The sequence below is a fragment of the Eptesicus fuscus genome, chromosome 17 (assembly GCF_027574615.1).
Source record: "Eptesicus fuscus isolate TK198812 chromosome 17, DD_ASM_mEF_20220401, whole genome shotgun sequence".
In the NCBI taxonomy this organism is placed as follows: domain Eukaryota; kingdom Metazoa; phylum Chordata; class Mammalia; order Chiroptera; family Vespertilionidae; genus Eptesicus; species Eptesicus fuscus.
In genome coordinates this window covers 18,442,234-18,584,577 of record NC_072489.1, presented here as the reverse complement: position 1 = coordinate 18,584,577, position 142,344 = coordinate 18,442,234, and the positions used below count along the sequence as shown (strand labels likewise).

General features: G+C 52.4%; 1 protein-coding gene across 1 annotated transcript; it reads left to right on the top strand.

Moving 5' to 3' along the window:
• Positions 1-62,025: 62,025 nt before the first annotated feature.
• UNC5B (unc-5 netrin receptor B) lies at positions 62,026-141,577 on the top strand. Its single transcript, XM_008145413.3, has 17 exons — positions 62,026-62,105; positions 124,433-124,657; positions 128,722-128,865; positions 129,312-129,415; positions 129,875-130,055; positions 130,980-131,147; positions 131,981-132,145; positions 132,345-132,377; positions 134,126-134,320; positions 134,615-135,004; positions 135,594-135,681; positions 136,773-136,941; positions 137,071-137,304; positions 138,703-138,852; positions 139,471-139,635; positions 140,344-140,525; positions 141,255-141,577. Exons 1-17 carry the CDS (start codon positions 62,027-62,029, stop codon positions 141,418-141,420), a joined length of 2,838 nt encoding a protein of 945 aa, XP_008143635.2. The 5' UTR covers position 62,026; the 3' UTR covers positions 141,421-141,577.
• The last annotated feature ends 767 nt before the right edge of the window (positions 141,578-142,344 follow it).

The following is a 142,344-nucleotide window of genomic DNA, read 5'->3' as shown; positions in this document are numbered from 1 at the left end:
CCGACCACTGTCCTAGCGGACTGACAGGGCTCCTGGACCCCCTCCGCTCAGCCAGTACATTCAGGACCTCAATAACCCAGATGTCCTTCACTCCACCCATGGCATGCCCCATTGCTCAGCTGTCACTGACCTGTTAGCAGCAGCAGCTTCCAGAGCAGTTCTAAGGTAGAGCCGGGGAGTTGCCCCAGAGACCTCAGACAGATCCGAGGGTAAAAGAGAAAGATGGCAAGAAGCTTATTCCTGGGCTCACCTGCCCACTGGGTCACCATCACTCAGTCCTTCTGAATGCACACAGAGGAATGCTGATAGTCCTCGGTGGTCAAGAAAATACCAGGAACTTGCTGTGTCTCTGAGGCCACTTAAACACAGGAGTGGAGGAGAAACAGAAGTGTATGCCGCTGACCAAGGAAGAGTCTGGAGGGATGAACCTCAGAATCAGGAGAGGGCTGGCAGGGGAAATGCTGATAATGAATCAGAGCTTAAGATCTGCTCTCTCAGCAGGACGTGCTCACCAAAGAAGGCAACCGTAGAAGGTGACAGATGTAGTAAATGCACGGTGGTAATTAGTTCACAGTGTGTATGAAATCATGTCGTATACTTTACACAACTTTGTCGACCTTATCTCAAACAAATAAGCTTCTAGAGAACAAGTAGGTGCCATGGCATAGAAAGGCAAACCTACAGGAAGCCCTCATGACAAAGAGAGAGGGCAAGTAGACCCAGGAGAAAAGGGAGAGATTCTAAGCTATATGGTGCTTTCTAGAGCTGTATGTTCAACTGGACAGTGCCTATGGAATAAACGTTCCAAGAACTTTAGACTACACTATATATCTCCGGAAACAATCCTTCCTTATGTAGGCGATGGGGGAGGAGAAACAGACCAGCAAAACATATAAGCCCGGAAAGCTGGGTTTTAAAAAGTATATTTGATTTCCAGTTTCTGGTTCTACATTTAAGGAGCTTGTTAACTTGCCACTCTGTCCTGACCTAACAAGTTGAAAAGCAACAACAAAAAGTACACAGAACAAAGCACTGCTCCCTCCCCCTGTCCCCGCCCCAGATTGGGGAGACAGGTAAATGTGGGGCGTGGCAACAGTGTTTGGACAGGTTCAAGCCTTGGACTGATGAGAGGGCACAGTCCTCTCGTGGCCACGTGCAAGTCCCAGCTTGGATGGCAGAGCCCTCCCAGCACAATGATAGCCAACAGCTGTAGTTGTAAGCTTGAACCTATGGTCCGAACACGTGGCCCCACGTGCCTGAGTGATATAGGCTGCAAGTAAACAAAGCTTGATCAGGTGCATGTAATTGAGTGGGACTGAAACCCACGAGAATGCTGTAAACATCTTGACCACGCCCTCACTTTGCCTCGTGGCATCGGCTATAAAATAAAGACACGGCTTGTAGTCCGTGGCGCTGCTGGGTCCCCATGAGGGAAGCAGCGTGCCACCGAGTCCCAGCTTTCCTTCTCTTGTCTGTCTTTTCTAATCCTTCACCGCCCCCACTCAGGGTCACTGAACGTGGCTGAGCTGGCGCAGCACATAAGGCGCCCTGGGGCTGAGTGTGCCACGGCCGTGCCGGCTCCCCACAGGTAAATACAGGAAGTCACAACTTCCCAAAGCAGAGACTCCGGAGCTGAAACGCTGTGGGAACCAGTGCCGGGAAAACCAGAAAACCAGTGCAATTGGCAAGGTGCCGGAGGCTCAGTGCTGACAACTCCAGGGACCCAGTCCTAGGGTCCCTCCACAATACCAAGTACTATAAGATATACCTCCAGAAGTCTGACCAGCTTCCCACGGTCAATATCACAGGAAAGCTCCTCTGGCTCCGGAAGGAGGAGGGGTTGAGAAACCATTTTGAAATACGCCAGAACATTATGTTCTCAACAAGGCCTGCCCTCAGTAGAAACTAGTTAACTAGGCCTTAACCTGCTGGGTATTATCAAAGCCTAGTTGACCAGGGGGGTGGGGGGAGGGGAATATGGACTTCAGCCCACTCTAGCCACCCAGTCCCACCTAAGGGGAGGAGGAAAACAAACTGAGAAACACGGCGATGTTCAGTCCAGAGGCACAGGCTCGCTCAAGACTGAGACCTGATCACAGGACTACAGAACCCTTCCCCGCCCACCCACCCACCTCACCACGTTACTAAAGGCCTATTCACAGCAGTTTTGTTTGTTTTTAACACAGTACGTCATGTATGGCCATCAAGTTACAGGACATACCAGAAGGCAAAGAAACACTTTTTTAAAAAAATATATTTTATTGATTTTTTACAGAGAGGAAGAGAGAGGAATAGAGTTAGAAACATCGATCAGCTGCCTCTTGCACACCCCCTACTGGGGATGTGCCCGCAACCAAGGTACATGCCCTTGACTGGAATCGAACCCGGGACCCTTGAGTCCGCAGGCCGACGCTCTATCCACTGAGCCAAACCGGCTTCGGCCAAAGAAACACATTTTGAAGAGACAAAGCATATATCAGAACCAGACATGGCAGGAATGTTGGCATTATCAGACTGGGAATTTAACTGATTAATATGCTAAGGACTCTAATGGATACATGGACAGCATGTAAGAACAGATGGACAATGTAATGAGAGGTAGAAATCCTAAGAAAAGGCAAAAAAAGAAAAAAGATGCTTGAGAGGGGAAAGGAAAAAACCACTAGCGGAATGAATAATGCCTTTGACATGCTTATTAGTAGACTGGACATGGCTGGGAAAGAATCTCCGAGTTAAGAGATATATCAATGAAATCCCCAAAACCCAAAAAGCAAAGCGAGCAAAGGCTGGAAACAGAAACAGAATACCTGATGACTGAGGGCACGGTGTAACATACACATGATGGGAATGCCAGAGGGAAAAAATATTTGAAAGAATGATGACTGAAAATGTTCACAAACTGATATAAAATACCAAACCAGAACACTCAGCAGAAGAAATGCCAAATGTTTTTATTTTTTATTTTCAAGTTACAGAAAATCTAAAAAAAGATTTCTGAAAGAAGCCAAAGGAAAAAAAAAACACCTTACTTATAGAGGAAACAAAGATAAGAATTACGTCCTACTTCTCAGAAACCATGTAAGCAAGAAGACAGTAGAGTACCGGTACAACGTTTAAAATGTCAAAGAATAAAAAACCAACCTAGAACTTTGTACCCTACAACAATATCCTCATCCTTCAGAACTGAAGAAAGGGAGACTCGCAAACAAATTGAATTTGTTGCTGGTAGACCTCTCTTCCAAGAAATGCTATGTATTTCTTCAAAGAATGTCTGAGAAACTCAGATCAACATAAAGAAAGAAAGAACAGCCCTAGCTGACTTAAAAGATGCCTTTTATTACATACCTCTAAGTCCTGAGTCCCAGGAACTTCTTACCATTGAATGGTATGATCTAGATACTAATATGAAACAATATAGCTGGATGGTAGTCCCACAAGGAGTTTTAAATGCCCCCACCGTCTTGGGGGAAGTCATAGTACTAGTATATGCTTCGTGGAGGCCTCAGGCTACGGGAAAGACTGGAAAGATGAATGTGTCAGGTAACCAATTTAACTCGGGATTATGTCTTATCAGTTGCCCTGCTTAGATAAGAGTAGCTCCGGGAAGCAAGCTCCAATGAGCCCCTATGAAATGTTACATGGGAGGCCCTTCCTTAAGACTAAGTATTATGTTCTTGAAAATGATCATATTGTAAAAGAATGAATAAAAAAAATGTGTGCAGTGTCTAGGTGCTACTTTATCTGCTGTACATAAATATGCTTCTAGCCTATTAATGTTTCCCACAGACATTTCCTTATATTGCATAAGCCCAGGCGATTAGGAGATTAGGTCCTTCTCAAGACTTTTGGGAAAAAATCAACACCCTGAGGGTCAGCTACAACCTAAGTGGGATGGGCCCTATGAAGGCCTAGGTCAGTGGTCGGCAAACCGTGACTCGCGAGCCACATGCGGCTCTTTGGCCCCTTGAGTGTTCTAACGCCACTTCTTCAAAATAGACTTGCCCAGGCCGAAAACCGACTTCTGAGCATGGGCCACGAAGTTTCAATCGCACTGTACGTGCGCGCCCGCACATGGTATTTTGTGGAAGAGCCACACTCAAGAGGCCAAAGAGCCGCATGTGGCTCGCGAGCCGCGGTTTGCCGACCACTGTCCTAGGTAAACTTTGGATACACCACTCACAAGTAACATTTGTGACCACTTAACTGATAAATCTTGGATATTTTTAATTACTTTTCAAATGAAATAAGATATCTGAGCCCTATCCGGTTTGGCTCAGAGGAAAGAGCATTGGCCTGTGGACTGAAGGGACCCAGGTTCGATTCCGGTCAAGGGCACCTGCCCGGGTTTCGGTCTTGATCCCAGGTGGGGGGCATGCAGGAGGCAGCCAATCAATGATTCTCTCTCATCATTGATGTTTTTTTCTTTCTCTCTCCCTCTCCCTTCCTCTCTGAAATCAATAAAAATATATACTAAAAAAAAAAAAATCTGAGACCCCACCTGATCAGGAAGAGAAGATGCGGGCATTCTCGAAAGCAGAGTGATTCCTTCCAAAGTTAAATTATTTTAAACTAAACTCTCTGCCTTAACTTGCTATTGTGTTGGTTTAAACAATGTGTTTTACTTTCCTGGTTGTGATATTTGCTTGTATAGTTCTAGTAGTCTACTTTCTTGCAGTCTTTCTGGCTTACTTTGTCCCCTGATCAATAGGAAGTAGCAGTTGTTGCCACTAGTCCCCAAGATTGAGGAATGAACGACAAAAAGGGGGGATTTGTAACTGCAGAATCAGCTCAAACTGGAGCTATCCTGTTTCTTGCAAGACACTGAATTGTTTTTCAGAGACAAGAGAACAAACCGCAAGTCATGCAGCTGAATCAAGCACAGAAGAGAAAATGTTGCAAATTACACCCAGCACCCAAGTTTCTCCCTCCAATATGACCAGAATCTGAACACTGGACGCTTTCAGAAGCAAAGGGTCTGTTGTCTAGGAAGACGCAGTACTGAAATCCCTTAATGCTCACTCCAACCTTGTATCGGGGAGACAGATTTGAGCCTGGCGTCCTGTCTCCTTGCTGGTTGACTTCACAGTAAAGCTTTTTCCTTTCTCAAAATCCAGGGCCATAGTACTGGTTTCTATGTGTGTTGGGCAGAGTCTTTGCTTGGTAGCAAATTCATGTGGCACCTCAATTTGCAAGTATCTACAGAAATGGGAAGATTTAACCAGAAGTGATATCGGCTTAAGATGGCCAAAAAGGGCCTCTTTTGATACCTCTAGATTAATTTTTTTTGTGTGCACTCAATTGGAAAAAGCTGGCTCTAAAATTGAACTGTTTGAATGGAATGCCTACCTTGATTGGAAAATAGAAGCCTCTAAAAGATAAACACAGATAAACTTTCTCTTCTTCAGGAAGTTAAGAAGAAACTTTTAAAGACTGTCTTTGAAGGCTTCAAAATAGCTCAATGCCAACACCTCCAACCACCTGCTACTTTCTAAGCTCCTTTGTCCAGACTTGACCTCCCTTTCTCCTCCCTTTCTCTCCTCGATATCTCCTTCACCACCCTCGACTGACTTAGGGGAAACTAAGAAGAGAAAGCCAGACCAGGATAGGCTAGGAAAAACAGAAATTCTGGCAGCTCCCTTAGAGAAAAGCTGGTCTCAGGATGAGGGGAACCAGCAATAATTTCCCCTCCTTGGACTAAAACAGAATTAAGAAATCTAAAGATTTTCCTAATCCTATCTAAAACTCTGTTGGGTTCCCAAAGGAATTTGATTTATTGTTAGAATATATGATCATTAGTTTCTGAGAGCAAAGCAGCAGAATAGCTAAATATAGTTTGCTGCAAAATTCCTATAGAGGACTTTTAAAAATATATATTGATTTCAGAGAGGAAGAGAGAGGGAGAGAGATAGAAACATCAATGATGAGAGAGAACCATTGATTGGCTGCCTCCTGCACGCCCCACACTGGGGATAGAGCTCACAAACCGAACATGTGCCCTGACCAAGAATCAAACCGTGACCTTCTGGTTCATAGGTCAACACTCAACCACTGAGCCACACTGGCTGGGCTAGAGGACTTTTTAAAACAAAGAGAAACAAACCTGGAAAAATGCAAGCAATTAGCCCACCAGCTTCAAGCCACCCCTGAGATTTTTTTTCCTGGAAAATAGACTGAACAAAAATCTAGCAATGTAAGCAAAAACGTGATGAACCATACATACTTAATTTCTTTGAACATTTTGAGAAAACTTTCTAACAATATTCACGATTGTCTCCAGACAGTTTTAAGAATCATCAAAATGATCCATTGCTCAATTCAGCATTTTTGGAAGAATTAGATGAGTAGCTTGTAACTCTGATTAAACAACATGAATTAAACTGGCCAACCACGCATGCTGATAAACTAGCAATTCTGGCCAATCAATTATTGAAAACTATTCAAAAGAAATGAAAAAAAAAAAGCTACTAGAATCATGAATTTACAGCTCTAGCAATAAAGCAATGAGGTCAGACCTCCCTGAAGTCCTTTTCTATGAAGGGAAAGGAGAGTCTGCTTTTACTGTAAAAAGCCAGTCATCTTAAGAAGGATTGAAGAAAACTGAAATGGATTTAGAAAAAGAAAAGAAGCAGGAGAAAGCATAGAGCAGATCTGAGGAGTATGGGAGGGCATTTCCTTTTCTCCTTGTCAATACTTTTGGAGAAATTGAAATTACCTTAAAAGGAGAAATTACTAAGGTCAAGGTGTAGGTACTGGGGCTACTTTATGTTTTCTTAACTCTACCCAACTAAGTTGCCTTCTGCCTCAGGGTAAAGCTTCTGTACAAATGGTAGGTATATCTAATCAACCAATGTTTGTTTCAAATCAGAACCTATTCCCTTCCAGCTAGGGAATGTTACAGGGCAACGTATAATTTTATAGTCAAATCTGCCCCAATTCACCTGGTAGGTGAGACTTTCTTGGAAGCCATGATGTCCACCTATCCTTTTCTCAGAAGGGTGAAATCTACTTAGAACTACATGAATCAGATGCTGAACCTATGGAGAAAAATAGTGATTTTAAAGGAACCCCCGCAGAAACTAATCTCCAGGCTAAACATTTGCTGCAGAGTATTCTTATGGAACTCTGGGCTCTTTCCAGTGTATATATTGACAAGATTAAGCCAGCCATTCCTTTCAAAATAACTATTGACAATACTTTGCCTCTACCTAATATTCATGAATATCCCTTAAGACCTGATGCAATAAGCTGGAATTAAACCCATGATACAAGATTACTTTAGAAGGGAGTTATAATTCCATGCATGAGCCCCTGTGATTCTGTTCTTCCATTGAAAAAAAATATGGAGATTTGTACAGAACCTCAAAGCTATAAATAAAATAGTTATTCCCAGACATGCACTGGCTCTAAATTCACATACCCTATTAGCAGCCATTCCCGTGGACCATAATGGCCCAGGGATATGGAAAGTCCCACCTATTTCTCTCAGACACTAAGTGCTGATTTAAATGATGGTGAATTTCCCAGAGATTCCACTCCAATCCAATATGTGGATAATTCACTTTTATGCTCTAGGACATTGCTAGGCTCCCAAAAGGACATGATTTATCTATTCTAACAGCTAGCTATCAAAGGACCTAAGGTCTCAAAAGACAAGCTTCAATTCTATTTGCCCCAAGTAAAATACCTTGGCCATCTTATATCTGAAGATAGGCTACTAATTAATCCTGAAAGACTCAGAGGAATCCTATCCTTTCCTTCTTAAGAACTAAGAAATAGCTATGGGACTTCTAAGACGGACTGGATACTGTCACAACTGGTTTCCAAAAATTTCATTAACGGCTCGGCCTCTATATCCCTTATTAAAATCAGGTTGACCTGGTCCAATCCAATGGAACTCAAAAGGGGAGCGAGCTGTAGATGCTCTAAAGGAAGACTTATCTAAAGCTCCCACATTAGGGCAGCCTATTATAAACTTCCTTCCTCCCTTTTCATGCATGAAAATGAAGGGAAAGCTTTAGGAGTTTTCATTCAGAAACATGGAGATCACTGAAGACCTATAGGATATAATAGTCTCAATTACACTCAATAGCAAAAGGGCTCCCTCCCTGTAGAAGAACCCTTACAGCCAGGCGATGCCAACAAACAGAAGAAATAGTTACAATTTATGTTCCTCATTTTGTTGAATCTTTGCTAAACTCTCACCATACTCAGCATTTATCAGTCAGCCAATTGGCTTCTTATGAAGTACTCCTACCTTCTGTACCTAATTACTTTAGCCTGATTGTAAGTCTTAACCCAGCAACTTTTCTGTCTTCTTTCCAGGATAAGGACATGCACGATTGTACTTTACTTACTGACCATCTTCTTGTTCCTAGGAATGATTTATAGGAAGTTCTATTGATAATGCTGACTTAATTTGGTTTGCAGATGGATCTTATCTCAAAAATGAACAGGAACACTACCGAGCTGAATATACAGTAACTCCCATGGTGGACGCATTGAAAAGCCTTATTCACCTGAAATAAGATCTGCCCCAAACCCAAATTAATTGCTCTAAAGCCAAGCTTGTCAAGTGGCCAAAGATTAAATAGCCAACATTTATACTGATAGTTACTATGCGTTTGGTGTAACTCAGGACTTTGGAATGCTATGGAAGCAACGAGGCTTCTTAACTTCCTCAGGGACATCTATAAAAAATGAAAAACAAGCTGCAGAATTAAGATGCCATATAGCAACTGTGACCATCAGCAATTATCAAAATTCCAGGACGTTCAAAAGCTACCACCATGGAAGCAAAAAGGAAAGTATTTAGCTGATGCTGCAGCTAAACAAGCAGCACTAAGCAATCAAATTATCCAGACCCAAGAATGTTCTTTACTCCCTGATAAATCAATAAAAGACGCTTACCGTTCCAAAAGACAGCTACAGAAGAGGATATGGCAACAAAAGGAATCTTTGACCCAGACAGACATATCGCTTGAACCCAATGGGAAGAAACTAATCTTACCTATAGGGATTCAATGGCCTATACTTCAACATGTACACGAACCAACACATTAGGGGCCTGAAAAGATAATTTCATGGAGTTAACAATATTACTGGAAACCTTCTCTCCCTGTGACTTATAAAACATAAAGCAGATGTTGTATATATCCATAATATAAGCCCAGAAAACCATTCCATGAATCCCAGGGACATTTCCCATTCCCTTTAGGTCCATTTGAGGTATGTCAATTGGATTTTATCCAAATGCCACCATCTCAAGGATACAAATATGTGTTAGTTATTATTTCTATGTTCTTTCATCAGATTGAGGCATTCCCTTGTAAGAGAACAACAGCCTTAATGATACGTAAGTTTTTATTGGAAAAAATAATTCCCTATTGGGAAATTCCCTCTGAGTTACATAGTAACCCAGGGACTCACTTCAGCAGACAAATAATGCAATCCATTGGTAACATTTGGCCTAATCCACAGCATTTTCATGGTGTTTATCACCCCCAGCCCTCCGGATTGATGGAATATACCAATGGTACAATTAAAACTCAACTAGCTAACTTTTCAGAAACTTTTAAACTCCCTTGGCCAAAAGCTGAACCTATAGTGCTCTTCAGCCTGAACTCTACTCCTTTGGAAAACAGTCATTCAACTTCTAAAATAGTCACTGGTTGCCCTATGCATCTGAATGAAGGAGCATATGAATCAACCTACTAAAAGGAGACATTTTGCATTATTGCCAAGGACTTATTAACCAGCCTAAAGAAATTGATAAATTAGTAATGATTCATTTCATAGATGAAGACTTCAAATACCATGGCTTATAACTAGAAGATTTTATCTATTAAAAGAGACATCAAATAAAAGACTCTCTCCAATTTTATTGAAAGGGACCTTATTAAGCATTACTAACTAACCCATGTGTAGCTAAAATTAAAGGGATATACTCATAGATTAACATTTCTCATCTAAAAAAGAAACCTCACCATGAATGGATATCTACTCCCACCTGAAACTTGCCTATGTCTACAACGGACATCAAAGATTCCTCAAGGATGAGAAACCACAGACATTAGAGACAAGCAGCTATCCCACAACATTGACAAGGCCTGTATACCAACAGATTGATGCTGAATTCAGAAACCAATTGTTTGATTGGTTTGACGTTATTCATAAAAATAGTTACACTTGTTCTTTGGGTTTTTCTGTATAGTCCAAATGTTGATTATTACTGAAGATGTAAAAGATACTTTTAATACCCTTTATGGTTTACATAAATCTTATACTAGCTGCAAAAAAAAAAAAGAAAAAAGAAAAAAAATGAGACAGACAGCAAAACTCAGATGATGATAGTTTACAGGATAGAAATGATGGCCACAATGAAGGCCACAAGATTTTATTGCCTTACCTGCCCTTTCCTTTCTGGAAAATTCGGCCTCAACTCACATCTCATGATTGCATTGCCTCATCCCTAATGGTCCACCCTTTCAACAAGATGATGTTGATACTGAGACTTCCAAGCCTAGCCCTGTGAGACCACACTATCCAAGCAAAAGGTTGGTCCATCAGTGCATCCTTCAGATGGCTTTAGGACCCAGAGGAGAAATGTGAACGAAAGGGAGCTCCATAATACATCTAACAAAGTTCAGTGACCGGAAACAACCTGGCAAGGGGATCTGGTCACAAATTCCTAACGGAGCAGGTCACCTCAGGCCTATAACTTCCCGAGTGATAAGTTTATCTTTCCCTTAATCAAGCCCTTTCCATTGTTCTTGTGCATCTAGGTTAACACCTTTGAAGTGCCAGAGTAATCCTCTTTTTCAGATCCCTGGGATGTGTACCCACTCTCAAGGAAGCGCAAAATCTTATAAACTATCTTATAATCCAATCAGAGAGATTTCCCTGCCTTGCTTTTTCTCACCTTCTGGTAATCTTCCTGATGTTCCCTCCTTAATTCCAAGTATATAAAAGGAATAGAAAAACTGTCATTCTTGGGAGCATTTTCTCAGTCTGTTGAGAGCTTGCTTCCAGGCAGCATCCTCTATTTGGCTCAAATAAATTCTCATAAAATTTTTCCACAGGTTTAGAAATTCTCACATTGACAGTCTCTGGAGACAGGGTACTATTTGACAGATGACGCCTCTGTTGTAAATATGTCTGCAATTTAGTCAGGGGAGGGGTCTGAGCCATGGCAGAGGCTGGTCAGTGGAGCATGCTGACAACCCACCCACTGATGAAGGGAAGTTCCTACTGTGACTGGCTGTTCTATCAGGTGTATCTGATCTCTGCTCCCTTCCATAGTTGGGGCCAAAACTCTAAGGGCACTCACTCCTTTTGTTGTTTTTGCCATAATGTCCAGGCCATGCCTTCCAGGTTTACTGAAACAACTCAATGAAGAGGCAACCCTGCCTGTGAGATTCCAAGAGACCAGTATTTTTGCTTTCTCAAAGGCGGCCAGTTGTTCAGCTCCCCAGTCCCATATATATATATCCCTTCTTAATTAGGTGATATAATGGGCAAAAGCATTGTGCTGGATGGGGTGTAAAAGTTCACCAATACCCCAGAATTACTACAAAAGCCTGTACCTCTTTTGGTATAGAGCAGCCTTGTATTTTGTCTGTGACAACCTTGGGGGCACCACAGTTCTTACCCAACCATAGGACTCCCCAAAACGTACTGCAGTGCTCAGACCTTGCATTTTTAAAATTGATTTTGAGAGAGAGAGAGAGAAGAGAGAGAGAGAGAAGAAAAGAGAGAGAGAGGAACATTGACTTGTTGTTCTACTTATTTATGCAGTCATTGGTTGATTCTTGTATGTGCCCTGACTGGAGATCAAACCCACAACCTTGGCATATAGGGATGATGCTCTAACAGTGGTCGGCAAACTCATTAGTCAACAGAGCCAAATATCAACAGTACAACGACTGCAATTTCTTTTGAGAGCCAAATTTTTTAAACTTCTTCTGATGCCACTTCTTCAAAATAGACTCGCCCAGGCCGTGGTATTTTGTGGAAGAGCCACATTCAAGGGGCCAAAGAGCCGTATGTGGCTCGCGAGCCGCAGTCTGCCGACCACGGCTCTAACCAACTGAGCTACCCAGCCAGGGCCTCAGACCTTGAATTTTCAGCGGATTCGTTGCCCAGCCTCTGTTGCAGGTGGTTCAGTAAAGCCTGCAAGATTTTCTGTCGCAGAGGCAATCTTCACAGGTTAGCATGTCATGATATAATAAGCCCATTGCACAGAGGTAGGAAAGGAAAATAGTAACAGATCCCAAGCCACCATCACATGGCATATAGTGGGCTACGCGCCATGGGGGAGCCCTTGGAAGGCATACCCCGAGTGGGAAACACGTTTTCTAACAGTTTCGTTGCCACCGTCGAGGCAGCAGCCTTGTGGCAGGGAACGGCTTTGATCCGTCCAGAAAATGCACGTGCAACACCAAGAACACATTGAAGCCATGCTAAATGGCGGTTGAATGAAGTCCAGATTAAATGCACTATGGTGCATGAAGGAATGCAAAAAACAAGAAACGAGGCTTGCCAGACAGCCTGAACGAGCCAAGCGGCCTTCTTGGGTTTACTATTCATTTAATGGATAGCCACTGTTTCCCCATCTTAATCTCTAGTTCAGGGGCAGACTGTTGCCATGTGACAAGGACATCAGAATGGTAAAAGTCTGGCAATGAGGGGTCATTTTTGCAGAAGCAGAATGGACTTCATCCACATGTGCCACAATCTTGACAGAGTTTCTGCTGCTGCCTTCTCATGAAAGCCAGCTTGGACATTTCAAATACAGGTTAGCCTTTGCTATTAAGATTCAGTTAAAAAAAAATTTTTTTTTGCAGGTTTTTTAAGTAATTAAGGACTGATTAAGACAACCTTAAACACGGAAAATTATTATTTTTTAAATATGTTTTTATTGACTTTTTAGAGAGAGAGGAAGGGAGAGGGATAGAGAGATAAAACCATCAATGAAAGAGAAATATCGATTGGCTGCCTTCTGCATATTCCCTGCTGGAGACTGAGCCGGCAACCTGGGCATGTGCCCTCACCATGTTTATGGGTTGACGCTCAACCACTGAGTAACACCAGCTGGGCCAGAAAATTATTTTAATAAAATATAGAATCTAGGCAGAAAACTTTCATAATGTCTTATCAGGATTAGACTCATAATTCAGAAAACATTTTTTTTAATCCTCACCCGAGGATATTTTTCCATTGACTTTTTTTTTTTTTTTTTTTTTTTTTAGAGAATGGAAGAGAGAGGGAAAGACAGAGAGAAATATCAATGTGAGAGAAACACATCGATTGGTTGCCTCCTACATGAGCCCCAACCAGGGCCTGCAACCAAGGTACGTGCCCTTGACAGGAATTGAACCTGAGACCCTTTAGTCCACAGACCAATACTTTATCCACTGAGCCAAACTGACTAGGGCATAATACAGAAAACTTAACATAAGGAGAGAACCAAACTCTAATTTTATACCAGCTTACTTTTGATATTTAAATTAATGCTCTAATTAAATCCATTTCAATCTTATCTTGACCACATAAAACTTTCTTTCCAAAGATTCCTTTTCTACTAACCTTCTGCAACTTTTTGTTCCTTTTACTTTGTCTCTTCTTACTCGTTTAGAAGTAATCAGTGCCCATTTCTTCAGTCTTCCTACTGGCTCACCAATTGTTACGTGACATTTCCCAGGGTTGAGAGATTAGAGAATGAGTCTGACAGCTCCAGAACTATATCAAGAGTTTATTGCCCTAACCCCGTGGTCGGCAAACTGCGGCTCCCGAGCCACATGCGGCTCTTTGGCCCCTTGAGTGTGGCTCTTCCACAAAATACCATGGCCTGGGCGAGTCTATTTTGAAGAAGTGGCATTAGAAGAAGTTTAAGTTTAAAAAATTTGGCTCTCAAAAGAAATTTTAATCGTTGTACTGTTGCTATTTGGCTCTCTTGACTAATGAGTTTGCCGACCACTGCCCTAACCTAACCAGTTTGGCTCAGTGGATAGACCGTCGGCCTGCGGACAGAAGGGTCCCAGGTTCGATTCCGGTCAAGGGCATGTACCTTGGTTGCAGGCACATCTCCAGTAGGGGGTGTGCAGGAGGCAGCCGATCAATGTTTCCCTCTCATCGATGTTTCTAACTATCCTCTCTGTAAAAAAAATCAATAAAAATATATTTTTAAAAATTAAGAGTTTATTAAGGGAACTTACATACCAGGTATTTCTTGAGTGGCAGCAAGATGATGATGCACCACATGGCAGCTGCTAAAGAATTATATAAAATAGGGCAAGATGGACAGAGATAGTGAGATGTGACTTGCCATATAAAGAGAAAATGCCTTCCATGCTTGCCAGGGGCAGGGCAATAGCCTGCTCTAGAAACCAACATGCCTTGCAGCATAGGAGGGGAGGTGCTCAGACAGTCTGAGGGGATTTGCAACCTCTGTTCTGGCCTGGATCCAGCTCAAGGGTCCAGCAGCGGTCATGTCAGGGGGCAGTCTCTCCTCCACAATGGATCACAGGCTCAAGATACGTGCTCATCTCGAGGCTTATTGCACTGGGTCTCCCAAACAGCCAGCCTCAGCCAGACACTCCTGGAAAACCAAACCCCAGCACTTACCTGAAGCCTACACCTGCACAGGGATGCCACGGCCAGAGGGAAGGCCGAGAGACTGCTCTTATGAGAAAAAGGGAAGAAAACAAGTGACCCGGAGGCGAGGGGGACCCCATGGGCCGTGCCATCTCCTGTAGAGCCGGTACTGCCACACCGTGAAAAAATGGCAAGAGCACATGTCTTGAACTCCAATGGGCCCACATGGAATCAGAACACTCTACTGACCTCCTCAGCGGCCCTTGCCACATAGACTCCAGCAGAGGGGAGCAGAACAGGACAGGTTCCAGGGAGAACTATGGCTCCCCAAGAGCGACTAGAAGCCAGTAGTCAGAGAAGTTCCTGCCTAAAATCTCTGTTCAAAGGCCTGAACAGAGGACATTGCCTTCCTAGCCAGATGCAGCTGAGAGTCAGGCTAGACCAAGGCCCAGGCAGGAGAAATGCCAAGAGACAAGGACAATTACTGTCAGCCAGGAAAACTCTCCATGTCAGAATCTACCAGCAGGACCATCAGCCCACATGGCGGAAGTAGACAGCACCCATCTTACAGCCAGGCCCTGGGTACCAAGAGTCTGTAGCATGAAGAGATTAATACCAGTGGAGACAGGTGACTAGGAACAGGGCTTGACCTATCCCACCGATAAGAATTTTCACTGAAAACCTGACTCACACCCAGGCCAGTTACCACCCGCAGACCAGCCTGGTATCTCGGGATGTGCCGCTGTGCCAGCTACCCTGGAGCTAAGGCCAATAGGCAGCCCCACTAGGAGATATGGAAACAGGAACAAAGGGACAGAAGAGGCCAATAGACAAGAATCCACAGCCAGGAAGGAGCTAGGGGTGAGCAGCGAGGGCCCCCCAAGGCAGCCTGTTACCGTCCATAGGAAAAGACAGCTCTGAAGGAGGAGAGATTTCCGGGGAAAGGAAGCCACCGGCCTGGCCATTAGGAACAGGTCTCTACTTGCAGTATAGACACAAACAGCGTCCACGGGGGTCAGACCTGAACACACCTAAACACTGGGCCATAGGCATCAGCAGAGCCCCCCTCTGATCTCAGGGACCTGCTTCATACCTGCTCTTCCCTAGGCTGCCAGGAAAGCACCCCCAGCTCCTTTCAGGCAGTAATGTGCCACTGCCTATATAACCAGCCTCCGCCAGTGCCCAGCATCTTTGTCACAGCCCCAGATAGGAAATTCTAGTCTATCAACAATAGATCGGCTATTCAAATTGTTGACTATCGAGTAACTTATAGCAGCGGACATGAACTATTCCTGCTCTTTGTACCATAGATAAAGCCTCGAGTATTGCAAGAGAATGAAATACTATGAGGTTTTTATAAAATTCGAAGTCAGAGTCAAGATTGGAATGAGCTACCTTTCCTCTGTATCAGTTGAACTTCTCTGCCTGAGCGTGACGGGCTCAGACCAAAGGAGCAGGACTCCAGAGGAATCAGGAAAAGGTTCTCCGCCAGCATCCCCAAATCTGTCACAGCAGAGCCTGCAGGCCAGGGTGGGCCAAGGGTAAAGCTAGCTGAGTACATCAGCTTCACCAAGTGGCTCAGCGTGGGGGCAGGTCACACAACCCACTAAACCCCGCAAAGCTCCGTGTCCTCGGAAGAGGTGCAGTGCAAAGAAAGCCCCACTTAAAGGTGCCAATGTGTCCTTTGCCTCCAGCCGGCTTGGTGCATCGGTATTACACAGGCTTGTGCTGGCAACTGGAACTGAGCATCCATGGCATGAAGTTAGAAGTGTAAGCAACTTTCCCAGCTTGGTTTCCCTAGTCCAGTGGTCGGCAAACTCATTAGTCAACAGAGCCAAATATCAACAGTACAACGACTGAAATTTCTTTTGAGAGCCGAAAACTGACTTCTGCACATGGGCCACGAAGTTTTTCAATCGCACTGTATGTGCGCGCCCACGCGTGGTATTTTGTGGAAGAGCCACACTCAAGGGGCCAACGAGCCGCATGTGGCTCTCGAGCCTCGGTTTGCCGACCACTGCCCTAGTCAAGGTGTTCCTGCCTCAGAGCTTAAGTGTCAGGGGATGAGTAGTAACGAGAGGAAGGCTCCCCGCTGGGGCTGCCAGGCCTCAGAGGAAAGAAGGCGGGTGTTTTGAGTTTCAGAAAAACACAGATAATGTTTTAGTATAAGCATGTCACATACCGATACCCTGCATTTTATCTGCCAGCACTATACCCTGAAGACACAAAGTTAATAGTCACCTCTGGTTTCTTGCTGGAAATCATGGAAAGAGAAGTAGCCATCACCTGCCTGTAGTCTGCCACACCCTAACTTGGAATGCAAGATGTTGTTTCTTAAACATATTCAGAATATAGAATATACACATTTGATGAAAATCTTCCAATAAACACAGGATACCACCAAAAGATGGCCAGGGCACTTTCTTGGCTGAAGTGAACAGGGAAGAGCCAATCAATCTCAAGGAACCCAACTCCACGGTCTCGGGGCTCCCACCCTCACCACTGCCTCTGCCCTGCCGGCCGTGGGAAGATATCAGATGGTGCTCTCTCTGGGCTCTCAACTTCAAGTTCTCGGTGATGACCACCACTTTGTGAGCTGGTCTACAGGAGACACTAAACGGAAAAATGGTTTTCAGGCTGCACTTAGCCATTCGTTTCGATTCAAGCTGGTTACACAGCCTACATTTTAACTGCTCCTCTGAAGTAGAGGCAAGTTCAGCAGCTGTTAATTGGGAAGCTCTCCAGGTGAGCATCCGCAAGGAATGGGAAAAAGAGTTGGAGCTTCCGTCTTCGTTTTCCTGCTCACAGAGCAGTCTACTCAGGAGCTGTTCCTGCTCAACTGGCATGTAGCTTGAATCACAAAACTATTGGATTCTAAGGAAAAGTTAGGAAAGAGACAAGTATGTGATGTGTACATGTGATAATCTCCAATCTTAGTCTCCAAACCAGCATTTTCTAGTTTCCCAAACAACTCAAGAGTTCTGCCCGGGAGGGGAGACTTACGTAATACTTTAAACAATAAAGAATTTTTTTAAAAAAAAGAGTTCTGCCACGTTGGCTCCAGGGTAAAGACAGGGGAGCCTTCTCTAAAGATAACCAGAACAGAGAAATTATATTTTCGGGCTTAAGAAAGTAGTTGACACATCAAATAAAAGCTCTGTAAGCATTTAATAAATTAAGATACTATTTTTAAAATCTAAACTAGTATGATTAGTGTATCATTTTCGTTACATGTAAATTCTCAATCCAGAGCAGGACTAAGCCAGTGGGCAGGATTCTTTAGTTTTATACCTCCTTCCTAATATTAGTCCCCAGTAGCCAGGAAGACAACTGGTATATCTGTATTTTTCATTACAGGTTCTCAGTCATTTCACGATTAGGAACAGAATATGTACGTAAAATAGTGCATCTCGATGGAAAACAGCTGTAAAGTTTCAGATTTCCATGCTAGAGGTAGCAGCACCAAGTCTGTCCCAAGGGCTGGCAGGCATTGATACCACAAGGGCTGACAGGGTCTGGCCCTTGACTGGGGAAGGCAGACTTTCAGGGGCTTCTGGGAATGATTTTCTGCTCTGAGGGCCAGTTACACGAGTGTTTACTTTACAGGTTCATCCAGCTGTGGTCTTGATTTGCGCACATTCCGGCATGTATGTTGCCCATATGTTCAAAGATATTCATCGAAGCATATCCAAAGTAAAACTAAGCTACTGTAGAAAAAGGGGGGAGCACACACTAAACCTGACGAGCTCATGGGAGATGGTCTTACAAACTCAGAGCCTGAAAGTAGCCCTAGAGGATGGTCTGAACATGGAAAGTCGTGCTGGGTAGGCAGGTCCCAGGCCTGTAGCTTCCTGAACAAAGGTCGGTCTTACCCTAAGTGAGCCTGTCTATTGTCTTCTTGCATCTAGGATAACAGAGCTTGGACATGTCTGAGTAATCTTTCCCGGACCCCTCAGGCCCAGCCACCCGCAGCAGAGCAGGAGGCCACAGAACCCCTCGTTGTTACCTTGTTCCCCACATACCATCTCTCTGGGCGGTAAATGTTCTTCGTTAATGAACCCGTGCCCACCAATGGGAAAGAAGCACGTGTCTCTCCATTTTACTTTTTATCCAATCCCAGAGATTTCCCCACTTTGTTTCTCCCGCCTCCCGAATCTATCACCAGTGGATTTCATGTAACCCTCCTTATAGCTCCTTTGAGTCTAAACGGATAAAATAAGCTGCAAAACTGCCATTCTCCGGAGCATTTTCTCAATCCGTTGATATTTTGCTTCCCCGCAATTGTCGTCAGTTTGGCTCAAATAAACTCTTAAACATTCTCTACAGGTTTGGAGATTTCTTACATCGGCTCTGCGGTTCAATGCATACTGATGTTACAAGTAAAGAAAAGCGAGGAAGTAGTTCTCTGGAGCCAGGCTGTGTTGCCACTGACAGGAGAAGGGTCGTGTTCTCCAGGGAAGCCCACGTGACTGAGAGTTCTGTTTTGACTCTGGTGGTATCACACAGCTGTTAGCGTTGTTAGACTTTAACTGTTTACTCTCAAACAGTATCCACAGACAGTTTAGTTACAGTACACGTTTCTTCTGTTTACTGAAGAAGGCTAACCTTAGGAAGCCAAGGGGCTCTTCACATCTCACCCACAGCTCCTTGACCACTTTCCACCCAGGTGCCCTGGGACTTGGGAATGGCTTGATGGGTGTGAGATGGGCAATCACAGTCCAACTTTTCCTTCTGCTTTAGATGAAGCAAAGCAGCTCACAACTACCACACGGCATCCCTGCCCAGCCTTCCTCCCACAATTGTACTAGACACGCGCAGACACTTCCATGTGGATCGGACTCTGAATTCCCCCTTAAAAAGTCACTCAGCTAGTTTAAGGCTTTAAAATATCTAAGGTACTTTTAACAGCTAATGTCTAAGATGGAGGTGGTCAGCTCAGAAAGAAGAAATTAGAAAAACTCAGAGGAAAATAAGAAGCATTTCATGGGTAGCAGTATGGTAGGTTGTATTAGTAAGTAACACGTCATTTTAAGTGGCTGGGAAGTGTCTCATTTACTTGGCTATTTCATGTGGGCATTCCTGGTCAGACCTCCCTTGTACCTGTTCGGGGACTGGGGCTCCTTCCACACTGTGGCTGACCCACGGCAGAGTCTTCTCCATCAAACTGGTGGATAGGAGGGAAAAGACCATGGGAAGATTGTGGGCTACACTTACATGTAGTACACATTTCTGGTCACGTTCTACTAGCCAGGACTCAGCCCATGCCCATATCTAGATGTAAGGGAGGATGGATGCTAGTCAACTTTGGGATCACCAGCAGTCTCTACAAGTGTACACCCTGCAGGTATGTGTTCAAGATCATCATACCTGATGTTTTCCCCAAGCCAAGTCTCTCTGATGTGCTACTGTAAGTCCTACTGAACATACAGCAGGCTTTGTTTATGAAATTAGGGCATTCAGATGAAACTCAAGCTTTACTGATAGTATTTGGAGGATACTTTTAAACAGCTCGGATCAGTATGAAAATAAGTGGCTCTAGGAGTCAGGACCAACATGTCCCCGGTGCCTCCGAGAACTGTTTCTCTGCTTTTCCTTTGCACTGTAAGCTTAACGCTGACATTTCAGAAGTCCCTATTAAGAGAAGTTGCCTTTATTTTTTTAACCTGCCAGCATTCTTTTGGGCAGGTTTCAACTTCCTGCCTATTCTTTTATCAAAGGGTGACAATTATACTCCCAGGCAGTTTTGACCTACACGAACGAATAGTGTAGCCTGCTTTGTAGATTTCTATATAAGCACTCCGTGTTCTTTGAACTCACTCTTGAACACCTGCAACGCCACGCGTTGTAATTGCTGCAGAAGAGTTGTCTCCAGGAGACTGTGCTATATGCTTACCTGACCACCACAAGGTGTTTCAAACTGCTTCTACCATTAGATAAAGCATAGCTTATCCTATCTAATAAAGAGGGAACATGCTAATTGACCATCACGCCCTCAAACATGGTGGCGCCCACAGCCAATAAGGAGGGAATATGCTAATTGACTGCCACGCCCTCAAAGATGGAGGCACCCACAGCCACAAGATGGAGGCGCCTGGTCCCCTCAGCCCCACTGGGGCGGCAGGAGTGTGGCACTGCCGGGCCCATCCCCAGGCGGGTCCGGTCGCTCCACGTGCCTGCCTCCGGAGTCCCCCAGTCCCTTCAGCCCCCCAGCTGCCCAGGGCCAGCCTGAGGCACAGGCAAGCCTCGGATGGCGGCTGCTCAGCTGCCCAGGTCCGCCCAAGGCTCAGGTAACCAGGGCCGGCTGAGGCTTTCGGTGCCGGCAGTCGCAGCAGCAGAGGTGTGATGGGGGTGTCGCCTTCCCCTGATTGCTGGGTCTCCTCCTGCCCCTGAGGGCTCCCAGACTGTGAGAGGGGGCAGGCCGGGCTGAGGGACCCACCCCCCCTCCAGTGCATGAATGTCCCCCTCCAGTGCATGAATTTTCATGCACCGGGCCTCTAGTTATTTAATAAAAACAAGTCATCTTACCCGGCTGGCATGGCTCAGTGGTTGAGCATCGATCTATGAGCCACGAGGTCATGGATTTGATTCCTGGTTGGGGCATACATATGGCTCGATCCCCAGTGTGGGGCGTGCAGGAGGCAACCAATCAATGATTCTTTCTCATCATTGATGTTTTCTCTCTCTCTCTCTCCCTCTCCCTTCCTTTCTGAAATCAATAAAATATATACTTTAAAAAAAAATCATCTTTGGTTAAGATATAGGAACCGGTAGATAAAGGGAAAGAATTATGCATTTATCTTGCCCCCTTTTTTTTTTAAGGGATAGCTCATTAGAGGTAGTGATAGAAAGCTGCCACATTGCATCTCTAATAAGCAGACCTAGATGAGTCCATGGCTGTCAACCTCAAAAAGCAACAGCAGAGGGTCCCCACCTCTTGATGGTAGGATACAGTACCTAAGGGGTGGTCTTGCCAAGAAGTAAACTTGAATCTCATCTTTTAGAGCCAACCACAGACTTACAGAAAACACGGGAGAGAGGGGAACATACTAAAGTAAGCCACAGAGATGCAGTTAGCAAAGTCCCCGATGTGGGCGATTCTGCAGGTCTAATGACCCTGCTTCAAAGAATTGCAGGGAAAGATGGAGAAACCTGTACATTGAGACAAAAGGCTCCAATAATTGTAGTAAGTAGACCTTATTTGGACCCTGGTTTTCATAAAAACTAGAAGGAACTATAATATAAGTGCTAAAATGTGAACTCTGAATATGCGTAAAGACTAATAATTTTGTTTTGTTTAAGTGTGAGTAGTATTAATTGCCAAAATAGTGCCCTAGAACTTGCTCACCAGGGCAACTGATACCCTTTCTATGACCTAAAAGGCGAGGTACAAGTACTGCTGCCCAACTTCCTTGACACCTACAAAGCTCGTGCCAGGTACTGATACTAGAACACCTCTGCAGACAGAGTATCCCCAGATCCTGGCTTGCCAAGAGAATGGTATATGTCAGTGGTCGGCAAACTCATTAGTCAACAGAGCCAAATATCAACAGTACAACGATTGAAATTTCTTTTGAGAGCCAAATTTTTTAAACTTAAACTTCTTCTGACGCCACTTCTTCAAAATAGACTCACCCAGGCCGTGGTATTATGTGGAAGAGCCACACTCAAGGGGCCAAAGAGCCGCATGTGGCTCGCGAGCCGCAGTTTGCCGACCACGGGATATGTATATCCTCTACTTCTGTCCCTATCCCTGTCTTTACTGCCTCTGCCAGCCATACCCTTGAACCACACTCCTAAAATAAGAATTCAGCTGATCTTTTATCGGTAAACATTAAGACTATGAAGTACAACCTTGGTTTTTGTACTACAGATTGAGCATTCATTTTTATTTATTTATTTTTTAAATATATTTTATTGATTTTTTTAGAGAGTTAGAAACTGATGAGAGAGGAACATCGATCAGCTGCCTCTTGCAACCCCCTACTGGGGATGTGCCCGCAACCAAGGTTGCCCTTGACCGGAATCGAACTGGGACCCTTGAGTCCGAAGGCTGACGCTCTATCCACTGAGCCAAACCGGTTTCGGCGAGCATTCATTTTTAGGTCTAATAACAAGATATTAGTATTTGGCAACAGCCCTCTATCTGAAGATTTTCCAAAATGGAAAAAAAAATTTCATTATAGATCAGCATTGACAACTCAACTTTTGTAATCAATTTTGATGGGAAACACTAACTTTGAACCTCAAACAGTTCTCATAAAACAAGTTTCATTTTTTTATTAATAAGCCTGTCTGACAAATCATAATGTTATATTTTTAATTTTATAAATACAACTTGTGAAGTTCCTTTGTCATTAGTACCTCCATAATATCCTCAATTTTGCCCCGTGGCCCAATATACTAGTATTTATTATTTGGGCCTTTATAAGAAAGGTTGGTGGCTGACCTCTGTTTTAAGAGGAAAAACACTGTAATACAACTTCTAGTTTGCTCTATGATATTAGCAGTGTATTTCATTAATTAATATTAATTTATATTACCTAATTTTCATCTCTAATGGGTAGTATATCTCCCCCAGTCCCCACCAGGTAGGATATTGCATTTGAAAATGTGAACATACACAAGTCCAGATGGTCTTACTTTGGATGTAGCCGACATGGAACAGAAACTGGACAATAGCTCATTCGGGCTGGAAGGAGTTGTGAGCTCAAACTCAACCTACTTAGCTGATACAGCTGCCTTCATTTGCTATTAAGTGGTCTCTTGTGGCTTCCCTAAGCCTCTCATCACTAAGCATTCCCAAAGTGAAGAAAAGTCTCAGTTGTTAGACAGGTTGTGAAGATGCCACATGTGCATGAACAGACAGGCATGGGAGGTGCTGCACATCACAGCCCCTGCAGCCTTATTCACTAGAGCAACTGTATTTTAAACTTAGGTGTTAATTCCAAAAGTCGGCGACTGCTGGTTACTTACAAGATTAGCTCACTTGAGAACTGGCAGGTCAAGTGGTAGGAGTTAAGAGCTGCATAAAAAGACGTTACAGTCACTCTCAGTCACTAAGTACGTCTCGAAGAAACCAGACTTTCTCCATGAGACTGGATGTTTTGTCTTGATACAATGGCATCGATGGCTTTAACAAGTAATTCTGTTTCATGCCACCTCTCTGTCCCATCATCCACAAATTAGATTGAGTAAGGTAAGGCATAACACTTTTTGCAGATTGAGCACTCATTTTTAGGTCTTTGGACTCAGCAAAGTATAATCTCCAAAAGTAAGCTTTTTCAAAAGGCAGATTTATACATCCCTCCCTACAGATGGTATACATCTCTAATTTAAGTTCTATTCACCATAAGGATTAATACTTACTATAAAAGCCCATAATTCTTATAGCCCTAGGATATCCGTTAGGTTCTTAAAGTTCAGAAGCAAGTAAACATGTAGTCCAAAGATGACATTTCAGACAGACCATGTAATATGCTTGAGTAAGTAGAGAATTCTGGAAAGTCTACAAGGTAATTGACATATACCACCCATCTCTCATAGATGCCAGGAGATGGGAAGCCCAGCACTTGACTGCAGCACTGACCATGGCCAGAGGACAGAAGCAGTGCCAGGAGCAACAGTTCTCCGAGAAGCAGAATTGTGAAAGCTCGAAGGATACCCTACTAATGTAGGTGTTTGAAGTTTCTAAAATAAAAGCATTAAAGCTAGTAGGAAAAGGGACAATGTTTGACCTTGAGGATAAGAAAAGTCACAAGTCATGATGACGTGAGAATAGAGAAGGATGAAACAAGAATACTTAGGCTTGTTCTTTATTGGCCAATTCTTTAGTATCAAAATTAGACTGGTGACTAGAAAACATGAGAAGCACTTAAAAAACAAGTGACAGGGGAAATCTATAAGATACAGGGAACCCCTATCAAATGAAACAAGAATGTCAATATGGGGAACTTACCTATGGGTCTGTCATAGCTAGCATGTCACGATTGCAATTCTGCTGTTCTCGAGTGAACACATTTTGCTAGTTAAAAAGTGGGGGAGGGGAGAGAGTCAATAGAAGAGATTAAATACATCAGCAGGTAGTTTAGGAAAGGGAGAAAAGTGCCTTATGAATATGGTATCTTATTTTACTAACCAGAACTACAAATTTATAGAGGTCATCTTTTACCCATCAAGCTAAGGAATCTATGAGCTGGTGGAGAGCTGGAGGTAGGCACACCTTCAGCTCTGAGGAGTTCTTGGTGGCATTGAATATGCCTGTGTCCCAGCAGTCCCATGGTTAGGTAGAGACCTCAGGCCTCATACACACATAAGAGGCAGTTACAGCGTCTAAGTCCTTCACGGCATAGTCAGACAAGCATAAACATGTGATCTGCACTGAATGGCAGGCTATGCCTCTAGAAGCAACTGCCTAGACATATAAAATAGCAGTGTGGGTACGTCTCAGAAGTGTTTGACCAGAAGAGACAGGACCATAGTACCATTGATGTAGATAAGTATCTCCAAGATAAAACTCACTCCCCCCAGCACAGGGGTTTTCCCCAGACATGAGGTCTAATTATTCCCCACTGCACCTCACCAGAATGGGGTGGGAATCCCTGTTGATCCAAGGTGTCAAGGACACAGCAAGTCCCAGAGATGCTGCTGCTGCTGGGGTAGTCCATCACCGAATCATAGGCCAACATATGGCCAAGCCCAGGTCGCACACCAGCCCTCTCATTAACTCTCAGTAAGTCTTCCTCCAGGTTCAGAGCCCAAACTCTGCAGACCCAGACCCAGCTTTCCAGGGCCACGTGTTGTCCATTTGAGGTTCCTATGATAACCACACATTCCTGGAGCTTCTACAGGAGTTCAGAAAGAACTAGACATCTTAAGTTTTGATAAAGCTAAACTTAACTAAACCACGTGGTTCCTGGCAAGACCCCTAACCAAATTCATGTGCACCATGCGCAAGAGCTGGTCTTACAAGGCAGAAGAACGTTAGAGCCTTCTCCTACTCTCTCTAGGTCACTGCTTCTCTGATTGCACGTGGGAATCAAGTGGCTTCTGGCTTGGGTCCGTGCTGGCCTCCTTTCTTTCTTTTGGGCAGGACTAGGGAGCGTGCAGGCTCTGAATTCCTTTAGCCAAAAGGCAAGTGATTTCATATGGAATCCCAAACATCTAGAAGAAATGAAGTACCCAGGAAAAGAGTTGAGATTCAGAGGAAGCGGTGAGAGTGTGTAACCAAAACTAAAAGCAATTCCTGGGTGAAATTAAGTTGCATGTTCAAGTATGCCAGTTACTAGTATTCCTTCCCACCCCAGGACTGGTAGACAGAGTGACAAACCTTAACGGAACTTTTGACAGAAGAGAATGTGGCAGGCTTTCAACAAGAAAGGCAATTTTTAAAATATATATATATTTTATTGATTTTTTACAGAGAGGAAGGGAGAGAGATAGAGAGTTAGAAACATCGATGAGAGAGAAACATTGGTCAGCTGCCTCCTGCACACTCCCTACTGGGGATGTGCCTGCAGCCAAGGTACATGCCCTTGACTAGAATCGAACCCGGGACCCTTGAGTCCTCAGGCCAATGCTCTAGCCACTGAGCCAAACCGATTAGGGCAAGAAAGGCAATTTTTAAGTCCTCTGGATCTTGCAAATGACTTTGGACCTTACAAAGAACATTTGTACAGGCAAGTTCTTACATAAGGATGCTCAGACTTGAGTGGTACTGGCATAGAAACAGATACATAGATCAATGTAATAGAATAGAGAGTCCAGAAATAAATTGTCATTTTTATAGTTAATTATTCTACAACGAAGAAGGCAAGGATATACAATGGACTAAAGACAATCTCTTAAATAAGTGGTATTGAGAAAACTGGACAGATACAAGCAAAAAAATATATAAAACTGGACCACTTTCTTACATCATATACAAAGATAAACTCAAAATGGATTAAGAACTTAAAAAAGTAAGACCTTAAACCATAACTCCTAGAGGAAAACATAGGCAGTAAACTGTTTGACATCACTCTTAATAACATCTTTCTAAATACGTCTCCTCAGGCAAGGGCAACAAAAGAAAAATAAACAAATGGGACTACATCAAACTAAAAATATTTTGCACAGCAAAGAAAACCATCAACAAAACAAGAAAACTTACTGAGTGGGAGAAGATAATTGTAAATGATACATCCAATAAGGGGTTAATATCCAAAATACATAAGGAACTCATACGACAACACACACACACAAAAAAAAATCCTAATAAAAAAATGGGCAGCCCTACCTGGTTTGGCTCAGTGGATAGAGCATCGGCCTGCGGACTGAAGGGTCCTGGGTTCAATTCCAGTCAATGGCACATGACTGGGTTCAGTGGACTGAAGGGTCCTGGGTTCAATTCCAGTCAATGGCACATGCCTGGGTTGCAGGCTCGATCCCCAGTAGGGGTTGTGCAGGAGGCAGTTGATCAATGGTTCTCTCTCATCATTGATATTTCTGTCTCTCTCCCTCTCCCTTCCTCTTTGAAATCAATATAAAAATATATATATATTGTTTTTTAAATGGGCTGGGGATCTGAATAGATGTTTTTCCAAAGAGAACGTACAAATGGCCAAAAAACACATGGAAAAGATGCTCAACATCACTCATCATCAGGGAAATGCAAATTAAAACCACAATAAGATGTCACCTCATCCTGTCAGAGTGGCTACCATCAAGAAATCAACAAATAACAAGTGTTGGCGAGGATGTGGAGAAAGGTGAACCCTCCTACACTGTGGTGGGATTGTAAATTGGTGCGTATGAAGCGTCCTCAAAAAGTTAAAAATAGAGCTACCGCCCTGGCCGGTTTGGCTCAGTGGATAGAGCGTTGGTCTTCGGACTGAAGGGTCCCGGGTTTGATTCCGGTCAGGAGCATGTGCCTTGGTTGCGGGCGCATCCCCAGTAGGGGATGTGCAGGAGGCAGCTGATTGATGTTTCTCTCTCATCGATGTTTCTAACTCTCTCTCCCTCTCCCTTCCTCTCTGTAAAAAATCAATAAAATATATTTTTTAAAAATAGAGCTACCATATGATCCAGCAATTCTACTTCTGGGTATTTGTCTTAAGTAAACAAAACACTAATTTGAGAAACTATATGCACCTCTATGTTCATTGCAGCATTATTTACAATAGCCAAGATATGGAAGCATCCTAGGTGTCCATGGATAGACAAATGGCTAAATAAGATGTGGTCCATATATACAAAGGAATATTATGCAGCAATAAAAAGAATAAAATCTTGTCATTTGTGACAACATGGATGGACCTTGAGGGTATTATGCTAAGTGAAGTAAGTCAAACAGAGAAAATCAAATACCACATAATTGCACTTATATGTGGAATCTAAAAAATAAAATAAAAATGAATAAACAAAACAAGAAACAGGCTTAGGGGTGCGTTTAGGGGAGTGGGTAAAAAGAAAAAAAATCACAATTTTTTTTAGTAAATTGTTGTTTATTTTTGCATAAACTATACAGATCTTTTAAAAATAAAAGAAATAGTTGTATAAAATTAAATAAACCTAAGTATTTTACCTACGCTAATATTCCAAAATAGAGTAACTTGGACATGAGATCATTAGATATCATTGAGAATGTGTGGCAAAATGGGAAAATATCACATTTCAGAAGAAATAAAATATTACAGAAAAGCAGCAAGGACGTAGGAATTTCACAATAGTCTTCTTGGTGTATGTTAACTAAGTACTTGATTAGTTTCCATTTGCTATGATTGCCCAAACCAGTGTAGTCAGATCTGTAATCTATCAGCGCTTCTATTGAACTCCTTTGGGAAACAAGATTGGCTCTAAAAATGCTGATCACAATTGCAAGTTCTTCCACCAGGATCGGCCCAGAAAGACTAAGATGACAACCAACTGGAGAAAAGACAAGCAGCCTCCAGGGAGGGGGCTGTTGGCCTGGGGAGGGATGGGCATCTTTTTCCTGGGACAGGAGGCAGCCTGGCTGGCTGTGGAGGAGGAGTTAGGAACCAAGGTAGTTTGGATTCTGTGCCTGTTTCTCCTTTACTACCTTGGGGCAGGGCCTCGTACCTGCAGCAACGCACTCCTCTAGGCCAGGTGCCATCAGCAAGAAAATCAGGACCTGGCTGAAGCCCTGAGACAAGGAAGAACAGATGGGGAATGTGTTGGAGTTACAGTCTGACGCTGTCCTATTGCCCCTTCTGCCTGGCAGGCAAAGACAGGCCCTGCCTGAAGACCTTTTGTGGAGTGACCCCTGCCTCCTGCGCTGAGTCCTTTGCGGACTGGGGTTGGGGTTCCCCCATGGGCATCACTGGAAGTAGTTAACACCTCCAGGGGAAGTGAGTTCAAGCCAAGTGAGGCATCAGGGTGCAACTATTCCAAGCTGGTTAACTGGATCACATTTTCCAGAGGTACAAGTGTGAAGACAGACCAAGGGTTTTAACAGCATTAGCAATATTAAATTGGGCATGAAAAGAGTTAAAATAAAGGCTACAATAGATCTGAGACAATCAACTCAGCTAAGAAACTAACTAACTTGAAGTCGGATTGACGACTCACTCTCCCAGAAGGAAAGGGCAAAAGTAGATGTAGCGAAAAGCTAAGCCTTGGAGGATGCACATGCCAACTCCCAGGGAGATAGAGTCTTAGCAAAAATAGAAATATCTGAAGGGAAGCCTGCCAAGATTAGAGATTTGAGACACGGAATGAGAAGACCCACGAAGAGGGGAGGGGTAAGAAGACCCCAAGCCCTCCATCAGCTGGCTCCCGTATTCCTACTTGACGAGGAATGAGAGAGTCAGAGCTGGAAGAAGGGACACACACAGGGACAGAGACAGATGCACCCCACGGCAGCTCGGGGTGGAAGGGCGAGACTAGGCTCTTTAAATGAGGTGACTTTCCAGAGAAGGGAGATGGGAGGCAGCTCTCAGGGAGCACAGAAAGCCGCTCCTGCCTGAGGACACGGCCTCTGCTGGGAAGCCCAGGGAACAGTTGAGACAACATCAGACACCTGAATGAGGGCCCACCACAGCCATGCAGTGACACACGGGGGACCAGGACAGAGCACCCTAGCTCCCTGTAACAGCTACAGGGACAGCAGGGGACAATGGTGTAAGCAGAGCAGAATGGCCTATGGATCCCCAGCTGCAGGTCCCAGGCATGGGAGGACCAAGCAGCCCGCTGAGGAGGCTCCATAGCCGGTTGAGGAGTGCCTTCAAGACATGTGCTGCCATTCAGCCAGCTGCTTCCACTTAACTTGGTGCCAGCTTCACTCCAGCCCCTCATGGTAACTTGTCCTTCCACCTACGGTCCATCCACTCTCCTAGCCCTTAGCTCTGGCTCTAGACCAGTGATGGGCAACCTTTTGAGCTTGGTGTGTCAGACTTCGCCAAAAAACTGAGCATAACTCGGGTAGTGTGTCACTTTGAGGGAAAAAACATTATTTCGCAAATGTTTCATCCTCAGGAGCAGCAAATGTTTCATCCTCGGCATGCGGCCGCCTCAGCGGCCGCGTGTCATCAGAAATGGCTACGCGTGTCAGTGCTGACACGCGTGTCATAGGTTCGCCATCACTGCTCTAGACAAACCCCAGGTCACTCAGCTTGACGTCAGCCCTGGGTCTAGTCTTCACCACGGCCTGGCCTCTTTTTTACGGAGAGGGGATCGGCATGAACACCCTTCACTGCAGCAAGGGAGAGCGCATAATTTTCCTACCTGCAGCCCATATTCCTCCCACTATCCATCTCCTCCAAACTCAGTATGCAGGCCACTTGAGCCTTCTCTCCCCAGCGATCAGCCAGATTGCTATGTGACCAAGGCCTCGAGGCAGAGCGGGTTCGTCCTGTTTATCCTTGACACTGAGCCAGGATCATACTACACAGAGGGAGCCTCAGAGGTCCAGGGGGATGGCTGGAAAGATGGGTTCCTGGAACAGTGAAATGCTTTGATTCTCTGACTATCTTGTTCAAGCCTGCTTTGTTCCCATGGCCTTCAGGCTAATAGCTTCTGCTTCATCTTACATATTAAAGGAATTCTGCTTGCGGCTTGAGGAGATAAGAGAAGTATGTATTGTTTATCAAAGATTTGCCGAAACCTTGTGACCTGACTAACAACAACTAAGGTCAACATAATCTTCCTCAGACCCTGGCGCCCCGATGTCTGTGGTCAAGCGCCTCTTGCCTCTCTCATTCCCTGTTCCCTTGACATAAAGAAGCCTCAACTCTGTCCTTTCTTAAGATGGATTTGAGGACTAGGTCTCCCCTATTCTTGGTTGGTACTTTCTCAATCAATAAAACTTCCCTTACTCTAACCTCTGACATTTTGAGTTTGGGCCTTTTAAAGCATTAGGCACACGGACTTTGGATTGGTAATATTCCTACCACATGGCCCTCACCGGAGGGAGGCGGCTGGGCTAGGCCACCTAAGGCACTCTGTCCGGGATCCTGAGCCCAGCTTGTGAGCTTTCCCAAGTCATTACCCACCCAGCCACAACCGTATCACATGGCACGCGCAGGGAACCCAGAGCCATCTTCTACTTCCCAACAGTCGGAGGGCTTGCCCTGTACTGAGACAAGTGGGGTGGGGGTGGGGGCAACAGAGAACCCCACCCAGCATTTGAGGGCTCTCCTGCCAAGGAGGCATAAATATGAGCAGCAAAGCCTGGGGCTGTGACAAGGCATTGCTAAGACAAACATCAGCGATGGGGATGCTGGGGCCTGGCCTCCTCCCGCTCGAGCCCTCTGGATCTAGATCTCCAAGCCTATTTCTTCACCAGGAGCTGCAGCTCACGAACATGGCTGAGCAGCTCCTGAGTGGCCAACTGAGGTGATGTTGTCCAGACACAGACAGAGTAGGAAATCCTCAGGCCACCAGTCTAGACTTCCAAGTTTCTGGGCCTCCCTGGCCACAAGCTCACCTTCCTAAAATGGCAGCTGAGAACAGATGAAAAGGTTCTGCCTGCCCCTAGGCACACAGGAGACTTGCACACAGGACCTGGGGCTCTCCCTAGCCTCTCACGTCAAGCACCAAGCTCATGACACCCATTCAGTCACCCTGAGCTTTTGCATGTCAGCTCCTTCCTGAGCCACAGGCCAAGCCAGACCAATGCTAGATCTGGGGCTTCATGACAGACCCCAGGGGTCAGGTGACAGAGGATACTGGGGAGTCTTGGCTACCTGATCATTGCCTCTCTAACCAGACAGGCATCCCTTTAAAGACCCTGAGCCCTTCGGAACCCAGCCCTGTTCAAAGAAGGCCCTTCATCCCAACTGCCAGGCCCAAAGCCTGTGATTCCAGGTCTAACAGTGGCCTCCTCTGGGGTCCGGCCTGTGCCATTGGCTGGACATCTGAGCAGCAGGTAATGGCAGACCTTCCAAGAGCAGAAATGCAGGGCCTGGGGGTTCAGTCTCATGTCAGTGACCGAGGCCAAGACTCTGCCTCTTTCCCCAGCCAACAGCTTAAGAGCTTCCTGGCTCAGGAATTCAGACAGGTCCAGGTCTCATTTGGAAGTGAATCATCACCAGGCACCCAGAATCCAGGGCTGAACAGAGACTGCACCCCACAGCCATTCCCCTCCCTCTCCAGGCTCTGTTCCAGCCACGTACTCCATAGCCAATGTCAGGTTCCCTTCCAGCCCAGGCCACAGGTGCTCCCAGGCTCCAGCTTCCTTTCTCCTTCCTACTGCACCCATCATTAGGTGGGAACGCTACACAGCTGTGCCCCAGGGGTTCCTTGGCCCCAGGTGGCTGAGAGGCCCCCGGTTAGGCTGCTGGGCTGAGCACATTATCCCCCATCTCCTCTGATCAGGGCTACCTCAGAACCTCCTCCCCTGGGGGAGGCTGCCAGGCCCCATCCAACCGGAGCCACCTGGGAGGGGGACAGAGTCCTGGTAAAGGCAGGACCTACATCCCCTTAGGACCTATGCCAGGTCAACAGCCTCCCACTCCAAGCCCTGGCCGCTAGATAACACCAGGCTGAGGTCAGAGTTCCCACACCATCTCCTCCCAAGCCAGACAGGCAGAGCCAGTGACCAAGGCAGTCATCTCCCAGCCCAGAGCAAGCATGTCACCTGGAGAGGCAGCCTTCAGCCCTGCTGTTAGGATACCATGCCTTCAAGCCTTCTTTCCCGCCTTCATCTTCAGCCACCAGTGTGCGTGTGTTCCCGAGGTCATGGCTTTCCTAGAACCAGGAGTCCCCTTTAGAGCCAGGCAGGTATGGGCACCTCCCAGCCCCGTCAGTACTTCGTGCCCACTGGCCACGAACTATCTGTCATAGTTCAGCCAACACTTATTGAGGGCCTGTTGTACGGCGGGCACTGTGCTAGGTGCTGGGAGGGGGCAGTAAAAGATGCCGCCCTTTGCCTGGAGGAGTTTGCAGTCTGGTGGGGGAGAGACAGGAAAACAGGGGTGAGTGCAGGCGGCAGTGAGGGAGCCCCTCCTCTTGCCCTCGGCGCATCCTTTCCCCTGGATCCTGAAGAGAAGAAAAAGCAGCCAGAGGGGAAGGTCCACCCAGTTTTTGGGGGGCCAGTGGTCTCCCCAGCTCTGAAAACAACCTTTCAGGGGGAAGCGTGTATTTAAATTAACGCAAAATCAAGTTTTTACAATTTATTCTCCTTACCCCTGCAAAATGCATTCTGAGGCAGGCCTATTGGAGCTGATGTTTTATTGTTTATACTGAGCTTATAGTTTACCAAGTGTCACACGGGTTAAGATACCCGGGCTCACAGACTCTGGGGACAAGACCCAGGCATTGGAGGTACTCTGTGCAATCTTTGGCTGGTTGGTTGGAGAATCACTGGTCTGAACTAGGAGGAAAAAGACCTCCAGAGGGCAGCTGGGGCGGGCAGCTCCAGCAGAGAGGAGGCAGTGCAGACCGGGTTGGGAAGGCTAAGCTCCCTGTGTGACTGCGGGAGGCAGAGTGACAGAGGGTGGAAAGGTGGGTTGGGCCCAGTTTTGCAATCTAAGGGATTGGGCTTTTCCTTCAAAGCCAATGGGCGCATGGGGCCATCACAGCTGAGTGCTAGCCTCAGCCTCCTGCCACCTCCATCCCTCATACACCCCATTATTTCAATCGGCTTTCACTTGTTTTCTTTTCCTTTCCTTTTTAAAAACTGTGTTAAAAAGGAAAGGGCTGGACATTGAAATTGGGTCTCAAAAGAACTGTTGGTCCAGGGGGAAGCTCGCTACAGATTGATTCATTTGCCTGTCAGCATAACTATTATTGCTCGTCTCACATTCAGTTCTTATTAGTATATATCTAGTGACATATGATCTCGCTCATCTAGGGGAAATGATGAACAACATAGACTGAGGAACAAGAACAGAACCAGAAGCAAGGAGGCATCGATCGGACTATCGGACCTCAGAGGGAGGATAGGGGAGGGTAGGGGGAGGGTGGGGGGAGGGGGAGAGTTCAACCAAAGGACCTGTATGCATGCATATAAGCCTATCCAACGGTTAAGTTCAACAGGGGATTGGGGCATGCGTGGGGAGAGGGGTGGGATGGGAATGGGGGGATGAGGACAAATATGTGACACCTTAATCAATAAAGAAATTTAAAAAAAAAAAAGGAAAGGGCTTGGGCTTCAAGAGCCCATTTTATTAGAGAATGCAGTTTTGGGTGGACGTTGGTGGAGGGATGCCCCAGACCAAGAGAGGAGAGGAGGACAACTGTCAGAGCCGATGCCTGTTCTTTCGCAATCATGAAGACTTTCCTGCGTAGCCTTAGGCAAGTTGGTTAACATCTTTGAGCCCCAGTGGTCAGAGATGGCTCCTCCTGCCTGCCCAGGAATTCACAGGCGGCATGCAGAGGCATGCCGTGAGGGGAAAGCTGGACCTCGCACAAGATTCATTAGTACCCTTTGCTGAACCCCGCTGGACCGGAAGTGCTGAGAGGCCAGGGAATCAGATGGCTGGGAGAACATTTGAGCTTCCTGTTAAGTCCCAAACCTGGGAAAAGTGTAAGGGTGTGTGGAGTAAACACATCTATTTTTCATGATCCCAAGCTCAAATGTGAGAAGACGGTAGTGAGGTGATATGAGATAGAAAGCAGATGAAACATTGATAAGAACAAGATTAATATTGCAGAAGGGGGCAGGCTGCAGGTGTAGAGGCAGGACCCTAGGGCATCCCTCCCAGATGTGTTGTACCTGGAAAAATGCAATTGTACCCATGGCTTTAAAGGAAACTACCTGAGAACCACGGGGGCTAGGGCAGGAGCTAGGACAGGGACTGGGGCAGGGGCAGGGGGAGGTGCTAGGCCTGGGGCTGGGGCAGGGGCAGGGGCTGGGGTTATGATAAGGAGTATCCTCTTTAGAGTTCAAGCCCCAGTTTTGCTGTGTGACTCAGACACATAGTGTCACCTCTCTACATCTTATTAGTGCTACTTTACCTGATCCCCCTAATTAGGCTAGAACTCAAACCCTTGCTTAGGTTACTAACTCATGGCTCTGATCGTGTTGGCATCAATGCAGGACCATGTGGCGTAAAGAGGTAAGATGAGTCTAAAATGAGTGATGAGAAATAAAAGAGCCATTTAAATGACCAGCATCCACCAGGCTGGTGTGGCTCAGTGGCTGAACATGAACCCATGAACTTCAATTCCTGGTCAGGGCACATACCCGGGTTTTGGACTTGATCTCCAGGGTGGGGTGTGCAGAAGGCAACCGATCAATGATTCTCTCTCATCATTGATGTTTCTATCTCTCTCTCCCTCTCACTTCCTCTCTCTGAAATCAATTAAAACATATACAATTTTTTTAAAAATAAAAATAAAATAATAAATAACTAGAATCCTTCAAAATGATTCACTGGGCTGCACCCCAGTCTCAGGACCCCAGGACTCAGCCAGCAGGGCCCTCCCCAGGTGGCCAGTCCTAGGGCAACTGGGCCCAGCTGCTGGGTGACCTGCCGATTCTAGCTCCTCGCCTGGGATGAGTCCTTTGATCCTTGGTCCTAGGGACTGGCTGCCCCCAAATAAAAGTCTCGCCCCAGGATGGGCTTCCCAGTGCTTGTACAGCCAGAGAGCCAGCCAGCAGCTCCCCGAAAGGGCCCTCTGCTGTAAGGCCTCCGTCGCCTCCAGCCCTCCCCACCCCCACCCAACCCCCACCCTGAAATCTACTGCTGAGAGTCTGGGTATCACAACAACTCGGCTTTCATTTGTTTTCTCTTCCTTTCCTTTTTAAACATTGTTTTTTTAACCAGTATGTCACATCAAACAACCTCGTAGCGTACAACGCAGATCACCTTATTTAACAACTGCCATGTTCCTGTCCCCAGCCAAGATACCAGGGAAATGGAAAGGTAATTTAAAACTTCGGCTTCTCTTTCTACTTTCCTTTTTACACAAATGCTTATTGCGTACCTAATAGGAGCCAGGCACTTCCTCGGATGCCACCTGCCTGGATCCCCACAGCAGCCCCGCCAGGACAGGAGACCAGGCTCTGAGAGCCACAGAGCTGGCAGACCAGGATCCCAGTCCAGGCTGACTACCCCCGGAGCTGTGCTCTGCCCCAGGCCCTGCCACTAGGCCGGGAAAGCTCCACTATGGCCTCCGCATCCCCCTCTGGACAGCGGGTATAGTTTGCTCTGCCCTGCCCCCAGTCAGGTGGTCATGAGGAGCTGGGGGAGGGGGCAGGGCCCTGAGAGCCCCACAGACCTCCCTGTGGCTTCATCCCAGCTTTGCAGATGGCGGGTGGGCTTCTCTCCACGGCTCCCCCACTCCTCTCCTACCCACGGCAACGGGTCCCACTCCAGACAGCACATGCACCTCCACCCACTTTGGGGCAGAAGAATGTAGGGAGGGATTGAGATCTGGAGCTCGACACACTTGGGTTAGTATTTTGGCTCTCACATTCATGGTCTCCCACGGTCTGTGTGGCCTTGGGTAAGTTGCTTCCCTTCTCTGAGCCTTAGTGGTTGCTTATTTTCCCCCCCTGTCACATAAGTGGGGATCATGCTACCTCACAGGAGTGCTGTGAGGCTTTGACATGACAGTGACACAGCAAGCACAGCAGGTAGACGGCCCGCCCGCCGCTGAGGTTAGTGTGAGCAGCACCAATTTGCCCCAGACAGAAGTTAGCTGCAGGGAGGCTGACTGACAGCCTTCCCCGGGGGACCAATTACCAAAAACCAAAGACATCCCTGCCCTGGTGGTCTCACCTGTGAGGGGCTTCCAAAGGATGACCCAAGAGCTGTGGCCTACTGAGCCTCGTGAAGCCTGGGCAAGGGGTATTGCTGCCCCTTTCTTTACTTTTGCGGGGGGGCGCTTCAAGCCTCCCTAACCCCAAACTGCCTGGCCTGTGACACCTGCTGAAATCTGAGCCCCAGACTCGGCCACCCCAGCTGGACCTTTGAAATACTTCTACACTGGCCTCGGAGCTGGGAGGAGCCTCAGTGAGCACCACGCTCCTGTTATACAGACGGAGAGAGGAGGTTTGGAGAAGAGAAAGCTGCCGTCCACATAGCCGGTGGGGCCGGAACCAGGCCTAGCTTCCCATTCCTAAGCTTGTTAGTTGCTCTGTGCTGGCTAGAGGTGTCTTCTTTTCTTGGGGAAAAAACAAACAAACAGAAAAAGCAACCACTTTGTAGGCCAAACTAGTAGCTGGGGCCAGCTTTGCCCACTGGTGGATTTTGCCAGTTCCCCTCCTTTCAATATTTGAGATTTTAACCCACATGTAAAACTCAGGAGCTTTTCCACCCACATTCCCACTTCTGCTGATATCTAAGTGAACATGGCAACACTAGACCCACATACCCGGATGGCATCATTAGCTGTGGCTGAGTGGTAGCCCCCTATTTTTGACAGGACCTGCATCTCCAATTTGCCACAGTCCCCACCATGCCCTACAGCCTCACAGCCAGCTAGCTTCATTCACTGTGAAGTCCCTACAGGAAGCTTGTATGTGTCCCCTGTGTTTCACCCCCTTTCTCTCCAGCCCCCAAAGGGTATGGCCTCGGTGCTGCCCAAATGGCAAGAATGACCACCCTCAGACGTTCGTCCTGTCAGTCTTGGCTTGCAAAATGCCTTCCCCAGCTTTCCAAGGCAATATCATGCCTGCTTCCCAACCACCCTGAAGTGTGGATGTAGGGGGTGGGGGGAGAGTGAGTATCAGCAGCCCCATTTTACAGGTGAGAAAACTGATTAGCAAGTGGGTGTAGGATCAGAACTAAATTAACTGACAGCTGCCCAGGGGTGGGCTCTGGAGGCACTACCTGTCTATTTGAATGTTAGACTGAAAGGCAGGCCCCGCGTGGGGCGGGGGGTGGAGTCTGAGGCCTAGCCTGGCTCAGTGTTTGGAAGAGACAGCTCTGTGCGGTGGGCAGAGCTGGTCCCACAGCCTGGCACCCTCCCTCCCACCCTGGCCAGCCCAGCTCTTCCCTTAGGTCAGTGGGGGTTTTGCTGGGGGAGGAATGGTCAGCAGGCCCAGGGCCAGGACCAGCCCTGCATACATTAGGAGTAACACAATTGTGCAGAGAGCTGTAGAACATCATTGCCTGTGCATTATTGATAGTTATTGTACCCTGCAAGCCATAAATTATTGACAGGACAGGGGATGGAGAGGTGGGGGCTGTGGGCTAAGGGGAGGGGACTGGGGCTGGACATGCAGAATGCCTGCCTGGGTGAGTTTGGGCAAGAGAACCCAAGTTGCGGGAGGGGTGTCCCTATGCTCACTCCCAGGCAATCGGGTAATGAGTTTCTTTCTCTCACCTCTTCTCAATCTTTCCTTGACTTCCCCCTTTCTAGATGCCATCATCTCTTCCCTCCTCCTCCTCCTCCTCCTCCTCTCCCGCCTCCTGCTCTCTGACCTCTCTGGTGGACTGATTGACATCCAAAAGAAGCTTCGAGGACAACTCCAAGTGCCAGACACCCAAGCTCTGGGGATACCGTGTCGTGAAATGGAGGAAAGCTAGGAACAGACAGTTGGATGGGGCGGATCCAATAGTTGTGTTTCAGGCAGGTTCAGTTTGAGAAAATTGTCAGCCATAAGGTAGAGGTATGGGGGTTGTTATCGTAACAATGGCTAACACTTAGTGGTCACTTTCTATACGCCAAGAGCTTTAGTCATGTTCCCTTAGTCCTCATAGCAAAGCTCGAGTAAAGTACAGAGGGGTTAAGGCATTTGTCCAAGGTCACACAGCTAGTTAGTGACAGAACAGGGACTCAAGCCCAGGTAGTTAGGCCCCAAGCCTGGGCTCTTAACCATCACACGGGATATGTGAGTGTCCCTGAGTGGGGAGATTAGGAGGGGCTTTATTTGCTTTTTGTGCTTATCTCTATTTTCCAAATTTTTCTACATTGAATATTCATTGCTTTTGTAATCAGAAAAACACACACACAACAAATTACTTTTTTAATAGCATCTCCCCTCCTCCCAAGTCCCCAGACGCCTCTAGCCTATTGCCCCCACACATGCCCCAGCCCCTTGTCAGCCCCAGCACCATCCTCCAAGCAGGAGCGAGAAGGAAGAGGGCAGCTGACCCCACACACTCCCTCCTGCCAGTGGGAAGGGGATGCCTCCTCCCTCCACCTCAGCCAAGTCCAGAGCTGCAACCACAGGCACTGGGTATGGGGCTCCCTCCAGCCGCTCTGCCAGGCTTGGCAGCTTCTCCGTTGGCTCTTCAAGGACTGGGGTGTCAGGTCCAAGCCACCCCCACCTCAGTTCTGTCTGCCACAGCAGCTGGATTGGCAGCTGGGCCCAGGGCCAGTACTATGGAAGGGACCCTCCATAAGCCATTCCCAGCCCTTCCTGTGCCTCCCAGAACACCATCTCCATCTCTCAGTACCAAGTTCCCTGGATTAATTCGTGTTTCTGAACTGGGGCCCCGGGGATGCTGCTCTGCTTTCATCCTCACAGCTCCAGCGAGGACATTCTCCTACACCTCGCTGCTCCTGGCTCTCCCCTGGGAAGACTGGGAGGAGTCCAGCCCAGCCTGCGAGGCTCTGTGGCTGAGTGTCGACCTATGAACCATAATATTATGGTTCATTTCCCGATCAGGGCACATGCCCAGGTTGCAGGCTTGGTCCCCAGTAGGGGGTATGCAGGAAGCAGCCAATAAATTATTCTCTCTTATCATTGATGTTTCTCTCTCTCTCTCCCTCTCTGAAATCAATAAAAATATATTAATTTTTTAAAAAGACTGGGAAGGGTCCAGGGGGGAGCCAGAGCCCATGATAGGGAATAGCTACCTGAGAGCTGCCATCCATCTGCCTGCCCTGCCTGCCCACCTTCCCAGCAGTAGGCAGAAGGTGCTCACCCAGGCCTCCAGCATCCCAAGGACTTATAACACCCATTTGTAAGGCTGCTGGCAGGGACATCAAGTACAGCTAAGAGAGATCATTGTGTGAGACCACTGGCCTAGGCAGCCATAAAGCATAGCTTGTACACACACACACACACACACACACACACACACACACACCTGAAAATAACTCAAGTGTCCATTGATGAATGACTGGCTAACCAAATTATGATGCATCCAGTCTATGGAACATCATGTAGGCAATGAAAGAATGATGTAGATCTTCATGTGTTGACCTCTAATAACATCAATGTGATAATGTCACGTGGAGAAGCAAGTTGTACCCCAATATAAAACAGACACTCATTTTTGTTTTTTTAAAATAGCTACTAGTATTTTAGCCATGTTGTTCTAAATTGACATGTTTGCACAATCTTAGGACTTGATTGAAAAATGCACCTGGAAACTGTTAACAGAGGTTAGGAGATTGGTTGGCTGCATTGATAAGGGCAGACCAGGAGGAAACTAACACATCTTGTTTCACGTGATACACACACACACACTGGCGACATTCTGTATTACTTTTCCCTACTCATAATAAATAACACTTTAATAAGAATTAAATGTGTTACAGTCTTCAGACTCTAGCGACAACTGTGCAGGCTGGAGAGCAAGTGACAGGTCTTCTTGCCTCAGAGCAGTGTCCCTCTCCAGGGTGTGTCGGGCTCAGCCTTGGCACCTGCTGGTCTGAGGCATTGTGGCCAGGTGGCTCTGGGCTCCTTTACCGGACTGGTCTCAGCTCTGGGAAGATTCAGTCATTCGTTCAACAATTGTGTCAGGCACCTCTTCTGTGCCTGCCTCTGGCCCCTGGATCCCTCTTCTTCTTTTTCTTTTTTTAAATGTATTTTATTGATTTTTTACAGAGAGGAAGGGAGAGGGATAGAGAGTTAGAAACATCGATGAGAGAGAATCATCGATCAGCTGCCTCCTGCACACCCCCTACTGGGGATGTGCCCGAAACCAATGTACATGCACTTGACCGAAATCAAACCCGGGACCTTTCAGTCTGCAGGCTGACGCTCTATCCACTGAGCCAAACCGGTTAGGGCCGTCCCTGGATCCTTCTATCTCATTTCCATCCTATTCCCTAAGAGGTCCATGCTGAAGAGAGGTACCCCTGACCTACTCCTCACAGGAGACTAAGTCCATGCCTTCTTTCAACTTAGCAAGCCCCCAATATGTGCTAGGCATTATGCTAGACAGTCTACTTCCCATCTTGACATGGCTGTGTAACTTCTCTGGGCAGAAAGATGGGCAGGTGTAGGAATAACCAGGGATGGGGTAGATCAGTGGTTGGCAAACTGCAGCTCTGTTGACTAATGAGTTTGCCGACCACTGGGATAGATAATCTGGAAAAGCACATGTAACATACCTATCTATAATAACAACTGCACAACGTTACATTCAAGGCCATCTGGGCTGGCAGGAGCCACAAAAGACAGAGGGGAGTGTGAGTGTTTCACTTGAAAGGATTGGAGCTCATAGGACACTATGCCAAGCTCACAGCCCAGAATGAAGCAAAATCATCTCCCAAGGGGAAGGGACTGAGAAGCAGAGAGAGCTGGTCCTTCTTTGATGGGGGATTGGCAGGGGAGGAGCTGGTGGTGATACGAGGGCCTGTACATATGATACAAGGGGCCTCAGATCCACTCTGGATTGACCGTGGACTCCATAGGCATGGGCCCTGGGGCCTGGCTGAGCAAATGCTCCAGGTGTTCACAGAGGCAGCTGCAGGAATGGGCTGGATTTGGCAGGTCCACCCTGCTGTCCTCCCAGAGGTCACCATCTTCAAATAATGAGGAGGTCCCATTGGGCAGATAGAAAAACTGGAGGCCCAGAGAGGGTGGGCGGGCCGGAGTTAGAGTCGATGCAGGGCCATGCCCTCTCTGAGTGGGGATCAGTGCCCCCTGGGAACCCCGCACCCCACCACAGTTGCTCCTCTCCCTGCTCCTGAGTTCAGCTTTCTGATGAAGGGAAGCAAGGCTGCGTGGGCCCTCCTCTCCCCCCCTCCACCCCCCACTCCCCTTACACACACACAGGCAAGGCCTGGAAAGCCCCAGAGGAGGGAGTCTGAGAGGACACCAGCATTAGGGCATCACGCTGTATCTGCCTCCCTAAGGCCTGGCCCAGCTCCAGGGGGATCCAGCTCCAGGGGGAGGAGGGGAAGAGGTGGAGGAAGGATCTGGGAAAAGGGAAGGGCGGGCCTTGGTTCCAGCTCTGCTGCCAACTTTCCAGGTGGTGACAGATGACCCTCGCAGGCCTCGGGGCAGGAAATGACAGGCCACCGTGAGAGTAGGGGACTCTCAGGGTGCGTGCGGGTGCTCATTCCTGACACCCCCTGCCGGTGGGGCTGAACGTTGTGGGGTCTGCGTCAGGGGGTGTGGACAGGAGGGAAGGGCAACCTGGGGAGTGACCTGAGTGAAGCGACAGGAAGGTGGGGAGCCGGGCCCATTGAGGAGAGGCTCGAGGGAAGGGAGCAGGAGCACAGGCTGGGGATGAACTCTAAGGTGTCGTCCATATCTGTGCTGCCCAGTGCGGTAGCCGCTGCCACAGTGGCTCCCTGAGCTCTTGAAATGTGGCTAGAGGGACCGAGGAGCTGAATGTTTAGTTTTAATTTAATTTTTAAATTTTAAAAATTGATTTGGGGGGGGGGGTGATGAGAGTGAACACACACACACACACACACACACACACACACATCAATTTGTTGTTCCACTTATCTATGCATTCATTGACTGATTCCTGTATATGCCCTGACAGAGGATCGAGCCTGCAGCCTCGGGGTACTGGGATGACGCTCTAACCGAGTACCTGGCCAAGGCCTGATTTTTAAAATTTTAATTCACTAAAAATTTTTACATTTAAACCTAATTGGAAAACTTGTTGGTATGTTTAGAATAACATGGGCACTTTCCTACTATAAATTTTACTAAATCTAAACACTGATAAGTATTTCTAATGAGAATGTAGCATCCAAATCGAGATGTGCTTTAAGTGTAAAATGCACACCAGATTTTCAAGATTTAGTATTTTAAAAAGAAAGTGTAATAACTATTAATATTTTTTATGCTGATTTACATGTTGAAATAGTATGCTGGGTATTTGAGTTAAATAAAATATATCAAAATAAATTCCACTTGGTTTCTTTTTAGTTTTTTTTTTTTTCTTACGATAGCTGCTAGAAAGTTTTAAATTACGTCTGTGACTTCTCTAATATTTCAAGGAGGCAGAGCCGAAGGTCTTGAGTGCTGGCCTAAATTTAGCATTAGAATATGCATTATCCAGTAAGTGGCTCAGGTGTGAGCGGCCCTGGGCAGTCTGTGTGCTTCTGGCGGATCCCATTTTCATCTCGACACTGAAGAAAAAAAGCGCTATGACACGAAGGACTTTATAAGTGTATTTTATTCCGAATGCCCAGCGTCTGACTGTAGCGTGTGAGTTGGGGGGTCTGGTTCTAGGCTCTGGTGCCCCCCCCCCCCCATCACCACCCTGAGCTGTCAGCAGGCCCCATGCCTAGAGTGTCCTAAATCCAGCCAGGCGTGAAAAGCAGGCATCGCCTACCCTCCCAGCCTCCCTGCCTCCCTGCCTGTCACTTAATCAAGCGCAGACAGACCCAGGGCCACAGTATAAGCCCAGACCTCTGCAGGCTCCCTGCGGCCGGGTGCTGGCAGGGGGCTCCCAGGGGGGCACACCGTGACGCGTCAGACCTGTCAGCTCTGATGCGATAGAAGGGATACACAGGGCAGTGAAATATAACCCCAGTTCCTGCTTCCTGATGTCTGGGCTTGGGTCACCATCGTGCAGGGCCGCCCCGGGTCCCAGGCCTGCCAGAAACTCCCTCCCTCAACAGGGATCTGCCTGAGGGGAAAGGAGGCTGTAGCCAGTCTTCCCCAGCCCAAGGGCGGAACCAGATGGACTTGCCTGTCCTGTTATAGTTCTCTCTGTCCCTAGTTTCTCTGAACCCTTTTCATGGGGCAGGTTTCACCCAGTCCTTGAAATCACCTTTGACCTCGTCCTTGTCACAGGGAGAGACTCTAGAGGCCCAAATTTCGGACAACACAGTTTCTAGGGGCTGCAGTGCTGGAGTGGAATTGCTGTGTGGTCTTGGGAGAGTCACTTTGCCGCTCTGTGCCAAAGGGGTGAGTTAATTAGATGCTTGACCAAATACAGCAGGCTAATTTTTCGGTTGAGAAGACTCTCCCGGAATCCCCTCTGATGTCCCACCCCTGACGGTGGGCAGACCGTAGGAGGAAGGAGAGCTGGGGAAGAGGTCCTGCATGTGCACACGTGCAGACAGGAGGCCCAAAAGGAAGCAGCGACCCCATGGAGAGCTGGGTTTGCAGGCCAGAGGGTGAGTGAAGGCTGCAAACATCCTGCTTCCCATTTCTCTTCACAGATTCCTCTCTCGCTCCCTCTGAACACTTCGGGCACCTTACCAGCCTCTCTATATAGGAACAGGCCCACCTTGTTATTTTTTCCATCAACAAACATCAATTTAATATCTTAGGAAAAATGCCTGGTCCCATGCTGAACACACTAACGTGCATTATTATTATTACAATCATCACCTTCTTCTTCTATGCCAGGTGTTGGCATGCTCTTTCCCTGGACATCACGTGCTTCCCTGAGGACGGTCACCAACTAAATATTCTCTTCCTGCACTGAACTGTCCCCGGAGAGGTGCGGATGGGGCCTGCACAGCCTCACGCAGTCTTCACCGTGCCTGCCCCTCACCGGGGTTGGTGGTTTCTCAACATGTGTCCTCCAGTAGTGGGCCTCTTTCTTTACACAGACCCCCTAATTAGTCAACCAGCTGCTCTTAAGGAGGCGGTGGGATCCTGAAGTCCTACTCAGTAATCCCTGCACCATCCCACTCCGTGGCAGCTTCCCCTGCGGAACCCAGGGACTCCCTGGAACACAGATGGAAATCACGGAGGAGGAGAAAAGCCTGGGAGTCCGAAGGACTGGGTACAGCACAGGCCATTATCTTACTGTGTGATTTCGGGCAAGTTACTACCCTCTCTGGGCTTCAGGTCCATTTTCATTGAATGAGGAGGTGGGAATGGGGGAGGCTGAAAAGATGACCACCCTACAATGGGGAGAAAGGGGAGAGTTACCATTAACATGGGTGAGACCACTACGCCATCCTTTCTGAGTCTGGGACCAGCCACATCTCCTCAGGTGGCAGATCCCCTCCGGAGTGAGTCACTGCACACCAGAAAGGCTTGGAAGTTTTGCTTACTCACTAGTTGCCCCCAAATATGTCTCCTCTAGTCTTTCGTCGTGTCTAAAATGCCACCATTACCACTCCATCCTGGGGCCCCAGTACTTCATGTTCCACTCAGATCTTGTGAAAATACAGGTAACTATTGTGACACAAAAGCAAGTCATCAGCTAAGACCCTGGTGACCGTGAGCTGTCATCTGACAGAGTGGAGCTTGGGGTGACAGTCAAGGGGCTCAGCCCAAGAACCAAAGACCAGCTTCACCGATGTCATCATTTTCTGCAACTGATAGTCAGGCAGACAAGCTTGAGATTCTAACCAACTGCAGGACCAACCCATGTAGCCAAGCTGCCCCTGCAAACTCACCTCCCACCAGCCCCGTTCCTGCCTCTCAGCCCAGACACCGTGCTTTGCCGATTCCACGTCATCAACAGCCACTGCCAGGCACCTACTGTTCACCAGGCACTGTGCGCTGTGCCAGGGATTCAGCCATGAGGGGACAGACAAGGACCCTGTCCTCACAGGAAGACCCACAATAAACAAGCAAAGAACGCCCATGACACTGTGCAATGGTATGATCTGGTTCATGCGTTAAAGCAAGGGTGAGGAACATCTGGCCTCCAGGCAGTAGAAGGCCTGCAAAATCACTGGGTCTGGCCCTCTCAAGGCACTGGGGGTGACTTAATTAAATGGTGGACCAAATAGAGCAGGCTAAGTTTTAAGTTGATAATCTTGGATGGCCCACGAATGATGTTATAACTATCCAATGGCCCTTGGCAGAAAAAAGGTTCCCCACTCCTGCTTTACAGGGTCACTGGCCACTGGATGGAGAAGGGGCTTCCAGAGGACAAAAATGGAGGCACTTTCCCACGAAGCTGGAAAGGGGCTAATCTGGTCCAACCCCTCATTCACAATTGGGGAAGCCGGGACCCAGAGGGGGGAGTAGCAGCAGAGTGGTGCAATGGAGACAACCCGGCGCATTGGCCTCATCTTAACCCCAGCGTTGACCTTATTCATTAGGTGGCCTTGCTGGAGTTCCGCAGCCTTCCTGAGCCCCACCTCCCTCATCTGGAAGTGTCCCCCGCCATCCCACCTCATTGGGTCTATGAGCGTGGATGAGATGACTTGTGCAAAGAGCCCAGAGCACAGTAGGTGCTCAGTGAACAGAGCCATTATTATTGATCTCAGCCTCAGAGGGAGCTGCCCAAGGTCACTTAGGCAGTGAGGGGACAAGTCAGAACTGGATCCTGGTCTCCCAGTGCCCTGGCCACCCTCACCAAGATCCAGTCAGCTATCAGTGGAGTTTCCAGGTCAGATAATGGAGGATGAAAACAATTACTAGGATGTTATGCAATTGACTAGCATCAGGTTAAATGATTTTTTTTAAAAAACAGGAAGGAAAGTGCTTTAAGCGAACACACGCAGGCTGCTACTCTCTGTTTCCCAGCATGCTTTTCCCTGAGGTAAGCTCAGTGGGAGACACAATAAATTACTGTTCAATAGGAAAAGATCATCCCAGCCCAGGGGAACCCTCCCCCGACCACCCTCATCCCCACCCCCAACCAGAGCCACCAGGAAGGGAACTTGCTTCTCTAGCAGAATGCCTGAAGACAGCAGGAGTGCTTCCCCGGACCAGGCAGGCCTGCGGGACAGCCTCAGAGCAAACAGAGGCCCAGGGCAGGCCAGCCTGGGGCAGGGCAAACAGGAAGGCTTTGGAGCAACCGAGTCTGATTCCTGCCATTCCCCTCAGGGGCCATCCTGCGTTGGGCAGGTTACCCAACCGCTGTGAGCCTGTGTCTTCACATGTGACCACAGGGCCCGCAGCACCCTCCTTGTAGAGGTGGGGCTGCAAGATCCCATGGGGCCATGCAGAGCTCAGGAGCACAGGAGGGGCTCAAGACTTCCTTGGCTCCCTGTGGCTCCAGGTGTACCCTTTGGAGAGTGAGGGGAGAGGTGGTTCCTGGGAGTGAGAGCAGGTTGAGACCGGGGGGCAAAAGAAGGGGAGAACCGGTAGCTTATTCTCCAGGTGGGGCAAGGGCAGTGGCAGCCCCAGAGCTCCAACTAGGAGGGACTCCGAGGAAGAAACTTGATGCTGAGGGAGCACAGAGAGGGGTGAGGGTGGGGTACGGGTTGTACTTGGTTGTATATGGGGCCAAGAGAGTAACACTTTCTAAAGGTGCATGAACTCTTTCCTAGGCTGCCACGACAAGGTGCCACAAGCTGGGTGGCACAGAACAACAGACATTTACTGTCCTGCATTCTAGATGCGACAAGTCTGAGCAGGCGCCAGCAGAGCTGTGCTCCCTCTGAGGGTGGAGAGAAGCCCTCTTTGCCTCTTCTCAGCTTCTGGTGTGGCTGGCTGTCCTTGGGGTGTCTTGGCTGGCACTGCATCTCCCAAATCTCCGTCTTCACAGGGCGTTCTCCTTGTGTCTTCATGTCACCTTCCCTCCGTCTGCGTCTGTGTCCAGATCTCTTCTTTCATAAGGACACCAGTCATATTGGATGCGGGCCCACCTAAATGACCTCATCTTAACTTGGCTAAATCTGCAAAGATTCTATTTCCAAATAAGGTCACCTTCTGGGATGCTTGAGGTTAGGACTTCAATGTATCTTTCCTTAAGATGTGGACACAATTCAACCCATCACGGTACCCTTAGACATACTTTTATACCAGCTTGCTAAAAGGTGCCAGTCGTTCAGATCAAGCAATATGATTTTGGGTGATGGCTTGAAGAAAGGGCAGGTAGCAATTATGGGGGGACTAAAGCTCTTACTAGGTCCCCTTGGTTGTTGCCACTGGTAAGAGATGGGGCTAGGCAACCCCCTGAGATGAGTACTTGGTGACAGTGAGCTGTCATCTGACAGAGTGGAGCTTGGGGTGACATAGTACTGAAAGGAGTTACTGTGTGTCAGGCACTGTGCTGTTCCTATTACATACGTCATCTCATTTCTTCCTCATAATAATCCCATAAAATAGGCATCAAGCCCATTTCCAAGATAGGAACTGAGGGTGAGACAGGCTAGATAGAGGTCTTGTTTAAAGTCACAAAACTGTAAAAAAAAAAAAAAAAAAAAAAACTGTCAAGGAGAGGAGCTCAGGTCCCAGTCCAAGCAGTCTGACTCAGCCTCTGGGTCTCACCACTAAGCTAAGTGGCCTTCACATGAGAGAAATGCGTGGTGCTGTGCCTTCCTCCAGCACTTCAATTCCAAGGTCCTGCCAGAGTCGAAACCAAAGGTAAACCCAGAGACCATCTGAAACTGCAGCCAAACCCTTTCCCAGCTCAATAACAAGATCAAAAAGCTGCTCATTGCACTTGAGGTTGGGAATAGAGTTAATCATAGGTGAACTCAATCTATTTAAAGCTGAAGCCCAACACCAATCAACTCAGCCTCGGAAGAATCTGATCGATCTGTTCCTTACTGTACGACAGAGGAAAGTGTTTATACTGTCTGTGGAAGGCATAAGCATATAAAACAAAATTATGTTTCAGTCTTCACATTTTGTTCTAGATAGTAATCATAAAAATTAAAATTTTATTTTTTATTATATATATACTTGAGAGAGAGAGAGAGAGAGAGAGAGAGAGAGAGAGAGAGAAGGAAAGGAAGAGAAAAAGAGAAACATTGATGTGAGAGTAGAACATTGATTGGCCGCCCCTTCCATGCCACCCACCAGTGACTGAGCCCAGAACCCCGGCTTGTGCCCTGAATCGAACCAGCAACCTTTTGGTGCATGGGGTGATGCCCAATAACTGAGCCACACCAGCCAGGGTTAAAATATTCAGTGGCATTCTAGAACCAGCTCTGCTCATGAAAGCCAGTTGTGCACATCTTTTTATAACTCTGTATTTAGTTATATCATTATGTTATGTTGATAAATTGAACCCAGCTATGGTGGAGTTTTTACAGAATGGAAATTGGCAAACACTACAAATCAGGGCCATTGATGCTGCTTCTGCTTTTTCTTTTCTCCCTGTTTTCTTCCTTCTCCTCCTCCTCCTCCTCCTCTTCTTCCTCCTCCTCCTCCTCTGCCTCCTCCTCCTTTTCCTTCTTCTCCTCCTTCAGAGAGCTGATTGTTAAACATTTATAATACTAGAGGCCCAGTGCACGAAATTCATGCACTGGGGGGGGGGGGGGCAGGGGTCCCTCAGCCCGGCCTGCGCCCTCTCACAGTTCCGGGAGCTCTTGGGGAATGTCTGACTGATGGTAGCCGTGAACCCGGCTTCACTGACCTCCAGGAGGCAGCTCCTGCATTGAGCATTGCCCCCTGGTGGTCAGTGTGCATTATAGCGACCGGTTGTTCCACTGTTCAGTCAATTTGCATATTAGTCTTTTATTATATAGGATACCACTGAAAATATGTTGCAAAAACAAGAGAAAAAATATCCACTAGAAGCTGATCAATAGATGACCTACTTATTGCAATAAGCAGAAAAAGCCTTTTAAAAAATATCATAAATATTTTAAAGAATATATAGGGAAAGATGGGCATAAAAAGATAAAGAGATAGAGGGTTTCAAATGAGAAGTAGTAACTCTAAAATGAACTAAACAGAAATAATAGAAAAGAAATTATATGAAATAAAGAATTTACTTATGGACTTAGACACTGCAAAAAAGGGCATAAGTAAAACTTGAAGCTAGCTCAATACAATTGTTCAAACAGAAGCAGAAAAAGAAAAATGATAGAAAAATAGTGACCTATGGAATGACATTAAGCTGTTTGACATGTACTTGGAGTCCCAGAAGGAAAGAATAGATAATGGGGGGAAAATGTTTTGAAGAAATAATGCTTAAATGATGAGAAATATTAACTCACAGATCTAAGATGCTCAAGGAACCCTAAGCAAGTTAAGTATGTCCAAAATTACAAAACAATAAAACCCCACCATTTTCAAATTGATGAAAATAAAAAAAAATGAGTGTGGGCTGGACTTAGTGACTCCCTTATACTAAAGAATATGGCAGAAGAGACTGTGTGAGTTAAGACGAGGTCATACAGAGGTGCCTTCCTCTGTGCTCACTCTTGGATCACAAACTGTAGGGAAGTCAGAGGCCATGTCATGAGGAGACTAAAGCAGACCGGTGGGGAGAAACGGGGACCTCCTGCCAACAACCAGCAAGGAACTGATGCCGCCTGCCAGTGGCCATGTGCATAAATTATCTTGGGAATTCAATCTCAGTCAGATCTTTAGATTATTGTGGTCCACACAACTGGAAACCAAAAGAGAGCAGGAGTAGCCATACTTTTATCAGGCAAAGTAGACTGTAAGCCAAAAATGGTAACAAGAAGCAAAGAATGTTATCACATAATGATAAAGGGGTCAATTCATTAAGTAGATATAATAATCATGAATATATATGTACCCAGCATCGGAGCACTTGGTTAGGGAGGGATTAGAAAAGTAAAAAACTAGAAAGATGTCAATTCCCCTCAAATGGATCTATACTTTCAATACCATTTTATCAAAATCTCAAAGGTTGGGGATTCTTTTTGTGTGTGGAAATTAACAAGATGATTCTAAAGGTAATGGAAATGTTAATGATTTGGAAGAGCCAACACAATATTGAAAAGGATGAACAGGGTTAGAGGACTTAAAGATTAACTATAAACCTATATAGTATTAAAGATGGTGTGGTATTGGGGTAAGGACAGACAAACAGATTAATGAATAGAGGATCCATAAATAAATCCACACTTATATTGTCTATTGACTATATAAGTTAAAATAACTCAATGGGGAAAGGAAAGTCATCTATTTAAAATTTTTTATTTCTTAATTACAGTTTACATTCAATATTATTTTATATTAGTGTCAGATGTACAACTTAGTAGTTAGAAAATCATATACTTTACGAAGTGCTCACTCAATATTTTAAGTACCCATCTGGTACCATACATAGTTATTACAATATTATTGACTACTAGAGGCCCAATGCATGAAATTCGGGCAAGAGTAGGCCTTCCTTCCCCCGGCTGCCGGCACCAAGCTTCCCTCTGGCACCTGGGACCTGGGCTTTCCTCACAGCCCCAGCTTCGTCCGGAAGGTCCTCCAGAAGGACGTCCAGTCTAATTAGCATATTACGCTTTTATTATTATAGATATTCCCTATGCTGTACTTTACAACAGAATAGAGAACCCAGAAATAAACCCAAGTCTATATGGTCAATTAATATATGACAAAGGAGGCAAGAACGTACGATGGAGTAAAAACAGTCTATTCAATAAATGGTGTTGGGAAAATTGGACAGATATATGCAGAAAAATAAAACCAGACCACCTTCTTACACCATATATAAGAATAAACTCAAAATGGATTAAAAACATAAATGTAAGACTTGAAACCATAAAACTCCTAGAAGAAAATATACGCAGTAACATCTCTGACATTTCTCTTAGCAACATTTTTTTCTGACATATCTCCTTGGGCAAGGGAAACAAAAGAAAAAAATAAACAAATGAGACTACATCAAACTAAAAAGTTTTAGCACAGCAAAGGAAACTATTAACAAAATGAATAACCTACTAAATGAGGAGGAAAGTCATTTAAAAAATATGATGCTGGAACAACTGGATAATCATATGGAATTAAATGAATTTCAACTTCTAGAGATGGATAGATTTATGGAGGTCAAGAGATACAAGCTTCCAGCTATACAATTAATAAGTCATGGGGCCGATGGTTAATAATAATGTATTGTATATTTGAAAGTTGCTAAGAGAGTAGATCTTAAAAGTTCTCATCACAAGAAAAAAAGTTGTAACTTTGTATGGTGATGGATGAAAACTTGTAGTGGTGATCATTTTACAGTGTATACAAATATAGAATCATTATGTTGCACACGTGAAATTAATATAATGTTAAATGTCAATTATATCTCAATTAAAAAAAGATGGCTAAACTTGAACATAAAGGCTAATGACCACAAAACTTTTGGAAAGAAACAGGAGAATATCTTTATAGTACAAAATGCAGTAATCATAAAAGAAAATTTGTAGAATTGATTTTTATCAATTTAAAAATTAAAACATTAGCTCTTTGAAACACATGTTAACAAAATGAAAAAGCAAACTATAGACAGGGAGAAAATATTCTCAATGCATGTCTGACAAAGGATATGTAATCAGAATATTTAAGGAACTCCTACCAAACAATAATTAAAAGAAACATCTCAATAAAAATTTGGACAATAGGCCCTGGCTGGTGTGGTTAAGTGGATAGAGCGTCGGCCTGAGGACTGAAGGGTCTTGGGTTCGATTCCCAGTCAAGGGCATGTACCTGGGTTGCAGGTTTGATCCACAGCCCATGTCCCGGAGGCAACCAATCGATGTGTCTCTCTTGCATCGAATGTTGTTGTCTCTCTCTCTCTCTCTCTCTCTCTCTCTCTCTCTCTCTCTCTCTCTCTCTCTCTCCCCCTCGTCCCTTCCATTCTTTCTAAAAATCAATTGAAAAAATATCCTTGGGTGAGGATTAATAACAAAACAAAAATGGACAACAGGTTTGAACAGATTCTTCAAAAAAGAAGATATACAAATGGCTAATAAGCACATAGAAAGGTGATCAGCATCACTAGTCATCAGGGAAGTGCTAATTAAAACTAAATTGAGATACCACTTCACACCCACTGGCTAACATTAATAAGACTGACAGTGTCGGTGCTGGTGAGGATGTGGAACAACTGGAGTTCTCATGCATTGAAGGTGGGAATAGAAAATGTTACAGTAACTTTGGAAACTGGGCAGTTTTCTATAAACTTAAACATGTACTTACCTGATGACCCAGTAATTTCCCCCCTAAGTATTTACTACAAAGAAATGAAAACATATGTCCACATATACACACAAAAAGCTTTGTTCAAGAATATTCCTGGCAGCTTTATTCACACCAGACTAAAATGGGAAACAATCCATATGTCCATTATAAGAGAATGAATAAACAAATTATAGTGTGTTCATATAATACTATTCGGTAATAGCAAGGAATGAACTTCTTTCACCACCACCACAACACCCTGGAATAAATCTCAGTCATTATGCTGAGCAAAAGAAGCCAGTCACAGAAGACTACATGTTATCTGATTCCATGTATGTGGCTTTCAAGAATAAGCAAAACTGCCGACCGGTGTGGCTCAGCGGTTGAGCATCAATCTGTGAACCAGGAGGTCACGGTTAGATTCCAGTCAGGGCACATGCCTAGGTTGTGGGCTCGATTCCCCAGTAGGGGGCGTGCAAGAGGCAGCCAATCAATGATCCTCTCTCATCACTGATGTTTCTATCTCTCTCTCCCTCTCCTTTCCTCTCTGAAATCAATACAAATATAAGGGGCAGAGGCAAGAATAAGCAAAGCAAATCTATGGTGTTACAAATCAGGACAGCGGTTGCCTCTGCATTGTGAGAACTGACTGGGAGGAAGCAGGAGGGAATTTCTGGAGGTGATGGGTACGTTCATATATTGATTGGGACGGGGGTTACTAGGTGTTTTCCCTTGTCAAATGTCATAGAACTTTTCACTTAAGATCTGTACATTTCACCATATGTAAATTAATACCTCACTCAAGTATTTTCAAATGGATTTTAGAGAGAGAGAGGAAGGAAGAGAAACATCTATTTGTTGTTCCACCTATCCGTGCATTTTTTTGGTCAATTCTTGTATGTGCCCCAACTGGGGATTGAACCCGAAACCCTGGCACATGGGGATGACCCTCCAACCAACTAAGCTAGCCGGCCACCAGGGCTACCTCACTCAAATGTTTAAAAAGAGAAAGAGAAACCTGGCTGGTGTGGCTCAGTTGGTTGGGCATCATTCTGTGCCCCAAAAGGATGCTGGTTTGATTCTGGATCAGGGCACATCCCCGGGTTGTCAGCTTGATCTCCAGTAGGGGGTGTGGAGGAGGCAGCTGATCAATGTCAATGTTTCTCTCTCTCTCTCTCTCTCTCTCTCTCTCTCTCTCTCTCTCTTTCTCTCCATTAATAAAAAAATATTTGAGAGGGAGAGAGAATACAAGAGAGAGGAAGCACTGGCCAGGAACATGAGTGTGTCAGTTCTTCACTCTTCCTTTCCCCAACCTTGACCTTCACCAGTGGGCTCTCCTGGTTCCAGCAAGCAACACCAACCAGGCAACAGCATTCTAAGTCCTGATTTCTGCACATGTCCTTGGGTGATGATGTTCGGGGCAGCAATCCCTGGAATTTTTTATAGCTCTCTTAATTTACTGACGTTTTCACTGGTTTAAAAAATGATCGCCATACAACTTAGCAAACAACTTGAAAGAACAGGTAACATTCTCAAAAAGCTTAGCTATGTTCAAAGAAAGTACATATCTCTACACACATGCAGACTCTCAGCCTTGAGTTCTGCTTAAAAGATGCCAGCAATGATAGAGTCATCAGAAGAGCAGATCTAGAAGCAACCGCTGGAAAGCTAAATACGACCAACTTCATAGTTCAGAGAGGAATCGATTTCTAGCAGAAGAGCTGAAGGAAGAGAATTCTACGTATTCAGAACCAGATGAATGGCTGCTGATGTTACAAGAAAGACAGAGCAGAGGATCTGACAGGGAGCGCTCCCCATCTGGCCCTTCATCAAAGAGTCAGTATTCACAAGACAGGTTTTCGCTATTCCCCCTACACGCTTCCACGCAAAAACACATACCCTCTCCAGGTTACTATCAGGTTTCTTTCCTCTGCCTGGCCCTCCAATTAAGATCTTTGTTGCCAATCATCCAAAAGAACCTGCGAATGAAAATGCAGACCCCCAACAAGAAACAGGAATTCTGTCTCTCTTCCAAGTTAATTCTGAATTATCTCTCCATTTTAGTTTAAGGAACTGCTTTAACTAAAGTGATTATACATCTGCCCAAATGAAAGCTTTACGGGATTATAATGATTAAGACATAGCTTGTAAACAGTGTTGGTTTAATATGAACCCCATTGAGTGAATTATTTACACGACCCTGTACTCTTTGAATAGTATAAATGTTGTGTTTAAGCTGGTTAACAGTCCATTATTACATCACTGGAAGCATCACATGAGCATTTCTGAAATTGGACATATTTGAAATGGCAAAGGCATGCCAAGATCTGTATTATCATAGTTTTAAGACAAATGTGAAGCGACTTGATGGTTACCTGAATACATTTAAATTGAAATGTTTAAAAGAATAAAATAGGAGAAAGTTTAAAAGGCCTATTACTCTACACCCTGTTAGACTGTAATTCCCCACTCAGAACTCCAGGCAGGGCCTGGAAGGGGCTGGTACTGTGGACTGGCCTTTAGAATGTGGGCTCAAAGCTGAGAGTCAGTACTTAACGGCGGTCCCTTCCCCTCTGGGAGCCTCAGTTTCCATTTTAATGGGTTCGCATTAACACCTACCTCCAAGAACAATGGAGATGAGCAATGGGAAATTGAGTCAGGATAAAAGAACTAAGCACACCCAGGATTTGAACTGGCCGCTGTCTCTAGGGAAGCAGGGAGAGCTGAGGTACAGTTTTCCCCATTTTTCACATGGGGATGATCATAGCATCCACCTCGCGGGTTATAATGGAGGTTGAGGAGCTGGTTCAGGAAGAGCTTTGCGGCGTGTCTGTCTGGCTGTAACTGCTAATCGCTCAGTGTACACGAGCTGGCCTTGTTGTTTCCTAAGACAGCGACCACTCCCGTAAGCCCTGGTCAGTCCTGTGTTCACAGCTGTGTGCTGAGAAGTCCACAGGCACCTCTAACTCACCGTGTCCAAACCCAAACTCTCCACCTTCTGCCTAGCCCACGCCTCCTCCTACTCCTCATCTCACTGTTTCTCCCATTGAAACCCCCTTCCTCTGTTTCCCTTCCATTCGCGCCCCCAAATCCCACTCTCACTGAGGCTCAGAGTCCGGAGACTTCCTCCTCTCTCCCAGAGTCCCCAGGCACCGCCACCTGCAGCCCTGGCCAGGCCGTCTGGAGGGCAGGAAGAAATCTCACTAGCTCCCCCCTCCCCTCTGAACTGTCCTCTCAGCCTGCCCCACACCCAGCCTGAAATGTGCTCCCACAGCACAGCTCCCATGAGGCCTCTCTCCAGCTCAGTCAGCACCCACGACCCCCCATTTCCTACAGAATCAGTCTCTAGCACCGCAGTCCGTGCCCTCCCTGAGAGATTTCCCCTCCTGCCTTCTCTGCCATTTACCCCCCGGTGGGCACGCTGTTGGGTGGAAGGACCAGGACCAGGCTACCCCCTGACCACACCAGCCCCACGCGGGACCTCAGGCTTTTCTCGCACTGTCCGGTGCCTGGAATGCGTCCTCTCCCGTGCTTGGGCTTCCTTCTCTCCCCGGGGTCTAGCTCCCAGCTCCCTCTTCAGAGCACAGAACCCACCCACACCCTCTCAGAACGGGGGCGTGCCTGCCAGTCTGCAGCATGTCCCAGCCCTGGCCCCATCATGTGTGGGACTTGGTGCACATGTATTTTTAACAGGGCCCCTGGTTGAAAAGTTGTTAAGAACTTCAAGGCAGACAAGTCCCAATTGAGGGACATGCTCCACAAGACCTGACCAACAAGCCCCAAACTGTGGGGATCATTCATGTCTGAGAAATGGTCACAGCCAAGTGACACCTCGGGGTCCTGACTACCACGCGTCCTGTGGTGTCCTGGTTGGGATCCTGGAACAGCAGAAGGACAGTAGGGGAAAACTAAGGAAAGTGAATGAACTTTTTAGTTCATAATAATATATCAATATTGGTTTATTAATTGTAGCGAATGCACCATAGACATTAATAATGAGGAAACTGGGTGAGGGGTAAATGGAAACTTTCTCTACTACATTTGCGGTGTTTCTATAAATCTAAAACTACTCTAAAATAAAAAGGTTATTTTTAAAAATTAACAACAAAAAACTTTTTTTTTTTTGAGAAGGTGACAGCACAGTATATTGTCTAAGACGCAGTCAGGATTTGAACCTGGATCTACATGGCTCTTGAACTCCAGGGCGAAAGCCCTCCCCTAAAGGGAAAAGAAAACTGTGTATGGAGGTGAGGGATGGGGGGGAGGTGGGAGGAGGAAGGTTGTCACAGTACTTAGAAGAGGTTATGATTCCAAGCTTGATGGCCCAGGACACACAGTGTATGATTCCATTTATATGAAATTCCCGGAACAGGCAAAGCCATAGAGACAAAAAGTAGATTCTTGGTCGCCAGGGGCTGCGGGAGGGGGGATGGGGAGTGACTGTTTAACGGTATGGGGTTTCTTTTGGGGGTGACGAAATGCTATCAAATTAGATAGTAGTGATGGCTGCACAACATCGTGAACATACTAAAAAACACGGAATTGTATACTTTAAAATAGTTAAAATGGTAAAATTTGTCTCAATTAAAAATAAGAGTACAAACTTGAGATCCGGTCTGTCTGCACTGCGCCATTACTAGCTGTATGTGACCTTGGGCAAATTACCAATCCGTGCCTCAATTTCCTCAACTGATAAACAGGAGTAATAACCACTCTTATCTCATAAGGTGTCGTCAGCATGTAAAGGACCAGGACAGTACCGGTACACAGACAGCACTCAGCATTTCCTAGAATAATATTATTACAAAGAGGTGGCAGAGCGGCAAGGACTTCAAGCCCACATGCCTCTCTCCCCAGGGTCCAGGCGTTTGGAGTTCATGCTGAACAGGATAGTGTGGGGGTGGGGAGCGGAGCGGATTGTGAACTCATCCCCAATCCTTCCCACCCAAGATCCTGCAAACCCAGTTGTCCGAGAGGCTCCTCTCCATGACAGTCCCGGGGCTGAGGTCCACTCCAGGGCGGCCCCCAGGTGGAAGCCTTCCGGACCCCAGGCTCTGGAAAGAGGCTGAAGCCGCCACGGAGGAGGTGTGAGCTGCAGCGCGCCGCCTAGTGGCACCCGTGAGCACATGGGTACCGGCCGCAGAGGAAGGCACCTCCCAAAGCCGCCAGCTGTGCGTGCAGGGAACCCTACAGCTGCCTTTAAATCTTCATTGGTAGTTTGTCTTCAGCCAAAGTAGGGGATTTCTGTATATTCTTTATAATCCTATGAGCTAGTTATTGTTCTCATTTTATGACTGAGGAAACTGATGCTTGGAAAGGCTCGGCAGCCAGCCCAAGGTCTCCCAGCAGGTAAGAGCATCCATCACCTCTGATTCCTGAACTCCGGCTCTCACACACTCTTCTGGTTTTCGAGAAATGAGGGAGCCCGTGGAAGCATTTGCAGTCCCCTCTAATTGCCAAAACTGGCTTTGTGGCTGATTTTGAAGCAGCTGTATTGTACAAAGGCTTCCCCAGCTCCAGCCTCCAGCCTAGATGACCGCCCCCGCCCCCCTCAGTCATCCAGGAAATGGAAAATACTAATGGATGCCTACTATGTGCAGGATACTGTGTTAGGTGCTGCTTATTCAATGGTAAACAAGAAAGGGAGTGGACCTCTGCCTCCAAGCAGCTCACTGCATGACCCTTTTTCTTAACTCACAGCAGGACCCCTTTGCTGTGAGTCCCATGGCTCTGGGCATGGGAATACCCTGGTGTAAGTCTTAATCCACCTACTCCAAGGTATTATCCCAGACTGGGGCCTTGTCTGTTCTTCACTCATCCCAGGGAAAGGTGTGGGCTCAGGGCAACCTGACTCCTGCTGAAGTCCTCTCCCTGGACCCAGGAGATGCCCAGGCTGCAGAGGAATCCCATCTTCAGCGGGGTGCTTAGCTGCAGGTGGCTGAGGAAGGGGCACATCCCAGACACTTGCACGGCATGGGAGGGGGTGCAGGGGAGTTATGGAGAGATCCTCAATGTGGGATGCTGGAGTCCTGGAGGGAAAACAGGGTCTAGGACCTCCCATGGGTATATTTCAAGAATTGAAAGAGTTTTTAGGCTGGGAAGTGGTGCATGGACTGGCAGGAGAGGGGAAAAGGACCACTCTCCCTTTGCTTGCCACCTCACCCCACCCCCCTGACCTCCCCACCCCCACAACTCCCAACTCTCCAGCCAGAAATTAAACAAAGTCATGAAACCTGACACTTGGACTAGAGGCCTGCCTGGTGCAATTACTGCCTGAACAGGGCTGGAACTTATTTGAAAAATCTCCAATATCCCACTGGCCTTCTGACTGAGAGAGAGAGAGAGAGAGAGGGAGAGAGAGAGAGAGAGAGAGAGAGAGAGAGAGAGAGAGAGAGAGAGAGAGAGAGAGGGAGAGAGAGAGAGAAAGAGAGAGAGAGAGAATGCAGGAGGTCAGGTCCTCTGCTCAGGTCCTTGCTGAGTTATCCAGTAGTGTCCTTGACCATATGCCTACGTACAGGCAGATGTGGGTCTTGGCACCTGTGTCCCTGAATGTGTTTCCTGGTGATACTTAAGTATCTAAATACCTATCTGTCTTTAGTGTCTTCTGCCTAGGAGTATATTTGTGCTTCTGGGTGTGTGTGCCTGTGTATGTGTTTGTCTGTGATGAGGCATATGTGTGTGCTTTTCTGAGTCCTGTATTTTAGGTATGTGGTTATCTCCGCAGTTGGGTTCCTGTTTGTACATTGATGTTTCTGGGAAAGTCATTTTGCACCTGTGAGTCTTTGTTGTATGTCTCCTTGTGTGTACCTTGTTGGTGTGTGTCAGCCAGGTGTGCCCTGTGACTGTGTCTAGGGATTTGGGTGTGTATAGGTGCTTGTAGTTATGTGGATAGGTGGCTGGGTAAAATAAGCCATTGACTCTCTCATCCACTGCCCTTGCCTGGGCTGTCCTGGGCCAAGCTAAAAATAACCCACCTACCTTCGCCCAGTTTGCCACAGTTCTTTCCTAGGGAGTCCCATTCTACCTATATCAACCCTCCTGACCCTGGGTGCCCAGCCAGAGAGGGCTGGGGAGGTGGACTGATTACATACATCCTCCCCCAAATGCTCCAGACCCCCATATGTGTGTGTGGGGGGGTGTTATGGAGGGAAGGGAGTACTGGGAAGTCCTGCCTTTATCTCTCCTTTGGGGAACAGCTGGAGCAAGCCCTTGTTGCTTCTCTGCCCCCACAAAGTCCCCTTCCAACCTGCAGGTCTGGCCCCAAGTCCTTTCTCCTCCAACCTAGGAAGCACCCCTGGGGACCCTTGGCTCTATTTCAGCACATCCTCTACTGGCTCTTGGGCCTGTCAGGCCCTCTCTCTGATTTCCTTCATTCCTCCTGAAGCAGCCCACTGCATCTGTGTTTGAGGAGTGATTCCAGATCCCAGTTCCAGGAAAATCCCAAGTAGTGAACAGATCAGGGCTAGGTGGAAGAGGCAGTCGGCTGGCTGCCAGCCCCTTCTCACAGCCACTCCAACACCAGAGAGAGGGCTTCTTTACAATCCCATCTCTCCTGCCCCTTTCATTCACTCACTCACTTATTCACTCTAAGCTGTGCATTCTTGAGCAAATAACTTTACATCTCTGTGCCTCAGTTCCTTCATCTGTAAAATGGGGATACAAATGGTACTTCCCTCAGAGAGTTGTGAGGATTCACTGAGGTAATGCATAGAAAGTGCATGCCTAGCACCCCATGCCTGGCACCTAGAAGGTCTCTGCTGACCTATCCTTTCTGATGTCTCTGGGTTTCAATCTCAAGACACCCATCCCCAAACTCCACCTAGTCCCATGTGACCCTTAGCCCACCCTTGGGTGGTCAGGACTTCCCTCCAGAAATCAGACTGGCTGGGAGGGGAGATCCTGGAGAGATTACAGACATTAGTGCTGCAGTATCCATACTTTTTTTAAAAAAAAATTCTATTATGTCCCCTTGTGAAATAGCTATTATCATTATTTTCTATTTTACAGTTAGTGACAAAAGGAGCATCAAAATGGTTAAGTAACTTGTTCAAGGTCACACAGCAGGTAAGGGGCAGAGCACAAGTATACACTAAGCCAAAAATTGGCTGCCCTCCCCCCCTTGTGCCCTCTGTCACTCAGGGGCGGCTGGGTTTCTAACATCCTAAGACCTGAGAGCTGAGGAAGGCTCAGAGATCTGGGAAACAATTCTGCCCAGGGTCATAGCAGGATGATCCAGATCTGTGCCCAAGTTCACATAGCTGTAAGCCCCAGCTTAACCAGGACTTGAGTGTGAGATTTTCTCATTTATGAAGCCTTTTTGGAAAGACCCCACATGTGGAAAGCATTGAGGTTAATATGCACCAGAGAACTAAAAATGAAAGTCCTGAGTTCAGAGAAGAAAGCTGACATAGCCAAGCCAAAGGAGAGCACAAAGGTACATTTCCTTAGTTTTTGGAAAAGAAACTTGAGCAGAATCCGCTCCCAGCTATGATCCAGCAGCCGGGTTTTCCAATGCCCCGGGCACAGTGTCTCGCGAGGTCCCCCCTGAAGTACCCCCAGTGCTTCGGGACCGGGCCCTGGTGGCCGTCGGATCCCCCTCAGGAAAGGCCCTCCGCCGGCTCCGCCCACTCCCGCCCAGGCCCCGCCCCGCGGCGCACTGAACCCCTCCACTTTCGGACTCACTGGGGCTCGCGAGCCGCAGCGCTCGGCATTGTGGCTGGCGGCGGGGACCCGTGAGGCCGCCGGAGCCGCGGGCTGCGGCGGGGCGCAGAGAGGCGCACCGCACAGGGGCTTGGACGGCGCGGCGCCGGCCGCTGCGAGCGCGGCTGAGCGCTCTCCGCTTCGGTCGCGCAACTTCGGAGCCAGGGGGCGGGAGCCCGGAGAGCGCTCGGAGCCCGGGAGCCCGAGGAGCGCAGAGAGGGGCGCGCCAGAGCCGGGCTCCAGAGCGGGCGCCGAGCACCCTTGGCACTCCGAGCACCAGGCGGCTCTCTGTGCAGCGTGGCTGCCGCTGCCCCCACGGAGGGCACGGGCTGGCGCGGCCGGGCGCCGGGGAGGACGGCGTGGAGGCGGCGGCGGCGGCGGAGACGGCGGCGGCGAGGCTGGGGCCAGGGAGAGAAACCCGGGGGAGAGGCGCCCGAGCCGGGCCACGGGAGCATGTGGTCCCGGAGCGGAACGCGGGGCGCGCTGCTGCTGGCGCTGCTGCTCTGCTGGGACGCGAGGCTGAGCCTAGCAGGTAAGGAGCGATCGGGCTTGGGGTCGGGAGCGGGGGGTGGGGGGGGGGGCGCAGGGGACCCTAGCTTCTCACTCTGGTCCGAAATTGAGGTGGTCGGTTGCCGCGTAGGTGCGCCCCGGGAAAGTGGCTTGGGCGGCCAAGTTAGAAGGTAGATTTCTCTGCCCCACCAAAGTGGGCGGTGGCTCAGCCACCTCGTAGGGTGGTTTGGGGGGGGGGGGGGAGGGCGCAGGCCGTGGGGTTCAAAGTAAGCCGGAAGCCTCCTGCTTGCTCCTGGAAGAGATCGCTTTTTTTTGGAAAGGGTGTCCGAGTGAGGGTCTGCGCTCCGGGAGGACCCGCCTCATGGGGACCCCCGGTTCTCCGCGCGCCCTGTGGTGCCGCCGCTTCGGAAAAACGATCGCTGAGTGGGCCCGGGGTGCGCTCGCTTGCATTTCGCCGGCAACTTCCTAGCCCGGGTCCCGGCTTTCCCTGGCGAGAGGGAGGGAGAGACCTGCGGAGCACGGGAAGCGCGGGGCCGCTCCGCGAGCCGAGGTGGCAGGCTTGAAAGGCTTTGGCTGTAGAAGGGGGGGGGGGGGGCATTTACGGCTTTCCCGAGATCGTGAGACCCACAGGTCTGGAAGGATTTTTTTTCTGGGTGTTGTTATTGGTGGTGGTGGTGGTGGTGGTGGTGTGTGTGTGTAAGGATCCTGCCGAGTTTCCTTTTAAATGGGTCATTGACATTTTCCCTGCCTGGGGAGCAGACAAGGTGCGCTCGCCTGGGTACCGCTCCTACTCTGGATCCAGCAAGATGCCTTAAGGGGGTTGGTGGGCTCCTAAAAGAAAGTCCCTATTCCCACCCACCCCACCCCCGTCATGGATGAGTACACGTCTTGCTCCCCTGTAGCTGGGCCCAACGTCCCTGACTGGGCTGTGTCTTCCCGGAGAGCCGGCGGCCGCGCGGGAGCCAACCTCTCGGGAGCGGAGACCCAGGCAGGCGGGCTGGCCCGGGCCGCAGGGGGCGGAGTGGGGGTGGGAGGCGGGGTGGGGGAGGGAACGGGGACATCCTGTACCGAGCCCTGTGAGTTGAGGCTGAGAATGGGGCAGGAAAACTGGTGCAGAAAGTGGGTGAGATGAGAAGCCCTCCCTCCTCCACCTTCCACTGGGATGCTGACATCCGTCCCCTTTCCCCCAACCAATAGGCAGAGGTTCCTCACTTTGGAATTAATTCCTCACTTTGGAATTAATGATTCCCACGGCCCAGAAGTAAGGGCTTGGTTTTAGCCACACACACCCCGCCCCCCCTTCTCCCTCACACACTTTTTTTTTTTTCCAACCCTATGTTGTAAAGTTACGACACAATCATTTGATCCAAGTTAATTATGATTTGGGCAGACTCTGGTATTTAAAGCAGTGTTTTGAAGTTGGAAGGCAATGATGGGGCTGGGGGGCAGGCTGCTGAATGACCAGCCTTGTTACAAAGAGTACAGTTGGATGTGGGAGGTGCCGGGCTGGGGTGCTGGTTTCTGGTTTGAGGGTGTTTGAAGAGAGTTGATTGAAGGGTAGGGTGAAGTCTCTGTAAATGGCACATGGGCAGGGTTGGGTCTTGGGAAGCTGTTTTCGTAGCAGCAGGGCAATGGGAGTGGGAATAAATACTGAGGTTGCTGGGGGCAGGGGTTTCGGGGAGCAGGAGAAAGACAAGACTGGTTGGCCTGGGGCTCTCTGGAGCTGCGCAGTCGTCTCAGCTGGGAGGCTGGGGGTGGACAGCCTCCTGCTTAACAAAGCATCCAGCCCCCACCTTCCCCAGAAGAACCCCGAGCCCAGGGCTTTGATGGATTTGGGCACGAATGGTGCCCAGTCGGAAATGGCCTCTAATACCGGGCTTTGATTTCTCACTAGCTAGCAGAACTGGTGCTGGAATTGTGCTCATTACTTAGCACGGCAGGGGCTGCCTGCCCACCAGCCTGGACAGGGGCCAACTGGTGGGGTTGGCGTGCAGCCTTCCCTTTGCCCAGAAAGTGCAGTCCTTAGGAACCTGCCTTCAGGAGGGAGAATGTGCCCCTCCCCAGGCCCAGAGCATCTTTCCGAATGTTCTTTGGGTCTTCCCGGTGCATCCCTCATGCGTCCCATTTCACTGATGAGGAAAACCAAGGCAGGGGTGTTGGCTTTCTTCAAATCTTGCCTTCACCTGCCCGCAGATCCCCATCGCAGACTTGTATGCAGAGCTCCTGTCCCGTAGCCAGGGGGACTCAGGCCCCCCGGGACTCTTCCGGGTGCCCCACCCGTTTCTCCACCAGGAACCTGAGGTCAAGCGGAGGCTGAGAAAAGGCTGTCCCCACAGCGGGGACACCTCCTGCCCCCCAGCCCCAGCCCAGGGATTATGAGAATTTTTCTTAAGTTTGATGCAGAAACCAAACCTGGAACCTAAAGCCCCAGCCAGACCTTCAGAAAGAGATGCCAGCAAATGACTGAGCAGGAGAGGCCACTTCAAAGCTGGGTTGGCTCCCGGAGTAGTCTCTTCCCACCCCACCCCTCAGCCTTTCCTGGAGCTTTTAATGAGCCTTTCCTTGGCCTCTGGCTGGGATGCTTGAGGAGGAAGCGAGGTGTCATGATAACACTTCTTTCTTTTTAAGGTGCAATTAAAATCAGGGTTTTCCTAGTGTCTCTGCTGTGTGTGTGTGTGTGTGTTGTGTGTGTGTGTGTGTGTGTGTGTGTGTGTGTGTGTGTGTGGGGGGGTTTCCGGCCTTGCCTCTCTCTGCACTGTGGAAAACACCCATCTCACTTAAACAAATGGAAAATCAAGAATGTCTTAATGGGTTTCTCATTAAAGTGCAAGTACCACTGCAGGGGAGGAATTTGGGATGCAATCTCTCTCCTCTCTTCTCTTCCCACCCCAAACTGGGAATTCTGTAGGACAAAACCATTCCCCCTTTTCCAACCCACGTATTTAACTACTGAAGCTTTGGGACAGGCCCCGACCTGCCCAGGGTTACTCTGGGGCTCAGGGAGAGAGCTGGCGTCGGAACTCAGTCCTTCTGGCTCCTTCACGCCACCTATGCAGCGGATCAGCCACCAGGGGCCTGGGATTGAGATTCTGAAATCCAGGTCCCACCGAAGAGAAGGTTGGCTTTGCTGTGTTAGATGGACTGGTAGCAGGAGGGGGGAAAGACAGGAGTTGGGAGCAGGGACCCTGGAGAGGTGGAAGAAGGCAGGACCAAAGGTCAGAGGTGAGGCCCTGAGACCAGGCAAGTGCCCAGAGATAGCTCCACCCCTGGTCCCCCAGAACCTATCTTCTCAGCAATTTCCCCAACCTGCCCTTGGGCCCATCTTCCTCCCCACCCCACTTCCTTGTTGAGTTTCTCCTGAACTGAAGGTACTTGACCTTGCTTCTGGCCCTTAGGCCTAAAATGAGGTCTGCCCCCTCCCCCCACTATCCCCCAACCCCTTCCATTCCAGTGCTTCGAGAGCAAGGTTGATGGTGATTCTGAATGGCCAGTCCTGGAGCCTCCCCCCAGAGCCTGCTGGCTAAACATAGGGTCTTTTTGACTTCAGTGCTGGGGTTGGGGTCGCAGGGAGACACCTTGGAGCCCACCAAGGCCTGTAGGAAAGGGGGGAGAGGTTGGTCATAGGTTGTGCCATGGACCTTGCCCACTGGGGCTGTGGCTGTGGCTGTGGCTGGGGAGTAAAGAGAAACTGCTGCCTAGGCTGGGTGGCCCCCAAGGGGGAGAGAGGAGGAAGCGGACAGCAGAGGCCTGAGCTGGCACTCCTCCTCCTCACCAGTTTCCTAAGCAGCTTCCACAAAAGGAGGCATTAAAGCTTGGAGGCAAAATGAAACCAAACAAGTGCACCCTGTGCTTTTCTGTTATTCGGGATTTTTTGTTAAAGGAAAATTTTAAATTCCATAACTGGGCTGATAAAAGGAAGAGCAGTTTCTGGAAGCGGGAGGGAATCCGTGCATGCCACCCTTTTGAAGTTGGGGCTGAGGCGCCCCCTCCGGCTCCCTTGGGGCCTGCACTCAGCCAGGTGCCCCTGGGAGCCTGGGGAACTTTCTCCCCGACCTGACGTTTTGGTGAGCCAGAGCCGGAGGGAGCCAGGGGAGCCTCTGGGGGCTTTTTGGCAGAAGTCTGGCATCCTGTAGCAGGCCTGGCTCCTCCCTGTTAGTTGAGTGGCACACTGGATTCGAACTCCATGCCACCGCCCCTCCAGCCACTGCACCCCCCACCCCCACAGGGCAGGACACGCAAGCTCCGGTGAGGTTAATCCACAGGTCCCAGATGCTCCCCCTTATCTCCTACCCTCAGCTTCGGAGATGCTAATGGCAGTGAAAACGTTTGCTGAAGTGCAGGCATAAATCAGCTGCCTCCCCACTGTTCCCTCACCCCCCCCCCCCCCCCGCCCCTTTTGTTTCCTCTTCCTTCTTGCCAAAAGCACCGGGTCCCTGGGAGTTCCCGAATTTACCCTCTGACCACTCAGTCTGATCAGCATCTCCTAACATCTCCATAGCTCATTCGCTGCCGCTGCACCAGCCACACACACCTTGGCACCCCCGGCTCCTCCTTTCCTTCCTCCCTTGTACCCCCCTCCTCCCCTCCCCCTCTCTTGCTGAGCTAAATCGGTAGGCTGGAGCCCGGGAGCTCTCCCCAAAGGAGTGAGTGCACTGAGCCTCCCTCTTTCTCACCCCCCAGAACAGGCTGCCCCCAGCGCCTCACAACTTCCCCACCACTGCTTGGCTCATTTCTCGAGGAAGGCAGGCTGTGGGTGTGAGAGTGTGTATTAAGGAGTGTGTGGGGGGTGAGGTGAGAATATGTATTAAGGGGGTGGAGGGAGGTGGGAGTGTGCAGTGGGAGGTGAGGGTAGGTGTGGTGTGGCGCTGGGGCGTTCAGTGTGTGTGGATGTGATGTGTGCGGGAGGACGGGTGTGTGTGTTGAGGAGGTTGGGTCTTTTGTATACAGGGTGTGTGATGTAGACGGCTGGGTGTGTATGTTTGGGTGTGTGGGGTGTGTGCACCATGCCCATGGACACAGCTGTGGTGTGTTTGTATAGAAATAGAAATAGGTGTGTGTAGCGAGGGGACAGGGCATCACGCCCGGGCAAGGGAAGCTCCATTCATCGTTTTTCCATTGTTGGGGGTGCCTCTTGGAGATGGGACCCAGGCTATTCGCCCCTTCAGCACTAAGGAGACCTCATTTTGCCCTGTGCTGTGGGCTGTGAGCAGGATTTGGTCCCAGTACAGGTTCTGGAATTGGAAGGGCAGAGGTCAGCTTTTCTATTGAGGGCAGATGGGATAGGCCTGCCTGAACGTGTGTTTTGCCACTCCACTGAGAGGAAGGTTGGCCATAGATTGGCTCTAAAACCAGCCCAGGAGCTTGGGCGACTAACTGCCCCCCCGAGGACAGGGATCTGAGTCCTGGGGTCTGCTGCAGTCACTCCCAGCTTGCCCAGAGCATTGCCAGGGTTTGTGCTTCAGCCCTTCAAGAGGCTGGAGAAGATTTGCTGGAGAAGAATCAGGCTTGAATGAATGGCATCCTAATGAAGAGCAACCCAGGCAGGCATGGCTGGGCTGCGACTCTTTGTGGCAGCAATGAAAGAGCCACATGCACACACAGACCCACGGGACTCCACTGTCCTTACCACCTCCTTGGTCACGAAGGTTCCTCTGCTTCCTGACTTCTGCCCGTGCTGGGGACTGCCATCCTTACCTCTAGGGTAAGGTGTGCCATTGGGGAGCAGAGAGACCGATAGGAAACAACAGCCCCACGGAGTGCATATTGCTTTCCAGTTGATCAGAACCTCTTATGGGTGGGACCTCACTTGATCCTTGTAAGAACCCCATAAGGAGGGAGGTGCCAACTTAGGAAGCTGACCTAGGTCCCAGGTCAGAGCCAGAGCATGCAGGTTGCTGATGCCTACTCCAAAAGTGGTAAATGACAGTCAGAGAGTCGACAATGCCAAGTGAGGGCAACAGCAATATATGCAGGGAAGAGCTCAGCAAGCAGTGAAACTGCAAGGCTGGGGCTTCCTGGAGGGGGTGACATGAGCTCACTCCTTTTCGAAGAGCATGTCCTGATGAGAAGATGGGATGGGGGTAGCTAGCTGGGGCACCTGGGCAGGAGTGCCTGGCCTCAGACCTCCTCCACTCCCAGGAAATGGGTCAGCATCTGCTCGGCCACCATCTTGGATGGGCACCAACCCTTGGTGAGCCACCCCCAGGCCATGTTTCCCTCTGGGGTCTTGCAGGCTCCACTGAAGGGGTGCACTTTGGGGGCCTGCTACAGGCTGGGACCTGGCTATAGGCTGGGACTTGAGCAGGGCTTGACAGGAAAAGATTTCTTATTCTTTACTAGTAGCCCATTTGCAGGAAGAATCCTGCAAGCGGCCACTGCGGCCACGTGCACTGCCGCTGCCACCACCGTTTCGACTGCCGCGCCTGCGCCTGCACCCACGCACCGCTGCCACCCGCCCAGCTCCGCCCCGCCCGGGCTTTCCCTCTGGCAGCCACCTTGCTTTCCGCTTTTCCTCCCTCTTCCTTCTAAGTTGTCTTCAGTCTTTACTCCTCCCTCCCTCAGCGTATGCAAATTAACCGCCATCTTTGTTGGGTAATTTGCATACTCGCCCTGATTGGTTGGTGGGCATGGCTTTGGCTGGTGGGCGTGGCTTGGTCGTAGCAAAGGTGCAGTCAATTTGCATATTACTGTTTTATTAGGTAGGATTCTCTTCCTGTGGCCCTTGAAGATGGAATGAACTCAGACAATACCTTTTAAACTGATAGGGACTCTGTTGGAGGTGGGGCACAGGGAGGCATGCTTCTCTGCCTGCTGCTATGCTCCCATCAGAGACAGAGCGGGTAAGAAGGAAAGGATGGAATCCACAGTCCAGCCTCTCCCAGGAGCCAGCCAGAGAGAAAAGGCCTATTGTCATCACCACCTCTAGGACCCCCAGCCCCTCTACATACCCCTCTGCACAGAAGCCCCTCCCAGGGCCTCAGCTTCAGGTGCAGAGGGGCATGGCACGGCCCGCTGGAATTTTGGTGTTAACATAGCCCTCCAGCATTGCCACTTACTAACTCAGCAGGCATTGGGCAGCTCTGCTAACTGCACTGTGCCTCAATTTCCTCATCTGTAAATGAGGGTGACAGTATCATTCTCACAGGGTTATTTGGAGGATCACGTGCCCTGATGTGCAATAAAGCACTTAGCATGTGCCAGCACACAGTGAGTGCTCAGGGAGCCCTGAGGCACAGCCTCCTCAGGAGAGAGCCCTTTGCCACCAGGGACATCTTCTTCCAGGAGAGCTGAGTGTGTACGTGTGTATGTGTGTGTGTGTGTGTGTGTGTGTGTGTGTGTGTGTGTGTGTGTGGGTTGGGGTTGGGGAGGGAGGGAAGAAGGAGGGAGTGAGACTCAGGGCCTGGAGGCCTAGCAGCTCCTGACCTGGGAGTTTGGAGGCTGGTTCTTGTCTTTCTTCTGCTGTGTGACCTGGGGCAAGTACCATTACCTCTATTCTGGTTGGTCTCCCCATCTCTAAGTTTGGGGAAAGGTGGAAGAGTGATCTCAAGGGCTGAAGGGCATTTATTTATTTATTTATCTGTCTGGTTCTATCTGAAGAGGCCCCAGCAGCCAGCAAGAGACAGAAGTAGCCAAGGCCCAGAACCACTTGTGTTTACAGAGGCCCCTCAAGAAAGTCAATATATTGACTGGAGTGTCCTTGTGAGCATTATTCAGTCCTGGGTGTGGGTGTGTATCTCTCTCTTTCTTTCTTTCTGAAGCCATAAATCACCCTCTGAGACCTCCGGTCCCTTTTTCCTGCTCCATAAGCCTCTGCAGCCTCAGAGAGCCCCAGACACCAAGCAGGGCCCAGGAGGCAGAGAAGGACCCCACAGAGTCACTTGCTATTCCCACCCTTCCACTCTCACCAAGGCTCAAGGGGGATGAGGGGTGGGGGATGAGGTGGGGGTGGAGATGGGGGGGAGGATGGGGTGGGAGAGACAGTAGTTCTCAACCTTTCTAATGCCGCGACCCTTTAATACAGTTCCTCATGTTGTGGTGACCCCCCCAACCATAAAATTATTTTCGTTGCTACTTCATAACTGTAATTTTGGCAACTGTTATGTTTTCCGATGGTCTTAGGCGACCCTGGTTGAGAAACGCTGCTGTAGAGCCTAAGACCATCGGAAAACATAACAGTAGCAAAATTACAGCTATGAAGTAGCAACGAAAATAATTTTATGGTTGGGGGGGTCACCACAACATGAGGAACTGTATTAAAGGGTTGCGGCATTAGAAAGGTTGAGAACCACTGGCATAGAAGATGTAGCAAGAACAGGTTGCCCAGACCTGGCCACACCATTTTCTGTTTCATCTCTCAGGGATGGGGGCAACTGAATTTGGGGGTGGGGAGTGAGCAGTCCTGTCGCCACAGCGGGTATTAGAACACCAGACCCGCCCTACAACTTGGCGCACATGTACATTCATTCAATCTGAGTAAGTACGGGGCTCTGAGGTCAGAGATGGGCAAAGCGTAGGCTTGACCCTTGAATTGATGGGCTTTGTGTTGCTTCTTGAAGCATGAGCCACGTGTCAGGCCTGTGACGCTGGGGTGCAGAGAGGAACCCATTCAAGGACATGCCAGAATGTGTACGTCCTGGGAGGGATTTGACATGGTGCTTAGAGGGCAGGCAGTGTAGTCAGACTACTTGGGTTCAAATCTTGACTATGCCACAATCTGCCTGTGTGTCATAGAGCAAGTTGCTTACCCTCTCTGAGCTTCCCTTACTTTATCTGTAAAATTAGAGTAGTAATAGCACCAATCTCATCAGATTGTTGTGTGGATGAATGAGACCATGCACACAAGTGCTTTGTACGTTCAGAAGTGCTTAATAACATTCACTGTCATCATCGTTGTCGTCATTATTGGTGCCAGAGATTGGGTGACATGGCAGGAAATGCTTACGCTGTTAAGAGAAAGCCCCTCTGGGCCTGGGTTGGTCGGTCAGGGAAGGCTTCCTGGAGGAGGGAAGGGTGGCCTTTGAAGGATGAGCAGACCTTGGGTAAACAGAGAGGGTGTTCCTGGTGGGATGTGAAGGTATGGGATGGAAACATTTGGCACATCCGCCCAGGAAACAAATCCCACATTCGGCCACTGTCTCATATCTGATCATCTGGTAAAACAAGACTTCTGGGGCCAAGGGGTTCCTCGTTAATAAAGGGGAAAGAGTGCGGCCTTTGGAATGAAAAGGATTTGTCTCTTACGGATTGCCTGGGCCGGGAGGCGCAACCTCTCTGAAACTCAGTGTGCCCACCGATGAGGAAGGGACAACCTGCCACCTTCACCAGACGGTGATGTGATGTGAGATGGCACATGCAGACCTGGCACAGAGTAGCCTCCATTGATTCCCACTGCCCTCCCTCCTGCCGGCCTCTCCCCTACTTCCAGTCTCGCTTTCTCTCTGTACATCTCTGGGCAGGAGAGCAAAGGGCCAGAGGCCCAGACGGCAGCTTCCAGGTTAGTGGAGAGCCAGGAAGAGCTGCGGGAGAGGGAGACTGCCTTTCCTGGTCCTTGGTGCCCACCTGGGCCTGATGGATACCAGGGGGCATCCCCAAGGTCTGGTCTGAGGTCACTGAGGAGCCTGCAATCCCCAGAGGCCCTGAGAGTGTCTGGCTGGAGGCCTTACTGGCCAAGAGACAGAGCTGAAGGGAAGCTGCTCTGTAATGTGATCAGAGGTGCCTGCCTGCCCAGCCTGGGGCTGAGCACCCATGGAAGACGCAGAGCTTACAAGAAGTTGAATCAGAAACTCAGGAAACTTGTTCCTGGCACCTCCCCCAACCCAGTTCTGGTCATTCTCTGACACAGAGTGGGGCTCAGGTAGCACTAGCCGTGACTCGGGGTGTGGTGATGTCCTTGGGGCAGCCTTTCACTCTCTCTTTCCTTATCACCGAGCCAGGGCCCTGGGTGGGAAGGCAGCGTCAGTGGGTGGACGCAGGGTGGAATTGAAACAACTAGTGATGGGAGAGCAGCTGCGACACGGGTGACCAGGGGGACTGGGTCTGATTGTCTGATTTTACTCACCCACGTGTTGCTAGTGCCTAGCACAGTCCCTGGCGCACAGCAGGTGCTCCATAAACGCTGTGGAATGGATGGATGAGGAACGCATGGTCAGATTTATTCCCTGCCGTGTTGGACTTGCTACTGCAAATGAGTAACCAAAGAATTAGAAGGTTCTCACTGCTTTGCTTCTTCCACTTTGCCTTCCCTCTCCCTTCATTCTCTCCTGCTTTCTGTCTTCAAGCACTGACTGTGTACCAGGAATGATGGAAGTCAGAGCCAAGTCTTCAGTGGTCAGAGCCCCTAGTTAGGAAAGAATTTATTCAATAATCCAGTGGAGCCATGCAGAATTAATTAAGTACTACACTCAAGTGACCTTGGCCCCTCTGGGCTGGTAAACTCTGCACTTACCTGCAAGGTGGCCTTCACATAACACGGCTGGTCCAGGCCCTTTTAATGCGTTTCCTACTTGTATTTCCAAGCCCACTGATCATTTCCCTCCACCATGCCTTCTCATGGCTCCAGAGAATGCCTGTTACATGGACACTGACCTTGGGGCCTGGGAGCAGGTGTGGCTGAGAGGATACATTTGAAGGCCCATATGTAGATCTAACCACAGCCCTCAGCCCTCCAGAGCTTCTTGGCAGGAGCTGGGTTTGGTGCAGGGGAGCAGTTTTGGCTGCAGGATCTGGCTGAGCCGGGCTCTCTTCTGGCCCTGTGTCCAGTGCTAACATTCAGGGAGCATCCCTGGGAGATTAACACCCTCCCCCCCAGGCCCTTGGCTGAGGCAGCAGAATGCCTGGCCCAGCTACCACCCTCACAGCTGGGCACCTGCCGGTCCTTGCCAGGAGCCCTGACACAGGCTGATCTGGAATTCCTGTCTGGCAGCCCAAGACAGCTGGGCTGCTGGGCACCATGACCCCTGCTGCAAATTTGAACTGACCCCACATTTTCCACTTCTGTAGACACACACATAGAGGAGGCAACAGCAAAAAGAGCCCTGGGCTGAGGACTGGGAACCTGGATTCTAATTCCTGCCACACTGCTGTGTGGCGTAGAGTGAGTCCCTTTCCCTCTCTGGGCTTCAGTACCCTCCTCTGTCCAAATGAAGGGAGTCCACCCTGAAATCAGAAAACTGAGTTAAGTCCTAGCTCTGTTAGTCACTGCAGTTCCCTGAGTCTGTATCTCCTCTCTGTTAACTAGGGGCCCTGATTGATTGATGGGGAGATCAAACCAATGGGGCCTCAAACAAGATGGGGCATGGTCAGTAAAGGTCAGTTTCCTTTTCTCTTTACCTGGGAGGAAGGCAATCCACAAATCGCTGGTCACGCCTTCCTTCTTTCCCATGCTCCCCTCTTGACATGGGGAATATTAGAAACATAAGGTTCGCGATGGCCCACGGGGTGACTTAGTGATCTATCTGGGGTTACAGTGAAGGGCGGGCCTGCATTGTCGTCATATCACAGGCAAACACTCTCCATCTTTGAGCCTCAGTTTACCCGTCAGCAAAAGGAATAAAAGCAGTTGGATGCTTGTAGCACTAAGGGAGAAAACCCCCAGAGAGGTGCTTTGGAAATGGTTCTCTGAACTCCAGGGGCCACTGATCAGAAGCAGCAGGAGGCTGGCAGAGCAAGCAAGGTCTGTTACCCCAGGGACTGTGCAGTGTGTCCTGAGGGCTGTTTGCTGTGGGGTCGGGGGGAGGGGGAGGGCCCACGCTTCCATTTCCCTGGCTAAAACCTCCCACAGGTGTGTGAGCCCCGGCATCTCCTCTTGGCCTGGCTGGCCATGGCAGTAGGTAGTTGACAATGGTTTGGGTCGCTTCCCATCCTTCTCTGTGCTCCACACCCCAGAGCAGAGGGGGCCGGGGGCCACGTCAGGGAAGGTTAGTGTCGGTGCTGGGTTTGATGTGTCCAAGCCAGCATGCCATCTGCCATGCCCACCAGAAGTTACATAATCCCTCGGCCGGCTGCCCGTTCTTAGAAAACAGGGCAGGTGGGACCAGCGGGGAGTGAGGGCTAGGCACTTTGTTCCCTTGCAGCCCATCACCACCCTGGATCAGCCTTCATTCTCCGAGTCCGCTGTGTGGAGCCCGAGACAAATGCCAAGACAGAGTGAGGCTGAGGTAGGGAGGGGACTGGGCAGGCCTCTCAGACTGCTTGCTGCCTTGCCTTGCAGACTCCGGGGCATCTCACAGACTGCTTGCTGACCACCCCGCTGCTGGCAGTGCTCACCAGCTCCTCCACCATTCTGCTGAGCTCCACGGGGTGGATTCAGGAGGACAGCTCAAGCTTCTGGGAACAAGGGGAAGACCCTCCCTCCAGTTCCCACAGAGATGTTCCCCATCTGACATCATCAAATAATAAGCATTTCCAATATATATAAATAACAGCCAAGTAACACTGCTCCCATATTACTGAGACCCAAGCTCCAGTCCTGTCTCTGTTAATTCCTACCTGTGTGATGTCAGCCAGGCTACCTCACCATAGTTAGTCTGTGTCCTCATCAGTGAAATGGGAATAATAAAGCCTGATTCATAGAGCTATCTTGAGGATGGAATCAGATAATAATATACATAGAGGACAGAGAAACTGTTCAATAAATGGTAGCTGTCATCATTAGTATCCAATTCCATTCTTTTTTTTTTTTTTTTAAAGAAAATAATACGTAATGACCATTTTTACTAGGATCAGTAATAAAGCGTGGAGACCCATCATCTCTTCTACCATTCATCAGGGTGCTAGAAGTATTACCCAATGTGATTAATCAAGAGAAATTAGAGGCATAAGAATGGGTAAAGAGGAAGTAAAACTGTCCCTACCAGATATTAAAACATTCTGTAACACCTCTACTGGTATAATTAAAACAGTATGAAACTGGTGTACGAATTGGAAAATAGATTGGTTAAAGAGAAAAGAAAGTGCAGAATCAGACCCAGATGCCTATGGAAATATATATGACAAAGGTAGTATCTTGGATCACTGGGATAAAGACGGACTTTTAAATGAATGGTGCTGAGATAACTGGGTAGCCATTTGGAAAAAGATAAAACTTGCTTCATATTTCAAGCCATAAAGAACAATAAACACCACATGGATTAAGAATCTAAAAGTAAACTGACACCAATAAGCTCGAGATGAAACCTGGTGAATTCCTCTTTAGTGTTGGGTGAGGGAACGCTGTCTAACTAGGATTCCAAGCCCAGAGGCAATAAAATATAAAGTTGGTAACTTTTATTACATAAAAATTTTTAAAAAATCTTTCTTTGGCAACAAAGCACCTTAAAGAAAGCCAAAAGGCAAAATATTTGACACACTGGAAGAAAATGTTAACAAAGAACTCATACCCCTATTTATAAAGTACTCTATGATACTGAGAGACAAAGGACCAGAAACTTGATAAAAAGGTGGGGAAGAGACATGAACAGACAATTCGTAAAGTAAGACGTAACTGTGATCCTGAAACACATGAAAAAAAATGTTAAAACTCACTTGCAATTAGAAATATGCCAATCAAACAACTCCGAGATGACACTTCTCACTTATAAGACTGGAAAAATTAAAAGGTATGGACACACTCTTCGGTGAAGAGGCCGGGGAAATAGGCACGCCCGGACATTGCTGGTGGAAATTGGTACAGTCCCGTGTACAATAGGTAATTTGGTGATGCTTAACAGAACTGCCTTTATACTTCATTTTTCATCCCAACAATTTTCTAGAAATCTTCCCTTAAGATATACCTTTATCAACACGAAAATACATTATGCACAAGGTGATTCATTGCAGCATTGTTTGCAGTTGCAAAATATTGGAAACAACCTGAATGCCCTGGTAGAGGAATTGAATAAACTATAGTTGTAGCTACACACTGGAGTACTGTGCGGCTGTGAACAAGAAAGATGAAGGTCTTCATGAACTGATATGGTGAGATTCCCAAGACATACAAGTAAAAGAAGTAAAGCACATTGTCTGTAGCAGGCGTCCTCAAACTACGGCCCGCGGGCCACATGCGGGTGTTTTTGCCGTTTTGTTTTTTTACTTCAAAATAAGAAATGTGCAGTGTGCATAGGAATTTGTTCATAGTGTTATTTTAAACTATAGTCCGGCCCTCCCACGGTCTGAGGGACAGTGAACTGGCCCCCTGTTTAAAAAGTGTGAGGACCCCTGATCTATAGGATGCTGCCTGTCGTGTATGAGAGAAGTGGATGTAAGACCAGGTCAGATCTGGACCTCTCTTCTCGTTGTCTTTTCGTGGTCTCTTGAATACCTTACGCTTCCTCATCAGATGCCCGTCCGCACTCTGCTTATAGATGCAAGCAGTGAGCCCTGCGTGGGGGACACATTCCCTGTGCCGCCCCTAAATAAGATGGGGAGGGGCAGGACCCATGAGTGCCGCCCCTGCCTGCGGGCTCCATGTGGTCCTGGGACTTGATTTCCTCTTCGGTAAAATGAGGGGTAATGAATCCCACACCAAGGGGAGTGCAAAAGGCTTTGCATAATGTGGGATATGATACAACCTACAGGGTCTGTAGCTTGTTCTTTGGTCCTCAGATAAGCCTTGGATCCTCCTTTTTCAGTCCCTGCAAACCACACACACACCTGCGTTCTATACAGAGCTGCAGAGCTGTGGAAGATGCTGAGGTGGCTGCTTAATTGGCTGTCACCTTGACTTATGAGGGTCCCATTGACATACACCCCACCTGCATGCCAGGTGTATAATAGGCGCTCTGAGTCCCTGGCCTCCCTCCGACTCTCATGCCCATATGGGCCATTTTGCATACATTTTCTCATTTAATCCTTATAATGGCTCTGGGAGGAGGGTCTTAAAGAAGACCAAACGGACTCCGGGCAGTGAAGTGACCCACCCTAATCTCCCAGTCTTTGTATCAGAACTAGTGTAGGTATAATCCTAATCTCTGAACTCCAGATTCAGTGTGCCTTCCTGTAGCCCACTCAGCATCCACCCCCTGGCCCTCCCGCTCCCCACCCCCCTTAGCCCTTTCCTCCCCTCCCCCAGGGCTGGGACCAGGTCTTACTGGCTTTGTACCTCCCTGGATGTCCCAGCTGCTCCGTGATGACTTGTGGAATGATCACATGGTGGGTGAACAGAAGAACTTGGAGCTGCTTTGTAAAACGCAGAATCTCCCACCCATGTGATTCTGGTCTCAATAAAGAGCGAGCGGTTGATTGATGGACAGAACTGGGCTTTTCCCACAGGCCTATCACAGCCAGCATCAGCCAGCCTCTTTCTCCCTGGCCTGTGCCATGTTAAGCACTGCTCCGAGAGGGTTTGTGTTTACATCGGTGCACGGGGAGGATCTTTGGTAGCCACAGGGCCACCTCGGAGCCCTGCAGGACGGACTGGTCTTGGGGAAGGGGCTGAGCTAGACCTCAGCCTGCACAGAGCAGGAGGGGGGCCTGGGCAAGGCGGTGGGGGGCATAATTGCCAGAAGGCCATGTTTCAAGCCCTGAGAACTCTGCTTACCAGTCAGTAAGTCATTCACTACACCCCTGACAGAGTCCTCCTCTGCCTCCCCTACCTTCCACCAGGTCCCGTACAGCTGACAGAGGGAAGGGCAGGGCCAGCTGAGGGTCTGGCTTCTCCAGGGAGAGGGACCTCTGGAAGCCTGAAGGATTCCATCCTCCACTGGAACTGAGTGATCACCCAAGCCCCTGGGCGCTCTGAGCTGCCGAAAAGAGCTGGCTCAACAGAAGTTCCCAGGAGCTTGGGCGTCTCCGTCTCCCTGCCCTGGACTCCTGTCCAAGGCTCCTTCCAGGGAATTGGAGTGTTGATGGGGGAAGGAGCTCTCAGGAGCTACCTACAGCCCGACAGACCCCATGAAGGGGCACATGCGTGTCCTTCGCTTGGGTGAGAGCTCGTCATGAGAATCAGCCCCATGCTTCTGGCTTCCTGCTCACCAAATGGCAGGGTGGTGCCCTTCGCTCACAGGCGCGTAGCACTTTGTGCGAAAAAAGTGCCTTCACGTGTGAATCTGAGCTGCTCAGCAGCCCCCGGAGGGCGTCTGGGGAGTGTTTTCACACCCTTTCTACAGAGGGGGTGACCTGTCCAGGTATCCCCGGGCTTGCTTTGTGGCTGCCTGATTTTCTACCCTTACCAGCCCCTCTCCACTCTTGGGTGGCTAAGAAAGGCTAAGAAATGAAGCGTTGTAGACTATTCTAGATGGTCCTGCCGGGCACCCTGTCTCACCTCCAGGTTTTATTTACCTCCAGTGACCTCAGCAGGAGATTGGGAGGAGCGGTCAGGGTTTTAGCTCTGATTGGTCAGAGAGGGCAGGTGCCCACTGTTCAGGCAACAGGAACTCTTCTAGACTCTGTGGCCAGGGAATGAAGTAAGCTGCTGACTCCAGAACACACAGCCGCTGGCCTCATGGCCTCTTGGCTGCCCCACATTCAAAGGCAGAAATCAGGGCGAGCCAGTGGCCACTTTCAGTGGTCTGTCCACAGAGTGGGCTAGTGACTCAGCTTGCCTCCCACATTCTCTCTGCCCACTCTGCCCTCCCCGCCACATCAGGCCTCTGACCTCGGGTACCTGGGCCACCCCTCCCCTCCCCGGAGTAGGTCATACCCTTCCCTTGATGCTCATCATGGGTGGACAGCTGGGACCAGCCTTCCCCAGAAGGGAAATTCCAGATCCCACTAAATTCCAAATTCCATGGCCTTATCTGGCACCATTCTGTCTGGCCTTTGATGGGCTTCCTGGTGTGGGAGGAAGGACCTCCCCACCCTCAGAGAGATTATGGGGGCCCCCCACTTTCCCACCACTCAAGCTCCCTGGGTGTGTCATGGGCTTGTCCCATGGCTGGAACACACAGGTTGTTTATACAGAGAGCAAAACACAGCAGGGTATTTGGGGGAGGGGTGGACAATGGGCCTGGCCAGACCAAGCAAGCTCCACAGTGGAGCCATCCCATTCCACACCAAGGCAAACTGCTGCATCTCCCTGAGCCTCAGTTTCCCCATCTGTTAACTGAGGGGTGGGAGGAGTGAGTTCTGAGGTCCCTTACAGCTTGGAGCTGTACATTTTCTGAAATCCCCTTAGCCCAGCAGCCTGTAGAATTTCCTGAGTGCCAGACAGGCAACTGTGACACCGCTGACGTCTTCCCGGCATTTCCTGTCTATCAGGACCCTATAAACAGAGGGTTGACCAGAGTGTGGGTTCTGCAGCTGACAGGAGTCCGCAGTTCCCACGTCAGTAAACACGCCTCTCTACCGAGTGGCTGGCTCCTTCCTGTCATCCCAGTCTCAGATGTCCCTTCCTCAGAGAGCCCTCCCTGATCCCCGTGCCTCTTTTACTGTCCTAGCACTTGTTACCACCGGGAAGTATGTGCACTTACTTCCGTACTTGCTGGTTCATTGTCTGTCACCCCACTATCACTCCATGTGCACAGGGCCGTGTCCTCACTCGGTTCTGTATCCCCAGCGCCCGGTTCTGTATCCCCAGCGCCCGGAGCAGTGCCTGGCACAGGCTGGGTTCCTGATACCCAGGTGCTCAGTGAATGAATAATCAGGGTTGTACAGAAGAACCTCCTCGAGTTTTTTCACCCCTGCAGGTCCCAGTAAAAGTCTGGGCATATGCATTTTGACAAGGCGCTCCAGGTGACTCACATGTACATCTCGTGTTCATAAGAGACAAGTTCGGAGGTTTTAAACGTTAGCAGAACGGTGGGACCACCTCTGCCTAAGTCCCACCCAGAGATTCTGACTTCATTGGTCGTGGGGTCTGGCCTGGGCATTGGGAGCTTTAAGAGCAACCCAGGTGGTTGTGTTGTGCAGCTAAGGTAGAGGGGGCCCAGGAGCCGAGTCATCTCTAAGGTCTTTCTGGTCCAAAGGCCTGCAAGGTCAAGCCACTCTTGTTTCCACAAGGCAAACCCAAACCTTCAAGGGGGATCCGCTCTTTCCCCACCCTCCTGCACAGATAAAGCGATACCCTGTTTGACCCTCACAGATGAGGTGGGAGGGTTGCCCAGGGCCCTGCAGCCCCTCTCCAGCGACTGCCCAGGAGCGGCTGGTGGCTCTCTGCACGGCCCTGCCCCTCCTTTTTCCTGGCAAGGTGACTGAGCTGCGTTGGAACCTGTCTCTCCCCCTCCCCTGATAGCGCGCAGTTTTAAATAAGATCCTCATTTACCAGAAGTTCACACCACAGCTTATGTGTTAGATGAGAACAGCAATCTTGTGTTCATGGGGGAAATGTTCTGAGACGCAGTCGGGGGCTGCAGGAGAAGCGATGGCAGAGGGGGGTGTGTGCGGGAGGAAGCCGTGGAATCTGAGCTGGCACCGGCCCCGGTCCCGGCCCTGGCAGTGCCACGTTCCTCTTGGCGCAGCGCGTGGCCGGTGGGGGAGGTGCCACCACTTTGCAAGATGACCTCACGGCTGCTGGAAGGCTTGGAGCTGGGTGGGAGTGTGATGTCAGCACCAGCTCCACCAACTGGCACCCCAGTGCTGCTCTGGTCATTTCCATGTCTCCAGTTGGTTCAGGTCATGCTCTAGCGGTTGACCTGTTCGTTGCCTCCTGCCTTGCCTTGGAGGCTGTGATGAGGAAGGGGTTTGGGGGCCATGGACAGACACCGCTTCTCCCCCACAGCCTTCCTGCCTTACTTCTTCCCAGCCCACACTATGCGGCATCTAAAGCAATAAACAAGTTCCAGTTGTCCGGGTCTTTAGTTTTCGTGCCGTCCTTCCGACTTCTCCGTGGTGTGGGTGTGTGCTTCCTTGCTTGTGCAGAGGAAGAAGCTGAGGCTCGGGGGAACCTGAGTACCTCGGAGAAGGCTCCTGTGGCAGAGCTGTGACCTTGTGCCAAGATGCCAGTGGGCTCTGCCTGCACCTGGTGGGGGACTGGAGGTCAGGTCACTGTCACATCTCCAGTGTGGCCTGCGGTATTTTTACTCACACTTAGGCAATGCACACGCAGGGCATCTGTCTGTTCTGGTGGCCTGAAAGCCAGGAGATCAAGGATGAAATGCCAGAGTGCCTTGTGACCTTGAGCAAGGCTGATTCTCTCTCTGAGCCTCAGTTTCCCCACAGGTAAACCGGAAGAGTGGGATTAGGTGGACTTTTAGGACGGAGCTGCCCTGCAGCTCTTCCTTGCAGGTTTTCCAGTGGGCCCCGGCAGTGAGGAAGTGGGGGAAGAGGGTCTGCGGTCCAAGGCTGATGCGCTGGTAATAAATACTGAGCTGACAGATGCTAAGCCGCATCTCCAGCCTCTGAATAAATAAAAAGTTGCCCAGAATAACAGCCCGGAAAATGCTGGGGCCCTTCCCACTGGCCATGCCTTTGTGCCTCCTCCTCCCACTCCCTCCTCTCTCCCTCCCTGACCCCTGTCCATCACTCACTCCAGCCCCAAAAGCGAGCCTGTGCGGTTCCAGACTGGCTTTCGTTCACGGCTCTGCAGCCTGCCTCCCACCCCCCAGCTGCCACAGCAGCTAATGAAGACCAGTCCCTGCAGATGACAGCTGGGTGACAGGCCAGCCTGGCCCTCCCGGGCTGGGGGAGGGCCCAGGGGAGTGCGCCTTTAATCCCCAGAAGTCTTTCTTTCTTTGTCAGGCACTTGCTGGCATTTCCGGCCAGTCCCTGGGAGATGAACTAACCCAACTCCAGCAGGAGGCTGTCCACTCTGATTGATTTTGGCTGGGCTGGGGCCACCAGAAAATTAGGGCCCGGGTGTGCATAGGTGGCCCCAGACTGCTCCAGGATGCATGGGTCACCCTTAGTTTGAGGTTTCTTTGATGTGTGTATGTGTGTGTTTCCTGTCTCTTCTTGTTATAGTTCAAGTTTTCAGGGGCAGAGACCCAACTGTTAGGTCAAGCGTAAAGTCACAGAACATTAGCATGAAAAGACATCTCCCTCATTTTACAGACGAGGAAACTGAGGCCCCTGAATGGGGGTTGCGGGGTGGGGGGAGGACACCTGCCCAGGGCCACCCAGCCAGAAAGTGTCAGAGCCTAGATTTGAACCCACATCTCAGACCTGTGCCCTAACCCCCACTGCCAGTGTCGTCCTCCAGGAGCCTCTGCCGGGCACACAGAGATGACCCCTCATGCCCCGGATAATTCCAGCCCCCGAGGAATCTAGGCCAGGGGATCAAAGCTCCTTGGCCCTATTCTTGGTTTATGGATCACCCTGGGACAGCAATGCCCGGTCAGAAAGCCTGCTTTCCGCTCTACGAAAGGTACCACTGCCATGTTGGGGTTTCACGGAAAGTCGGGGGCCAGTCCAAGAAGTGAAGTCCCTCCCGTGGCCTCCTCTGGGTTCCCAAGCTGTGTGAGAACCCGCAGGCAGGCCCCTGGCATGGAGGCCCAGAGCACCAGGCACACCCTCCCTTTGCACGGCCCTTTGTGGTTTTCACGTGGTACCTCCAGGGAGGATCCCAGGTGCTCTGTGCAAGAGGCAGTGGGCTTTTAATCCCCACTCCACAGATGGGAGTGCTGAGGAACCTTGGCCAGCGTCTTAACTGACCTCCGACCCTCTTCTCCTGCTATCTTGTGGAGGTCCCAGGGCCAGCCTGAACATGTGGGGCCCGAGAGCTGGACTGGGAGGGGAAGATTTGGTATCTAGACCTCCTCCTGGGCAGGCCGGATTCCTCCTCAGGCTCCACTGGTCCAGAACAGACCACCCTGTCCCCTCCCTCCCCAGCTCGCCCAGGCCAGTCCCCTCCTCCCCTCCCTGGCTGCAAATGCCGGGCCTCTGGTGCAGGACTCCTGCCTCTGACATTCCACCCCAGAAGATAAGGATCCTGTCTGGCGCCTGAGTGCTTTTTCCCCTCCTTTCCGAATCTGTTCCCTGATTATCTGCAGACAGCCCCTCACTAGGGGGCCACCAGAGAGGGGCCCAGACCACAGAGAAAGGGCTGGGGGTGGGGGACCCGACTGGAGGCCTCCAGCCACCAACAGGCCCTGCGGGCCAGACCTTGCTAGCTCCCCTCACCCATCTGGGGGCTTGACAGCCATTCCCTAAGCCCCCCTGTAGCCTGAGCCTCCAGCCTAGTGGAAAGCTGAGGACTGGTTTCCCTGGTGGACCGACCCGCTTCCGTGGGGAGAAGGGGTGTGTGGGCTGGGGTCCAGGAGGGGGCAGAGGGTGGGGTCACTTCCGTGGTCAGCGTTCCTCAGCCTTGGACCTGGACTATGCCCAGTGGGGGTTGCGGTTGAAGCTGTAGCCAGCCAGACGGCCACATCCTGTGGGAGACGCTGGCCCTTCCCAGGCCAGACAGAGGCAGAGGACACTTAGGGACGGGGAGGGAGGGTGCTAGAAGGCTCCCAGAGCCCAGCCTTCTAGCTCTGGTCTCAGTGGAGGGCCTGGGCTGGCATGGCCTCAGCCTGAAAAGCAGAGGTGACTCCCCACCACCTGGGCTTAGGCCCTGGCACCATCACAGAACCACAGCCTTAGAGTGCCAGGGCTCTCAGCATCTGGTCACACTTAGGCAATCAGTGCACACATAGAGAGACTGGTTCAAAGCGAGAGGGTCAGGTCCTCTCACTGGCAGGCAGATGCTCCTCGTCTTCCAGGGGTCTGCATCTTGGTCCCACCACACGGGGCGTTGGGAGCCCTCGATTCAAGTCCATGCTGTATCCCTAACTTGAGTGACCTTGGCTACGTTTCTTTCCCTCTCTGGGCCTCATACTCTTAAGCGGTAAACTGGGGAGGCAGCCTGTGTGGAATGAGGACATGCAGCTTTCTCTCGGTGGCTGGGAGGAGGGAACCTCAGATACCTGAGCCCACACACACCACCTTCCCAAACCTTGTCTGACTTCCCAGGGTTGTGAAGACTAAATCTGATGTTGGAGTTGATACCTTGGCTTGGAGTAGGTGCCCTACAAATACCAGTAAGATCAGCTGTTAGCGGGTCGGGCTGCGGGAGCCTGGGCAGTGGAGTATCAGGAGGCTGAGAGGTCCACCATGTCCCTCCTTGTGTATTTGCTGGCTTGGGCAAAGTCCCTGCCCGCAAACTCCACCCTCCATCCCCTCCCCCTTCCCATCCCTCTCCCCCTAAAACCATTTGGGGGAAGGGAAGCAATGCAAGATAATTTTTTATGGCTTCCTGGCCCCGGAGCCAGAGGGCTGAGGATCTGGTGGTGTGGGCTGGATTCCTGAGCCTCCCTCCAAGCCTTCAGCTCGTAAATATGAAGCCCAGGGCTGGGGGGAGCTGGCCGTTAAACTGTCAGCAGCGCGCCCACTTAGAAAGTCGTAAAGCGTTTCTCGGAGCTCCTCGGAGCTGGGCCCAGGGCTCTCCCACCCCACCCTCACGGCCTGCTCACTGGTGGGTGCTGGGCTCCCACTGTCTGAGCCCCCATGCTAACCACCAGTCACTCCTGCTTTCTTCCGGATCTCACCATTAGCTATGCCTTGGTTTCCCTATGCAAAGCAAGTCTGCTGTGCTTCTCCTCTGGGGGGATGGGTGGGAAGGCACAGGCTGGGGCGGGGAGGAGGGAACGTCCCTGGAGCTCTTTGAAAGCCAGTGGAAGCTTCACGTAGGCCATAGAGGGGGTGGTCTGCACACGATTTCTCCTCCTGAGAACAGTGAAGCCCCATTATTTCTAATTCCCTTCTCTGTGCCCAGCCTAAGGGGACCCAGAACCTGCCTCAAGGAGCTCACACAATTGCAGTTAGAGCGAGAGAGTGGATGCCTATGAAGAAAGCTCACATTTTCTCTAGCTCAGAGGAGGGGTCTCTAAGGCTGGAATGGAGGAGAGCTTCCTAGAGGAGGCTGAAATGTGGGCCGGACTGGGTGGCGGGAGGAGGAGTGGGGGTGGGTGGGCTTGCTGGGTGTGGAGAGGCAGAGGCCAAGGAGCCAGGACCTGAACTTGGGGGCTGTGTGAGTCACGGAGCTTTGTGAGCACACTGCACAAGGATCCCTCTCTCTCGGTCACCAACGCCCGCGCTTTGTAAACAACCTCTTGGCCATAGAAGGGGTTCAGGTGCCACCTTCCCCACTCCTTAGTCATGTGTCCTTGGACCAGTGAGTTGGCCCATCTGAGGCTCATCGTCAGCTTCAAAATGGAACTCAGAGCGATCAACCCCATACCATCCATCAGCATGAAGTTTAAATGAGATTCTGTGGAGGGGAATGTCGTTCAGTGGCTAAGGGGTCTGGAGTCGGTTAGCCTGGATCCAACACTCAGGTCTGCCTCTTACTGACCCTGCGGCCCTTGGGTGGTTATTTCACCCCTCAAGGCCCCAGTTCTCCCATCTGTAAAATGAGGGTCAGAGACGTAAGGATTCAGTGTTAGCTCTTATTACGAGCAGCGCATTTATAACACCTGGTCTGGCGAAGCGTAGGCGCACAGTAAAATTGGCACTGGGAGCCTCCTGCCTCCTTCCTCAGCCTGCCTCTAAAGGGCCAGGCAGCGACAGCTTTATGGGGGCCCGGAGTGGTCTTCACTAGGGCTCCTTAAGTCCTTTTTTTCTGTCTTAAAAACGTTTAACGCTTACCTTAAGGCAAGTAAAAACAATAAAAGGCCAGCCAGTCCATTTTCCTCATTTGTGCTGAGCTGGGTGGGTCGCAGGGAGGAGGGCTGGTAACCTGAGCTGGGAAGGATGAGGAAGGTAGGGGGAGGCCCCTGCAGGGCAGGTAATTGGGTATAGAGGGGCCTCCTCTGTCTTCCCACGGTTGGGGGTGTAGAGAAGGTGGCTTCTACTGTGTTGCCTCATTAACTTCACCACAAATAGCCCAACTGCCTGTAACTCCCTTAGGCAGAAATCCCGGGCCATTCAGAAACTAAATAAACAGGAGTGTGATCATTAAAAGTAAGCCGGCCCTAGTGCGCCCCCACCATGGAAAAACCTATGAAAACACCAGTTTCCCTTACAGTTGGAGCCCCTGGAAGGGATTGTTGGGAGAACTCGGAGGTAGACTGCTCTGGAGCGTGCTGATGGCTACCCAGGGGGGCGTGAGCGCTAGAGACACCCGGGCAGGCTTGGGCAGGGCCAGCCCTAGACTGGTCTTCAGGAGGCTTCCCTTGACCCCAAGCTGTGCTGCTCACACTCACTGCTGTCCCCCTGCTCTGTGCTGTGTATCCCCCTCCCCATTGCATCTGCACTCTCTGCGGGGCGCCCTCCAGCTCCAACTTAGAAACTGAGGCATGATAACCCCTTGCTTATTTCCCTGCCCCTGGGCTGCCCTGGGTGGTGGAAGGTGGGAGAGGGGGTGGGTTCAGGTTTGAGTGGCCTGTCCTTGAGCCACACTGAACCACCTCTACTGGTGCCTGTGACCCAGGAGAGGCTGACCTAACCTCCTGTCACCTTGCAGACACTTTGCAGGCTGGGGTTTACAAGGCAGTGGATGGCTTTGGGCTGGGGGGTGGGCTTTATTTAGCATCAGCTCTGGGAAGGGGAGATGTCTTCCATCATGCAAGGTCAACAGTGACTCCCTCCCCAGAAGAGTCTGGTAACCGGAAGGGGCTCCTGAAGCAGCAGGAGGCCCAGGCACAGGGGATGAGTGAGACCGATGGCAGTCATCTCATTTGTGGGGTGGGCGGACAGCGGAGCAGGCTGTGGTTCCCCATCCTGCTGAGCAGTTAGGACCCCCTCACATGTGTCACTGAACAGATGGCTTCCCATCTCTGCCCATTTCTCCCCTCACTGGTGGTTCCTACCTGCTGGAAGGCCCTGAGGGTCAGTTGGAGGATCCTTGAGAAGTGCTCAGAAGTGCATGCCAGGCCCCTCCCAATGCTAATGTTGGGATTTGGTGCTAAGCCGAAGGGGCCCAGCCCAGAAGACCAACTCCACACACCCACCACTGTTCTCCGTTCAGCAGCACGGAGCAGGCGTCCCAGGTGGGCGATGGGCAGCAGGCTCCTGGACCATGTGTGGTAGCCGCTGTCGAGGGTTCTTGGGTAAGCCTGAGGTCTAGATTCCACAGGTCAGCTTCCCAGGTCCTCTCCTATTTCTCCATGTGTGCCCTGTACATGCAAACTGCCGGGCCCGCCCTCAGGGAGCTGCCCACCTCGGGGAGCCTGGCCTTGGGATTGTGGAGAAATAAACAGGTGCCTTATGTGGGGTGCTTGGAGGCTTTAGACAGGCGAGAGAGGGTGGCACATTAGATGCCGCCACTGCTGAGCCGGCCTCCCCTCCCTGTCCCTACCTCCTGCCCCCCAGAAGCTCTGCCCCAAAAGAGCCCCAGAGATTGTGAACTGCACTTCTCACACGCCAACCTCTGCTCCCCACCCCCAAGTGGCACTCGCCTGCCATGTGGCTTGCTTCATTTTTGGACGACTTGGATAGATGTTGGTATCAAGCCCAAATGTGCCTCCTCTGGCTTCTGCCTGCTGGCCCTGGACCAGCCACTGTCGCTAAGGACACTATAATTCCTCTGCTGCTGTAACCTCCGGATCCCTAATTCCCCTTCCCCTCTGGGACTCCAGTACCCCCAGTAACGAAAGAAAGCTCTCAGGGCATGGGCAGTGTCCCCGAGGATCAGTGGTGCCAGCTGTGGAAGTGATGCGTGTGGCCTGCATCTGGTAGGCTCAAGAACGGGCACAGGACCAGCAGGGTGGGTGTAGGTAGCGAGCCTGCAGGCCCAGTCTCCATCTTTCGTCTGCCTTCTGCTCCTTCAGACTCTGGCTTCCCGAGGGACCCACACAATCGCTTCCTGTTAGGGTCATGGCTAAGCAGAGGCCAGGAGCAATGACTTCCTCCCTGCCCAGCGGACGCCTGCTTTCTCTCTGACCAAGACAGACATACCCCTTCTACCCCTCCATATACCAACTGCCCCCACTACCCCTCACTGTGCGGTCTCATTGCTAACAGACCAGGGGAACACAGAGGCATGTTTGATATTCCTGGCCATCCTGTGTGGCCTGAGACCCGCTGTGGCTGAGAAACCAGAAGAAGGTTCCTTTGACGGCCCTTAAAAGTAACAGGAGGCAGGATCCTTGGTACTTACTAGTCCCCAAGGGCCAAAGAAAACTTTGGTGGGATTCCTGTCTGGCGGGAGTTTGGAAAAGGCCGCTAAGCTTCTTTTCATTTGAATCCCCGATTCTATGATTCTTTTAATTTTAGACTTGATGTTTCTAAGAGTCCATCTTCATGGTAGCCTCCACTTGTACACTCTGCTTGTGTCAACCACATTCATCCTGAAAGCCTCCTTGGGCAGGAACTCTATCCCCATCTTCTAGAGAAGCAGGGAACCAGCTGGGGTTGCACACCCTGGCAGCACGCCGCAGACCCCACACCGGAATCACTGCTCTACTAGCCTTTCCTGCGTCACGCCTCGCTGCCTTCTATGGCTCTCAGAGGTGATTGACTTCTGCTAGAGGAGAAGTTGCCCAAGTCTCCCCGAGGTCACAGATGCCCAAGGGCCCCCTAGAGAGACTGTCCCTGTGTGGCTACAGAAGAACTCCCCACAGACTTCCTAAGTAGAGCCTCAGGCATTTTTAAGAAAATATGCTTTCAGAGAGAGGAAGGGAGAGGGATAGAAACATCGGTGATGAGAGAATCATTGATTGGCTGCCTCCTGCACACCCGCTATGGGGATTGAGCTTGGACACGTGCCCTGACTAGGAATCCAACCTTGACCTCCTAGTTCATGGGTCAGTGCTCAACCACGAAGCCACGTGGGTCAGGCAGTTACAAAGGCATTTGAAGGCCTCCCCAGACACCACGTCTGTTCTGCAGCTCAACCCCCTGAAGTCACAGAACTGGCTTGTGTCATGGAACCCGGTGGCTGACCATGGCCAAGGTTAGCGCTGGCTCCAGTGGCCCGAGTGTCTGCTCAGGGAACGAGCCAGAGGCTCTAGTGAGTACGTGAGCCCCTAGGGTCAAGAGCTGCCCTTGCGAGTGGCCTTGTCCTCCCCCAGGCTGAGCACTGCCCAGGTAGCCCGATACTATCTGAGGGCTGGGCGGGAAGGTTGTACTTACCAGGAATATCTAGCTTTGTCCCTGGGGGGCAGGGGCCAGACTTGAACAATCACAGTGGTAACTAGCACCAAGACAGGAGGCCTGTCTTCTTCTTGGCCTGGCACCTCACCAGGAGATCCCTATCTAAATCACAGGCTCTCAGAGCTGGAAGGAGCTTCCATTACCATTGCCCCAATTGAGGCCCAGAGCCTCCACGTGCTGCCCAGGGCTGCAAGATCATAATGGTGTTCACTGGGCCATTAGAATGGGTTAAGGCCAGGTTAATCTTAAAAACAAACTTCTAACAATGGGGATAATAGCAGCCCAGGCCACTGCCCTGTTATCCTACACATCACCTCCGATGAGATGACAGCCTGGATCAGGCATGGGGCTGCCTGGAGTTGCACGGAGAGGAGGTGAGACTTGCCTGGACATCCCTGACTCCTAGTGGCTTGAGGCTCTGAGGGGGTGCAGAGAGACCCGAGATCTGAGGCCCTTTTTCCTGAACTAACCTCAGCACTGTGGAGGGGGTGGGAAGGGGCAGTGGGGCTCAGTCAGCCAGTTTTCTGTGGGCCTTCCCTCTGTCCCCCCTTCCTGTGTAGTATCTCCTGCCCATGTGCCAGGTGCTGTGCTCACACACCAGCTCCCCTGATTCTGCCACAGGGGAGATGATCTCCTTTGTGCAAATGAGGAAGCCAAGGCTCAGGAGGCCCAAGAGGAGAAGGCCAGCGAGGAGTGAAATTCATAGGGAGGTGCTGAGAGGTCCCTGAGCTAGTTCGGCCAGAAGAGGGAACCCACTGAGGGAGAGTAGGGACTGCAGAGGGATGGGGCGCTAGCCTGGCAGGCCAAGAGTACCTGCTGCCCCCTCCTGCCACATCTGTTCCCGCACATCCCTGGGTCCAGGCTCTTTGTCAGGGGCTCCTGGAATCTTACACACACACACAGAGACACTTCAGTGAGGCCTGGGTGAGGGAGAGCCGGCTGTGTGTGCCATCCGTCTGTCCTGGGCTTGGCCCTGCCAGCAGCAGAGCAGCCGGTAGGACCGTGGGACACCTAGTGAGGACCCAGCCTTCCACTGAAGAGTCTGGGGGCCAGCTTCAGGGCCAAGTGGAAAGCACGTGGCTTCAGGCTCAGTTTCCCCATCTGCGCAGAGGCCATCACACCCTCCTCTAGAGCAGCGCTGTCCAGTGGGACTTCCTGTGACACAGGGGGGTTCGCTCCCTGTGCTGTCCAATATGACAGCACTACTGCGTGTGGCTGTTGAGTAGTGGAAATGTGGCTGTACAACAAGAAACTGAATATTTCATTGTCATTAATTAAAGATTAAACAGCTGCATGTGGCTAGTGGCAACCATGTTGGATAGCACAGCCCCAAAGCTTCTGGAAAGATGCCATCCATTGTGTGTCCAGTACAGTGCGGGCAGTCAGCCAGGGTTCGTCCCCTTCTGCGCTTCCCAGAGGGGTTCCTCACAGACAGGCCCTCACCCATCCCACCCGAATGGCCAAGCCAGGTGGACCAGAGAGCCCGGGCAGGGGGCGGGGCGGTGGCAGGCGGGAAGGCTTGATTCAAGAAGGCCTTCTACAACAGAGAGGGCAGTAGCAACCACAGCCGTGGTGATCACATTCGCCCGCAACTGCTCTTAAAATCTCTCCGTGCTTTGACCTAATAACATTTGTTGAGTTGCTAACCAAGTGCCAGACAAGACACTGTGTGAAGGGCCCAACATGTCCTGTAACCTTTGGGGCAAAGCCTTGTTCTCCCCACTTTGCAGTTGCGGGCACCGAGGCCCAGAGAGTGAAGCGGCTTGCCCAAAGGGACGTAGCGAGTGTGCCACAGCACCAGAATTTGCCCGGTGTGTCTGTCTCCGGGTCTGTGCCTTTTTCACGGCCTCCTGTCGCATTTATTCTCCACCTGCTCTGTGGTGGCTAGTACTGGACCAGGCATATTTGGGGGACACGGAATTGCATAGGGCAAGGCCCCTGCCTTCCAAGTCTCCTTCCCACATCACTCTCTATGCAGAAATGGTAAAGAACACCCCAGGGCCCAATAGGCAGGAGTTTCTGAGCCTTCTCTGGGTGCAACAGGTATGAAGCCTGCAGGGCGAGGCTGGCTCCCCAGCCTGGGACCACTCGGGCTTTATGGCTGAGCCCTAAACCTGGGTGCTGAGGCTTGAATGATAACCTCTTAAATGGCATCCAGAACCCAGCTGTTTCCTGGCACTGCAAAAGGCTCGCAGTAAACATCAGTTAGTTGAACCTTCTCCAGTGTTCTCTCTCCAGTGAGCCAGGCAGGAGAATCATATCTCATTTGTCAGAGGAGGAAACTGAGGCCTGGAGGAGCCTCCCTCAAGGCGTGCCCCTGGGTCCTGCCCCTGCTCAGGTCAGAGCAGGGGGGCCCCCAGCTCTCCCGCCACCTGCTCCAGGGTGTGTTCCACTTCCCACAGCTGCTTTTCTAGGATAACCAGGGAGCGGGTGGAAGGAAAGCGTTCAGCTTGCATACGCAGGGAGGCAAATCATAAATATTACAACATCCACGAGGAAAAGAGGGAGGAGGGAAGGCGGATGCTGACAGCAAGGATGTCCGCTTCCGAGAACCTGTGTCCTCCGGCCCGGCTGTGAGTGGGGGGATCATGCCGAGTCACTGGGACAGCCCAGAGTGTTTATCTGTCTGTGTGCCTCCAGAGTGCCAGTAGGCGCAGGGTGCTGGCGTGGCAGTGTGCGTCCATGGGTGAGCATGGCACGCAGACCAACTCCCGCTGTGCCTGGCCCTCCCCAGCTTGCTTCCCAGTTTTCCGGCAGACAGATGTCTCCCAGATGTTTCTCACTTCCTGCCTGGCTCCGAGCAGTGCGTGTGTGTGTTTATTTTGGACAGCCCACTAAATAATAACCATTTTAAGAAAAGCTTTTCATAACCCGGTTCCCACGAGGAGTCAGAGTTCAGGAAATAATCCCAAGTCTATTCACTATTGTCCCCTGGCTCTCTTCTCTCTGACCTCCACTCCCCCCACCCTTGGGGCCACTTTTGAAAAGATTTCCTTTTATTCGACGTGACGTGTCCTCTCTCCGTGACGCTGGCTCCTGGGAAGCTGGGGCTGGATGTTTGTGAAGAGGGGGTGAAGCTGGAGCTCAGAGCAGAGAACCTTTAGAGCTTTGCTACTCCGTGGTCCCCGGCAGCCTCACCTGGCACCTTGTTGGAAATGTAAAGTCTCAGTCCTACTCCAGTCTCAGAGTCAGAGATCTGCAGGAGCCCAGGTGATGCAGACCTACTTCAAATGTGAGAGGTGCTGGTCTGGGCCAGCTCTGCCGTGTTGGTGAGACAATGGGGGCTGACACAGGGGGTGGAGGCCCTGACATCAGACCTTCCTTAGCAAAACCCAGGTGGGGTCTGGTGGTGCAGATTAGGAGGCCCTGAGCCCGAGTGGCTGGGAAAGAGGCGGCCCAGCTACACCCTGGTGGGGGAGCCGAGGGGTAGATTTGTCATAAGAATGCCATCTATCCCATCCCTGGCAGCCAGTAGGGCAGCAGGCTAAGTGGCATACCAGCCTGGCCACACATTATGGTAAAGAGGTTTGGGCTGGCCCTATCATCTGCTTCTTGGGCTCTTAGTCCCTGCCCCGCCCCTAGCTGCCCTCCGGAGCTTGGCCTGGCCCACTTCCTCCCCAGGACATCTGGGCTGTCAGTGGGGTGCCACAGAGTGTCTGTTCTCCTGTCCCTACCCTACCTGGCTTGTAGTCCTGCCTCCTATGAAAACAGAGCAGATCTAATGTCAGCTCTGCTCACTTCTTAGGGAACCTGGGGAGCCTGCGGCTTTGACTGCTCCCCAAATCATCCAACTCTACACGTGCCCAGGGTTTATCCATCTCTCAGCAAGGGCCTGCAGCTGTCTTGCACACCTAGCTCAGGGTGGCTGTGCCCTGAGAGCCCTGAGACCCTGGCTTGGTCTTGACCTCCTGCAGCTGGTGGGTTAACTGGGGAAGCAAGAGTCCTGCCCTTGGAAGGTTAAAGCAAGACCAGACCCCAGTGCGGGAGACCAGCAGTTAGCAAAGGCTTCCCCTCAAGTAAGGACAGGGCTGACAGGAGTTCCTTCATGGACAAGGTGGGTGGTGGGGATGGGGTGCTGCAGGCTTGGAATGTTGAGATTCTTAGGGGAGTAGAGAGGTCCTAGCAAGGTGGAGTCCTCAGGGCCAGTGGATCCCGAGGTTCCTTTTGGATGGATGGTCCAGGGGCAGGCCAGGTCCTAATGGGATGGAGGTCAGGATGGTGGGGGAGCCCTCTCTAGGGAGCGAGTCTGAGGCAGGAAATGCCTCCTGCGCCCTCTGCTACGGAAGGTGACCAAGTCACATATTGTCGATGAAGTATTTCATGTGTACCTACTCTGACTTGGTAGGTACACAGGAAATGCTTCATCGGTACTCAGTGGATGAAGGATTGGGTGAGGGACTGGATGGGGAGAGGAGGGAGGGACCAGTGCATTGATGGGTGGTCCGAAGGAAGGGCAGGAGAGAAGGATGAAAGAAGGAACACAATCATCCTGACACTCTGCGTTTGTCAGAACCCTTTCCCCCACCCTTTGGTCCCATGCTCACCTCTGAGGGAGACTAAGCTAGAGTCCTTCTCTGTGGGGTTGATAAGACTAACCCAGACCCAGATCTTAGAAGCCAGCAGGCAGCCGACAGCCAACGGCCTCCCGTGAGGGGTACTTTACCACTGCCGTTTCCTGGTGCTCCCCACAGCGCGAGGGCCTGGCACCAAGTCCTCCACACTCCCTTGCCCATTCCCCGTGTGACCAGGGACCCACCCCACAGGCCGCCGGAACCCGCCTGATCATGTCCTTACTGCTTAGAGAATGCCGGCGCCAGCAGCGTCTCAGCTCCAGCCTTTCCCCAGATCCCAGCACTAACCAAGTGAGAAAGTCGATGGCCCCAACTGTCCATCAGAGGCATGTCCGGGCCCAGCAGGGTTGTCCAGGAAGCGGATCACTAAGCGTTTATTGAGCACCAGCTGTTTGGCAGTAGTTCATGGAGACAGTAAGGATAGTAGAAGTCATAGGCACTCACGGAGTCCGAGAACAGCGAGGTCGCAGGGAGGGGGCGGTTGCTCAGATTGTGGCGTGAACATCTCCAGCTCCTAGTGGAGGGCGTCCTGGAGCAGGTGCCCTTGGAACTGGGCCTGAAGAGAGGGTCGGGCCCATGTTCCATCTGGCCAGCCCCTGCAGCAGTTCCCACCACCCCAGCCTGGTAACATGCCGGAGAGGAGAGGTGAATTAAGGGGCCTGGCTTGTCTCTTTCTCTCCCACTGAGGGCTCCTCTCCTGGACAAGCTCCCAGACGTGGCAGACACTGTCAGCTGGTGGCCTCACCCTCTGCTCCAGACCTGACCCTCCGCATGGCTGGTCTAATACCACTGCCCAGCCTAGCAGAGCTGCTTCAGGAACCTGAGCCTAGGCCTGCCTCGCCTCTGGTCTCTAGCTCCAGGCTCTGGCAAGGCTGTGAGCAGTGACCACAAACTGGAAGCTGTGCAAAGTCGGGAGTTCTGTGCCATAGGGTCCCCAAGAAGTCAGGCCACAAGTGTTAGGCAGCAGAGAGCCTTAGGAAGGAGGTGCTTCCTTATTTGATTTGCCCGGGGTCTGGAGCTCCCCAGTGATTTGGGGTCCTGTGTCCAGGAGACCCCTCTCAAGGCCTCGAGGAAAGAGGACAGGGACCACCACACCTGCCTTTGGCTTGCTGCCGATTCCCCTCCTCCTACATCCCTTTATCTTCTTCCTCTGTGTAATGAAGGGTGGATGCAATGGCCCCCAAAGCACTGCCTGCCAGCATGTGACATCTCAGGGAAGGAGATGCTGGCTTCACCCTGGGAACCCTTCTGAGGCTCCTGGGCCCCTGGTCCAACTCTCATCTCCTGGTGGCAGCGCCTCTGAGGAGCAGAAGACCGCTAGGCTCCCCCACCCTCCCTGCCTGGGCAGGAAGCCTTGCCTCTGGGCTCAGACTCAGGCCTGCTCTGGGAGGCTGCAGCAGGAGGGGAGGGAGGAAGAGGGAAGGAGGCAGTACAGACAGAGCCAGAGAGAGAAGTCCTGGAGCCGAGGCCTCCCCTCCCCGGGCTCCTCCTGGGGCCTGCGCATCCTTACTCCAATCCAGGAGGGCTGGACCAGTGGGAGGCCCGGCCTCCCTTCTTTCCCTGAGTTGGCACTTTTTTCTCTGGGTGTTAAACTCAGCTCTTCCTCCCTTTTCTTCCATTCTTGACTGCCTATTAAATAATTTAAATATTTGGGCCTAAAGGGCTTCAATTATCCTTTAATTTACATTAGTAATTTATGTATTAGGCAGAATGGACACGCGGTTAGTGTAACAGCCCCCAGTAGACCGGCTGGTATCTGCTGCACTCCGTGTTCTTAAGAATCTCATCTTTTTCATTTGCATCCCAAGGTCTTTGTTTGGAAAGTGGCTCCTATACACACACACTTACACAGACTCATGCAGATGTTCATGTGCACCCACAGGAGGATGCCTGAACTCAGAATGAACATGGACATGCACCCCCTTACATGCATGCACGCTGAGGCAGAGGACACAGGACACACACACACACACACACACACACACACACACACACACACAGATATAAAATGCATACCTCATTGACCTGCAGTCTCCACTCCCACCTGCACCCTTCTTATTGCTACGGGCAGTGTATGCACACACGCTTGCGTGTGCATCAATTGGCCTGGTGGTCCCAAACCTAGCTCTCTCTGACAAAGAGGCCAGTGGGCAGCAGATGACATTCAGGTGGGCCACTCTGTGTCCTTGTTTTCTGTTCCTCCTTGTGGAGCCCCACACAGGCCCCTCACTGGCCTCAGGTTGAAGGCACATAGGAGAACATGATGTGGCCACTTCTTCAGCCTGTTCACATGCCACCAGCTCCAGACTCCTTCTGCACATTTCAGGCATGCTGCCCGCCCGCCTTGGCATCAGAGCCTTGCAGCCTGGGCACCAGCAGCCGGAGCTCTTGCCCTGACACAGCCAGGCTGCCACCGGGAGCTCATTCAGAATGGTCCTGGCTGCCCCTTGAATTCTGTGCCAGCTGTCCCAGCACCAGCTTGCAAGGGCTGGGGGCTTCCCAGGGAGTGGGGCAGCAGTAACAAAGAGCGGTGTTCCTGCGTGTGAGTGTGTGTTTGCGAGCTCAGTATCAGCCGAGATGGGCCCTGGCCCTGCGGGAACGTGCCTCTCAGCCCCGTGTTGAGACCTTGCTGTCGGGGCAAGGCTCTTTGGAGCTAGAGCGGTCCCTGAAGATATGGCTCCCCAGATGTCATCCCAAACACTCCAGGGGAGTCCCCTGGCATGATTCCTAGCCCTGCCCTCTTTCACCCTCACCTCTCCCCCATAGTCCCCAAAGTACAAGGTGGCTAGGAGGTGGGTAGTGGGCCACACAGACGTCCAGTTGATAGGGTATTCCATTATACAAAGGGAAGAACTAACTGCAGGTTAGGACAGCGTACTTATACTTAGAGAGTTTTCTAGTAAGGTCCCTCATGAGGTCCTAGAGTTCAGGCTGTGGCTCTGCTGTCTGGGATGGGGTGGGGCTGTGGTTCCCTTTGCTGAGCACATGTCTGGGCTCAGGAGAACAGTCCAAGGAGCCAGATGGAAAGTGTGTGGCAACAGGTGCCCATCTCCCTGCCCCCTCAGGGACTGCTGTGGCGCAGGCACCCTACCCCCGCAGAGTGGGGCGGGGGCACTGGGAGCCTGTGATAAACCCCACTGGGTCCAGGCCTCCTGGCTGCTGAAGGCCTCCTACCATGTCGGGGTCCAGGCCCGGCTCCCCAGGATCCCTTTCATGAGGGGGCAGTGCCAGTGGAGCAGATACCAGAGCCCCTTGTATCTGGCCCCCAGGGCTAACCATGACCCTCCAGCTGTTCTGCTGACTCCGAACAGGACCCTCCCTGCCTCGGCTGGCATGTCGCTGGTCCTCCAAGGAATCCTCGCCACTGCCCCTCTCCCATCCTTGGCCTCTCCCTCTTCCTTCATACGCCTGATCTGGCTTGGGTGCTGGAGTGCTTACTCCGGCCCCAGCTTAGCTCCTACCTCTCCCTGATAACCCTGCCTCCCCGGGCCTGTAGAGCCTGTACCTCAAAATCTAGGGCAGCAGTGACAAAAACGGTTTGTTTTTGTCTCAGGTGGCTGTTCTGAAAGCCTGAGGGTGACCACCTGGTGTGTTATGTTGAGAAGAATTCTAGGACCACATCTGGACTCGTTTGTAAAGATCTACATCAGTTAGTAATGTCTGCTGTGGGCAGGGGATTGGGGTGTGATGCCAGGTCTTTGCCATCAAGAGCCAGGGCTAAATCACAAAGTCACAGATTGCTCAGTTTCGTGAAGGCTTATCCCCCTCCTGATGCCCAGTGCCCCCACATAGATGATAGCTTTTCTGTGAGCAGAGCATACTTTCTGTCTCCCACAGATTCGACGTAGGGCTAGAAATAGAGTAGAAACTGAAGACGGGAACACTTATGGCATGCTAGAGATGGAAGGACCTCTGGAGGCCATCGAGTCCAGGGATGGCAAATAGGTTTCCTCTTGCCTACTGACTCTGAACAAGCAGTAACGACTTCCAGGAGCCGGACAATTTTGAGATGTAAGATTAGGCTCAGTCGGAAAGAGTGCCATAATCGATTAGTAATGTCTGTCATGGGCTCAGCCATGGCAGCAGTTGGACCACGGTATTGCTGTCTCTGTTACTTCAGCCTTCCAAATATATTGATATGGGTACTAGGACCCAGAGAGGGGTAATCTGCCGGAGGTCATTCCAGTACTTGTTTGAACAATTGGAGGATCCTGGCTCCTGCCAAGGGAGTCAAGGTAGGGAAGGCAGGAGCTCTCCCAGCACACGCTCGTGAGTTTCCCCTTGTGCTTGCCTGCTCACGCTCTCACCAAAACACATACAGCCGCATACACACATGCCCCAAGCATATACAGACACACAGCACCCACGCAAAACATGCACACTCGACTCAGCCTTCCCCCTTGACGAACCTCATCCTTTATAAGCTGGTCAGCGGGAGGCAGGGACAGCTCAAGGAAGCTTGGACAGATGTGTCTGTCTGAAGCAGGTCCCTACAGCTGCAGTCCTCATAAGTCTTTGTGCAGGTTTTAAACTTTTAAACTTTCACCTTTTACCCTTTAATATCGTGGGTGGGTGGTTGGTGCGATAGAAACACTCTGTAAATGGCATTTCAAGGCGAATTGGATTTTCTTCTGGCAGTTGCCCTGGACTTGAGGCTCACAGGCCACGGAGCGCACCTCCCTATGTGCGGGAGCGATTTTCCGTTTGCCCCACGATGGGAAACGGGAATCCGTCATGGGCCGTTGTGTCGCAGAGGCGCCCTGCACTCCAGTAAGTTCGCTTTTAACTGCTGTCCGTCCCTGGAGGTGGTTTTGCTCATGCCCGCAGACAGAGAGGTTGATGTTGTAGAGCGATGGCCCTGAGCTCCGTCCCCGTCTGAATCCTCTGCCACACAGTCAGCCCTGGGCAGATGAAGGAATGAGGGAGCCAAGAGGCAGCTCCTGGCCTGTGAGAGGCTCACAGCCGCACGGCCAAGCCCAGGCGGGGAGAAGTGGGGATGCTATTTCTTTTTCTTCAAGTTCTTTTTTTTTTCTCTGAAAACAACAACAAACCCTCTATAGGCTGGGATGTCTATTTCAGGCGAGTCATTTCATTTGCTCTCAAATGGACCTTATGTCTCTGGGACTTTGTGTCTTTAAGTGTACCAGGTGTGCCAGTTCTATAAGTAAATGAAGTGAGATATAGGGGGTTCCCAACCCCCAACAAAAAAAGTAGTAGTAATGGGACTAGACTCCACAAAACAGTGATGAGATCTGAGTTAAAGTAAGTAATATATATATATATATATATATATATATATATATATAATGTGTGTGTGTGTGTGTGTGTGTATATATATATATATATATATATATATATATATATATATATATATCACAATATTTCCTCAAATGTCTGTACTTTAAAAGGGGGGGAGGGGGAGGGAGACAGTTAATGCTGTCTTCTGTGGTGTCTGAATCTTGAGTTTTCTCTTTCCCAGTCCAGTTCCTTCAGAGTTGCTCACTCGCTGTGTGACTGTAGGATGGTCTGTTGCCCTCTCTGGGGCTCAGTTTTTGCCTCTGTCAAATGGGACGACTTTGGGCCTGGGGCAGCAGAAATCATGATACGAGTACCAGGCTACAGCAGGCACTCCCTGGGTGGTTCTGTGCCTGGCAGGGCAGGACAGGGTTTGACCTGCTGCCTACAAAGGGCCCGAGAGCAGCAGCCTCCGCCCTCAGCCTCGCCCACTTCTGTTTACAGAGCACATTGCATTCAGTCCCTCCGCTCTCTGCCTCACAATAGCCCTGTGAAGGCGGGGCCTGGATTGCATTGTGCAAAAGAGGAAACTGAGGCTCAGAGAGGTTGCTAATAATAACAGCCACTGGCAGATTTCCAGCTTTTAGGATGTGCCAGGTGCTGTGCTCAGTTTGTATTAAATTGCCTCGTTTCATCCTCAGAATCCTTCAAGAGGTAGGCACCATTTCTCCCATTTTGGAGGGGAGGAAACAGGCTCGGAGAGGTGAAGTGACTTCCCCGAGGCCAGACCCCTTCCTGGGACCTGCCTAGACAGCCCGCAGGAGCTATGGGGAGAGTGAAGGCATTGACCAGAGAGAGGGGAACAGGTGACTGAGGGACCCCAGAGACAACCAGGGCCCGAGTCAGACCCTGGCAGCCTGCTCTCTCCAAGGAAGTACAGGGCAGCCGGGGAAGGGCGGCAGGCGTTGAGGGAGAGGAGAGGGGATTCCCCTGGAGAACTCAGGGGGTGGGAGGGGGGCAGAGCACCGGTCCCAGGGTTCCCACGGCAATTCCCACCTGTCCCTCTTAAGTTCTGCTCTTTTGCAGCTCTGACCTCGGCCTCCTCCCCCCACAACCGATCCCTCACCAACTGTAGGCTCTGGGCCTGCCCCCTCTGCTTCCCACACTTGCTCACTGTAGACTCCAGCCTCAGGGGGTCCCCCAGAGGCACAGTTCTTAGCACTAGTAGCAGAAGTGCCCCAGCCCTGTCATTCAGTAGACCACAGCCTTTCCCCCCATGGCCTGGTGCAGCTCTGTGAGCCACCCCCGTGCACAAGGCCCAGGTGCTGAGTAGGCAGTTCCCTGCCCTTCCCCCAACACCGTGCCCCAGAGATCCTGATGCAAGAGCAGCAACCACAGTGGCGGAGCTTCCCAGGAATGAGGTTTTCTTTCCATTGCCCAGGAAATACCTGCAGCAGGTGGGCAGGCTTGCAGCGCAGGCCGAGGTGGCCGGTGTTGGGAGTGGCACTGTTTTGGTCCAGGCTGCGGTGGTGTGTGTGGTGGTGAGTGTGTGTGCTGAGTTCACGCAATCCCTGAACAGCCTGGGCTGTTCCTTCCTCTTCTTGGGGCCCCGGCAAGCTCCCTGGCACCTGGTCCAAAGCATTTCCAAGGTTTCAGGAGCTTCTGGCTTCCCAGGGCTGCCAAGGGGAGGAGGGGCAGGAGGGCTGGGCAGGGCCGTGAGCACACTCCCTCTCCAGGGACCCACCGAGCACTGGTAGTCCCGGGGCGGCCAGGAGGCCAGAGTATCTGGCTCCGGGATGTCTCCCAGGAGGCATTCAGGGAACACTGGCCCCAGGTGGGGGTCACTTAGGAGGGGGGCCAGGGGCCCCTTTTTGCTTCATGTGTGACTTCTTCCTGCCCACCATATCGTGTCAGCTTACAGACCAGCAGTCCAGTCCCCAGGTCAGCAGATGGGGAGACCAGTACCTAGAGAGGATGGACATTTACTCAGGGTCACATCATGGTAGTCGTAATGGGACTAGACTCCAAGGTCTCTGGCTCTTGGTTCAATCTTTCCACTAGAGCAGGTAGTTATGCAAATTAATTAAATTACACAAAATATCCGTGGCTTTGTACGCCTGGCATGGTGGGACGGGTAGGAGTGTGTCCTAGGGGAGCCTATGGGGCTCTCTTCTCTTTAGACTGTCAGATCCTGTCAGGCCCTGGTCCCCTCCACCGCAGGCCAGGGTCGGAGGGGCTGTGCTGACAGGGAGGAGTGCAAGCCGCTCTGGGACTGTGGGCGCCTCTCGTCCTGCTGCTGTGGAGGCGCGGGGCTGACAACGCCAGGAAACAGCCAGAGGAAGCCTCCGGGACGGGCCCCCAGAGCCTGCAGGGCGGCGTGGGCCCAGCTCAGGATATTTTCTCACGCGCCCTGGGAAGGCTGCTTGCTCCCTCCAGGCCCCCTGGGTCCCCATCAATAAGCCCAACTGAATGGAGAGGCTGGGTTGGGGGGGTTGATTTATTTCCTGGCTTTGGAACCAGCCATCCTCCCTGCCCCCCACCTTCCTCCTGGCCAGAGAACAATGGGGCATCCCCAGACAGGCCTTCCTGGGACAGCAGGTGCGGGAGTAGGGTGGGTGGCCACTGGCCCCACAGCTCCCAGCCTGAGGCTGCTGGGCACTGGGAGCCTAGACTGTTCTCTTTGCTCCCAAACAGCAGCCGGAGGGGCACTTGCTAGAGTCCCTGGGACCCTTTAGAGAAACACTGGGCTCTGGCCCTCTGCCCAGTATCTCTGGGCCCAAGAACTGTTCGTTTATCCAGTCCAGATAATGCTGCCATATTGCCCCCAACAATGGGAAATAAAGTTCTGAAAAATAACCAGCTGTAATCGCACCACCCAGACCCAAGCACTACCTGCTTATTACGATGTCTCCTCTCCGGCTGCAGCCCCGGTTGGTTTTGTGGTGTAATCAAAGGAGCGAATCAGATGTTTCATTTTACACTCTGGTTCTTCACTTAACATGGTTTCATGAACCTTTCTTCTCTTGTGGTTACCGAGGCTTCATACTTAGCACTATTAATAGCTGAGAATCATCCACACTGGGGATAGACTTCAATTTACTCAGTTTCCCCATTGTTGGATGTTTTACCCTGGTAAGTTACACTGCAGCGAACATCTCCGTGCACACAGCTTGGTTGAGCTCCTGAGGCGTATGCTAGGCGTACAAAGCCACGGATATTTTGTATAATTTAATTAATTTGCATAACTACCTGCTCTAAGTGGAAAGATTGAACCAAGAGCCAGAGACCTTGGAGTCTAGTCCCATTACGACTACCATGATCTGACCTTGACATGGAATTCTAGGCGAGAGGCACGCCCACGCCCCCCTTGACACAAGGGGCCGTGGATTTGGGAGCAAGAGTCAGCCCCACCTTGTCGTTTTCAGAAGTCCCAGCAGATGTGCAAGGGCCCAGGAGATGGTACAAAGTATTTCCCAGGCAGCACAGACTTCCAGAATTAGCCAGGTGCTAATTCTGGGGGAAGGGAATGTGAACTGGAGACAAAAGGAGCGCAGGGCTCCCACTTGCAGAGTCCCTAACTTAGGCACCCGGGGCCCCTAGGGACCTGCTGCACCAAGCAGGCCACTCCTTGTTGGTAATTAGCCCCATCAATCTGCAGTGAGATCTGGAAGGAGCGGAAGCCCTTTAAAGCAATTTGCTCTTTTAATATCACCCCTGTGATCTCATTTAATTTTCTCCACCAAACTTTGCTCACTGAGGATGCCAAAGGCTCCTCTTGCACCTACCGGCCCGGGCTGAATTCTCACCCTTTCCAAATAGCGGGTCAGACTCTGAAGCTCTCCTGGGATCCGTTTCGCCTGTGGCCCTTTGGATCCCAAGCAAAAGAGCTCTTTCCTGTCCCGGCTACAAAAGCAAAGAGTGTCGTGTAATTTGCACTCGGATGTCGAGTGTGACTCGACACGGTTAGCATTAGAATAAAGGAATCGAGAAAAAAGCAAGCGAGTGCAAAGGGTTAACAGATGTGGCTTTCAACACAGGCCAGCAGGCCACCACTCCCTACTCTGAGCTGCAGGGGAAAGGCCAGCGCTGTTTACCAAGTCATATCTGGCAGTTAGTGTGTGTGTGTGCCAGGGCCGGAGTCTCAGGTAATCCTCCCATGAACTCTGGAGTTGGTGTGTGATCACCCCATTTTATACACCAGAAAACTGAGGTTTTGAGTCTCAATGACTTGCCAATGTCCCTGCCATGTTCCCTTTCTTGAGTGATTGCCAAGTGATACTTCATAGGGAGCTGGGGTGCTGCTGTCACAGTGTCATACCCCAGAAGTGATGGGGTGAGTGGCTGTGTGCCTGCCACACCCTTGTGCCACTGCCCCATTCGCAGCCGCTCCGGCCTGGTCCCATCCCCTCCAAGAAGGGAGCCAGCTGAGCCAGCAGAGCTCCCAAGCTGTCAGCAGCCCGGCTGGGAGAGAGAGCCACAGTGATTTATGTTACCTCGTCCCCTAGCACTGTGCTCCCCCCTACCCCCCGCCCCCGGGCCTGGTAGACTTACTGACTAATGGAAGCCCAGCACAGAGGGAAATAATTCTGCCTGGATCTGGCTTCACTGACAGGGGCAACCTCCATTGCTTTGGGGCAAAGACAGAGTAGGGAACAGAGGGAAGTCGGGCAGAGGCCAGAGACAGAGACACATTGATGCTCTGAGGAAACAGATGGAGCCCACGAGGGGACTTGGGGGCGCAGAGAGTGGCACCGCCTGGCAGCCCAGTCCCTAGACCAGCTTCTCCAGGGCCCCAGTGGGGAGCCAAGAGGTGAGCCAGGAGTCCAAGCTTCCAGATGCCCACCAGCCTACCAGCCTGCCCATTTGGTGTGGGTTTTCATATTCATAGGACATCAAAACTTCTCATCTAACCCCTCAATGACAGATGGGCAAACAGGAGCCCAGAGGGGGCAGGTTCTTGTCCAGGGTCACACAGCTTGACAGTTACTGAGCTAAGACAAGCGTCTTAAGTCCCCTAGCTCCCTGGGATGTCACAAGAACACTCCAGCCATGGTGCAGCCTAAGGGGGTAGAAGGAAGACCCCAAAGATGGCAGAGAGTGTGGTGTGGCCGGTGGGGGGGGGGCAGTTGGGGTTCAGGGGGGAGGATGGGCACCTGGATTAAGGACGTTTCCTAAGGAGGAGAACTGGAACAGCCCCAATAGCAGGAAGGGCAGGCGAGGGGAGCCCTGGGAAGCCACACCCCGATGTGTCCCCTCTGTTAATCAGCAGGTGCTCCCTCGTTCTTTGCCAGGCACTGAGGGGCAAGTGGGAAGAGAGGGAACAGCACTCCTAGATCTCACCTGGCTCCTCTCGCCAGCGTGCCTGGCCTTGTGGTGGAGACGAAGAGCCCTGGAGTCAGACCCAACTCCGCCACCAGCTCAGCATGGCCTGCCCCTCACCTCTCCTGAGCCTGTTTACTTACTCATCTGTAAATGGGACCATTCTGCCCCTGAGAGAGAGAATCAGGAAGTTGGGCTGAGAGGAAGCCTAGGTGAAGAGGAGCTCTGGCCTCAGGTCAGGTGTCTAAGGACCGTGGGTGCCTATTCTGGACCCCTTCCCCCCCCCGCCAGGCCCACCTGGACCAGTCACATAGGTGGCTAGTGCCTCAGAGGTGTGTTCCATCTGTGAAATGGGCAGAACCAGGGCCGCTTCCCCACTCCCAGCTCTTCTCCCAGCCCCAGGAAGGTATGCCCACTAGGCCCTGAGCTCCCGCCCCCTCACGCCAGGTGCTGCACGGAGGCGCTGTGTGGGTTTGGGAGGTGTTGCCCCTGGCTGGGGGCCCAGCAGCCATCTGGGGCCTGACAACCAGAAGGAGTGAGAAAACCGCCGAGCCTGTCACAGGGCAGAGACCAGGCTCTGTCCCCTCCCTGGCATCGGGGTGGGCTGTGCCAGGTGTGCGAGGAACTCTGCCAGGTCACCTGGCTGCTACCACTTCCATGGATGCCTCGAGTGTCTGCTGTGCACCAGGCCTGAGCCAAAGCCTTTCATACGTGGGATCTCCTGGAGTTAGGCAATGTCCAGATAACCCACTTTGCAGACAAGAAAGTCGAGGCCCAGAGATTGGAAGCAATGTGCACCAGGACAGCACTGCTTCCACTGGAAACGGTTTCTGAGAGCTTACCGTGAGCCAGGCACCAGGCCAAGTGTTCCACTCTCCACCACGTCTGTTCCTCCCAGCTGTCCTCTAGGCTAGGGGCTGTTGACAGCCCATTTTACAGGTGATGAAACCAAGGGCCAGAGAGGTAAACACCTGCCTAAAATCCCACAGCTGTTGACGCTGAGATTCTCTCCTGGGTGTGTGTCACCCTCCTGGGGAGACATGGGTACCCTCAGCTCTAGGCAGAGCCCCCACCTCTCAGTCTAGGCTAAGGAATCTAGGCATTGCCTCCTGCTTGTCTCTGCCTGCCTGCTGGCCAAGCCCCGGGTGGGAGGAGGGGCTGCGGATTAAGAACTCTGGGGGAAGCCCTGGTGTCTCTACCACTTTTGCTTCTTGAGTGTCCAGGAGGCCACCCCATGTCTCTCCAAACTGAACCTTGAGGCCCCTCCAGGACACCTGGCCTCCGGCTGAGCTGTGCCTTTTGCTAGAACCTTCTCCCGAGCATCCAAGAGCAGCAGGACAAGCCACCTGCTTTGAGAGCATCCTTTTAGGAAAAGTGATTTGTTCCAGGTCGCACTTCTTGGGGCATCCCAAGGAATCATGGTGGAGTCCCCTCAGAGAAAGGGCAGGAGGAGCCAAGGATGGGCGCTGCTCAGCTGGCTCCTGCCCGTGCCCACCTTCCGAGGGTCTCTCAGGTCCCCAACCTGTTTCCACCCCCCCCCCACAATTGCCTTTTCTCTTGGGGTTGATGACCCACCAAGCAGAGGATCTACCCTTCCCCCCAGAGAATTAAGCATCCAAAGACCCTCCTCCCTGTCCAAGGACAGTCACCTCCCTGTCCAGGAGGCAGCTGGCAGGCAGCAGGGGATAGGCGGAGCCTCAGGGTGGGCAGCCGTGTTGGGGCCAAGTGAGCCAGATGTCACCAGTCTAGAAATGGCCCAGCCTCATCCATGGGCAGGGTGGAGGGAGGGTAAGTATTGCCATTCATTAGACTAACCTTAGACCTGGACAGCTCTTGACAGGTTATGAAGCCCCTTCATATCGGTAAGAAGGTGCCAGTCACTTCATCCAAAGATTAAGACGGAGGCTCAGAGAGGTGAAGCGGGTTGCCCAGCTTTACACAGCCAGTGAGCATACGGCAGGACAGGAACCTACACTAAGTTTTCTGAGTGCGCAGTCAGACCCTGTGCTGATTGCTTTCAAGTGTGCCACGCTTTCGCTGAACAGCAGGCCTGGGAGGTTCATGTGGATCTCCCCATTTCTACGGAGGAGGAGATGAGGGCACAGACAGGACCTGTAGGCACGGTGCCTTGGCCACAGCCTGGCTCAGACAGGAGGGGGGCAGACTGGCCCCAGGCAGCTCCAAATTCGCCCATCTCAGATGTGGGAGAGCACTGTCTGCTGTGTCCTGCCCTGACACCGCAGGATTTGGGTGTGAGCCAGAGCCTCTAGGAGACAAACCTTTGTCATTGTCCCTCCTGGTGGCCACTGCGCCCCACCCCCTGCCCAGAGGTGGCTTCTCCGCTTTTGCCAACCATCTCCAGCACCCGTGTTTCCATGCCTGAGATCCAAAACTCAGCTCAGGAAATCACACCTGATTCATCTAGCATTCCTTCCCAGGGGTCCCACTCTGGGGGCAGCAAGCAGGGGTGCTCGGGACCTGCCCTCCCCACCACCCCAGGGAGGAAGTGGCTGTAGGTGGAGACGAGAGAGCAGGCTGGGCCTGGGAGCTTAGAGGCCTCTGATGGCACCGGGTGTGGCCTGTAATCCCGCTGGCTGGCTGCCCTGTTCCCTAATTAAAGTGTCCTTTTGAAAATGCCCTCGGGCCCAGGACCAGCTCTGCCAAGTGAAGCGGGCACCTCCCAGAAATCTCAGTGGCTTCTGTACCTTCCCTGCAAGGCCTCCGGACGCCGGGCCTTTGGGCATTGGGGGAGGCTGGGGGTTACATAAAAGCGGGGACCTCGGGTTGTGCCATCCTGTTGTGGTCACTGTCTCCCAAGACCCCGCTCTTCCACACCCCTTGCTGCAGGCACGGCCTCCTTGTGCAGGAGCCTGGAGAGCCCTGATCAAAGGCACTATTGAGGAGGCTTGTCAGAACGGTGGACGCCAGGAGAGAAGGGGGGGGGGGTGGCTAACAAGAAGACTGAGTCACCACAGGCCAATTGCGGTGAGTGGGCAGTGGGTGGCTGGAGCCAGCTTTTCGGGCTGGGAGGAGGGCTCAGCCAAGAGGCCCAGGAAGGGGTGTGTGGGCCGCTCGGGGCGTGTGGAGAGGCTGCACTGTTGCACCAGGACACTTCCACGGGCGAGCAAGCCCGTGCCCCCGCAGTCCCGTGTGAAAGCCACCTTCTGGTCCGGGCAGCAGACCAGCCCGCTGGGTCAGTCCTGTGGGGAGGGGGCCGAGTCTTCCCACACAGAATGCCCAGAGTTGACAGGGCTGGGCTGAGGGTGCGGTTGGGAGTGGCAGGTTGGCATCCAAGGAGACTGGTCATTGAGGAGTAAGAGCCACTCTGTAACAGACAAGTCACCCCACCTCTCTGGGCTCCATTTCCCCCCGGGGTTTACTGAGGGTGAGCAGGCAGGGACTAATCGGATCAAGAATGGTGGAACCCTTTCTTCCTGGCTTGATTGGTATGGCTGAGTGTAATCCTGTGCCGAGGAGTCTGAGGCCCTGTCCAGGCATGCCACGATTGATTAGTGATGCCTGCCACCGCCTTGGGCTGGACCAGGCTGCTGTGTGTGTGCTCCTGAACTAGATTTTCTCTAACCCTTTGCACACTCTAAACACCCTGAGATCCTGAGGACACCAAGGCCTCCCACGCCCTGGCTCTGCTTCTGGATCCTGATGTGCCAGTGGACACCAGAGCCTCAATTTCTCCATCTCTACAAGGGAGAGAAGGACTCAGCGGGACCTCTCGGGCCTTGACTTGCAAATCACATATTTCTCTGGGTGCACTGAGCCCTTCCTTTGGCCCCACCTGTGCCCTGTGCAGTGAGGGCCTGGCTCAGGCCCTGAGTCAGCCTCTTACCGAAGGTGTGATGTGGGGCACGTTAGTTTTACCCACAGAACCTTGGTTAGTAAGAAAGGAGTGATGGCGGCTGCGCCCATGAAATACAACTGCGCAGAGCCCGAACCCCGACCTGCACAGCGCGCTCAGCCCTGGATGGGACTCTGCTGAGAGGATTCGAGAAGCAGCCTCCGGTGGTTTCTCGGCCCGTTCCTGACCTTGGCTTTGGGTGGGAACTTTGTCGAGGGTGGGGCAGGGGGTGGTGCGAGGACAGTTTCAAAGCAACACAGGCTCAGACTGTGAGCGCTCCACTCTCCCAAGACGGAAGCCCCAGCTCGCGCTGTCTCCTCTGTAAACTCCCCACTCCCTCCCTCTAACCAGCCCCATAAAAAGGGAATGGGGCAGGAGGGGCAGGAGGGAGTCCGGCTGCAGACTTTGTAATTTGGCTTGGAGGCGGCTCCTGTTCGTTTTAACCAGGCTGTAATTACGGCTGGCACCCAACACCCCTCATTACCGGAGCCTGGAAGGAGGACTCTAATTATAGCGTGCTAGGTTGCCCCCCCACACCCCCCTCCACCCGCTGTAGCGGTGGGGGGCCCCGGCAGAGCTGGCTGCCTAGACTGTGGGTACCTTTCCCAGGGCTCCTCATTTTTCTTGTTTCCAGAGCCATCCCTAGACCGGGGGGGGGGGGGGGGGGGGGGGGCATAGATCTACCTAGAGGAGTCCAGGAGGTTCGTTCATTCATGCAAGAAGCATTTATTAAGCATCTACTGTGTGCCAGGCTGGCACTGGGGTCAGTGGTGAGCACACCTGTCATCCAGCCAGGAATGGGTGTTCAGGCAGAAAGCTCCCTGAAGGCCATTGGGCTGCTGAACTATCTTAATATATCCACACTGGATGGCAGATAGCCACATCCCAAGCCTCGAGTGCCCCCAGTTGCCCAGTTAATCCCCTGGGGCGCCTCCCTCAGATCCATTTGGCACAGCAGGAATGCTAGGACTCTGCCCCAGAACCCACAGATGGGTAAATCTTCTTACTGTTACTACTCACGAGCCCCTGGGGCCCCAGGATCTGATCGGGACCCAGGCATTAAACAAGGAAATATACAAATGAGTATAGAACGAAAAAAAGTGACCAGGGCCATAAGAAGAATGCTAGAGGGGGAGCCAGGGCCCTGTGCGGTTGGGAGGGGCACAGTCAGAGCCAGGCTCTCTGAGGAGGTGAGCCTTAAGGTGAGACGTGAAGACGGAGGGATTCAGCCAGGTGAGGGAGGGAGGTGGGGGTAGGGCGGCACTCCAGGGGTCCCCACGGGAGGCCAAGGGAATGGGAGGCTTGCAGTCTGGGATCTTGCACTCTGAGGTGTCCCCAGACTGGGTGGGAGCATGGAGAGCAGTGGGATTTCTCCTGCACGTGGTGCCAACCGCACTGGGCCATGAGTCCGTAGACTAGCAGTCCAGGCCCAGGTTCTGCCAGCGTGCTGTGTGACCTTAGGCCAGGCACACCCTCTCTGGGCCTCCTCTTCGCTGGCTATCTACAGGGAGGCCCTTTCAGGCTGCAAGCCTCCCCTCTGCCCCCACCCCTGAGATTTGAGGAGGCTGTGACCAGCAAGTACTGTTTAAAGGCTACACTTTGGGATGCCTAATTCTGTGAAGTGAGGGCCCAGGCAGCCGGGGTGGGGGTGGGGTTGGCAGCTCCAGGCCGTCCCATCCCCTTCATGAGTTATTGGGAGCCACCCGGAAGCAGACACAAAGGGAATTGTCCTGAGCTGGAGTCAGCCCCCAGCCCCCCAGCTGAGAACAATTGAGGAGGAAAACCAAGGCCATTTGTCCAGCTCAGAGTGCGGCAGTGACGGTGGCTGGGAAAATGCCTGGGAAAATGCCGAGTATTTCTCAGCTAAAATTAGCCACCACTAAACCTTTACATCAAGGGCAACCTGAAGCCTCTATTGTTTTGAACTTGGGATCCCAGGGGACATGGGGGCAGGGGGTCTCAGGAGAAGCAAGTGACCTTTCCCTCTCCCAGGGGCTGGACCAAGCCAGTCCTCCAGCCTTGAGGGTGCCCGGTAAGGAGGAGCCGGCCAGGGGACAGAGGGACAGGCAGGGAGGGAAGGGGCCTGGCTTCCCAAGGTCAGCCATGTGGGTAGCTGACAGCCTCTGGTTCCCTATTGGAGACATTCTGCCCTCACCAGTGACACTGATTGCACCCCGGGCTAAGCTGGGGGGTCTAGAAGGAAGTGCAGGAAACAAGTAGAAAAATAACTCTCCACCCTTCCCAGAAGACGCGGAGGGGGGGATCTCCCTGTTCGTGGTGGCCAGTTCCGACCACTGGGGTCCCACACCTGGCTTACCATCCTTCCTCTGCCACCTAGTGACTGTGGGCAAGTTTCTTATCTCCCTGAGGGCCATTAGGTAACCAGTGGAGGTGGGTGTTGATAGCAACCTCCCAGGTTGTTAGAAAGATGATATGGATGATGTCGATAGTAACAGTAGTACTAATAACAGTAATGTAGCTTATACTCAATAAGCCTTTTGATGTGCCAGGCATTCCTCTAAGTAATGTGTATGTGCTTAATCCTTCCTAGAAATACTATTACCCCCATTTTGCAGATAAGGAAACCGAGGCCCAGAGAGGCTAAGTAATTTGCAAGAACGCAGATGCAGGCGATGGCCGTCAGTGTTGGTATTAGGTGTTACAGCACAGCAGTGCCTGATTCAGGCTCAGGTCGCCGGCACATGCTGCCAGGCCATTCCGTTCGTTCCTTGTGAAGGGTCTCCAGCTGAATCAGAGGTGCTCAGGGGAAGGGAGCTGGCCTGTGTTAAGCACTGTTGTGTCTGCTATTTTATATTTCTGTTGGGAGGCAAGAGAGCACAGAGCGGCGGGCCAGCCACCGCACCTGGGAACTTGTTAGACATGCACATTCTCAGGCCTGCCGAGTGGGAAACCACAGCACTCGGCCTGACCAACCTCCAGGCTGTCTGGGTGCACGCTCGTTTAAGAATCGCTGGCATAGAGGTTGGGAGACCATTCGAGTGCTGATGACCCTGTTCTGTGACCTTGAGCAAGTTCCTTCATCTTTCTGTGCCTCCATCTACTCACTTGCAAACTGGGGATTACAATGGGAGTACCTGCCTCCAAGGCTGTTGAGATTCAGTTAAAGGATGTAGGCCTGGTGCTCTGTGCAGTGCCTGGGAGTGGGTTAGCCCACAGCGGTGACTGGTTCCCCACAGACCTGCTAAGACACAGAGCTGTACGAAAGGGAAAGGTGGATCTTTGTGGCCCAGGAAGCCCCTGTGTCCCTACCTGAGCGCAGCTCCCCATCCAGAGCGACCCAGCAGAACCAAGGGCTCAGATAGAACAGGTAGTCCCACTCCCCCCTGCCCTTCCCCACTCCTCGGGGCTGAGAGGTCTGGAGGCTGAGATGGACGTCTCCCCACCTGGCTGGTTCCTGTCTTTCAGGAACTTTCAATATCAACCAAAGAGCCCCGCCAGCATGGCTCAGTGGTTGAGTGTTGACCTATGAACCAGGAGGTCACGGTTTGATTCCGGGTGCCGGTTCAGTCCCCAGTAGGGGGTGTGCAGAAGGCAGCCAGTCAATGATTCTCTCTCATCATTGATGTTTCTGTCTTTCTCTCCTCTCCCTTCTTCTCTCTGAAATCAATAAAAACATATTTTTTTAAAAATCAACCAAAGAGACTCACGAACTAGGTAAGGTGCTCTTCTCCCCTTTCTCGGGAAAGAGCAGAGTTGTCTCCTGGGAAACCAGCTTTGAGAATTAGAGTCTGGAGACAGGTGATCCCAGACCTTGGGCGCCGGGGTCGGGGGCCTGACAGTCTCCAGGAGTGTGTCTTGGCTCTTGTCTGCACCACCTCAGTGTTTCTGATGGCTCCTTAGAGGCCTCTGGGAGCCGTGTGCTCCTCTTCTCTTCCGTGCCTTCCTCCCCAAGGGGAGGTTCCTGGGCCAGGCCAGGCAGAGCACAGCTGACAGGCCCGCCTCTCCTCCAGGGCTCCAGGTGAGAATTCCTACCCACCCAGCCCCCTCACCCCCCAGTCCCTAGCTCCCTGGAACCGTCCACATGCTTCAGTGTCCTGTTACTCGCACACCTGTGGTCCCAGCTGTCTCTGTGAGGTGGGCACAGGGATGTTGTGCCCATCCTACAGATTGACAAGCCAAGGCCCAGGGGGTGAGGCAGCTGGCCTGAAGTCACCCAGTGAGCTGGTGGCTGGCCCAGGACTATTCTGGTATTTTTCTTCCGTGGAGCCACACTTCCATTCTTTCACTTTTCCCCTCGCAGACTTCCTTATTTGCCTCAAGAAATCCACGGAGAGAGTGACAAGCTGAGTGCCTGCCATGCACCAGGCTTGGGGACATGGGCACCGGGGTTGACCCATATCCTGTGTATTCCAGGGCGCTTGCTCATCTTCGTGCCACTTTTCAGGGTCTTTCCTCCCTCTGCTGGGGCCCAGTCGCCCCACCCTGGAGAATAGCCCTCTCATGCTGCCTGCGGCTCTGCGCCTGCCCTCCTGCCCTCCAACTCTTCCTCTGGCTGTAGCACAGAGGCCGAGGTGAACAGGCGGAGTCCTGAGCCAAGGAGGCCCATCGATTACATCAGCAGGTGCAAACAAGCGGGCAGGGGCAGTGCCAGGGTCCCCCGGGGCGGAGGGTGGAGCTCCAGCCGCACCACTTGAGTCTGTTTCATTCCCTCCTTCCAGCTTGCATCAGCCTTTTGCAGCTTCACCTCATCATGGCGTGGGCCAGAGTAGCAGCTGGGGGGCTGGGCCAGGGCAGGAGTGGGGAGTGACGCGCAAACCCAGAGGAAGACCCTGGAGCTGGTGTCAAGGTGGTGCCCCCTGGCAACCCCGGGAAAGCACACCCACTGTTTCTTACTGTGAAAAGCAATAATCAAAATTAGCAAGGGCACAGGGCTGCCCAGCTGGCAAAAAGGCTTCGTACTTCTGACCTTAATGTTCCCAACAACTGTGGGGGAGAAGCAAGCCAAGGTGACCCCATTTCCCAGAAGGGAAGGTTGAAGCCCAGAGGGAAGTGGGGTGCCCAAGTTCACTTCATGAGCCAGTGACAGCACCAGTGTGTTTCAGCCCAAGAAATACGAGGGGTTACAGGGGCCTAGAGAAAGAGACATCCCCGCAGGAGCCACGTGGAGGTAGTCAAAGCCTGCTTCCTGGAGGAAGGGGGCTGCCTCCTTGCCTGAGAATGAAGGAGCCACAGACAAAGCTTCGGATTCACGTCTGCACTGACGGGTCCGCAGGCAGAGGAGTCACCATGACTGCAGGCTGGAGGCACGCTGAGCGCCGGTCAGAGTCGGGGTGTCTGGATCCTTAACTTGGAACCTTTGCTGTGAGCTTCCCATTGGTAGGACTGAAGCTTGGTCATTACTCCCCAGGCTCTCCCCTAGGCACGGTCAAGGGAAGCTCGGAAAATGCTTGGTTAAAGAATGGGGTGAGTCCTGCCCACCCCCCTGCCTCCCTCGAGGTGCACCTGAGCAGCCATCTGTGCCTTCCCCCTTGGCCAGTGCATCCGTCTCCCCGCATCTCCACCAACAACAACTCAACTTCTCACCCAAGCGCAGGGCCAGGTCTTCACCACAGCTGGAACCAGAGAGAGGCAGAGGAAGAGCATTGGGCTGAGTGCCAGGATGCCCCTATTCCACTCCCAGCTTTGCTTGTACCTGCTGTGCGACCTGAGGCCAGTTACTCCCCGCCTCTGGTCCCAGGGTATCCCCGAGAGTGCGAGTCTCCAGCGTCTGCCTTCCTGGCCTGTGGAAGAGACACAGGAGTGAGAACGAAGGCCAGAGAGGGATGGCCACCTTCTTCCCCTGGCCCCCGAGGCCTAAACAGGAACCCAAGTGGATTCCAGGCTCAGAACATCGAAGGAGCAGCCCACACACAGCTCCACTCACCACTCATTGCTCTCAGGTTCCTCTTTCTCCGTAACTCCCAACTCTTCCTCTCTGTTCATCTCTCCCTGTTGGTCCCAGGCCCCATTTCACAGATTGACAAGGGCCTGTCTGGGTACCCCTTTTTCTCTCTCCCTACTGTGAGTCTCTTTTTGCCACCATGATGCCAGGAAACCAGGGGTGTTGCAGCCACCAACTGGCTGTTTGGCCGTGGACACGTTGTTGTCCCTTCCTGGCCTCAGGGTCCCCCTCTGGAAGTCAAGGGTGGGAGTCAGGTCCAACGGCTCCATTTCCCAGGGTGTGAGCTGCCTGCCAGGTGGCCCGCAGCCACCACCGGGGCAGGGTCTGGCCAGGCGTGGTGACAGTGCTGACGGCAGTGGGCAAGCATCGTAGTTTTTCCACTTTGCAATGTGTTGGCAGTTGTCTTTGCTTTGCAAGGAGGGGCTGTTTGGCCCTCGAGCGTGAAGCTGGGAAGGCAGAGGAAATTGTGACTTGGGGGCACTCTAAGAACAGGCATGACCCTGGACTTTCCAAGGCGGCATGGGGACACCTCGCCCGGAAGGAAGGGCAGCAGGGACGCAACCACTGCCTGCCAGGCAACCCCTGAGCCAGAGGCTATACCCATGTGCGTCTTTACTTTTCTGGGAGACGAACAGGACACCGGGCGTGCAGAGCCAACCTGATGTCATTGGCCGGTGGCTCCCCGCACATGCTCTGCATCCTGCAGCTCTTCCAACCCTGAAATGCTGTGCCAGGGGAGTCTGCCCAGCTGGCCTGTGCCCGTCTGATGTGTGTGACTGCCAAGAGAGAGATGCCCTGTGCATTTTGCTTATGGTTTAAAAGTCCTCTGCGAACAGCCTTGGAAGGAAAACATAGAACACACAACTGTATATAGTGAGGCCCCTTTAAGTAACAAGATATGTGCATCTAAAAAAGGCAAAGAGGACCAATGCCCAGTGTTGATTCTGGTAAACTGGGGATGGAAATAGGTGAGTTTTATTTTCATCCTTTTTCCCTAAATTGTAAGTGTAAAAAAAAAAAAACCACCTTTTTATTAGAAAAGGTGGTTTTTAAAATAAAGTTCCCCCACCTTCCCTGGGAGTCTAGAGCCCAGTTTCTCTTACTAGCTCTGCTGCTCAGATGCTGTGTGGTCCGAGGCCAAGCCACACCCTCTCTGTTCTCCATCCTAGAGGACAGTGATTAGATGGTCGCTGAGGTTCCATCAGTTGGTGGCATCCTACAGGATGGGGTTTCCAAAGGGACTGGCTCCCATGGCCCAGGTCAGCAGCCTGTGCCCTCTGCCCCCTGGCTGCTCCCTTCTACGCTCACCTGCCACCCCAGGTGTTTCCAATGAGGCTGGGTGGTGCAGCTGGAGGAAGTCCTGTGTCCCCAGTAGGCCCAGCTAAACAAGCAGCCAACCAGTTATTTCCAGGCCCTCAAGGAGTTTGCCTTCCAGAGAGCAGACCTGTTCAGACACAAGCAGCAAACAACCAAATGCAGGAAGAAGGTGATTTCAAAGAGATGAGCACAGTCAAAACCAAAACAAACAAACACAGAAACCATGACAGTGCGGGGATAGCACCGGGGAAGGAGAGAGGGTGATGAATTTGCATTTGGTCATCAGGGGAGGCCTCACTGGGGAGATGGTAGGTGGCACTTGAGCTGAGATATCAATGACAAAACGTCAGCCACAAGCATATGGGGACATGGTGGAGGGGTGCATCCCAGAAGGAGAGAACAGCAGGGGCCCTGGCGTGTGTGACTGCTGAGAGAGAGGGGCCCTGTGCATTTTGCTTATGGTTTAAAAGCCCTCTGCTAACAGCCCCTGGGTGATACATAGTGGATGATACATGAGCACCTGAAGTCTGAGGGTTCAGTGGGGTGAGGGCTTCATTCGGATGCCAATGGTTGGAGGGTGTGAGCAGGGGAGGGGTTTGTTTATATTTTGCAAGATCCGCCTGGGCTACTGTGAGGCGAGTGGATATGGGGGGCAGAGGGGGACGTAGGGAGCACAGTCAGGAGCGCTCTGGGTAGAAGGACATGGGCTTGGAGACTGCGGAAGGTGGTGATGGGTGGTCGTGCAGTTGGAGGCACGTCGGAAAGTTGACCAAATAATATAACTCAGGTCCCCCACGGGCCTGAGTCACTGCCATTGTCTTCAAACGTTGACATAGGCAGAGTCTCTGTCCCAGCTGGTTGGGGCTCTCTGGGTGTCCAGGGGAGGTGGTGGTGGATGGTGACGTTGGGTGGTGTATGGGTGAGCCTCTTGGTGTGTGTGTGTGTCTGAGTGTGATTTCTTGGGGCCTGCACCAAGCTGGCAATGGGCCCCTCCCAGGTTAGGATGGATCTGTTTGTCTGGGGCATCTCAAACAAGTCCAGGACTTTTCACTTCTTTGAGCCTCAGTTTCCTCATCTGTGAAATGGAACGCCTACTTCACAGAATTGCTGTATTGCTGATGGTGTTCTCACTTGTGTGCTGGACAAACGTTATCTGGAGTATGACCGATGAGAGGGCTTTGCGTTCCTTTTGGGGAGAGGAAGGGGAAGCAGAATGAATCCTCTCTCCTACAACCCAGGCCTCCAGGTACAGCGACAACCGGGGACCTTGGACTTGGAAAGGGAACAAGAAATTAGTCCTAGAGAGACCCAGGTCCAGGCTGAGGGAGCCCAGTGACCAGAGGAAGGGACTGGAGGGAGGGTCCAGGCTCATGGATGTAGAATACAGCCTCTCCAGGTACCTCCGAGAGCCTGAGGGTAGACCACTGATGCAGTAACCAGAGTGTCCCTCCCTACTTCCTAAGTAGTGTGGCTCCCTTTAGAATGTGGCCTGCCCTGGGGCCTGGTCTCCAGCCTGCTATGGGCTCCTTCGCTTGAGTCTTTCCAGAGAGAGATTTCTCAGGATCAGTCAGACACCCCCTTTAGGATGCAAGCTCCTGCCTTAGCTGTCCATCCGAGGCCACTTCCTGCACAGGAAGTGATATCACGGGCACGGGCAGGTCTGCAGAGGGTATGGGAAAAGGGCCGTGCAAGGGGCCTCCTTTGTTAGGGATAGCTCAGCCTCCCCTAAGTCCGCCAGCCCCCATTTGTCATCAGTAACGGCCATTGTAACCATCTCTGAGGGGGGCCCCCAGCCCGAACCCCAGAGCCGCCAGGAGCCAGGGCCAGATGGAAGAAGGGCTTTGTGTCCAGGGAGGGGTCCTTCCATGTGGGATTTGTGTGTTTTTAAAACATAATAATAAATGGGCTCCTCTCCCCCGCTCCCCTCACTCCCCACTGGGCACATCAGCCTCCAAGTGAATGGAAGAGATTTTCCATGCGGCGGGAGGTCAAGGCTGGCGAGAATTAGCCAGTGTCCAGGGGCTAGAGAAAGACTGTGATTGCTGATGATAAATGTGCCCAGCGTGGGGCGTTCCTCTCTCCCTCCCCTCCCGCCTGCCCCCCTTCTCCTCTCCCAGGCCTGTCCCTCGGTGCGGGCACCACCTCATGCCAGCCCGCCCTGAGACACAAGGCCTGCTGGGCTGCAGATGCCTGCCCCCAGATGCTGAGCCTGGGGACCCAGGCCTGGTCTTGTCACCCACCTGGGACAAAAGCCAGTGGGAGGGGTGTCAGGGCCCTCCCTACCAAACCGCTGCGGCCTCATGCTGAGGCCTCTGCCTGGGCAGCAGGGCCAGCCAGAGGCGCACGGACTGAGGTGGACGGGAGTGAGTTTTGAGTTTTCGTCCCAGGCCTGGGAAGACAGAGCCCACGCCTTCCTCCGCGGCCCTGCTGTGGCCGTGCTGTCTCCGCTCCCAGCCCCGGACCAGAAACTGGGCCATGGTCCAGCGGGGCCGTGAATTTGCTGTGGAAGTGGCATTCGTCACTTCCCCTCTCTGAGCTGGTGGAGTGGAGGGCCCCACTTGGGGCACCTACTTTCTATGCTTCTAGCCTGCTGGGTCTCAGGTGTCCATAGGCCGAGGAACCTGCCAATCTAGGCTTTCAGGGTTTCCCTGCACAGAGATGCCCTGCCTGGCCCCTCCCCCTGCTGCACGGGCACCACCCAGTCAGCGGAGCACATTTACATCTGTTTTTTCATAACAACACCTCGGAGGTGACAGGGCAGCACCTGTTACCCCTTTTCATGGATGGGGAAACTAAGGCCCTGAGACGGAAGCGGCCTCCCAAGGTCCCGGGCAGAGAGAGGGTCTGCAGCAGTCTGCTGGCTCTCTGGCTTCCCCCAGCCGCTGGGACAGTCCCCCATCAGGAACGTCCAGACACTAGTTTCAGCCTCTCCCTCCTTTCGAGAACCTCTGGGAAGTACATCCTCTTTACCTTTGTCCTGAAGCCAGTTCTCCACCTCCAGGGCCCTTGGCTCCTGCTCTTCCTAGTGGCTGAGATTCTGGTACCTCATAAACAAGCTTGTGGCCTCAACTTCCTCCCCATCCGGACCTCCCACCTGCCAGGTGGCAGCCTGTGTCTCCACATCGGGCATTGCCAAGGCCCAGCCCCTGGGAAGGAGCGTGCGGCCTGGCACGCGTCCTGCGGTCGGGTGGAGGCTGGGCTCAGGCTCCCCGCTCTGTCCTGCAAGCTCCACTACCCTCCCAGGGGACCGGTACCCTCCTGGACCCCAGGGGGGGGGGGGACACTGAGAAGGGTGTGGTGTGCTCCCTGCCCTCCAGGAGCAGCTGCCAGAACCTGGGGCAGGGAGGTGCCCGCCAGACCCCACCCTCGCCTCTCCCCTCCCCAGTTTAGAGTGGGCTGTGAGCCAACTGAACTTGTCCATGAGGAAGCCAGGTTGGTGGTGAGAGGATGCAAAAGTGTGTCTCGTGAATGAATATTCAAAAGAAAGACGAGAAGGCCAGGGAGGGCAGGCCTCAGCCTCCAGAGACTGGGCAGCTGTCAGGGGAGGAGGAAGCACGCTGTTCGGTGTCACCTCGGAGGTGAAAATCCTCGCGGTGGCTGCAACCTCAGACAGCAAATTCCAGCTGAAAGTAAGGAGGACTTTTCCGTTAGGCCTGTCCAAAGGCGCACCCACTGAGAAAGGCAGCGGTGAGCTCCCATCCCGGAGGTAGGAGTCAAGGTTGGAGCAGGCGTCGATGGGGGATGTTGCACTAGTTGGTCCTTGAATAACAACCTCTGTCGCTGTGAATCTGTGCCACCAAGGGATGAGCTGACAGGAGACCTCCTACAGGCAGGTGCAGGTGAATTAGAAGCGAGGGTTTGCCTGGTGCCCGCAGGAGTCCCACCCGGAGGCGCTGGTGGTCATTTTGGTCTGAGGCCTGGGGTGGGGAGGGCTGGGGCACAGAGAGAGCTCAACAGCACCTAGTTCCTCCCCCTCCCTCCCAGGCTCTCCCCACACGGTGTCTTAGGACCACAGGAGATGCTGGGTGTGTGAGCCACGAATAAAAATGGCAAGAAAGGTGATCTTGTTTTAAGCAAATGGACTTCCTGAAGAAACACTTACACACGGGACATTGTCATACATGAACAGATTCCCCATAAGGAATCTTCAAATCTCAACGTGTTAGAAGTAGAGTAGGGCTTGAGAGATTGGCTCAACCAACTTCCCGATGTTACAGACGGGGTCTCCGAGGCCTGAGAGGAAGGCCACGCAGCAAAGCCGGGGTGCGCACCCTGGGCCCCTGACTGCAGCGGCGGTTCTTTTCCCGTGTGTTCACTGTCCGCAGTGCCCTCTGTGCGGGGGTGCGTCCTCTCCGTGGGCGAGCTGGGCCGTTCGTGTCTGCGGCTTTAAAGGCAGTTTGCCGTCTTGCAACCGTCGGTTCAAATGAGTCCTGCTATTTGAAAAACACAGTTTCTGCGGGACATTTTCCTGCCAGCAGGAAGTTCCGGTCTGGCCTGGCAAAGGCAAGGTCTCCTCCCAGGGGCGTCTTCTCAGGTGTTGAGTGGGGAGCGCTGGAGTGAGGCCAGGGAGATGGGTGACTGGGAGCCGGGCTTCCTCCCACTGACAGGTGACCTCGGGCAAATCCCTCGATGCTCCATGTCCTCCGTGGCGTGGGGAGATAACCCCCACCTTGATGGTTGCGAGGAGTAAATTAGCTGAAATAGTCGAGGCACCTGGCTCAGCGTGGGCATGAATGCTGGTTCCCAGGCCCGGAGTTGGATTCGAGCGTCAGACTGCCTGAGTTTGCGCTCCACTCGGCTGCTCACTACCTTGGCCTCCTGTGCCGGTTACAGACCCCCCGCCTCAGTTTTCTCATCTGCGGTATGAGGGTAACAGTGGCACTGAGCATAGAGGGCTGCGGTTCCAACCGTGTGCCCAGGCACCCCAGGGTGCCGCAGCCAATTCACAGGGGTGCTGTGAGGTATTTTTAATCTTCAAGGAAGCACAGTAGTACTGGACGGCTGCCAGCCACTGCCACAGCTGCTAGTCCAAGACAGCTTATGGCGTCAGCATTACATCACACTTCTTTCCTTTGGATGGCATCACAGCTTTGAAAAGCTGGGGTGCGGGCATTCGGGGGAACCCTGAGACAGACAGTGAGGGTGGCAGTGTCCACTCTGACCCCCAGAGTGGAGACCTTATGTGGTGCCTCATTGGTAAGTCAGTCACTGTGGCTTGTTTAGGAACGGACTACAAGTAATCTTTTACTTTCAAATCATGTATATTCTTTTTTCAAATGGCGACTAAGGTGTTAGGATATGCATGCATGCATGCATGCACGCACGCACTGACGCTGTTTAGATCTAACTACGTAACAAGCAGAACCCCTCGGAATTTCTTTTGGCCTTACAGTAAACATTACCCCGAAAAATTACAGGGTCAACATTACCAAGACCCTAAAGACCAAAAAGGTTCGGGACGCTCTGACTAGGGTTGGTGTGGGCTCTGGGAGTTTATTCGAAACGCTTCCTGACGGCATCTGGCGGAGAGAGCTCCCGGGAACCCGAGACTCCACTGTTCTTCTCCCTCCAAGCCGGCGCCCACGGGCAGGCTCCAGGGGCCCTCGTCGGGGACACCCGTGGAGCCTCCCTCAGCCGCGAGGGAGCCCCGAGCCAGGGCCAAGGAGGAGGGGAAGTGTCCAGCGGTGAGGGCGGGGGCCCAGCTCAGCTGCTGCCCGGCCCGGTGGCAGCCCCAGCCCCCCTTTATGTAATTTGCATTCGCTGAGCACATACTGCATGCCAGCCTGCCTGTAGTCTGCCAGGGGTCCCTCTGGGGAGGAATCTGAGGTCGGTCCTTGGTTCGTCTTCCTTGCCTCTTGGCAGCATTTGCCTCCCGGAGCCTGGGGGGTGGGGCTGTTGGCAAGGGGGCAGCAGCTACACCGAGAGCCACCGGCACTGCCATGACAGACAGGCACTGAGGAAGACGCCCAGCCATCTTCCTGCCAAGGCCAGAGATGAACCTTCGTGCCAGGGCTGAGAGGAGGGGTGGGGCCGGGAGGGCGGGGCCTGCTGCACTAATGGATGTCTAATGTTTAAATGTTTACTTTGCTCCGTCGCGTCTGTGCCAGCTTTCTAAATAAGCCGCATTAGGGTTATAAAACTGTCACAAACGCAGCCCGCAGTGCCGCAGCCAGCCGGGGAAGCGGTCACCTGGGGGCCACGTGGTTAGAAGGTAGGGTGAGCACACAGCTGCACCCAGGGGCGCCCACACACCTTCTCTCGTGGTCACCACCCCCAGAGGAAGGTCCAGTCCCCCCATTTCACAGATGAGGCGCCTGAGGTCCGTCAGGCCCAGTTCAGACCCTGGGGAACCTCCCACTGACAGGTGACCTCAGGCAAATCCCTGCCTTACACACCTCAGGCCTGAGGCTGAACAGGATGGTGGGAGGTGGGCATGGAGCCTGGCAGGTTCTCTGCTGCCCACCTGCCCTCTGGTCTCCAACCTGCTCTCCCTAGAGCTGCCTGCCTGGCAGAGAGGCCACAGTGACCAGCTCTCAGGCCACTGGGAGACCAGTGTCCAGCTCCCTCTCACCACCAACTGCCCAAGCTGCCAGGCCCTTGAGGCTACCCGTGTACCTACAGAGAAGGAGTCTCCCTGCCTGGCTGAGGGAAGGGAGCATCGGGGAGCCCTGACCTGGCCTCAGGATACTCCCTGCGACTCCCGGTTTAGCTGCCCACTCACCAGCTGGCCGTGGTCAATCAGCTGCCTCATTTGGATGGGCTTCCATTTCCACAGCTTTGAAACAGGAAGGACGCTTTTAGCCTCGCTGGACCTTTGGTGAGAGAACCCCCACAGTTATAGAGTCCCGGCCAATGTCAGGGTCTGTTAGGGTTCAGGGGACACCGGTGGGTGCAGCTACTCCAGTGAGGGGCAGTGTGGAGTCCCGGCCCATGTCAGGGTCTGTTAGGGTTCAGGGGACACCGGTGTGTGCAGCTACTCCAGTGATGGGCAGTGTGGAGTCCCGGCCCATGTCAGGGTCTGTTAGGGTTCAGGGGACACCGGTGTGTGCAGCTACTCCAGTGAGGGGCAGTGTGGAGTCCCGGCCCATGTCAGGGTCTGTTAGGATTCTCGGGGGACACCAGTGTGTGCAGCTACTCCAGTGACGGGCAGTGTGGAGTCCCGGCCCATGTCAGGGTCTGTTAGGGTTCAGGGGACACCAGTGTGTGCAGCTACTCCAGTGACGGGCAGTGTGGAGTCCCGGCCCATGTCAGGGTCTGTTAGGGTTCTCAGGGGACACCGGTGTATCTGCTACTCCAGTGACGGGCAGTGTGGAGTCCCGGCCAATGTCAGGGTCTGTTAGGGTTCAGGGGACACAGGTGTGTGCAGCTACTCCAGTGACGGGCAGTGTGGAGTCCTGGGCAATGCCCTAACACTGAAGTCTGTTTCTTGGGTTCAAACCTTGGCTGTGACTCCTGCTTGCTGTGTGCCCCTGGGCAAGTTGCTTAACCTCCCTGGCCTCAGTTTCCCCATTTATAAACTGGGGACTAGTATAGCATGCCTTACAAGGTTGTTGCAAGAATTAGGTACGTTTTCAATAAATATTGCAAACATAGCACCTAGTGTGGGATGAGCATTAGTTGTGTTTTTAATACAGTGACTTGTGCTCTGTGCTCGGCCCCTCCCAGGCACACATGCATGGTTAACGCACATGACCTGCGCTCTTTGGGGTGAAGTGACTGGGTTGGAGTTAAGGGGCTCTCCCTGGGTCACCCACAGCATTCTGGATGGAGCTGAAGTCACACCCCTTCTTGCTGGCTCTTCCTTCTCTCCCCCTGGGGTCAGTCTCTCTCTCTCTCTCTCTCTCTCTCTCTCTCTCTCTCTCTCTCTCTCTCTCTCTCTCTCTCTCTCTCCCCCCCTCCCTCCATATCTCTGTCTCTCTCTCCCCCTCCCTCTCCCTCCCTCCCCTCCCCCATCTCTCTCTCTCTCTCTCTCTCTCTCTCTCTCTCTCTCTCTCTCTCTCTCACACTCACACACACACACACACACACACACACACACACCCTGGAGCCCGTGACAAGCCAGCATTTCCTCGGAGCTCCTGAAGCGCCCGGTCCTAGCAGGAGCTGCTGGTGCACAGAGTCAGCGTGGCCTGGGCACGTCAGGTGTGTGTGGCTCCTTCAGGAGGACAAGCGCCCGGTCTTAGCGGGGCGCTGGGGCGCTGGGACAGGGACGGTAGGTGGTGGTGAGGGCGGGGCCGGCAGGGGCACCCCTGCAGCTTAATGTGTTGCTTCCTCTGGCGCAGTTAGCAGAGGAGGACAAGCCCCCTGCCGCGTGTCCCAGCCACCTGATCGCTTGGCACTTGGCACTGGAAAGTCAATTTTCCTAAGTGGATGGTGAACCAGTAGCCTGGCGCGGCCTGGTTTCCCCCATCCTAGCGCTGGGTGGCTGGCTGCCCTCCCTTCCTGTTCGTCTCACCTCCTGAGGTGCTGTTCTTCCCAGGGAGGCGGGCAGCCAGGGTGTCCTGTGGCCCCTTCAGGGGAAGGATGGACAGCCGCAGTGTGTGCCCGGCCTCTGCAGTCTCCTTCCCTGAGGGCAGAGGGATGGACTTGGCCGAGGTGGGAAAGGCTAGGATCGGAGCCCCAGACCAGAGGAGGGAACTCAGCGTGGAGCTGCTGGGAAGGTCGTCTCCCCTCCATGCTGCCCCTGCCTTGGACTTCCTGGAGGAGGAGGCCTGCCGGGCTGCACCCGGGGAGCCCAGGCCCGGTGCAGCCGCCCCACCTCACCCACCCATTGCCCTGCGGGTCTCGGCTCTTCTCCCCACTCCCATCGCCCGGGCTTCGGGGCAGGGCTGGCCTGGTTTGAACTCTAGCCTCAAGCGTACTGTGGTATCACCGTGAGAAACTGGAGGGAGGCCAGAGAGGGCTCGCGGAGGGGATACCGGGGAGGGCTGGAGGGCCGCAGGGGTGCCTCGCCTTGATAGGTCCCCTCCCCTGGCCAGGCCACCCCGATTTCTCCATCGGTAAGGAAGATCGCACACAGCATCGTAGAGCCGGGACAGGCTCCACAGCAGAGCCTCCTAACAGCCGGGCAGGATAGGGGAGCTGAGGCTCAGGGAGCCAGACCTTGCCCGGTCACAGAGGGCATCTCTAGCATCTCCAGATGCCCCTCCGTCTGCCATGGGCTCCTGGGCGGTCAGTGGGTGCCCCTGGCCTCCTCAGCCTCCGGCCTCACAGAGCCTTCCCTCCCTGCACAGGCACTGATTCGGGCAGCGAGGTGCTCCCCGAGTCCTTCCCGTCGGCGCCGGCCGAGCCGCTGCCCCACTTCCTGCAGGAGCCGCAGGACGCCTACATCGTGAAGAACAAGCCGGTGGAGCTGAGCTGCCGCGCCTTCCCTGCCACGCAGATCTATTTCAAGTGCAACGGCGAGTGGGTCAGCCAGAATGACCACGTCACGCAGGAGGGCCGGGACGAGGCCACCGGTGAGCCGCCCCACTGGCCTGGTCACGCCAGGGACACCCCCAACCCAGAGGGGGCAGGGACACTGGGTCCTGGGCTTCACCACCCCAGACTCTGTGGGAGACTTCAAGCAGCCGTGGCGCCCCTCTGGGCCTCAGTTTCCCCTCTGTGGTTCACCCCGGGTCAGTATTTTCCCAAGGGTCGGCCGCATGGCACAGGCTGACTCAAGATGAAGTAGCACCGAATCCCTTTCCGAGCTGAGCGCTTGTTCCCTTTCCCAGTTTCTTCCCATCCTGCTCAGCTCGGGGAGCAAGTCTAGTCGGGGCCAGGATTCCTCACCAGCACCCAGCCAGGGCTCTGCCTCCTGCTCCCCCCACCATCCCCCCCTCCCAGAAGCAAGGGGTCTTCTGCTCCAGACACGCTCGCCTCTCCTTCGGGTTTGGGCTGCACCCCAGCAGCACCTCTACGATTATTTACTGAATATCAGCCCTTTAAAATGAAAACAGTTCATTTCTGTGAAGGAAACGCTGTCCTTGCTGGGAATGGGAACCAGCACTCCCACTAACAGAGAAGACCTGGGACACGAAGGAGGGCCTAGAATCCTGCCTGGGTGCAGCCCAGGCCGGGCTTCCGGACAGAGCCGGCTCCTCTCTGTTAAATGGGGCGCACGGCAGGTGCTGGTCCCCTGCAGCCCCAGAACCCGGGCCCAGGTGGCTCCCTGGCCCCAGTGCCTGCCTCGGCCTTTGTGTTTGCGTTTCTTCCTTGATCCGTTTCTTCCTCCTGCTTGTCTAGCCCCCTCTTATTTCCTTCTGTGTCCCACCTCTCCCTCCTTGTCCCCGTCTCTGTCTGCATCTTCTTTCCTTGTGTCCCCCCCGCTCCCCTCTCCCTCTCTCTGTCCCCACCCCCATCTTTATTCTTCCTTTTTTTAAAAAAAATATATTTTATTGATTTTTTACAGAGAGGAAGGAGGAGGGATAGAGAGTTAGAAACATCGATGAGAGAGAAACATTAATCAGCTGCCTCTTGCACACCCCCTACTGGGCATGTGCCCGCAACCAAGGTACATGCCCTTGATCAGAATCGAACCCGGGACCCTTCAGTCTGCAGGCCGACGCTCTATCCACTGAGCCAAACCGGTTTCGGCTATTCTTCCTTTTTTTTCTCCTCTCGTTCAGCCTCACTCTCTATGTGTCTTCTCCCCTGACATTCTCACTCTCTCTCCTTTTTTCTCTCTTCCCCAACTTCTGTTTTTCTATGAAAAGCTCACACATTTCAGAACCACCCAGGCTTAAAACTTATACCCCATAATGTACTTAATATCACGGAACTAAAAATGGTTAAAATGGTAACTCTCACATCGTGTATATTTTGCCAAACTTTTAAAAGAACATTTTAAAAATAGACCCGGAGTTGCATTCTTACCAAAATCTAAAAATAAAAAAGCAATTTTTAAGAGACAAATAATCTGTGCCAGCTACCCCCACACTCTGGGTGAGTGATCCTGGGGAAGTCGCTCAGCCTCTCTGAGCTCACTCCTCTCTTTCTGACCTGGGAGGCTGCCGGGAGGTCCTGGTGAGCGCCTTGCACAGCTCTGAGCAGCGCAGGACCCAGCGGGCACCAGACACGCCTTTCCCTCCGTCCTCTTACTTCTCTGTCCTCCTGAGCCCCTCCGGCCTGTATCAGAGGTCAGCCGTGGGAGTCCGGGCAGAGCAAGGGGACAGTGTACCCTGCTGGGGACCCCCGCAGCCCCTGCGATTATTAGTAACAGTAGCAGCGTGGCTCTTACACCCCCGCTACCAGGCGCATAAGCCCCGCCAGCCCTGGAAACTGGGGCTCTCTTGTCCCATTAGCTACAAAGAAGGGACAGTGGTCCCGTGGGCCACCCCCCTGGCAGCAGTGTGGCCGGTTCTAATCGAGCCTCTTGCTCCCCACCCCTGGCCTTCCCTGGCCCTGAAAACACAGAGGAGGACAGCTTTGGGCCAGGACAGGCGGGACTGGTGGCAACTCATGCCAGGTTGGGGCAGGCAGCCCAGTTCCGTGTCCTCACCGAGGCACTGCCTGCCAGGCTGCCATCATCCTGGGGGGCGGGGGAGCACCTGGTGCTGGGGCCCAAGTCTAGGAGACCAAAGGCCCCATCATCCTCTCTGCCTGCCAGGACCATTACCAAGGTGTCAAGCTGCCCGGGATGATGGTTTCCCTCTGTCCATCTGGTGGGTGTGGCCGAAACCCTTTGGATGGATGGTCCCCTTGAGAGGAAGCACTCTGCCAGGCTCACCACCTGGAAACTAAGGGCCAGGGACCCAGCTCCCCGGCCCTGGGCCACGCAGCATCACTTGTTGGGCCAGCACGCCAGGCAGCCACTGCGAGCGAGCAGAACCCCTCCCTCCCACCTTCACAGCAGCCTCTTCCCTCCTGCTGCTCCCCAACAGCAAACTCTAGCCCCCTCCCATTTAGGTCCCTGGCTGTCAAGAGGGGCTCCCCAGAGTAAGCCCCTCCCCCTATGATGCAGGAGAGTTAAGGCAATGGCTTTACTGGGAGAGGTCCAGAGAGGCGTCAGTGTTAGGGACAGAGTTCTAACCTGGCAGCACGCCAAGAGCACTGATCTCAGCTCTGCTGGCAACTTGCCGTGGGCCTTTGGGCCTGCCCCCTGCCCTTTCTGAATGTACAGGGAGGGGCTGGATGAGGTCCAGAGGACCGACAGAGTGGCTTTGGGTCCAGCTTGAGCTGTGTGCTGTGGCCCAGTAAGTGCCACGACTCATTTGGAGTTTACCCTGAGTGTTTTATTGTGATGAGGGACCTGAGGCTCAGAGAGGCAAAGTAACTTAGTGAAGGTCACAGAGCAGGGGTGGGAGGGTGAGGCCAGGATTCAAACCTGTCCATCTGTCCAGCTTTGTTTAACCACCATGTCACAGTACTGCCTGTGTACAGGCGACAGTCCTGCCCTCAGGGGGCTTAGTAGAACCCATGTGCAGCCATGAAAGTGTGAGCTGGGACACATGGCAAGGAGGAGCAGCTTTAGGGATTCCGGGACAGGGGAGTCTGGGAGGGCTTCCTGGAGGAGGAGGTTCCACAGTTCTCCCACAAGCTTTGGGGAGGAGCTTCAGACGGCACCCTCACCCAGGAGGGCTCACTTTTTCTCCTGAGCCTAGAAGGCTTTGTCAAGGGAGAGTTGGCAGAAGATCCCTCTCTGTGAGCTAGTGGACACAGTTATCCAGGGAGGCCTTCAGGTCCTGACAGGGAGCCAATGAGAGGTCGGGGGGCTCCCAGGAAGAGGGTCCTCCCCTCAGCTCCAGCCCCACAGGCCCCAGAGCCGTGACCAGGGAGAGGCCGCGTGCTCTCTTCAGATATGGGGGAGCCTCTCTTCTAGGCCACAGCGGTAACCAGGCAAAGCCCCTCCTCACTCGCCTGCAGGAGGTAGATGGTTAACACAGGAGCACATCAATGAAGGATGCTGTTCCACACAGTGGTGGGTGCTGTGGGGAAACCAGGCTGGGCAGGAATGACAACCAGTGTCTGGTGCCGTGTAGGGGCACTGAGCAGTGCTTTGAGAGCCGGTGGGCATGGACCAGGGCCAGGGGGCTTCCCTCCAGAAGTGGGGCCCAGCCCAAAGCTGACTGGGAGTTCACTGGACACAGGACAGAAGGGAGTTCTGTGCACAGAGCCTGTGGCTAGAGGGGCCAGGGTAACGTGAGGGTCTGGAGGACGCCCAGGGGGCGCTGTAGTGAGTAGACTGTGCAAGGCCTGGGGGCCAGATGGAGGGTCTGGGTCTTCACGCTGAGCGGACTGGAGACGTAACCAGGGGAATGACGTGCCGTTGTGGATTTGGGGAGCACACGCTGGTGGCAGGTGGTGTGTGGATTGGATGGGGGGAGAGGGCTTGTTTTAGCCATTGCCGTTTCCCGGTGAGGGGCAGTGGCGGCTGGGGTCCGGGTGGCGGCAGAGAGATGAGAAGGTAGGTGGGAATGAGAGGCACTTGGCAGACGAGCCAGAAGGACCCGGGGGTAGAGAGGAAGAGGGGTCATGGTGCCCTGTCCTATGTCCTGTGTCCTCAGCCTGCCCCCCCTGACAGTGTCTCTCCTCCTCCCAGGCCTGCGGGGGCGAGAGGTGCAGATCGAGGTGTCTCGACAGCAGGTGGAGGAACTGTTTGGGCTGGAGGATTACTGGTGCCAATGCGTGGCCTGGAGCTCTGCGGGCACCACCAAGAGTCGCCGGGCCTATGTCCGCATCGCATGTACGCCACCCTGACATTCCCCTCCACCCGCTCCAGTCCCTGGGCCCTTTCCCCGTCCCCGGGATCCTGGGGAGGGAATTCCACACCCGTGGGGTATCTAGCTGAAGACACCCACCACAGAGACATCAGGATCCATGGACTCCAGCTCAGAGCAGGCTTCTAGACCCAGAACCTGGGCCACCCCTGGCCCACAGATTTGTAAAGGCCAGTTTTCACCACATCCATATAAGGAAGCTGCCAGCTTCCTCACCATTCCAGGCCATCGGGGAGGGAACCCTGTTTCGGCAACTCCACCTGGTAAGGCCCCACTTTAGAGAAGAGGCTAATATTCCCCAGGTAAAAGCCCGGTGTCCCCACGAACGTTCCCTTGGTTTGCACTGCCACCTCGCGGCTGGAATGGGGCACTTCAGCCTCCAGACTGGGCCTTGTCCTCTCCCTCTTCCCAGATCTGCGCAAGAACTTCGACCAGGAGCCTCTGGGCAAGGAAGTACCCCTGGACCACGAGGTTCTCCTGCAATGCCGCCCACCAGAGGGGGTGCCTGTGGCTGAGGTGAGTGGGGACCTGGAGGACGCTGGGCATGGCAGAGGCCAATGAGCATGGCATTAACACCAGCCATGATATGATGCCTCAGGCTCCCAGAGCCCTCCCCATTTCACAGAGGAAGGAACTAAAACTTCTGTACAACTCAGCACATGCCAGACCCCGGCGGGGCCCTCTGCAGGGGCAACCCCATGGGATGCGATAGAGCTGGGGCAGGAGCCCCCGGGACTCCTGGGGTCGGCCGCAGGCTGTACACACCACCTCCCCCAGCCCCACCCAGTGGTCATCTTAACCACTGTGTTCTGTGGTGCTCCGCGCGGTGCCTGGCTGGCGGTGGCCCCGCCTCACTGCGTCACCGCTGTGGGTGGACACAGAAAAAAACGCCGCCCTGCTTCTGCCAGACCTCCCTAACACTCCAGAGAGGGAGCAGACACTGGGTCCTCATGCCCGTCCACCCTGTTCCTGCAGGTAGAATGGCTCAAAAATGAGGACATCATTGACCCCACCCAGGACTCCAACTTCCTGCTCACCATTGACCACAACCTCATCATCCGCCAGGCCCGCCTGTCAGACACGGCCAACTATACCTGTGTGGCCAAGAACATCGTGGCCAAGCGCCGCAGCACCACGGCCACAATCATCGTCTATGGTGCGGGCCAGAGGGGGGTCAGGCATGGCCGGGTGGGGGGGCGGGGACGGGCAGCCCAGGGCTAGATGGCCACCTGACCCGCCCTACTCAGGACACAGCCGGACCCTGGGCAACAAGTCAGCAGGCTGAAGCCCACAAGGTTACGTAGCAAAACTAGTGGTCGAGTGAGGCCCCCTGAGTCCCTTCTCAGACCCTTTTCCTGCCCCTGAAGGAGAAGACCCAGCTCTCTCAGAGTCAGATATGGGGCACGGCCAGTCGGGATCCCCATACCCTAGCCCAGTGGTCGGCAAACTCATTAGTCAACAGAGCCAAATATCAACAGTACAACGATTGAAATTTCTTTTGAGAGCCAAACTTTTTAGACTTAAACTATATAGGTAGGTACATTATTATTAACTTAATTAGGGTACTCCTAAGCTGGCCTTTGCTAAAAACTCAAGGGGCCAAAGAGCCGCATGTGGCTCACGAGCCGCAGTTTGCCGACCACTGCCCTAGCCCATTGCCCTAGCAGAGTTAGGGGCTGCTGGCCAGGCCCGAAGGCTGTTCCTTGCTGTCCCCTGGGTGGGAGGGGCGGAGCCACACCTGAGATTCCCTGAATGTTGTAGAAGGAACCCCACACTGGGTTCCAGTCCCAGGTCCCCCATCACTCACGGGAGATCCTGGGTGTCAGCCCTCTCTGACTTCCATTTGCCATGTTACAAGGGGGCGGGGACTAGACCATGACCTCGAGGGTCCCCTCTGGTGCTGAAGGTTGCAGCCAGGTCTGCCTGCTGGTATCTGAGTGCCCAGCCCTGCAGGCAGGAGGGGTCCAGCTAGGAAGGGCCAGCCTCAGCGGAAGACTTGTCCAAGTTGGAGAGAGAGGGTTTGGGGGTCCATGGGGTCACAGAGCCAGGCCATTGGGGTGACACCTGCTGCCCCCTGCAGTGAACGGTGGATGGTCCAGCTGGGCAGAGTGGTCGCCCTGCTCCAACCGCTGTGGCCGCGGCTGGCAGAAGCGCACACGGACCTGCACCAACCCCACCCCGCTCAACGGAGGAGCCTTCTGTGAGGGCCAGGCCTTCCAGAAGACTTCTTGCACCACTGTGTGCCCAGGTAAGGCCTCTGGCCAGGTGAGACCCTGCCCACATCAAGCCCACGCCCAGCCCCCAGCCCTGTCTTCTGCTGTGGTGTTTGCCAGAGTCAGGACAGCCTTTCTCTCCCCACGTGGGGAACAGCAGGTGCTTGTCCCAGGGCCCACAGCTGGCTGAAAAGGCCGGGCTAGATGCTATGACCTCTGACCTTTGTTCTTCCCTGGCTGCTGAAGAGACGAGGCAGAGGCTCGGAGCTGAGCTGTGGTCTGAGGGGTGGGCTCTTCTGCCCTCTACACTGAGGGTGCCAGCCCCCTGGGCCAGGGTCCCAGAGCTGCCTGGAGTTAGGGCGCCTGCAGTCCTGTACTTGACTGCAAACCACCACAGGCCCCTCGCCCAGGCCGCCCCATGCCCCAAGGAAACCCCACCCTGATCCAGGACACTCTTCAGAGCAAACCAGCTGGGCACACCATGGCTGCTGACCCTCATCCGCTTCTCCTTTTGTCTTTGTGTAACTGCCTCTCCATCTGTGTGTCCGTCCTTGCTTGTCTGGCTGTGTGTCCTGTGGTTACATGTTTCTGCGAGTGGTGTGGTATTTACTGGATTTGTATCCTTGTGTATGTGTTTGTGCATTGGGCTGCCTCTGTGTGACTTTATGCATCTACTTGTGTTCTCTTTGCCCACCGGGCACACCTGGCTCTGCGTTGGTATGGGGCTGTGTGGATGTGGCATGGATTTCTCTGTATGGCCTGTATGGTGTCTTGTGTTCTATGCATGTAACTGTGTGTGTCTGTGTGTGTGTGTGTGTGTGTTTATGTGTACATGTGTTCTCATGTACCATTTGCTATGCTCCTATAGTGGATGGAGCGTGGACAGAGTGGAGCAAGTGGTCAGCCTGTAGCACGGAGTGTGCCCACTGGCGCAGCCGAGAGTGCATGGCACCCCCACCCCAGAACGGAGGCCGAGACTGCAGCGGGACCCTGCTCGACTCCAAGAACTGCACCGACGGGCTGTGCATGCAGAGTGAGTCCTCGGGAAGACGGATAAGGGACACCCCGGCCGCACCCCCAGGCCTCAGTGCCCAGCCTGCAGCGGAACAGCCCCTCGGGGCCTCTGCCCACCCACCACATCCATCATCCCATTCGGGCCATTCTCCGTCGCCTTCTCTACCACCTTTCCCTGCCACCTGTGTCATCGTCTTTCCCTTTATTTCCCTCAACAGATAAGAAAACTCTAAGTGACCCCAAAAGCCACCGTAAGTCCCATTTCATGGCTGTCCTCTTTCCTCTGGGGCTCTCCTTGGCTGGCTTTTCCAGGGTGTGGGGGGCAGGGCAGGGGGAGTGGAAGGTGCCTGCCCACCGACCCTCCGCGGGGTTCCTAGGACCCGCTGTAGGTGTCTCGCCTCCGTTACACGCAGATAGGCAGACCCTGGGCTGACAGAAAGGCCCTGGGGCAGCATCTTGACCCTCACAATACGGGACAAGAAGCTAAATCTGAGAAGGCACTTGCCCAGGGTCCAGCCAGGTTTGAAGTGGATGTGTTCCTGGCAAACCTGCTGCTCTCAGCCCCATCCCCTTGGCCTCCTCTCTGGACCAGGGCCAGGGGGCAGGCCCACACCTGTCCATCACGGTGCCCCACTCTGTGCCCCAGCAGCTGGCCAGAGCCTCCCGAGTTCCCTGGGCTGCCGTCAGCCCCGAGGGCTTGTCCTCCAGCCCCCAGAGGCTGCACTGCGTTAACTGCAGAGCAGTAAAGCCACTTGGGGAGATTGGCCTGTTGTAATGAAACCACAATTTCCAAATAATTCTGGAGTCATAAAATCAGCAGTGAGCCCCTCCCCCAGCTCACTGGGGGCCGAGCTGTTGACTGATTAGAGAGTGTAAATCTCCAGGCCAGTGGCCCCAATGGTTAGAGGGACATCAGGAGGCAGAGCCCAGCCCTGGGAGTAGAAGCCCCCAGAGGGGTGGGGGTCCATCCCTGAGGGCTGCTGAGGCCAGTGGGGGTACCAGAAGGTGCAGAAGTGGGCGGGCATGGTGCCCTCCCCGAGGGCTCAGGGACAGGACAGATGCCGCCTGGAACTCCCACAGCAATTATCTTGTGCTGTCCAGTATGGCTCTTTAAACTTCTATTCACCTTAATTAAATTAAACGTATTTAGAAATTCAGTTCCTAAGTCTCACTGGCCACATTTCAGTTGTTCAGTGGCCACATGTGGTTGGTGGCTGTCGTGTGTCTTCATTCAGACATAGTGTCTTCATCCATCATCATGGGAATTCTGTTGGCCAGCCCTCCTTTAGTCCCTGAGTCTCGACCGGACGGACCCCTTCCTGCCCGCTGTGTGGAGTTAGTCCAGCTGTGCAGCAGCCTGCCCTGCCCCCACCAGCGCTGTGTCCTCCAGCCCAGTGGCCTGCCTGGGGGAGGGGAGTGTAGCCAACAGTCGCCTCCCTGAGCCCCTTCCTTCGCCTCCACCTGCTCACCTCCTCTCCACCCCATTGCCCTGCATCTCATTCCCCTCCACCTGCTCCCCCTCCTGCCCCTCCACCTCCACCTCCGACCCCTCCGCACAGAGCGGGAGCCGGGTGGGTCGGAGCCACCCCTTGCAAACATGGCGGGGAGCCTGGCCCTCTGGTCCTCTGGAGATTTGCCACGGGCTGCAAGTGAGACTCTAGTTTGGATCTCAGCTCCGACAGGACAAACTGTGGCCGGATTACTGAGCCACAGGCCCTGGCTCCTCAGCAGTGAGCCACGAATCACTCCTGGGAGTGACCAGTCACTTTGCCTCTCCTTGCCACACTGAGCAGGGAGCAGGCCAGAGGTTTTTGAGGCCGTTGTACTTAGAAAGACTGGTGCTCAGAGAGGTTCAAGCCTTGCCTGAGGTCACCAGCCTGTCGTGGCTGGGATCGGACTAGAACCCAGGCCCTGACCCTCCCTAGGGACCCTGGGTCTCCCTGGCTCCCCCAGGCCTGGGCCTCTGCTCCTGCCCTCACACAGCCCTCCCGTCCCGCAGTCCTGGAGTCCTCGGGGGACGTGGCGCTGTATGCCGGCATCGTGGTGTCCATCCTGGTGGTGGTGGCGGTCCTCATGGTCGTGGCGGTGGTGGTGTACCGCCGCAACTGCCGTGACCTGGACACTGACATCACCGACTCGTCCGCCGCCCTCACCGGAGGCTTCCACCCCGTCAACTTCAAGACTGCGCGGCCCAGTAAGACCCGGGGACACCTGGTTGGCAGGTGGGGACAGGGCACCCAGCGGGGTGCAGCGGACAGACTCCCTCCTGGGGTTCCAGAGTTGGTTCTAGAGCTGACTCCGTGGGTTGGTTTGGATTAGAGAGATGCAGAAAAGGAAAACAGGGGTGACCCAGCCTGGTGGGTCCGCGAAGCCTTTTGCAGCTGGACATTTGGGTGGGGGTTTGCAACAGGTGGGTCCCTGGCAGGAGCAGAATGTGGGGCTGGGCCAGTGAGGCACGTCTGGGTCTGACTGTACCCCACCTCTGCAGACCACCCGCAGCTCCTGCACCCTTCTGTGCCTCCCGACCTCACTGCCAGTGCCGGCATCTACCGCGGGCCCGTGTACGCCCTGCAGGACTCGGCCGACAAGATCCCCATGACCAACTCGCCCCTGCTGGACCCCCTGCCCAGCCTCAAGATCAAGGTCTACAGCTCCAGCACCACCGGCTCCGGCTCAGGCCTGCCAGATGGGGCTGACCTGCTGGGGGTCCTGCCGCCCGGCACGTACCCTGGCGACTTCTCCCGGGACACCCACTTCATGCACCTGCGCAGCGCCAGCCTCGGCTCCCAGCAGCTCCTGGGCCTGCCCCGGGACCCGGGGAGCAGCGTCAGCGGCACTTTTGGCTGCCTGGGCGGGAGGCTCAGCATCCCCGGCACAGGTGGGTTCCTCTCCGCTTGCCTGTCAGCGTGGCCTTGGCACATCCTCTGGACAACCCCAGCACCCAGCAGAAGATAGGCCTTCCCTGACCCCATTTCACAGATGGGGAAAGAGAGGCCCAGGGGGAAGATGTGACTATAAAATAGAAGGTCTGGGGTCGAAGCCTGTCTCTGCCTCACTATGGCAGGGGAACCTTGGCCCAGCCACACTCTAAACCTCATTTTCTCTATCTGTTAAGTGGGGGAGAATGCCCCATTGTAATCACAAAACTACAGTGCTGTCCTAGGTTTTGGCATCAGAAAGGGCAGAGGCGCCCATCTCAAGGGTGCAAAACCATCAGTTAACAGTTACCCAGCGTCATACCCAAGGCTGGAGGCAGCACTGGGACCTTCAGACGCCAGGTCTTTGCTCCGTCTCTACCCCATTGCAACGCCAGAGGCCCGTGTTACTGACAAGCCCTCTGGTCAGTGGCTAGGCCTCTCGTTGCACCCAGTCTCCAGACCTTCTCTCCCATCCCCTGCTGGTGACCACCTGTTCAAAGCTCCTGGACTCCCTTCAGCCCCTCCCTGCTGACCTCCCTCTCCCCCTAGGGGTCAGCCTGCTGGTGCCCAATGGAGCCATCCCCCAGGGCAAGTTCTACGAAATGTACCTCCTTATCAACAAGGCAGAAAACGCCCTGTGAGTAGAAACCCCAGCCCTGGCCCGGGATGCCTCCTGCTCTTCCTCTCTCCCTGCTGCCTGCTTACCCTGGGCTCAAATATCATCTTCTCCCCTCCTGAGCCTGATCCTAGGCCGGCGCCAGTCCTCCGAGGAAAACATTGCTAGATATTATGTCCACATCCAAAACATGCAGAACCAGCACAACAAATCATATAACTTGAAAGGCAATTTACAAGCTAGCCACAATATGACAAAGGGCTAATCTCCTTACGATGCAGAGAGGTTTTAGAGACCAATGAAAAAAATTTAACATCTCAGTACAAAAACGGGCAAAGGACATGAACAAGTGATTTACACACACTCTTTGTTATGCACACGCATGTACACACACACACACACACACACACACACGCCAATAGGTTATGAGAAATTGTTCAACCTAATTTGTAGTCCAATAGTAACTCAAACAGCCATGAGATATTGCGAGTTTTTTTTGCTTCATGAATTCGTAAAGATTTATATTTCAAACGAGAATGCCTTCATGCCGGCAAAAGTGTGGCGCGCAGCCATGGCATGCTGGCAGGAGTGTGGAGCCGTACCAGCTTCCCAGAGGACAGTGGAGCAGCCCATTAAAACCTTCCACAGGGCCCTCGCTGGTTCGGCTCAGTGGATAGAGCATCAGCCTGTGGACTGGAAGTTCCCGGGTTCGATTCCAGTCTAGGGCACGTGCCTGGGGTTGCGGGCTCGATCCCCAATAGGGTACATGCAGGAGGCAGCCAATCAATAACTCTCTCATCATTGATGTTTCTATCTCTCTCCCTTCCTCTCTGAAATCAATAAAAATAAATTAAAAAACAAAAAGAAAAACAGTCTTTGAAATGTGAGCAAAGGTTTGGCTGTGAGAACATCATAGTATGATAGCAAAAATCTGGAAATAATCTGCAGGTTATGCCATTTCTCTGCCTCTCCTTAACCCCTGACCTCTGGGAGCCCAGGGGTGGAGACCTGCCCTCTGTCACCCAGGAACAGGGACAGAGGTGGGAGCCCAGCACCCATCTAAGCCCTGGCTGAGCGCTCGGCCTCCCCTCACTGCCGCCTCCTGTCCCCAGCCCACTTTTGGAAGGGACCCAGACAGTATTGAGCCCCTCGGTGACCTGCGGGCCCACAGGCCTCCTGCTGTGCCGCCCCGTCATCCTCACGGTGCCCCACTGTGCCGAAGTCAGTGCCAGCAACTGGATCTTCCAGCTCAAGACCCAGACCCACCAGGGCCACTGGGAGGTGAGGAGCCACAGCTGCGGGGCCGGGCCCACCATCTGAACCAGCCTCCTTTCCCCTGGCCCGACCTGGATGGACCCTGCACAGCCTTGACTGTGACCTGTCTCCCCACCCCCTACTCTCACCTTGCAGGAGGTGGTGACCCTGGATGAGGAGACCCTGGACACCCCTTGCTACTGCCAGCTGGAGGCCAGGTCCTGCCACATCCTGTTAGACCAGCTGGGCACCTACGTGTTCACGGGTGAGTCCTACTCCCGCTCAGCAGTCAAGCGGCTCCAGCTGGCCATCTTCGCCCCAGCCCTCTGCACGTCCCTGGAGTACAGCCTCAGGGTCTACTGCCTGGAGGACACACCTGTGGCGTTGAAGGTAAGGCCAGGCCACAGGTACCCGCACAGCCCTGGCACACTGTAGATACATCACCCCTGGCCAGCCAGCTGCATGGTACCTTCTAGTATTCCCCTCCCCAAGGTCATGGTATCTTTCAGGCACCCTCCGCCATCACCAGCCTCATTCATTCATTCATTCATTCATTCCTCAAACATTGAAATGGCATCAGACACTGAGATACAGAGGGATCAGGCACAGGTCTTGCCCTCACCCATCTCCAGGCTGGAGGTGGGAGGCAGACTGGTGGTCTCTGATGGTGGTCGTTCAGAGGACTGAGGGAGCACCCGCCTGGAAGGGGCGTCCAGGGCCCGGGGTTGGGGGAGGGGTCTGAGAAGGCTTCCCAGCAGAGCTGGCAGGCTCCAAAGGACGGGTAGGCATGCGGATAGAGGATGAAGGGCATTCCTGGAGGCAACAGCTTCTGCAAAGGCAGGTGTGTCTTTCTGCGGGACTGAAGCGTGCAGAGGGTGTGAGCGTGTGAGGGAGAAGGATGGGCCGAGACAGGCCGAGCTCAGCTTCCCAGCACTCCTGGGGCCGTGCCAAGGGATTTGGAACTTGTCCGGGGAGCAGGGGCATCGACCTGGAGGACACCTGTTCACAGGTGCGCCTTTCCAGCTTCTTTGTCTCCCAGTCTCATGTGACTCTGAGTTGCCAGATGATGCAACAGCGGTGAAAAGGCCTCGTGGGAGAGTGAGTGTCGCCTGCTGGGACCACTCGGGCCTGAAGTTCCGGGAGGTCCAAATGGGCTGGAGACTCCTGGGGAATGGCCTGGTGGCCTGGATCTCTTCATACTGGGCCATTGGCTGATGTCCTGCTTTGCTCAGAGATTGGAGTGGAGGTTAAGAGGGACGTTGCCACATTTTGGCATGATGGCATTCTGTGTTACTCAGTCCTGGTCCATCTGTCCATCCATCCATCCATCTAACTTTCTGCCCATCCCTCTACATACCATTCCAGTCAACAGTCCCTCTGTCCATCCAGCCTTCACACATCCATCCATTTACCTGTCCTTCCACCTGTCCTTCTATTTTACAACCATCCATTTGTATATCCATCTGTAGATCCATCTCTGTCTCTATCCATATCTGTTTATCCATCCATTTATCTATCCATCCATCAGTTCATCTATCCACCCATTTATGTATAAATCCATTTATACATCCATCCCACTATTTGTCCACTTACCTACCCGCTTTTTTCCTGTCTGCTGTCCACATATCCACAAGTAAGCCTTCTGTGAGCATTTACCAAATGCCCAGCCCTGTGTTCAGGTGGGTCTCTGCCCTCTGCCTGAATCTGTCCCAACCCCCAAGTTTGCAGTAAGAAAGGGCCCATTGGCCAAGTACGATGGGCTCCCCCTTCCTGTTGTCCCACCCACAGGAGGTGCTGGAGCTGGAGCGGACCTTGGGCGGATACCTCGTGGAGGAGCCCAAACCCCTGCTGTTCAAGGACAGTTACCATAACCTGCGCCTCTCCCTCCACGACATCCCGCACGCCCACTGGAGGAGCAAGCTGCTGGCCAAATACCAGGTGAGGGCCGGGCTGCAGGATGGGGAGAGCTGGGGCTGGGGTGGGGCACACGTGGGGATCTGCCCAGGGAAGACCAGTTTCCCCTCCCAGGCTCTGCTCCCCCCTCAGCCTTGCTGCCTTGCCCCTCCATCTTTGTCTCCCTCCCACCCCCCTCGCCAGGCTCCCTCCCAGTTGTGCCTAGGCACACCCCCACCATTGACAGCCACACTCCCCTCCCACCCGATCACACTTCCCTTGCACAGATGTCTCCCACATCATCCTCCAAGAGGCCTCACCATCCCCAAGAGCACCCACGCCTGGCAGACAGTCCAAACTTACCTACGATGGTCACACCCCTCTGCCCCATCCGCCTGGGACACCACTGAGTCCATTGGCTCCCCAGCCCCAGGCACACATGCGCACACACACACACATTCAGGCTTGTGCCTCCTTCTTCCCTTTCTCAGCTGAAGGGCCCTTGATCAGCTCTTCCTCTGCCGAACTGGGTGGAGAGGCCTGAACTACCCCCTGAGAGGTCCCAGCCCTCCCTGCCCTGGCCCCATTACCTCCTCTGCCGTCATTCCCGGCGGCCAGGGCAGGCTGGGCTTGTCTCCTTGACCTGCCTCCCTCCTTCCCCAGGAGATCCCCTTCTGTCACATTTGGAGTGGCAGCCAGAGGGCCCTTCACTGCACCTTCACCCTGGAGAGGCACAGCCTGGCCGCCACGGAGTTCACCTGCAAGATCTGCGTGCGGCAGGTGGAGGGGGAGGGCCAGATATTCCAGCTGCACACCACACTGGCAGAGGTGAGGCTGGAGGGCTGGGGGCGGCATGCACACCCCATGCTCGCCCCACATCTGAGTGGAAACGCCATCTCACACTGAGACATGCCCCCCAAGTCTGAGCTGGGACTTGGGCACTTTTTGCCAACATCTACCATTTGTTGAGTGCCGACCCTGTGCTTGGCATGTACTGTACCTAGATTTTCTCACTCAATCTCCACAGCCACCAGGGAAACAAATCCAGTGATCCCCCGGGAGATGAAAAAAGTAGGTTTCAGGGAGGGCAGGTACCATGGACCTGTGTCAGGGCCTTGCTCGGCCCCAGCCTGCAGCTGTGCACCCCTATAAACCTGGATTGAGGTCCACGAAAGCCAGGCCACCAGGGGGCAGTGCTGGGCCTTCCTGGCGGTGCAGTGGGGAGAGCACTGGCTGTGGGCCTGGGCCCAGTTCTGCCACCAGTTTGGCATGTGATCATGGCAGGTCACTTCCTGTTCTAGACTTTGGGCTCCTCATGGCTTCCTGATATTGAGGCTGCATTAGCATTCACCCTGGGCAGTGCACTAGCCTGGTGCGCCCCCTGAGGGCTGGGGGTCAGGCCTGCAGCCCTGGCCCACAGGAGCTGAGCCTCTAGGGGAGAAGGCCTTTGACTAAGCATTTGCGGCCTGTCCGGGGCAGGTGGGGACTGACTAGAGCCTCCTCTGCCCCTCTCACTCTTGCCCCCTGCCCTTCCAGACACCCGCTGGCTCCCTGGACGCCCTCTGCTCTGCTCCCAGCAGCGCGCTCACCACCCAGCTGGGACCCTATGCCTTCAAGATCCCGCTGTCCATCCGCCAGAAGATATGCAACAGCCTGGACGCCCCTAACTCGCGGGGCAACGACTGGCGCCTGTTGGCGAAGAAGCTCTCCATGGACCGGTAAGTGTTGGGACACAGACCTGGCCACCTGAGTGTGCTCAGTCTGAGACGCCCATTGATTGAGAGGCGTGGTGCTTAGCGTGTTGGCCTGCGGCAGTCAGATGAGGCCAGGCCCAGCCGGTGTGAGCGTCGTCAGCACCCCGGTGCCCAGGACGGAGCAGGTAGAGCACCCGTGTGCTGAGGAACAGAGACAGCTTGGTGTCAGAACTTTCCTGGAGAACTTAAAATGCTGGGTAAATGCAGTGGCAATAATAGCCATTATCATGATGTCATACTTACTGAGAAACCACTTCCTAAACCTGCATCGAGCAGATGCCAGGTTTACGACATCTTAGTAGAAATGGGTGGGGTTCACGAAGACGTCTGAGGCTTTCTCCCTGCTCTCAGGAGCGCACGGGGCCGGTCAGGCAGGGTTGGAGGTAGGAGGAAGAGAAAATGGAGAGCTGGTTTCTACAGCCACTCCTGGACCAGTGTCTTTCAGTGATAATAATGAGGTGATGAATGGTGATGAGCAAGACAGGTTCCATGTGACAGCTGAAGAGACTAAAGCTCAGAGAGCTGCAGTGACTTGCCCAGGGCCACACAGCCTGCAAGCAGAGGAACTGGGACTCAGACCCAGGATTGGGGGGCTGAGCCCCCAGGCGTCCCCCTCCTCATGCTCTCCCCACACCCAGGCTTCGGGAGGTGTTGAGCTTTGGGGCAGTCCACTACCCTTCTTCCCTCCGCCAGGTACCTGAACTACTTTGCCACCAAAGCGAGCCCCACGGGGGTGATCCTGGACCTCTGGGAAGCTCTACAGCAGGATGACGGGGACCTCAACAGCCTGGCCAGTGCCTTGGAGGAGATGGGCAAGAGTGAGATGCTGGTGGCCATGGCCACCGACGGGGACTGCTGAGCCGCCCCAGACTGCGGGCTGCTAGGGACTGGCAGGAGGCGGGTGCAGGGAGGTCCAGGCACCTCCTGTGTGGCAGTTCACCTCTGCTGCCCCCCCAGTTCACAGCCGGAGTCACCCTCCTCCTCCTGCCTTGCCCTGCCCCAGACCACGACCAGCCTTAGGAATCCATGGACTCTGGTGTTCCTCCCCGCCCCCCCCCCCGCCCCCACCATCTCTCCTGGCTCAGTCCTTCGTGCAGAAACCAGGGTGGGCTGAGGCCTTTGGAAACAGGGGAGCAAGGGGGTGGCCCTCCCTCCACCCCCACCCTCTACCTGCAGCCCTGGTTTGTTTTCGTTTCGTTCTTACTTTTCTTCCTCAGCTAATGATTTCTCCCTGCTCCCTAAGCCCTCTGTCTTCACACCATTTTCCTCTTTGAAGATCAGTCAAGTACACATGCTTTCTCCATCCAAAAGCTAAAAGGAAAGGAAGCAACTTGCTTCCGGAAGAAGAAAAACACCAAAACCACAAGGGAAAAGAAAAACCCCGTTTCTTAGGAAACGCAAATGATTTATTATCCAGGTATTTGGATAAGTCCTTTTTAAGAAAAAAAAAGAAAAAGAAAAAACAACACACAAAAAAATAGAAAACTCTTTTCTTGAGTGTGGGTGTGCTCATGGTTCTGGCCAGGAGCGAGTGTGTGTGTGTGTGTGTGTGTGTGTGTGTGTGTGTGTGTGTGAGAGAGAGAGAGAGAGAGAGAGAGAGAGAGAGAGAGAGAGAGAGGAGAGAGAGACTGAACGTGGAGCACTTTGCTGCTGCTGATCCCATCTTGGACTGGTTTTTACAAGGCCTCCGTGTCCCAGTTGTAAAGGCTCAAATGGTACACGTTTCGCTCTAAAGTCTTAAGCAGACGCTGCGCACATAAAGCCAAGGAGCCCTGGAGTGGAG

Excerpts from the sequence above, each read along its gene's own strand:
- UNC5B (XM_008145413.3), top strand. The coding sequence starts at position 62,027 with ATGTGGTCCCGGAGCGGAACGCGGGGCGCGCTGCTGCTGGCGCTGCTG. Across the intron at positions 135,005-135,593 it reads GCTCAGCATCCCCGGCACAG|GGGTCAGCCTGCTGGTGCCC; the intron begins GTGGGTTCCTCT and ends CTCTCCCCCTAG. Across the intron at positions 140,526-141,254 it reads AAGAAGCTCTCCATGGACCG|GTACCTGAACTACTTTGCCA; the intron begins GTAAGTGTTGGG and ends TCCCTCCGCCAG.